General features: G+C 44.3%; 1 protein-coding gene across 1 annotated transcript; it reads right to left on the bottom strand.

The window, feature by feature from the left end:
* Positions 1 to 44,704: 44,704 nt before the first annotated feature.
* Positions 44,705 to 142,628, bottom strand: LOC120046008 (heparan sulfate glucosamine 3-O-sulfotransferase 3A1-like). Its single transcript, XM_038990921.1, has 2 exons — positions 142,048 to 142,628; positions 44,705 to 45,326 (listed from the first exon to the last, which is right to left on the bottom strand). Exons 1-2 carry the CDS (start codon positions 142,626 to 142,628, stop codon positions 44,705 to 44,707), a joined length of 1,203 nt encoding a protein of 400 aa, XP_038846849.1.
* Positions 142,629 to 144,179: the final 1,551 nt, after the last annotated feature.

The raw sequence follows: 144,179 nt of genomic DNA, 5'->3' as shown, positions 1-144,179 counted from the left end.
AAGCCCAACCACAAGACTCAAACAGACCAGAGACTGACAGGCGCAGAGGTGGGACGTAAAGTGACAGGAATGCTGGGTAATAGCTAGGCTAGCTCCAATAGCCACCAAGCAAAGCTAACTGAGTGAGGACCTAGTCTGCTCTAAACAAACAGACCACAGAGGAAAACATTACACACTGTACAGTCTCCTCCATGCCACTACTTCCAGCCACCACAAAACAAGGCATGAAATACTACTGCCTCCCAACTACACAACACATGAAATACTACTGCCTTCCAACTACACAACACATGAAATACTACTGCCTTCCAACTGCACAACACATGAATCATCTCAGCATGACATCACTCAGCGCCCAGAGACAGATTCTCAACTTCCGTCCCTTCCTCCCCCCGTCTCGTAAATGAACCAGGGGAGAGAGAAAGCCAGAGCCAGGTTAGGGGGAGAGAGAAAGCCAGGGCAGGGGGAGAGAGAAAGCCAGGGCAGGGGGAGAGAGAAAGCCAGGGCACGGGGAGAGAGAAAGCCAGGGCAGGGGGAGAGAGAAAGCCAGGGCACGGGGAGAGAGAAAGCCAGGGCACGGGGAGAGAGAAAGCCAGGGCAGGGGGAGAGAGAAAGCCAGGGCAGGGGGAGAGAGAAAGCCAGGGCAAGGGGAGAGAGAAAGCCAGAGCCAAGGCATAGAGCTTCTTTCCACTTCTGTGCTGCAGTGATGAACCAAGGGGGTTGAAGGGTCATACAGGATTTAGGCAGCACAAAATAGCCCCCCAAAAGAGGCATCCTGACTCAAGTAGTGTCATATCAAGAGACACAGGTCCATGATGTGATTGTCTCTACACTTTCAGGAGATTACTATGTGGGATGGATGGATGGACTCTCACTTGAAGAGATAGCCAGGGTGCTCTTTCTGTCTGCTGGATGAGTTACACGTCTAAGCACCTTTTTTAAATCCTCCACTTATCACTGGAGCTGGAAAAGACATGGTAAGCTCTCTACGAGGAACACTCAAAATGAGACCGGATATCTCTCCCTCGAAAGACGCTCCCAAGAATTGTAAAGTAAGCAAAACATAAGGATTTGGCTTCTTCTCCTCCTGAAGAATCAGTAGGTTTTGCAGTGTTCTTGACAAAGCGTACTGGACCATGCTCAGGTTAATGGTCCAGAAAGCTCCCATCTGTCTGCAAAAGAGATCCCAGCATGTCCTCTCTCTGCTGTGTGTGTGTGTGTGTGTGTGTGTGTGTGTGTGTGTGTGTGTGTGTGTGTGTGTGTGTGTGTGTGTGTGTGTGTGTGTGTGTGCCAGTGTATCAATGTGTGTAAGACACACACCAAGATGTGATGACTTTCATTGGAATTCCAAATGCAGGTCAAGCACACGGCCATTAACCTTGAAACCATGAGGCAGAAAGAAACAAAAACCACCTTCATGAGAAGAAAGAAACCAGGATGTTATTATTCATGGTTGTTTGGTTTGCCTTGTCTTTCTCTGGCATGATGATGGTGGTGGATCCCAGTTCAAATGTCCCACACCTTGTCTTTCTCTGGCATGGTGGTGGTGGATCCCAGTTCAAATGTCCCACACCTTGTCTTTCTCTGGCATGATGGTGGTGGATCCCAGTTCAAATGTCCCACACCTTGTCTTTCTCTGGCATGATGGTGGTGGATCCCAGTTCAAATGTCCCACACCTTGTCTTTCTCTGGCATGATGGTGGTGGATCCCAGTTCAAATGTCCCACACCTTGTCTTTCTCTGGCATGATGGTGGTGGATCCCAGTTCAAATGTCCCACACCTTGTCTTTCTCTGGCATGATGGTGGTGGATCCCAGTTCAAATGTCCCACACCTTGTCTTTCTCTGGCATGATGGTGGTGGTGGATCCCAGTTCAAATGTCCCACACCTTGTCTTTCTCTGGCATGATGGTGGTGGATCCCAGTTCAAATGTCCCACACCTTGTCTTTCTCTGGCATGATGGTGGTGGATCCCAGTTCAAATGTCCCACACCTTGTCTTTCTCTGGCATGATGGTGGTGGATCCCAGTTCAAATGTCCCACACCTTGTCTTTCTCTGGCATGATGGTGGTGGTGGATCCCAGTTCAAATGTCCCACACCTTGTCTTTCTCTGGCATGATGGGTGTGGATCCCAGTTCAAATGTCCCACACCTTGTCTTTCTCTGGCATGATGGTGGTGGTGGATCCCAGTTCAAATGTCCCACACCTTGTCTTTCTCTGGCATGATGGTGGTGGATCCCAGTTCAAATGTCCCACACCTTGTCTTTCTCTGGCATGATGGTGGTGGATCCCAGTTCAAATGTCCCACACCTTGTCTTTCTCTGGCATGGTGGTGGTGGATCCCAGTTCAAATGTCCCACACCTGTTGTTACTGTTTGACCTCCAAAGCAGGATCCACCTCTCTCTCTCTGTCTATCTCCCCCTCTCCCCTGCTGTGCCCTTCCCTGGGCCTGTAATAGATGGCCTCACCCTGACAAGGGGTTTTAACAGTATCGCAAACATTCATCTGAAGGACTGCCCTTTATTCATGAGTCTGAGACTTGGAGCTGTCTGCCATTGATGAAAGAGACGGTGAGAGGGAGGTAGAGAGTGGAGAAGAGAAAGACATTGTGGTCTCTCACCAAACAGCAAGTACGGAGAGACAAACATGTTCCCACTGACTGCATATGGCTTTGATGGGACATGACTGGATGACCTAAAGATCTGATGTAGGAGGCATGGGGAGATAGGAGATACAGTACATGGCATTCCAAAATTCTGGTAACTTTCCCAATATTCCTAGGTTTTACCGAAAACCTGGTTGGAACAATCCTGGAATCAGGAAATAATCAACCAGGATTTCTGGAAAACCTGGGAATATTGGGAAAGTTAACAGAATTTTGGATCCCAACTTCCAGAACATTGTGGCCCAAACCCTAAACCCTTTGTATCTATCTTTCATGCAGCTCTTAATTAAATGTCAAAAGGCTAATCAAAGTGTCTGAGCCAAGGCAAAATGCCTGAGGGTCAGGACAGCACAGATTTTTTCAGATATTGACATCTCTTTGTGTTGGATCATCTGTAAGAGGCTGCTGTTCTGCTGTTCCTTCCCATCAGTCCCTTCACCTCCTCCTCACCATCTGTGATGTCATCAGCCACTAAGCCTGCCTGGTTTATTTGGACAGGCCTTTCCAAACAGGAATGCTACGATGAATCAGCAAACAGGATAACATGACGCAGATGTGGTGGGTCGATGGTCACGGGCAGATTTGATGGTCAATTAATTAAGACCCGGTAATAACCTGGTTCCTCTCTGCCCCAGGGTTCCATATGTAGGGAATAGGGGTGCCATTTGGGACAAAGACAGTGTAATGGAGTCAACTCTTCCACAGAGGTTTTTTTCACATCACTTGGATTTAACCGCTAGGCTACCTGCCACCCCTTATATCTAACCGCTAGGCTACCTGCCACCCCTTATATCTAACCACTAGGCTACCTGCCACCCCTTATATCTAACCGCTAGGCTACCTGTCACCCCTTATATCTAACCGCTAGGCTACCTGCCACCCCTTCTCTTTCTCACTCCACTTATTACAAGTTAACAGCTTTCTCTTCATAAACTCTTGGAATTAATACAGGTCTATCCGATCATAATTGTATCTTGTCGATCAAAATGTGTGTCGTATCAATTAGAAAACAAGATTATCTTCCATGAAAATACATTATGAAACCCACATATGATGAAACAGCTAGTAGCCCACAGCATAGCCGGTTAGTGTGTCCACCTCAGTGTGTAGTGTCCGTGTCGTGAGGCTGGTTTCCTGGTTTCCTGGTCTGTAACCCCAGCAGGACTAATGGGATCAGCAGCACTGTGGTCTATTGACTGGCTTAACTCTGCCTTAATCCATCCTGCATGTTCAGCCCCGCTCGCTCAGTCCTGCTCGCTCTCTCATATGCACACACACACACACACACACACACACACACACACACACACACACACACACACACACACACACACACACACACACACACACACACACACACACACACACACACACACACACACACACACACACACACACACACACACGATTGCCTGCCACTGTCACAGCTCTGACGCCCCCTCCACACGCTCCTCACCTCCCCTGTCCATTATGTGGTCCACAACTCTACGCACAGGGGACCAGGGTTGCTTTTACACACTCCTACCCACCTTCCCCTTACCCATAAATGCCCACCGGCTTCCCTCTACTTCCATCATGCTTCCCTGCCCCTCCACCCTTCAGTCCAGGCTAGCACAGAACCATAGCCTGGATTACTGAGGTAATGCATGCATGTTTTGATTAAAATGTTCCCTTATGTGTTTTGGCTTGAAGCAGTGCTGCCATTACAATAATGCCTGTGTGTGTAGCGAACAAAATGTTGACATCTCAGTGCCAAGGCTCTGCCCCACCACCAGTTCTGCAACTTGCCCACCTGACTGACTGTGTGATCCACCATTCACCACAACCTGGACCCTCTCTCTATACATAATGCGGCATCCACTTAATTAAGCTCCTCTCAACCCCTCCACGCTCTCTTTCACCTTTCAACTATTCCTTTATCGTCCTTTCAACATCCATAACGTCATCTCTTCACATAGTTCAGGCATCACTCAGTGCTCCGATAGAGTCATCAACAGCTCCACCCAGGATACCTGTTGTGTTTTGTTTTGTCACACAGCCACTCTCTCTGACAATTTGGAAATGGTGCCATTGTTCTGAGTCTGTGAAAAGAGAGGATGAGGGGAACTAGGCCTCAGAGAATATTAAACATCAGAGTGGTAACGCAGGCAGTAAGCTGTGGAGACTGCGCTGTGCCAAGGTGGCACTGTGTGTGTGTGTGTGTGTCTGTGTGTGTGTGTGTGTACGTGCATGCATGTCTTTGTGCCTGCGTGCGCATGTGTGCTTGTGTGTGTGTGCATGCCTTTGTTCCTGCATGTGTGAGTGTGTGTGTGCCTACGTGTGCGTATGGATGAATAAAGTGAATGACTGGTTGAACATGTGGATGGATGAATAAAGTGAATGTGTGGTTGAACATGTGTATGGATGAATAAAGTGAATGAGTGGTTGAACATGTGTATGGATGAATAAAGTGAATGACTGGTTGAACATGTGTATGGATGAATAAAGTGAATGAGTGGTTAAACATGTGTATGGATGAATAAAGTGAATGACTGGTTGAACATGTGTATGGATGAATAAAGTGAATGAGTGGTTGAACATGTGTATGGATGAATACAGTGAATGAGTGGTTGAACATGTGTATGGATGAATAAAGTGAATGAGTGGTTGAACATGTGTATGGATGAATAAAGTGAATGACTGGTTGAACATGTGTATGGATGAATAAAGTGAATGAGTGGTTGAACATGTGTATGGATGAATAAAGTGAATGACTGGTTGAACATGTGTATGGATGAATAAAGTGAATGAGTGGTTGAACATGTGTATGGATGAATAAAGTGAATGACTGGTTGAACATGTGGATGGATGAATAAAGTGAATGACTGGTTGAACATGTGTATGGATGAATAAAGTGAATGAGTGGTTGAACATGTGTATGGATGAATACAGTGAATGAGTGGTTGAACATGTGTATGGATGAATAAAGTGAATGACTGGTTGAACATGTGTATGGATGAATAAAGTGAATGAGTGGATATCACCTGTAGGACCTCAACATAAACTCATATCAACATCTGTACCTGTAGGACCTCAACATAAACTCATATCAACATCTGTACCTGTAGGACCCCAACATAAACTCATATCAACATCTGTACCTGTAGGACCTCAACATAAACTCATATCAACATCTGCACCTGTAGGACCTCAACATGAACTCATATCAACATCTGTACCTGTAGGACCTCAACATAAACTCATATCAACATCTGTACCTGTAGGACCCCAACATAAACTCATATCAACATCTGTACCTGTAGGACCTCAACATAAACTCATATCAACATCTGTACCTGTAGGACCCCAACATAAACTCATATCAACATCTGTACCTGTCGGACCTCAACATAAACTCATATCAACATCTGCACCTGTAGGACCTCAACAAACTCATATCAACATCTGTACCTGTAGGACCTCAACATAAACTCATATCAACATCTGTACCTGTAGGACCTCAACATAAACTCATATCAACATCTGTACCTGTAGGACCTCAACATAAACTCATATCAACATCTGTACCTGTAGGACCTCAACATAAACTCATATCAACATCTGTACCTGTAGGACCCCAACATAAACTCATATCAACATCTGTACCTGTAGGACCCCAACATAAACTCATATCAACATCTGTACCTGTAGGACCTCAACATCAACTCATATCAACATCTGTACCTGTAGGACCTCAACATAAACTCATATCAACATCTGTACCTGTAGGACCCCACATAAACTCATATCAACATCTGTACCTGTAGGATCTCAACATAAACTCATATCAACATCTGTACCTGTAGGACCTCAACATAAACTCATATCAACATCTGTACCTGTAGGACCTCAACATAAACTCATATCAACATCTGTACCTGTAGGACCCCAACATAAACTCATATCAACATCTGTACCTGTAGGACCCCAACATAAACTCATATCAACATCTGTACCTGTAGGACCCCAACATAAACTCATATCAACATCTGTACCTGTAGGACCCCAACATAAACTCATATCAACATCTGTACCTGTAGGACCTCAACATAAACTCATATCAACATCTGTACCTGTAGGACCTCAACATAGAATCATATCAACATCTGTACCTGTAGGACCCCAACATAAACTCATATCAACATCTGTACCTGTAGGACCTCAACATAAACTCATATCAACATCTGTACCTGTAGGACCCCAACATAAACCCATATCAACATCTGTACCTGTAGGACCTCAACATAAACTCATATCAACATCTGTACCTGTAGGACCCCAACATAAACTCATATCAACATCTGTACCTGTAGGACCTCAACATAAACTCATATCAACATCTGTACCTGTAGGACCCCAACATAGAATCATATCAAGCATGTTCAGCAATTATGAAGAGAACAATATTGTAGCTAAGTCAACTATAGGACTGGTTATCTTGTCTCTCTACTTGATTGTCCCTTCCAGAGTACCTAACAAAGTCTGGGTTGGAATAACTCCCGCAATAATCATACATGTCATTTCGCAGAGGCTTTTATCCATCAATCAATCAATCACATTTGCTTATGAAGCCCTTCTTACATCAGCTAATGTCACAAAGTGCTGTACAGAAACCCAGCCTAAAACCCCAAACAGCAAGCAATGCAGGTGTAGAAGCAACTTGCGTACATACATTTTATGAATGGGTGACGCTGGAATCAACCCATTACCCTGGCGATTTAAGCACCATGCTCTACCAACTGAGCCGTACAGGACCAATCAATAGTTAGGAAACAACAATCACCAGAGGAAGGGAATCCAATCTGTAACTGGCTTCGACTTCAGGGGTCACTACCGACAAATTAGTCTGTTGATGGTGGGAAAGGTCGTGACCTACAGGAAGAAGGATCAGGATCCGGTTTCTGCAGACACAGTGACACAGGCTCCACACACGTACCTCAGTCACAGTCAGAAACTTTCTTAGACTTCATCTTCGTCAACATCATCATTACCGTAGTAATATTTATCATCATCCTTAGCATCGTCATCATCATCCTTAGCATCATCATCATCAACATCATATTCACAGAAGAGAAAGGGGTCAGAGGTCAGCTTCAGTTTATTTAATTTGCCTTTCCAAAACGGAATAAGGAAAAAAAATAAAAAATGAAGCTGCAACATTATTGACAAAATATATTTAGCAGAGGCCTGTTAAATTCCCTAATCCACTGGGGGCCTATAGTCTGTAGTCTAGCTAGCCATTCTAGGCAGACAGACAGACGACTGAGGTATTTTTACTGTGTGGGGCCTAGCTAACCAGTCCAGGCTGACAGAAAGAGGACTGAGGTTTTTCTACTGTGCAGGGCCTAGCTAGCCAGTCTAGGCTGACAGACAGAGGACTGAGGTATTTATACTGTGTGGGGACTACAGTAGCTAGCCAGTCTATCACTAGGCTGACAGACAGAGGACTAAGATATTTAAACTGTGTAGGGCCTAGCTAGCCAGTCTATCACTACACTGACAGAAAGAGGACTGAGGTTTTTCTACTGTGTAGGGCCTAGCTTGCCAGTCTGTCGCTGACCGACAGACAAAGGACTGTCACGATCGTCTTCGTGAGAGAGAGTGGACCAAGGCGCAGCGCGTGAAAAATACATCTTCTTTAATGAAGGAAAAAACAACCACTTACAAAATGAACAAAACAAACGATCGTGAAGCTAAACTAAGAACTAAGTGCACACATGCAACATAGAACATAGACATAGACAACTACCCACCAAAAGCCTACTGCCAATGGCTGCCTTAAATATGGCTCCCAATCAGAGACAATGAATGACAGCTGTCTCTGATTGAGAACCAATCTAGGCAGCCATAGACATAACTAGACAACTATACTCTACTCTGCCCCATACACATACAACACCCCATAGACACTACAAAACACATACATTCCCCATGTCACACCCTGACCTAACTAAAAAACATAAAGAAAACAAAGAATACTAAGGCCAGGGCGTGACAAGGACCAAGTTATTTCCACCCTCCATTACTCTCTCATTGATCGGGGAGGATTTGATGTGTTAATCCCTCCTCCCTGGTGAGAGACACAAAACCCACGCCTACACTCTTACATTGAGTAGAGGAAAAAACCTTGTGAATGTCGTCAATGTCACAATCGTCATGGGAAGAAGTGGACCAAAGCGCAGCGTGGTATGTGTTCATTCTATTTATTTATTAAATGAACACCGACAACAACAAAACAAAATACGAACGTGACGTTCTGCAGGGCAAAATAACAACCAATGCAAAAATAAGAACCCACAAATGAAAGAGGGAAAAAGGACTGCCTAAGTATGATTCCCAATCAGAGATAACGATAGACAGCTGCCTCTGATTGGGAACCACACTCAGCTAAAAACAAAGAAATAGAAAACATAGAAGTAAAGAAACTAGAATGCCCACCCTAGTCACACCCTGGTCTAACCAAAATAGAGAATAAAAACCTCTCTATGGCCAGGGCGTACCCCCCCCCCCCCCCCCCAAAGGTGCAGACTCCGGCTGCAAAACCTGACTCTAAAGGGGAGGGTCCGGGTGGGCATCCCTTACGGCAGCGGCTCCGGTGCGGGACGTAGACCCCCCTCCGCCCGCAGATCCCTCCGCTTTGGTGGCGGCCCTGGTGCATAGACCTTCACTGGAGGAACCGGGCCGCAGATCATCGCCGCAGGCTCCGGACTGGGGACCGTCGCCGCAGGCTCCGGAATGGGGACCGTCGCCGGAGGCTCCGGAATGGGGACCGTCGCTGCAGGCCCCGGACTGGGGACCGTCGCTGCAGGCCCCAGACTCGGGACCGTCGCTGGAGGCCCCGGACTGGGGACCGTCGCTGGAAGCTCCGGACTGGTGACCGTCGCTGGATTCTCCGGACTGGGGACCGTCGCTGGAGGCTCCGGACTGGGGACCGTCACTGGAGGCTCCAGACTCACCAGGCTGGGGAGACACACTGCAGGCCTGGTTTGTGGAGCAGGTACAGGACTCACCAGGCTGGGGAGACACACAGGAGGCTGGTCGTGGAGCAGGCAAAGGACTCCACCGGGTGGAGAGACACACTGGAGGCGGTTCGTGGAGCAGGCACGGACTCACCGGGTGGAGAACACACATGGAGGCTGGTTCGTGGAGCAGGCACAACCGTCCTGGCTGGATAACCACTTCAATCAGAAAGTGCGGGGCACCAGCACAGGACGCATGGGCTGTGAAAGACCACTGGAGGTCTGGAGCTTAGAGCTAGCACAACCCCTGGCGAATCCAACTTTCACGGCACGTTCGAGGCGCTGACACAGGACGCACTGGGCTGTGCAGGCGCACTGGAGACCAGGAGCGCTGAGCCGGCACCACCCTTCCTGGCTGGATACCCCTCTTTACGCGGCAGGTACGGAGAGCATGTACAGCACGCACCGGGCTGTGACTTTGCACTGAAGGCACGGTGCGTAAAACCGGAAAACATGGCACTGGAACCGTGACCAACTCCGCTCGCCCCTCTCGCCAACCCGTGTGCCCCTCCCCAATTTTTGTGTGTGGTTGTCTCTCGTTGCCCGTCTCTGCGTAACTCCTGATCTCTCCGCTCCTCTATCTGCTCCGCCTGTTTCAATGGCAGGCTTTTGTCGCGCCATGATCTCCTCCATGTCCACGATGTCCTAAACTCCCTTTCTCCAGTTCCCAGGATCCTTCTCCTCCTGGCCACGCTGCTTGGTCCTTTGTGGTGGGTTCTTCTGTCACGGTCGTCATGGGAAGAAGTGGACCAAAGCGCAGCGTCGTACGGTTCATTCTATTTTTATTAAATTAACCGACACAACAAACAAAACAAAATACAACGTGAAGTTCTGCAGGGCAAAATAACAACCAATGCAAAATAAGTACCACAAATGAAAGAGGGAAAAGGACTGTCTAAGTATGATTCCAGTCAGAGACAATGATAGACAGCTGCCTCTGATTGGGAACCAAACCCGGCCAAAAACAAAGAAATAGAAAACATAGAAATAAAGAAACTAGAATGCCCACCCTAGTCACACCCTGGCCTAAACCAAAATAGCCAGGGCGTGACAGGGCGTGTTGAGTCCGACAAGGCCTTTCATTCCCAGTCTCTAGAACAGCCCTTTAATCAAACGTGCTTAGGTTTCACATTAACGCTTAGATACCTTTCAGAGAGCATGCTAATCACATGGTTCTTTGGGGATTTAGGCTTCTTTAATGTCGGTTTTCAGAGCTCCTTGCTGGGGTCCAACATGTTAACTAAGGCGATGTTGAGCTATATTGATCTGTCCATGTTTAAAGACTAAACCCACCACCCTGCCCATGTTTAAATACAACACCCACATCCCTGCCCATGTGTAAAGACTACACCCACCACCCTGCCCATGTTTAAAGACTACACCCACCACCCTCCCATGTTTAAAGACTACACCACACCCTGCCCTGTTTAAAGACTACCCCACACCCCTGCCCATGTTTAAAGACTAACCCACCACCTGTCCATGTTTAAAGACTACACACACCACCATGCCATGTTAAGACTACAACCACCACCCTGCCCATGTTAAAGACTACCCCCACCACCCTGCCCATGTTAAAATACAAACCCACCACCTGCCCCTGTTTAAATACACCCACACCGCCATGTTAAAAACTCACCACCACCCTGCCCATGTTTAAAGACTACCCCCCACCACCCTGCCCATGTTTAAAGACTACACCCCACCACCCTGCCATGTTAAAGACTACCCCACCACCCTGCCCATGTTTAAAGACTACACCCCAACCACTGCCCATGTTAAAGACTACCCCCACCACTGCCCCATGTTAAAGACTACACCCACCACCCTGCCCATTGTAAAGGACTACACCCACCACCCTGCCCATGTTTTAAAGACTACACCCACCACCCTGCCCATGTTTAAAGACTACCCCACCACCCTGCCCATGTTTAAATACAACACCACCACCTGCCATGTTTAAAGACTCCCCACACACCACTGTCCCTGTTAAAGATACACCTACCACCCTGCCCATGTTTAAAGACTACACCCCCACCCTGCCATGTTTAAATACACACCACCACCCTGCCCATGTTAAAGAATACCCCCACACCCTGCCCATTGTTAAAGACTACCCCACCACCCTGCCATGTTTAAAGACTACACCCCACACCCTGCCATGTTTAAAGACTACACCACCACCCCCTACCATGTTAAATACAACCCACCACCCTCCCATGTTTAAAGACTACACCCAACACCCTGCCCATGTAAAGATACACCCACACCTGACCATGTTTTAACAATACACCACCACCAGCCCATGTTAAAGACTACCACACACCTGCATGTTTAAAGACTACCCCCACCACCCTGCCATGTTTAAATACAACCACCACCACCCTGCCCAGTGTTAAAGACTACCCCACCACCTGCCCATGTTTAAAGACTACCCCACACCCTGCCCATGTTTAAAGACTCACCCCCCACCCTGCCCGTGTTTAAAGATACTACCCACCACCCTGCCATGTTTAAAGACTACAACACCCCACCACCTGCCATGTTTAAAGACTACAACCCCCACCTGCCCTGTTTAAAACTAACCCACCCCCTGCCACGTTAAAAGAACTACACCACACACCTGCCCATGTTTAAAGACCTCCCTTACCACCCCCTCCATGTTTAAAGACTACCCCCCACCCTGTCCATGTTAAATACACCCACCACCATGCCATGTTTAAATACAACCCACCACCCTGCCCATGTTAAAGACTACACCCACCACCCTGCCCATGTTTAAAGACTACACCCACCACCTACCCATGTTTAAAGACTACACCACCACCTGCCATGTTTAAAGACTACCACACCACCTGCCCATGTTTAAAGACTACCCCCACCACCTGCCCATTGTAAAGACTACAACCACCCTGCCATGTTAAAGACTACCCACCACCCTGCCCATGTTTAAAGACATACACCACCACCCTGCCCATGTTTAAAGACTACACCCACCACCCTGCCCATTGTTAAAGACTACACCACCACCTGCCCATGTTTAAAGACTACACCCACCACCCTGCCATGTTTAAAGACTACCCCACCAACCAGCCCATGTTTAAAGACTACCCCACCACCCTGCCCATGTTTAAAGACTCCCCACACCCTGCCATGTGTTAAAGATACCCCCACCACCCTGATGTTTAAGACTACACCCACCCACCCTGCCCATGTTTAAAGACTACACACCACCTGCCCATGTTTAAATACTACACCCACCACCTGCCATGTTTAAGACACAACCCCCACACCTGCCCATGTTTAAAGACTCCCACCACCCTGCCCATGTTTAAAGACTACCCCCACCACCCTGCCATGTTTAAATACACACCCCACACCCTGCCCATGTTTAAAGTACACACCCACCACCCTGCCCATGTTTAAAGACTACACCCACCACCTGCCATGTTAAAGATAACCCCAACCCCCCCCCCACCCTCCATGTTAAAGACTACACCCACCACCCTGCCCATGTTTAAAGATACACCCACCACACCTGCCCTGTTTAAAGACTACCCCCACCACCCTGCCATGTTTAAAGACTACACCCACCACCCTGCCCATGTTTAAAGACTACACCACCACCCTGCCCATGTTTAAGACTACACCCACCACCCTGCCATGTTTAAAGACTACACCACCCCACACCTGCCCATGTTTAAAGACTACACCCACACCCTGCCATGTTAAAGACTACACACCACCCTGCCCATGTTTAAAGAAACACCCACCCCCCTGTCCATGTTTAAAGACTACACCCACCACCCTGCCCATGTTTAAAGACTACAACCACCACTGCCATGTTTAAATACACCACCACCCTGCCATGTTTTAAAGAATACACCCACACCCTGCCCATGTTTTAAAGACTACACCCACCACCTGACCATGTTAAGATACAACCACCACCCTGCCCATGTTTAAAGACTACACCACCACCCTGCCCATGTTTAAGACTACACCACCACCCTGCCATGTTTAAAGACATACCCCACCACCCTGCCCATGTTTAAGACTACACCACCACCCTGCCCATGTTTAAAGACTACACCACCACCGCCCATGTTTAAAGACTACACCCACCAACTGCCATGTTTTAAAGACTACACCACCACCTGCCATGTTTAAAGACTACACCCACCACCCTCCATGTTTAATACACCACCCACCACCTGCCCATGTTAAAGACTCCACCACCACTGCCATGTTTAAAGACACACCCACCACCCTGCCATGTTTTAAGACACACCCACCACCCTGCCCATGTTTAAAGACTACACCCACCACCCTGCCATGTAAAGACTACACCCACACCCTGCCATGTTTAAAGACTACACCCACACCTGCCCATGTTTAAAGACTACCCCACCCACCCTGCCCATGTTTAAAGACTACACCCACCACCCTGCCCATGTTAAAGACTACACCCACCACCCTGCCCATTTTAAAGACTACACCCACCACCTGCCATGTTTAAGAACAACCACCACCCTGCCCATGTTTAAAGACTACACCCACCACCCTGCCCATGTTTAAAGACTACACCACCAACCTGCCCATGTTAAAGACTACACCCCACCCACCCTGCCATGTTTTTAAAGACTACACCCACCACCCTTCCCATGTTTAAAGACTACACCCACCACCCTGCATGTTTAAAGAAACACACCACCTGCCCATGTTCACCCATGTTTAAATACAACACCACCAACCCTGCCATGTGTAAAGACTACACACACACCTGCCCTGTTTAAAGACACCCCACCACCTGCCATGTTTAAATACACACCACCACCTGCCCATGTTTAAGACTACCCCACCACCCTGCCATGTTAAAGAATACCACCACCACCTGCCCATGTTTAAGACTACCCACACCCTGACCATGTTTAAAGACTAACCCACCACCCTGCCCTGTTTAAAGACTACACCACCACCCTGCCCATGTTAAGACTACACCACCACCATGCCATGTTTAACATACAACACCACCCACCCTGCCATGTTAAGACTATCCCCAACCACCCTGCCCATGTTTAAAGACTACACCCACCACCCTGCCCATGTTTAAAGACTACACCCACCACCCTGCCCATGTTTAAAGACTACACCCACCACCCTGTCCATGTTTAAATACAACACCCACCACCCTGTCCATGTTTAAATACAACACCCACCACCCTGCCCATGTTTAAAGACTACACCCACCACCCTGCCCATGTTTAAAGACTACCCCCACCACCCTGCCCATGTTTAAAGACTCCCCTTACCACCCTGCCCATGTTTAAAGACTACCCCCACCACCCTGTCCATGTTTAAATACAACACCCCACCACCCTGCCCATGTTTAAATACTACACCCACCACCCTGCCCATGTTTAAATACAACACCCAACCAACCTGCCCATGTTTAAAGACTACACCCACCACCCTGGCCCATGTTTAAATACAACAACCACCACCCCTGCCGATGTTTAAATACAACTCCCACCACCCTGCCCATGTTTAAAGACTACCCCACCACCCCTGACCATGTTTAAAGACTACACCCACCACCCTGCCCATGTTTAAATACAACACCCACCACCCTGCCCATGTGTAAAGACTACACCCACCACCCTGCCCATGTTTAAAGACTACCCCCACCACCCTGCCCATGTGTAAAGACTACACCCACCACCCTGCCCATGTTTAAAGACTACACCCACCACCCTGCCCATGTTTAAAGACTACACCCACCACCCTGCCCATGTTTAAAGACTACCCCCACCACCCTGCCCATGTGTAAAGACTACACCCACCACCCTGCCCATGTTTAAAGACTACCCCCACCACCCTGCCCATGTGTAAAGACTACACCCACCACCCTTCCCATGTTTAAAGACTACACCACCACCCTGCCCATGTTTAAAGACTACACCCACCACCCTGTCCATGTGTAAAAACTTGAACACCAACCACCCTACCCATGTTTAAATATAACACCCACCACCCTGCCCATGTTTAAAGACTACACCCACCCCCCTGCAATGTTTAAAGACTACCCCCACCACCCTGCCCATGTTTAAAGACTACCCCCACCACCCTGCCCATGTTTAAAGACTACCCCCACCACCCTTCCCATGTTTAAAGACTCCCCTTACCACCCTGCCCATGTTTAAAGACTACACCCACCACCCTGCCCATGTTTAAAGACTACCCCCACCACCCTGCCCATGTTTAAAGACTACCCCCACCACCCTGCCCATGTTTAAAGACTACCCCCACCACCCTTCCCATGTTTAAAGACTACACCCACCACCCTGCCCATGTTTAAAGACTACCCCCACCACCCTGCCCATGTTTAAAGACTACACCCACCACCCTGCCCATGTTTAAAGACTACACCCACCACCCTGCCCATGTTTAAAGACTACCCCCACCACCCTGTCCATGTTTAAATACTACACCCACCACCCTTCCCATGTTTAAAGACTCCCCTTACCACCCTGTCCATGTTTAAAGACTACACCCACCACCCTGCCCATGTTTAAAGACTACCCCCACCACCCTGCCCATGTTTAAAAACTACCCCCACCACCCTGCCCATGTTTAAAGACTACATGCACCACCCTGCCCATGTTTAAAGACTACACCCACCACCCTGCCCATGTTTAAAGACTACACCCACCACCCTGCCCATGTTTAAAGACTACACCCACCACCCTACCCATGTTTAAATACAACACCCACCACCCTGCCCATGTTTAAAGACTACACCCACCACCCTACCCATGTTTAAAGACTACACCCACCACCCTGCCCATGTTTAAAGACTACACCCACCACCCTGCCCATGTTTAAAGACTACACCCACCACCCTACCCATGTTTAAATACAACACCCACCACCCTGCCCATGTTTAAAGACTACACCCACCACCCTGCCCATGTTTAAAGACTACACCCACCACCCTGCCCATGTTTAAAGACTACACCCACCACCCTGTCCATGTTTAAATACAACACCCACCACCCTGCCCATGTTTAAAGACTACACCCACCACCCTGCCCATGTTTAAAGACTACACCCACCACCCTGCCCATGTTTAAAGACTACACCCACCACCCTGCCCATGTTTAAAGACTACCCCCACCACCCTGCCCATGTTTAAAGACTACACCCACAACCCTGCCCATGTTTAAAGACTACACCCACCACCCTGCCCATGTTTAAAGACTACACCCACCACCCTACCCATGTTTAAAGACTACCCCCACCACCCTGTCCATGTTTAAAGACTACCCCCACCACCCTGTCCATGTTTAAAGACTACACCCACCACCCTGTCCATGTTTAAATACAACACCCACCACCCTGCCCATGTTTAAAGACTACCCCCACCACCCTGCCCATGTTTAAAGACTCCCCTTACCACCCTGCCCATGTTTAAAGACTACCCCCACCACCCTGTCCATGTTTAAATACAACACCCACCACCCTGCCCATGTTTAAATACTACACCCACCACCCTGCCCATGTTTAAATACAACACCCACCACCCTGCCCATGTTTAAAGACTACACCCACCACCCTGCCCATGTTTAAATACAACAACCACCACCCTGCCCATGTTTAAATACTACACCCACCACCCTGCCCATGTTTAAAGACTACACCCACCACCCTGCCCATGTTTAAATACAACAACCACCACCCTGCCCATGTTTAAATACTACACCCACCACCCTGCCCATGTTTAAAGACTACACCCACCACCCTGCCCATGTTTAAATACAACACCCACCACCCTGCCCATGTTTAAAGACTACCCCCACCACCCTGACCATGTTTAAAGACTACCCCCACCACCCTGCCCATGTTTAAAGACTACCCCCACCACCCTGCCCATGTGTAAAGACTACACCCACCACCCTGCCCATGTTTAAAGACTACACCCACCACCCTGCCCATGTTTAAAGACTACACCCACCACCCTGCCCATGTTTAAAGACTACCCCCACCACCCTGCCCATGTGTAAAGACTACACCCACCACCCTGCCCATGTTTAAAGACTACCCCCACCACCCTGCCCATGTGTAAAGACTACACCCACCACCCTTCCCATGTTTAAAGACTACACCACCACCCTGCCCATGTTTAAAGACTACACCCACCACCCTGTCCATGTGTAAAAACTTGAACACCAACCACCCTACCCATGTTTAAATATAACACCCACCACCCTGCCCATGTTTAAAGACTACACCCACCCCCCTGCCCATGTTTAAAGACTACACCCACCACCCTGCCCATGTTTAAATACAACACCCACCACCCTGCCCATGTGTAAAGATTACACCCACCACCCTACCCATGTTTAAAGACTCCCCTTACCACCCTGCCCATGTTTAAAGACTACACCCACCACCCTGCCCATGTTTAAAGACTACCCCCACCACCCTGCCCATGTTTAAAGACTACCCCCACCACCCTGCCCATGTTTAAAGACTACCCCCACCACCCTGCCCATGTTTAAAGACTACACCCACCACCCTGCCCATGTTTAAAGACTACCCCCACCACCCTGCCCATGTTTAAAGACTACACCCACCACCCTGCCCATGTTTAAAGACTACACCCACCACCCTGCCCATGTTTAAAGACTACCCCCACCACCCTGTCCATGTTTAAATACTACACCCACCACCCTTCCCATGTTTAAAGACTCCCCTTACCACCCTGTCCATGTTTAAAGACTACACCCACCACCCTGCCCATGTTTAAAGACTACCCCCACCACCCTGCCCATGTTTAAAAACTACCCCCACCACCCTGCCCATGTTTAAAGACTACATGCACCACCCTGCCCATGTTTAAAGACTACACCCACCACCCTGCCCATGTTTAAAGACTACACCCACCACCCTGCCCATGTTTAAAGACTACCCCCACCACCCTGCCCATGTTTAAAGACTACACCCACCACCCTGTCCATGTTTAAAGACTACCCCCACCACCCTGCCCATGTTTAAAGACTACACCCACCACCCTGCCCATGTTTAAAGACTACCCCCACCACCCTGCCCATGTTTAAAGACTACACCCACCACCCTGCCCATGTGTAAAGACTACACCCACCACCCTGCCCATGTTTAAAGACTACACCCACCACCCTGCCCATGTTTAAAGACTACACCCACCACCCTGCCCATGTTTAAAGACTACACCCACCACCCTGCCCATGTTTAAAGACTACCCCCACCACCCTGCCCATGTGTAAATACTACACCCACCACCCTGCCCATGTTTAAAGACTACACCCACCACCCTGCCCATGTTTAAAGACTACACCCACCACCCTGCCCATGTTTAAAGACTACACCCACCACCCTGCCCATGTTTAAAGACTACACCCACCACCCTGCCCATGTTTAAAGACTAACCCCACCAGCCTGTCCATGTTTAAATACTACACCCACCACCCTTCCCATGTTTAAAGACTCCCCTTACCACCCTGCCCATGTTTAAAGACTACCCCCACCACCCTGTCCATGTTTAAATACTACACCCACCACCATGTCCATGTTTAAAGACTACACCCACCACCCTGCCCATGTTTAAAGACTACCCCCACCACCCTGCCCATGTTTAAAAACTACCCCCACCACCCTGCCCATGTTTAAAGACTCCCCTCACCACCCTGACCATGTTTAAAGACTACACCCACCCCCCTGCAATGTTTAAAGACTACCCCCACCACCCTGCCCATGTTTAAAGACTACCCCCACCACCCTGCCCATGTTTAAAGACTCCCCTTACCACCCTGCCCATGTTTAAAGACTACCCCCACCACCCTGACCATGTTTAAAGACTACACCCACCACCCTGCCCATGTTTAAAGACTACACCCACCACCCTGCCCATGTTTAAAGACTACACCCACCACCCTGCCCATGTTTAAAGACTACCCCCACCACCCTTCCCATGTTTAAAGACTACACCCACCACCCTGCCCATGTTTAAAGACTACCCCCACCACCCTGCCCATGTTTAAATACAACAACCACCACCCTGCCCATGTTTAAATACAACACCCACCACCCTGCCCATGTTTAAAGACTCCCCTTACCACCCTGCCCATGTTTAAAGACTACCCCCACCACCCTGACCATGTTTAAAGACTACCCCCACCACCCTGCCCATGTTTAAAGACTACACCCACCACCCTGTCCATGTTTAAAGACTACACCCACCACCCTGCCCATGTTTAAAGACTACACCCACCACCCTGCCCATGTGTAAAGACTACACCCACCACCCTGCCCATGTTTAAAGACTACACCCACCACCCTGCCCATGTTTAAAGACTACACCCACCACCCTGCCCATGTTTAAAGACTACCCCCACCACCCTGCCCATGTTTAAAGACTACACCCACCACCCTGCCCATGTTTAAAGACTACACCCACCACCCTGCCCATGTTTAAAGACTACACCCACCACCCTGTCCATGTTTAAAGACTACACCCACCACCCTGCCCATGTTTAAAGACTACACCCACCACCCTACCCATGTTTAAATACAACACCCACCACCCTGCCCATGTTTAAAGACTACACCCACCACCCTGCCCATGTTTAAAGACTACACCCACCACCCTGCCCATGTTTAAAGACTACACCCACCACCCTGCCCATGTTTACAGACTAGACCAGACCAGACCAGATTAGACCAGACTAGACCAGACTAGATGACATTAGACCAGACTAGACAAGACTAGACCACACTACACTAGTCCAGACTAGACCACACTAGACCAGACCAGACTAGACTAGAACAGACTAGACCAGACCAGACCAGACTAGAACAGACTAGATCAGACCACACTAGGCTAGACTAGACCAGACCAGACCACACTAGACCAGACCACACTTGACCAGACCAGACCAGATTAGACCAGACTAGACCAGACTAGATGACATTAGACCAGACTAGACAAGACTAGACCACACTAGACTAGTCCAGACTAGACCACACTAGACCAGACCAGACTAGACTATACTAGAACAGACTAGACCAGACCAGACCAGACTAGACTAGAACAGACTAGATCAGACCACACTAGGCTAGACTAGACCAGACCAGACCACACTAGACCAGACCACACTTGAACAGACTAGACTAGACCAGACCAGACTAGTCCAGACTAGACTAGACCAGAACGGAACAGAACCGCCAAACTAGACTAGACTATGCCAGACCAGACTATCTAACATGAAAACACTTTAAAGAAGTAGACAGATGTGAATTATTCAAAGCCTGTTTGAAGACTTTATTAAGTCTCCTCTTCCATCTGTCTTTCAAATGTTCCCTTCTTTTTTCCGTTTTTCCCCAGCAGTCTTTGTTGCTTAGCGCTCACAACACACACATATGTTTTCGAGGACTGATGTGGAGTATTTTTCAAAGAAGCTGGTGCTGTTTACATGTCTGATGAGATGGAAAGTAAATAGAAGGGACGATGGGCCGCTGGTGGCAAACATGTACATCTGCTAGCTAGCCTTGGCCCATTTGTGTGCCTTTACACTACCTGACTAAACACTTTAGTTTGTTTATGAACATGTTTCCAAGTCCCATGATGTTGTGAGTGAAATGAACTGTTGACTAATTCCATACAAAAATCATACAGACAGGGTGTCTGCACACGTGTCTGTGTGTGTGCGTTTGCGCACGTGTGTGTGCATGTGTGCCTGTGCTCTCATGTTCTGAGGTTTTGAGACATTGTGTGTACGTCTGTGTGAATGCGTGTGTGTGTGTGTGTGTGTGTGTGTGTGTGTGTGTGTGTGTGTGTGTGTGTGTGTGTGTGTGTGTGTGTGTGTGTGTGTGGGTGTGTGTGTGTGTGTGCAATGCTTGCATGTGTGTGTGTTGTTTCTGAGCGACTCCTCCATCTCATTTAAAGCTTCTGCACTGGGACCTGTTGTTTTGTTCAGACCCGTCCCACCACCCACCCTACCCTGTGGTGTAGTGGTAAACACTTACAGCCAGGCAGGTGGATTCTCTCTCTCTCGCTCTCACTCTCTCTCTCTCGCTCTCACTCTCGCTCTCTGTCTCTCTCTCTCTCTCACTCTCTGTCTCTCTCTGTCGCTCTCTCTCTCTCTCGCTCTCCCTCGCTCTCTCTCGCTCTCTCTCTCTCTCTCTGTCTCTCTCTCGCACTCTCGTTCGCTCTCACTCTGTCTCTCTCTCTCTCACTCTCTCTGTCTCTCTCTCTTGCTCTCACTCTCGCTCTCTGTCTCTCTCTCTGTTTGTCTTTCCTCCAACGTGTCAACACACCAACACACATTCTTCGCCAGACCAACTGGATCCAGGGCATCTATAAGTCTTTGCTAGGTAAAGCTCCGCCTTATCTCAGCTCACTGGTCACGATAACAACACCCATCCATAGAACGCGCTCCAGCAGGTATATCTCACTGGTCATCCCCAAAGCCAACACCTCCTTTGGCCACCTTTCCTTCCAGTTCTCTGCTGCCAATGACTGGAACGAATTGCAAAAATCGCTGACGCTGGAGACCTATATTTCCCTCACTAACTTTAAACATCAGCTATCTGAGCAGCTAACCGATCGCTGCAGCTGTACATAGCCCATCTGTAAATAGCCCACCCAATCTACCTACCTCATCTCCATATTGTTTTTATTTACTTTTCTGCTCTTTTACACAAGTATTTCTACTTCCACATCACCATCTGCTCATCCATCACTCCAGTGTTAATTAGCTAAATTTATTTATTGCCTTACCTCCTCACGCCATTTGCACACACTGTATATAGACCTTCTTTTGTTCTATTGTGTTATTAACTGTACGCTTGTTTATTCCATGTGTAACTATGTGTTGTTGTTTGTGTCGCACAGCTTTGCTTTATCTTGGCCAGGTCGCAGTTGTAAATGAGAACTTGTTCTCAACTAGCTTACCTGGTTAAATAAAGGTGAAATAAAATGTTTAAAAATAAACACCAAACGCCAATGATTGACTGTGATTGACATGCATGCTTGTTTGCAAAGGAAAGTGGTCGCAAATCTTGTAACCAGATGCAACCTGTAATATACCTCAGGCCTCCCATGTTGTCAGTTTGATGTGCCTCAGAATGCCGTCTCCTTCTCTCCCTTTGTTTTGACGTGGCTTCTTCTCCCCTAAACCGTCGATACATATCAGTGCAAACCCATGCTTCTTATTTCCTACTGTTGACATATTTAGGCCAAAATAGCATAACTTATGTACAATATATTTCCACTACTGTCAAAGGACTAGCCCTCGATTGTTTGCTTGTAAAATTCAGTTGCAGTGATGCTGTCAAATGAGCGAGTGCACACACACACTGAAATGGCTGATGCTTTCCAGAGCACCCTATAAATTGGCATAAAGCAACATTCGCACGGAAGCGCCACCGCCCCTCCCCATGAATCAAAGAGTGGACAAGGGAAAGGTTAAAAGCTGCTGAGGCCCACAGATACATCTTGCTTAATAGGATCAGGGCTTCCATAAATCTGGTGAAGAGCAATTCCTCCCTCGTTTCTGCCTGTTCAGCCTTCAAAACGAAAGCCAAGATGGCGTAGCAGTCAGACGTCTATGTCCTCGTCTTTGTAGTGTCCCATGTATATATCTTTTATATATTTTTTCTTCGCATATCTTTTTCATATTTTTTTCTAAACCTCAACTTCAAAATACTATACTGCAACCCGCCTCACCCAATGTGGTGTGGATCTGCTTTTTTCTAAAGTATTTTCTTTACTCCTGAATCGGAACCCCAACAGTAGCTAGCCAGCTGACTAGCTACTAGCTAGTAGTCAGCTAACCACTGCTAGCGGTCATCAGCTAACCTTTAGCTCGGAAAACTCGCCAGTTTGCACAACGCGCTTCAAACCAGAGCATACCGGACCTCCATATCCCCGGACTCCAACCGCAAGCTCTGAAACTTTTCCCCTGGATCATCGCAGCTGGCTAGCTGCAATCTGAGTGTCTACTCCTGGCTAACGTCTCTGTCCCGTCGCAAGCACCAACTAGCCTGGAGCTAGCCCATGCTAGGCCGATCTCCTGGCTAGCTGAAGAGTTCCATCAGCCACTCCTGGGCTACAATACCTATTTTTCCAATTGGCCTGGACCCATTTTACTGCCGGTGCGGAGCACCGCCGGTCCTTCACGACTGGACTACCGACGTAATCTGCCCGAGGGGGTTATTCAACTGGCCCCTCCGTTGTGACGTCCCTGAATGCCCATCTGCTAGCCTGCTAGCCGCGGCCCGCTAGCTGTCTAGAGCATATCGGCTGTTAGCTGAATAGGTCCATCGGACAATTTCTTGGGCCACTATACCTATTTTGCCAATTGGACTGGTCCCCTTTACCACACGTAACCCTACTAATCCATCACAACTGGTCTACCGACGTAAATGCACGAGGAGGCTATAAACAGACTTCCCCCGTCGCAACGTCCCTCTGAGGCCCTTCTGCTAGCTTGCTTGCCCCGGCCTGCTAGCTGTCTGAATCGCCGTGTCTCCAACCAGCCTCACTACTCACTGGACCCTTATGCATGCCTCTCCTTCATGTCAATATGCCTTGTCCATTGCTGTTCTGGTTAGTGATTATTGTCTTATTTCACTGTAGAGCCTCTAGCCCTGCTCAATATACCTTAGCCAACCCTTTAGTTCCACTTCCCACACATGCAATGACATCACCTGGTTTAAATGATGTCTCTAGAGACAATATCTCTCTCATCACCACTCAATGCCTAGGCCTACCTCCACGGTATTCACATCCTACCAAACCTTTATCTGTACATTATGCCATGAATCTATTATATCGCGCCCAGAAATGTATACCTTTTACTCTCTGTTCCGGACGTACGAGACGACCAGTTCTTATAGCCTTTAGCCGTACACTTATCCTACTCCTCCTCTGTTCCTCTGGTGATGTAGAGATTAATCCAGGCCCTGCAGTGCCTAGCTCCACTCCTATTCCCCAGGTGCTCTCATTTGTTGACTTCTGTAACCGTAAATGCCTTGGTTTCATGCATGTTAACATTAGAAGCCTCCTCCCTAAGTTTGTTTTATTCACTGCTTTAGCACACTCTGCCTTCCCGGATGTCATAGCCGTGTCTGAATACTGGCTTAGGAAGACCACCAAAAATCCTGAAAATTCCATCCCTATCTATAACATTTTCCAACAAGATAGAACTGCCAAAGGGGGCGGTGTTGCAATCTTCTGCAGAGATAGCCTGCAGAGTTACGTCTTACTATCCAGGTCTGTACCTACACAATTCGAGCTTCTACTTAAAAAATCCACCTTTCCAGAAACAAGTCTCTCACTGTTGCTGCTTGCTTTAGACCAAGTAAAATCACATTTCAAATCAAATTTATTTATATAGCCCTTCTTACATCAGCTGATATCTCAAGGTTCTGTACAGAAACCCAGCCTAAAACCCCAAACAGCAAGCAATGCAGGTGTAGAAGCACGGTGGCTAGGAACAACTCCACCCTCTGCCCCCAGATGTGCTCTGGACACCATATGTGAACTGATTGCCCCCCATCTATCTTCAGAGCTCGTGCTGCTAGGTGACCTAAACTGCGACATGCTTTACAAACCGGCCATCCCACAATCTAAGCTTGATGCCCTCAATCTCACACAAATTATCAATGAACCCACAAGGTACAACCCCAAATTCGTAAACACGGGCACCCTCATAGATATCATCCTAACCAACTAGCCTGGTGAACTTCTGTTTCGTATCGTCTGGGATTCCCAAAGATTGGAAAGCAGCCGCGGGCATCCCCCTCTTCAAAGGGGAGACACTCTAGACCCAAACTGCTACAGAACTATATCTATCCTACCCTGCCTTTCTAAGGTCTTCGAAAGCCAAGTTAACAAACAGATTGCCGACCATTTCGAATCGCACCGTACCTTCTCCGCTATGCAATCTGGTTTCAGAGCTGGTCATCGGTGCACCTCAGCCACGCTCAAGGTCATAAACGATATCATAACCGCCATCGATAAGAAACAATACTGTGCAGAAATATGCATCGACCTGGCCAAGGCTTTCGACTCTGTCAATCACCACATTCTTATCGGCAGACTCAACAGCCTTGGTTTCTCCAATGACTGCCTTGCCTGGTTCACCAATTACTTCTCTGACAGAGTTCAGTGTGTCAAATTGGATGGCCTGTTGTCCGGACCTCTGGCAGTCTCTATGGGGGTGCCACAGGGTTCAATTCTCGGGCCAACTCTCTTCTCTGTATAGATCAATGACGTCACTCTTGCTGCTGGTGATTCTCTGATCCACCTCTACGCAGATGACACCATTCTGTATACTTCTGGCCCTTCTTTGGACACTGTGTTAACTAACCTCCAGACGAGCTTCAATGCCATACAACTCTCCTTCCGTGGCCTCCAACTGCTCTTAAATGCAAGTAAAACAGCATCACTACTCTGGACGGTTCTGACTTAGAATATGTGGACAATTACAAATACCTAGGTGTCTGGTTCGACTGTGAACTCTCCTTCCAGAATTACATTAAGCATCTCCAATCCAAAATTAAATCTAGAATCGGCTTCCTATTTCGCAACAAAGCATCTTTTACTCATGCTGCCAACCATAGCCTAGTAAAACTGACCATCCTACCAATCTTCGACTTCGGTGATGTCATTTACAAAATAGCCTCCAACACTCTACTCAACAAATTGGATGCAGTCTATTACAGTGCCATCCGTTTTGTCACCAAAGCCCTATATACTACCCACCACTGCGACCTGTACGTTCCCGTTGAATGGCCCTCACTTCATACTCGTCGCCAAACCCACTGGCTCCAGGTCATCTACAAGTCTTTGCTAGGTAATGTCCCGCCTTATCTCAGCTCACTGGTCACCGTAGCAGCACCCACCCGTAGCACGTACTCTAGCAGGTATATCTCACTGGTCACCCCCAAAACCAGCTCCTCCTTCAGCCACCTTTCCTTCCAGTTCTCTGCTGCCAATGACTAGAACGAACTGTAAAAATCACTGAAGCTGGAGACACATATCTACCTTACTAGCTTTAAGCACCAGCTGTCAGAGCAGCTCACAGATTACTGGACCTGTACATAGCCTATCTGTAAATAGCCCATCCAACTACCTCATCCCCATACTGTATTTATTTATTTATTTATCTTGCTCCATTGCACCCCAATATCTCTACTTGCACATTCATCTTCTGCACATCTACCGTTCCAGTGTTCAATTGCTGTATTGTAATTACTTCGCCACCATGGCCTATTTATTGCCTTAACTCCCTTATCTTACCTCATTTGCACACACTGTATATAGACTTTTTCTACTTTATTATTTACTGTATGTGTCACGTTCCTGACCTGTTTTCTCTTGTTTTTGTATGTGTTTAGTTGGTCAGGGCGTGAGTTGGGGTGGGCAGTCTATGTTTTGTGTTTCTATGTTTAGGTCAGGTGTAATTAGCCTTATATGGTTCTCAATCAGGGACAGGTGTTTGACGTTTCCTCTGATTGAGAACCATATAAAGGTAGGCTGTTCACACTGTTTGTTTGTGGGTGATTGTCTTCCGTGTCTGTGTATGTTGCACCACACGGGACTGTTTCGGTTTGTTCGTTCGTTTGTTGTAGTCTGTACCTGTTCGTGCGTTCTTCGTGTTATATGTAAGTTCTCATAGTTAAGGTCTGTCTACGTTAGTTTGTTATTTTGTAGTTTGTTGAAGTGTTTTCGGTTTTCGTCTTTACTTTAATAAACTTCATTATGTCCACATTCCACGTTGCGCTTTGGTCCAATCCCTACTCCTCCTCTTCGTCTGAAGAGGAGGAGGACGACCGTTACAGAATCACCCACCAACCATGGATCAAGCAGCGTGAGAGGAACCAACAGCAGCGGCCAAAGAACCAGGACTCGTGGACTTGGGAGGAAATATTGGACGGAAAGGGACCCTGGGCTCAACCAGGAGAATATCGCCGCCCCAAAGCTGAGCTGGAGGCAGCGAAAGCAGAGAGGCGGCGTTTCAAGGAGCTAGCTCGGAAGCAGGAGAAGGATCTGGAATACACTACGTGGGAGGAGATCGACAGGTGGGCGATCAACCCAGGGCGAGTGCCGGAGCCCGCCTGGGATTCTCTGGCGCAGTGCGAGGAGGGATACCGGCGAATGGAGGCAGCACGACGACGCGGTAGGAAGCCTGTGAGTAAACCCCAAGAATTTCTTGGGGGGGGGGCTAAAAGGGAGAGTGGCGAAGTCAGGTAGGAGACCTGCGCCCACTCCCTGTACTTACCGTGGAGAGCGAGAGTACGGGCAGACACCGTGTTACGCAGTAGAGCGCATGGTGTCTCCTGTACGTGTGCATAGCCCGGTGCGGTACATACCAGCTCCTCGTATCGGCCGGGCCAGATTGAGCATTGAGCCAAGTGCCATGAAGCCGGCTCTACATATCTGGCCACCAGTGCGTCTCCTCGGGCCGGCTTACATGGCACCAGCCTTACGCATGGTGTCCCCGGTTCGCCTACATAGCCCGGTGCGGGTTATTCCACCTCCCCGCACTGGTCAGGCGATGGGGAGCATACAACCAGGTAAGGTTGGGCAGGCTCAGTGCTCAAGGGAGCCAGTACGCCTGCACGGTCCGGTATTTCCGGCGCCACCTCCCCGCTCCAGCCCAGTACCACCAGTGCCTACACCACGCACCAGGCTTCCAGTGCGTCTCCAGAGTCCTGTTCCTCCTCCACGCACTCTCCCTGTGGTGCGTGTCTCCAGCCCAGTGCCTCCAGTCCCGGCACCACGCATCAAGCCTCCTGTGCGTCTCCAGAGCCCTGTACGCACTGTTCCTTCTCCCCGTACTTTCCCTGATGTGCGTGCCCTCAGCCCGGTACCACCAGTGCCGGTACCACGCACCAGGCCTATAGTACGCCTTGAGAGTCCAGTGTGCCCTGTTGTTGTTCCCCGCACTAGCCTGAAGGTGCGTGTCCTTAGCCCGGTACCTCCAGTTCCGGCACCACGCACCAGGCCTACAGTGCGTCTCAGCCGGCCAGAGTCTGCCGTCTGCCCAGCGGCGCCTGAACTGCCCGTCTGCCCAGCGGCGCCTGAACTGCCCGTCTGCCCAGCGGCGCCTGAACTGCCCGTCTGCCCAACGCCGTCTGAACTGTCCGTCTGCCAAGCGTCGCATGAACTGCCCGTCGGTACTGAGCCTTCAAAGCCGCCCGTCTGCCATGAGCCTGCAAAGCCGCCCGTCTGCCATGAGCCTACAGAGCCGTCCACCAGACAGGAGCCGCTAGAGCCTTCCGCCAGACAGGAGCAGCCAAAGCCTTCCGCCAGACAGGATCAGCCAGAGCCTTCCGCCAGACAGGATCAGCCAGAGCCTTCCGCCAGACAGGATCAGCCAGAGCCTTCCGCCAGACAGGATCAGCCAGAGCCTTCCGCCAGACAGGATCAGCCAGAGCCGTCAGCGAGCCATGACCAGCCAGAGCCGTCAGCGAGCCATGACCAGCCAGAGCCGTCAGCGAGCCATGACCAGCCAGAGCCGTCAGCGAGCCATGACCAGCCAGAGCCGTCAGCGAGCCATGACCAGCCAGAGCCGTCAGCGAGCCATGACCAGCCAGAGCCAGCCAGCCAGGATCCGCCAGAGCCAGCCAGCCAGGATCCGCCAGAGCCAGCCAGCCAGGATCCGCCAGAGCCAGCCAGCCAGGATCTGCCAGAGCCAGCCAGCCAGGATCAGTCATCCAGTCCGGAGCTGCCCCTCAGTCCGGAGCTGCCCCTCAGTCCGGAGCTGCCGTCCCTCAGTCCGGAGCTGCCCCTTAGTCCGGTGAAGCCCCTTAGTCCGGTGATGCCCCTTAGTCCGGAGCTGCCCCTTATCCCGGTGCTGCCCCTTATCCCGGTGATGCCCCTTAATTTAGGTGGGTTTATTTGGAGGGTGGTCATTGAGAGGGGGATACGAAAGCGGGGATTGACTATGGTGGGATGGGGACCATGCCCAGAGCCTGAGCCGCCACCGTGGATAGATGCCCACCCAGACCCTCCCCTAGACTTTTGGTGGTGCGTCCGGAGTTCGCACCTTGAGGGGGGGGGTTATGTCACGTTCCTGACCTGTTTTCTCTTGTTTTTGTATGTGTTTAGTTGGTCAGGGCGTGAGTTGGGGTGGGCATTCTATGTTTTGTGTTTCTATGTTTAGGTCAGGTGTAATTAGCCTTATATGGTTCTCAATCAGGGACAGGTGTTTGACGTTTCCTCTGATTGAGAACCATATAAAGGTAGGCTGTTCACACTGTTTGTTTGTGGGTGATTGTCTTCCGTGTCTGTGTATGTTGCACCACACGGGACTGTTTCGGTTTGTTCGTTCGTTTGTTGTAGTCTGTACCTGTTCGTGTGTTCTTCGTGTTATATGTAAGTTCTCATAGTTCAGGTCTGTCTACGTTAGTTTGTTATTTTGTAGTTTGTTGAAGTGTTTTCAGTTTTCGTCTTTACTTTAATAAACTTCATTATGTCCACATTCCACGCTGCGCTTTGGTCCAATCCCTACTCCTCCTCTTCGTCTGAAGAGGAGGAGGACGACCGTTACAGTATGTTTGTTTATTCCACGTGTAACGCTGTGCTGTTGTATGTGTCGAACTGCTTTGCTTTATGTTGGCCAGGTCGCAGTTGTAATTGAGAACTTGTTCTCAACTAGCCTACCTGGTTAAATAAAGGTGAAATAAAACATGTAAATGAAATACAAAAAAGTGTGTCTGTGAAAGGCTTGGTCATGAGGGAAAATGCATTTTTTCGGACGCAAACTCAATTTCCTTGGTGCACTGGAGAGACCCCACTTTAAAACCCAGGTCATGAAGCTCTTTTCATTTGTCCCATGTTATCCCTACTGAACCTCTCACTCTGGTTTAGGGAGGGTGAGCCCAGATTGAAGGATCTTGACAACCCAAATAGATGGAATGGAATCTGTGTGAAGTATATAACACTCCCGGTCTGTCCTACTGTGGACCCCCTTCATCAATTCCCTGTCATGTTCTGTCTCATGTTCCTCTGTCATGTTATCTAGTTAACATTTAAGAGCGAGGGAACTAGTTAGACCACACTACTTTAGCCTGTCAATCATCAATCATCTTCTGCAAATATTATTTCATGACTGACTGAATATGACATGTATTTTTTTTTTTAGATATCCTTAAAAATAACTGCTGTGTATTACAGATGGTCAAGTTCCCTAAGTACTGGAAAGTCCTGAAGCAAATAGTGAGGGCCTCAGGTTGAGGCCAGGCATTTGTGGAGGTCAAAGAAAAAGTCCATACAGGGCCCCTGCACAACAATACTCAAGGCTCCTGAATCCATGGACCAGACCTTTCCCAACACAGACTTTCCCAATGACACGGGGGTGACCTTGACCTCAGTCTAACACAGGTCTGACCTTGACCTCAGTCTAACACAGTGCTGACCTTGACCTCAGTCTAACACAGGTCTGACCTTGACCTCAGTCTAACACAGTGCTGACCTTGACCTCAGTCTAACACAGTGCTGACCTTGACCTCAGTCTAACACAGTGCTGACATTGACCTCAGTCTAACACAGTGCTGACCTTGACCTCAGTCTAACACAGTGCTGACCTTGACCTCAGTCTAACACAGTGCTGACATTGACCTCAGTCTAACACAGTGCTGACCTTGACCTCAGTCTAACACAGTGCTGACATTGACCTCAGTCTAACACAGTGCTGACATTGACCTCAGTCTAAACCTCTGGGTTGGCCCTATTTGTTGCCTTTTGGTCTAGGGAAACCCATTGCGGAAGCCTGGTGTTGAAGCCTGTTGTGGAAGCCTGGTGTGGAAATCCGGTGTATAAGCCCGGTGTGGAAGCCCATTGTGGATGCCTGTTGTGGAAGCCCGGTGTGGAAGCCCGGTGTGGAAGCCCGGTGTGGAAGCCTGGTGTAGCCTCGGCTCTGCAGCATCGTTTGTTATGGTAGTGAGGGGCCTGGTAGAACTGAGTATGTTAGCTGTATAGAGGTCCACTGTCGGGGAGAGAGTGATGCTTCAGGCAGGCAGACAGGCCACGTTAGTCAGACTTCCGCTGTTGAAAGAGACTTTAGCATGTTGTTGGTTATGACAAGCTGGCCCTGTAATCTGGCCCAGATAGAGTGGCTAAGTAACCCCAGACTAAGGGGGTTGATGTCTGTGGGGCATTCCAAAAGGAACTACAACTCCTATTCATTCATATTTGGCCCGATCATGGCTTCTATGGCCCCGGTTCTAGATTGCTTAAAACACTACACATTTCATCAACGAAGAAGCCGGTGTGGTAGTTGGTTGTAACTATCTTTGTCTACCAGGTCATTGTTTAACCTAGTCTGTCAAATGATCAGTTATCATAGTACCTGAATGGCTGTACTGTAAGTCCTGTGACAGGGACGTACACCTCTCCCTCATCTATCTCTCCCTCATCATCACTGGAGCGAGGGAGGCCTTCATCCATTGCCCGCTAATTAAAAGAGCTCCATTGTCACGTAGACAAGCTGCTGCTCTCCTCTATGTGGCAGCTCAGATCAGATGACTGTGATGACAGGTGATGGTGGAGTGGAGCCAAAGAGCCAGGGGGCAGTGGGGTGACCTCGGGAGGGGGGGGGGGGGTTCAACGCTCAACACCTGTTTTCTGAAACCAGAAACCTTTGCGATCTACCTGGATCATCTGGACTCACCTGCACACATACACAGCACCGCCCCTCCTGACTACAAAGTTCATATCCTAAACAGACATTTTACAGTGTCTTGAAAAATGTTTTAGTTAAAGAATGCAATAAATTTATTGGATTCACATTCTCATACTGCATAGCAACATAGACTAGCAATACACTCTTACTGATTACTACTTCAGTCACTTTCAGAAAAATACTAATCACTGGTCACATACTAAGAGCTAAAGAAACACACTCATTTGGAGAGAAATAAAAAAGTGCCATACCTGTGTTATTTCTGAGTCTGTGGCCTGAGTTTAAAACAGTCACAGCTAGTACATGCTTCCCAGAAAGACCCCTCGGGACCTTCATCTGTCATTATAACAAGCCCTAGCTTAACATAGAACAGCGGAGTGGGGGAACGAAAGAATGAAAGAGTGGAGAACCCCCATAGGGTGAGTGTAGTGGGTGATCTGAAAGTGATGTTGGATAAACAAATACAATGTCATATGTTACAGGGTGTGTGTGTGTGTGTGTGTCAACCTGTTGGGGTTTAATACTGAACATTTCAGGCAACCTGATACAGCCTTAACATGTAGCTTTGTGTGTGTTTATCCAACGACGTACACACACACACACACACACACACAAAGCTACATGTTAAGGCTGTATCAGGTTGCCTGAAATGTTCAGTATTAAACCCCAACAGGTTGACACACACACACACACACACACACACACACACACACACACACACACACACACACACACACACACACACACACACACACACACACACACACACACACACACACACACACACACACACACACACACACACAAACTTCAGAAGGCACAAAGACAGAGGTCAGGGCTAGCTTCAACCACACCTGCTTTCCCCCCATTGGCCTCAGTTCAGATTTATCATGGCATTGACTCCAGCCATACATACAGTGCTTTCAGAAAGTATTCAGACCCATTGACTTTTTCCACATTTTGATAGTTTACAGCCTTATTCTAAAATGGATAACAAAAAATGATCTTCAACAATCTAAACACAATACATAATAATGACAAAGCGAAAACAGGTTGGTAGAATATTTTAGGAAATGTACTACAAATAAACAACAGAAATACCTTATTTACATAAGTATTCAGACCCTTCGCTATGATAAATTGAGCGGCGTTGCATCCTGTTTCCATTAATCACCCTTGAGATGTTTCTACAACTTGATTGGAATCCAACTGTGGTAATTTCAATTGATTGGACATGATTTGGAAAGGCACACACCTTTCTATATAAGATCCCACAGTTGACAGTGCATGTCAGAGCAAAAACCAAGCCACGAGGTCGAAGGAATTGTCCGTAGAAGTCCAAGACAGGATTGTGCCGAGGCACAGATCTGGGGAAGGGTACCAAAAAATATATTAAAAAATTATTGAATGTCCCCAAGAACACAGTGGCCTCTATCATTTTTATATGGAAGACGTTTGGAATCACCAAGACTCTTCCTAGAGTTGGCCACCCGGCCAAAATGAGCAATCGTGGGCGAAGGGACTTGGTCAGGGAGGTGACCAAGAACCCGATGGTTACTCTGACAGAGCTCTAAAGTTCCTCTGTAGAGATGGGAGAATCTTCCATAAGGACAACCATCTCTGCAGTACTCTACCAATCAGGCCTTTATGGTAGAGTGGCCAGAGGGAAGCCACTCCTCAGTAAAAGGCACATGACAGCCCACTTGGAGTTTGCCAAAAGGCACCTAAAGACTCTCAGACCATGAGAAACAAGATTCTCTAGTCTGATGAAACCAAATCTGAATTATTTGGCCTGAATGTCAAGCGTCACGTCTGGAGGAAACCTGGCATAATCCCTATGGTGAAGCATGGTGGAGGCAGAATCAAGCTGTGGGGATGTTTTTCAGCGGCAGAGACTGGGAGACTAGTCAGGATCGAGGCAAAGATGAACGGAGAAAAGTAAAGCGCAGGGGCGAAGGTTCACCTTCCAACAGGACAACGGCCCTAAGAACACAGCCAAGACAATGCAGGAGTGGCTTCGGGACAAGTTTCTGAATTTCTTTGAGTGGCCCAGCCAAAGCCCAGACTTGAACCCGATCGAACATCTCTGGAGAAACCTGAAAATAGCTGTGCAGCGACACTCCTCATCCAACCTGATAGAACTTGAGAGAATCTGTAGAGAAGACTGAGAAACTCCCCAAATACAGGTGTACCAAGCTTGTAGTGTCATACCCAAGAAGACTCGTCTGTAAACACTGCCAAAGGTGCTTCAACAAAGTACTGAGTAAAGGGTCTGAAAACGTATGTAAATGTAATATATTCTTTTTAATAAATTAGCACAAAAAAAGGGTATTGTGTGTAGATAGATGAGAGGAAAACACAATTTAATACATTTTGGAATAAGGCTGTAACCTAACAAAATGTGGAAAAAGTCAAGGGGTCTGAATACTTTCCGAAGGCACCATCGTATTGTCCCATGTCGTTTTGAAACATGCATTCATCATTCCATATGGTATGTGGGGTTATGTAATGTTGCTTCCTTCTGGAGCCGCTTTATAAGTATTTCTGTTTATCAAATATATTGATTAATTTCATATTGATTAGTTTCATTTATGCTCCAACTCCACCAATGTCCAGTGTACATGTCTGGAGTCATGTATTGAGGCCACCTTACAGTAAACAACTTATAGTATTCCCACAAACCCTACTCTGTCATGTCGACTCCGTAACATATTACCTCGACCCACCTGCCACACTTCTAAACTAACACATTACCCCGAGCCACCTGCCCCCAAGGCCCACCTGACCCCACAGCCAGCTCAGCCAGCTCAGCTAATGAATAATTACTAATTGAGGCACTGACTTTTCTTCTGGCCTGTTTGTATGTTGCCCCTTTGTGCAGCACTTTGGCGTTCTGAAGGCACTAAATATTGATAACGTCCAATGCCTTGGGGAACTTTCTGTGTGTTTGGAGTTTAGCTGTGTACAGAGTGGGAGTCTGGGGTTTGTTTGGAGTCTAGCTGTGTACAGAGTGGAAGTCGGGGGTTTGTTTGGAGTCTAGCTGTGTACAGAGTGGAAGTCAGGGGTTTGTTTGGAGTCTAGCTGTGTACAGAGTGGAAGTCGGGGGTTTGTTTGGAGTATAGCTGTGTACAGAGTGGAAGTCGGGGGTTTGTTTGGAGTCTAGCTGTGTACAGAGTGGGAGTACAGCTGTGAGTGTAGATGTACAGTGGGGCAAAAAAGTATTTAGTCAGCCACCAATTGTGCAAGTTCTCCCACTTAAAAAGATGAGAGAGGCCTGTAATTTTCATTATAGGTACACTTCAACTATGATAGACAAAATGAGAAACAAAAATCCAGAAAATCACATTGTAGGATTTTTTATGAATTTATTTGCAAATTATGGTGGAAAATAAGTATTTGGTCACCTACAAACAAGCAAGATTTCTGGCTCTCACAGACCTGTAACTTCTTCTTTAAGAGGCTCCTCTGTCCTCCACTCGTTACCTGTATTAATGGCACCTGTTTGAACTTGTTATCAGTATAAAAGACACCTGTCCACAACCTCAAACAGTCACACTCCAAACTCCACTATGGCCAAGACCAAAGAGCTGTCAAAGGACACCAGAAACAAAATTGTAGACCTGCACCAGGCTGGGAAGACTGAATCTGCAATAGGTAAGCAGCTTGGTTTGAAGAAATCAACTGTGGGAGCAATTATTAGGAAATGGAAGACATACAAGACCACTGATAATCTCCCTCGATCTGGGGCACCACGCAAGATCTCACCCCGTGGGGTCAAAATGATCACAAGAACGGTGAGCAAAATCCCAGAACCACACGGGGGACCTAGTGAATGACCTGCAGAGAGCTGGGACCAAAGTAACAAAGCCTACCATCAGTAACACACTACGCCGCCAGGGACTCAAATCCTGCAGTGCCAGACGTGTCCCCCTGCTTAAGCCAGTACATGTCCAGGCCCGTCTGAAGTTTGCTAGAGAGCATTTGGATGATCCAGAAGAAGATTGGGAGAATGTCATATGGTCAGATGAAATCAAAATATAACTTTTTGGTAAAAACTCAACTCGTCGTGTTTGGAGGACAAAGAATGCTGAGTTGCATCCAAAGAACACCATACCTACTGTGAAGCATGGGGGTGGAAACATCATGCTTTGGGGCTGTTTTTCTGCAAAGGGACCAGGACGACTGATCCGTGTAAAGGAAAGAATGAATGGGGCCATGTATCGTGAGATTTTGAGTGAAAACCTCCTTCCATCAGCAAGGGCATTGAAGATGAAACGTGGCTGGGTCTTTCAGCATGACAATGATCCCAAACACACCGCCCGGGCAACGAAGGAGTGGCTTCGTAAGAAGCATTTCAAGGTCCTGGAGTGGCCTAGCCAGTCTCCAGATCTCAACCCCATAGAAAATCTTTGGAGGGAGTTGTAAGTCCGTGTTGCCCAGCAACAGCCCCAAAACATCACTGCTCTAGAGGAGATCTGCATGGAGGAATGGGACAAAATACCAGCAACAGTGTGTGAAAACCTTGTGAAGACTTACAGAAAACGTTTGACTTCTGTCATTGCCAACAAATTGTATATAACAAAGTATTGAGATAAACTTTTTTTATTGACCAAATACTTATTTTCCACCATAATTTGCAAATAAATTAATAAAAAATCCCACAATGTGATTTTCTGGATTTGTTTTTCTCATTTTGTCTGTCATAGTTGAAGTGTACCTATGATGAAAATGACAGGCCTCTCTCATCTTTTTAAGTGGGAGAACTTGCACAATTGGTGGCTGACTAAATACTTTTTTGCCCCACTGTACATGTGAGGACAGCTGTGATTGAGTGTTTGAGATAGAGAGAGTGGGTAAGAGAAGGGCTGCATATAAGGCACAGTGGTTGGTGAAATAGTGTGTGTGTGTGTGTGTGTGTGTGTGTGTGTGTGTGTGTGTGTGTGTGTGTGTGTGTCTGTGTACCTCATTACACAGTCTGCAATGAGGGGGATGGGCAAATATAAACTGCTCACTGAAAAGGAAAAAGTGTTGTTGATTTCTTTACAGCTATTAGTTTCACACCACCAAGGATGACTTTTTCCAGAGAAATAATACAACTGTAATGTTTCTATCTGTGGATCTCTATCACCTCGTTGTTCTCTGTTGTCATACTTTCAATATATCATACAAAACTAGTATACAGTCAAATAACATACATTTTCAGTCTATGGTAGCCCTGAGCTATGGTATTGTATTGTATTTTCACTCTAATAGAAATACACAAGAAATCAACTAAGATGACAGTCAATAATTTGAAAAGCTGTCTAGTCAAAGGTAACTCATGAGAAAAGGAGAAAGAATAACATTAGCAGCCCGTTACTGTGCTGTCACCAGGGCCAGTGGGATGTCATGTCAATCAGGGTCACAGAGGCTTCAGGGAGAGAGTGGCAGGCCTGACAGAGCCTTCAGCTGACTGAGCAGGGCCCCTCTGCCTCTGGGGAGCCTTCCACTCTACCCCAGGCCACTCCAGCCTACCTGTTTAGACTACTGTCCCCCTGGTTTTCATCCCAGGGAAGGAACATGTCAGATTAACATGAATACAGCTTTCATCAAGTGTCAGGACAAATGAAGCCTCTTCTGAAGAGGAGTTGTTTCTTGTCCTTAGGAAGGATGCGTGAAAACTACTGCAGAAGTCGAAACACATATGTTTGGAAAGTGTCCTGCTCTCCAGATTAAGTTAATTGCCCAATGTTTTGGTGTGCTGTCTAGTAGGCACAGAAGTGCCCGTTGAAAAGGAGACCAGAGACCTTTTTTCCCCGAGTAGCATGCAAACCATTAGTGAAATGTTCTTTTGATCATACACAAACAATTGGGCATTTCATGAGAACCACCAATGCATCTTTAAATGCTAAACCAACAATTATTTTGACAGGGAGAGAGACACATATTTCCAATGTATTTCACAGCAGGCCACTGTCCTTCTTCTCTTCTGTCACGATAGGGAACATATGTATGTGGTGGTGTTTGCTGCTCGGGTCCGTCAGACAATGTTTGCGTCCCAAATGGCAGCCTGTTCCCTTTATAGTGAACTACTTTTGACCAAGGCAGTGCGCTATATAGGTAATATGCTGCTATTTGGGACAGGAGAAACACCAACGAGAACAGAACAGAGAAAACAGAACCCTGTAGGTAGTGTAGGGCCCTCAGTCTCTTCCTGTTTTATTAATGCAGGGTCTGGAGCGTGCCTCACACAGATATTTGCTCAGACGATTAAAAGGATTAACCCTTAAGAGTCTAAGCCCTGTCTAAGGTCATACCAAAGATCATTTTTCAATTTGATTCAGAATTCTTTCTACATGTATTTAATTAACCTCTTCAGATGAGTCTTGTGAGGCCTGTGGGCGTCCTAGAGCAAAACAACAGACATGTACATGTTTGTGAGAGTCACATATTAGTGTTCAGCCCAAACTGTTTGGACGCTACAGAAAGAAGTTGGCAGATCGGCTGTACCGACTTCAGACAAGTCCCAAGACATTTGTGGGGGTTGTAGAGAAAAACAGAGAACATGATTGTGCTTGTGAGAGTTAAAGAGCTCTTTCCTGACATCCAGAGAAAACAGAAGGCTGATCTCCACCATGTCCCTCTGCGGGGCAGGACCAAGCTGTGTGGTGGTGAGTTTGGCGCTCTGTGTGTGTGTGTGTGTGCATGCGTGAATGCGTGTGTGTCTGTGTGCGAGTGTGTGTGTGCATCTATGTGTTTATGTGTGTGTGCGTACATTTCTGTGTGCGTCCCTCTCCGACTCAGACCACCACAACAGTCTCTCCTCCATCCTTCAAAGGGCTGTTCTCTGATCCGCCCGTCTCATCAGATTACTGGTGGCGGAGTGACATATCTGGAGCCCCCGGCAGGCACTTCAATGGAGCGCCACACGCAGGACCCAGTTTTCTGGGGAGCCGCCTGGACTGTTTCTGCTCTGCTGTGTGGAAAACGAGAGGCAGTGTGCGTGTGGAGAGTGGAGGGTCTGGGTGATCAGAGAGGCTAAGAGTGGCTTACTCAGGGCTCTGGGGAAGAAGGGAGGGTTAATTGTGCACAGGTGACTCTGTGCAGGTGCTTCAGCACACCAGATGCTGCCCTGGCATGCACAAACTCAAACAGATGGAGGGGAGAAGAGACACGATTTCTGTCTGTCTGTCTGTCTGTCTGTCTGTCTGTCTGTCTGTCTGTCTGTCTGTCTGTCTGTCTGTCTGTCTGTCTGTCTGTCTGTCTGTCTGTCTGTCTGTCTGTCTGTCTGTCTGTCTGTCTGTCTGTCTGTCTGTCTGTCTGTGTGTGTGTGTGTGTGTGTGTGTGTGTCTGTCTGTGTCTGTCTCTGTGTCTGTGTCTGTGTCTGTGTCTGTGTCTGTGTCTGTGTGTGTGTGTGTGTGTGTGTGTGTGTGTGTGTGTGTGTGTGTGTGTGTGTGTGTGTGGGTGTGTGTGGGTGTGTGTGTGTGTGTGTGTGTGTAAGAGAGAGAGAGAGAGAAAATAAAGACAGAGTGATAGAGACCCAGCTGTAAAAACAGCATAGACCTGCAAACATTTCAGGCTGGTCTATGCTGGTCCATGCTGGTCTATGCTGATCCATGCCAGTCCATGCTGGTCAAGCAGGTTGGATGCTGGTCAAGCTAGTCCTTGCTGGTCCATGCTGGTCAGATGCTGGTCAGATGTCACCCTATTCCCTTTTGTTTTTCACTCTCAATTGTTCATAGACAAACAAAGAAATGTGATATTCTGAGTCCATGTCAAGGCATAAATCACATTAGAATAACTTTTTTTTAAAGCCTTGAAGAAAACAATTGTACATTTTTTTGTGTAATTCCCCTTTAATTGCACATCCGACCCTTTAATTGCGCATCTAGTGAGCGAGGAACGTGCCACCTAATGTGCTGTCTAATGTGTCGGTCTAGTGATGGTTCTGTACTGCTGCTACTCATTTCAAGTTAAAATGAGCAAATAACAAATAATAGATACACATGATATACTCACTCATGATATACTTCTGCCAGGTAAGCCTACTTTAAAGGTAACATTTAATTGAGTAGGTTTTGGGGAAGATATTTCTGTCAGCTCACAAGAATCTTATCACATCAACTGGCTACACACGGAGTGATGGACAAACGTGAACACCACAGAGACATACAGGGGCAATATTGCTGGAAATGAATTGGCAGATATTGCGTTACGTTTGGCTTTTTAATCCAATGGTGGCTAGCCAGGGGTGGGACAATGTTACCTTAATTAGATAGTAGCTGTGAGCTTGCTGTGTCTGATACTTGTGAGATTTGATATGACAGTTTACAGTGGAACATGTGAAATGAATGGTCCAGCTGGTTATGCTGGCAGACCAGCCTTTATTGTATTTTTGCTAGTGACCAGCCTTCGAAAGCACAACAAAGGCTGTTCACGAAGGCTGGTCACCAGTGAAAGCACAAAGAAGGCTGGTCACCAGGCTGGGCTGGTATGTGCTGTTTTTTTCAGCAGGGGAGAAGGATAGCAAAACATGTATGCCTTTCTTTCTGTCTGTTATAAAAATCAACCACATGCAGTCATGCTCATTGAACAAACAGTGATCTTGTTTTCTCTCCGTTCGTGCTGCTATTGATATTGAGCTGAATATTCTCTGACAGTGGTGGTCTGTCTCTGTCTGTCTGTACAGAACATGGCTACATCCCAAGTAGCATCCTATTCCCTACATAGTGCACTACTTTAGAGCAGGGCCAATAGGTCTTTGGTCAAAATAAGTGCACTATGGAGGGAATAAGGTTAAGGACACAAGCCCATAACACACAGTAGATGTTACACTTTCATCTCCTCCTTCTTGCTTCGTTAACCTCTCTCTCCTTCAGAGAGTTAGACAAGAACATGAAGAATGCATCCCAAATGGCACCCTATTCGCTATATAGTGCACTATGTAGGGAATTGGGTGCTATTTGGGATTCAGGCTCTGTTTATGTCCCTGACAGATTTCTCTGAAGAAGCTCGCTGTCCTAGTCAGAGAGGAATAAGAAACAGCATCCAGAATGCTAATGATCTAAGTCAACAAATGAACATACGCCTTTAGGTCTGGCTCGTATAGTCTCCATCTCCATGACGATCAACACGGTTTAGCTTCACAGCTGTATTCATACGCTTCGATGTTCATCAGACTTCCTTCTGTCTACTAAGGGCTTCCCACAGTGTCAGACAGTGACAGGCTTTCATTATGTATTCAACTCAACCATAAGTGATTTGAAAGTGCAGATGTTAAGGGTGTAATTAATGTAACATATTCTAAATTTAGGGCAGAAGAAGAGGTAGAAATGATATGATGCTGAGATTCCTTGTGCATATGAAAACAAAATTGAGAAAGCGAGAGATAGATTCAATCCTCACACTGTATAGCGTGATTGAAATGTAAAGGCAACGTTCCTGGGTTCACGGAGACTGCATTCACAGTAAAAGCTGTGTCCTTTGTGTCCTATGTCCTTTACAAGATGGCGCCGATAGAGATGGCAGCTTCGCTTCAAGTCCTTAGGAAACTGTGCAGTATTGCTTTTTTTTTATGTATTATTATTTCTTACATTGTTAACCCAGAAAACCTTAAGTGTTAGGACATATAGCCGGGAAGAGCAATTGGATATCAGAGAGACGTTACCTTAACAGCACAACCAGGACTACGATCAGGAGTACAACTTTCCCAAAGCGAATCCTTTATCTGCTCCTCCCAGGGCATTTTAACTGATTCCAGAGGCCGACCCAAAACAACGCCGTCGGAGGAGAGGGTGCCGGAGCGGTCTTCTAGTGAGGCTTCGGATGCGCGCACACCACCCACCGCTTCCGAGTGTATTACTCGATAATGTCCAGTCACTAGTTAACAAAGTCGATGAAATTAGGGCCAGAGTTGCTTTCCAAAGATATATCCGGGATTGTAACATAATCTATTTCACGGAGACATGGCTAGCTAAGGACATGCTGTCAGAGTCCGTACAGCCAATGGGATTTTCAGTGCTTCGTGCCGACAGGAACAAACATCTCTCTGGTAAGAAGAAGGGCAGGGGTGTATGTTTCATGATTAACGACTCATGGTGTAATTGTAACAACATACAAGAACTCAAGTCCTTTTGTTCACCTGACATAGAACTCCCCACAATCAAATGCCGACCGTATTATCTCCAAAGAGCACTCTCCTCGGTTATCGTCACAACCGTGTATATCCCCCCGCAAGCGCATACCAAGACGGCCATCAAGGAACTCCACTGGACTTTATGCAAACTGGAAACCATATATCCTGAGGCTGCATTTATTGGAGCTGGTGATTTTAACAAAGCTAATCTGAAAACAAGGCTACCTAAATTCTATCAGCATATCGATTGCAGTACACGAGTGAGTAACACACTCGACCACAGCTATTCTAACTTCCGCAATGCATACAAGGCCCTCCCCCGTACTCCTTTTTGGCAAATCTGTCCATAACTCCATCTTGTTGCTCCACTCCTATAGGCAGAAACTAAAACAGGAAGCTTGTGCTTAGGTCTATCCAACGTTTATCTGACCAATCGGATTCCACGCCTAAAGATTGCTTCAATCACGTAGACTGGGATATGTTCCGGGTAGCCTCAGGCAATAACATTTATTTATACGCTGACTCGGTGAGCGAGTTTACAAGGAAGTGTATAGGAGATGTTGCACCCGCTGTGACAAATTGACAAATTGATAAATTGATATGTTTCCCCCTGAACTCATATTGAAAAAAATGAGCATGATGAAGTTTCCCTTTGAGGAACATTTGAAAGGGGAGAGACTCTTTGGAAGCTCACAACCAGGGAGATATAAATCAAAAACACAACTTCACAATTGTTCTCTGGCTCCTTTAAAAAGACACAGAGAGACACCTCCATCCACGGATGCCTCCGAGGCAAGGAAAGGCTGGATGACAGCAACTGTTTTCAGTTCACAAGGAGGCATGTTAAAGAGGAAATCTGAGAAATAGTTTGGTTAGGCCCACTAGAGGTCTCATTATAACATTAGTTGAGGAGTTGCTGTATTCCTACGATGTGTTCCTACGAGGTTACAGTACTGATACAACAGTTGACTCACTATGCATCCCAAATAGCACCCTATTCCCTATGGGCCCTGGTCAAATGGCACCCTATTCCTTATGGGCCCTGGTCAAATGGCACCCTATTCCCTATGGATGCTGGTCAAATGGCACCCTATTCCCTATGGGCCCTGGTAAAAAGTAGTGCACTATATAGAGAATAGGGTGCCACTGGACACTTCCATTGAGTGCTATCTTTACTCTGTCTCGCTCTCTACACTGTAATTCAATCAGCTCCATTAACTCACGGTGGGGAAACTGCCCTCAGAATAACAAACCCCACAGGATTATAATTACAAGCTCAGCAGGAAAAGAGTGCGGGAATCGCATATACAGATTCAAATGAATAACCTTAATAAACATGATAAAGAAAAAAAATGTGTACAGTATAAAACAACATGCAAAAATCACAGAAAACATAAAACATATCAACATGTATATTATATTCTGCATGAGTACACCATCTTAAATAAATTAAATGTAGTTTTAACTTTTCAAAATGTTTCTAGAAAAATGCAATTTTTCTTTGAAAAGCAGCTGGGTTTGCTTTAAAATATGGTATAGAATCACTCAGACAAGGCTTTTTATCCAAAGTCTCTCTGTGTGATTTTATATAACCTCCTATACAGTAACAACATATTTGTCTTTTGCATCACTGAAAGGTTCCAAAACAGAAAACCCTCTGACAGGAACTACAGGGAGAGGTAGAGATGCAGTATCTCTCTGTATTAGAACCACCACATGCTCTATAAGGGATAATCCGGCTCCATTTCCTTCAACCAGCCTCAGCTGATATTGGTTCTGAGACAGAGTAACACAGTGAACACGTTAAATATCTGAATTGCCAGTAAGAGCAGACAAGGCTTTTTCTCCGCTATCACAGACACATATTGCCTCTAGGCTAAGTGTTGTTGCTGTCCCACAGTTATACTGCAGTGTCAACAGTCATCTGTGTTCTCTGGTCATCTGTATTCTGGGGCGACAGGTAGCTTAGCGGTTAAGAGTGTTGGACCAGTAACTGAAAGATCGCTGGTATGAATCCCTGAGCCGACTAGGTGGACAATCTGTTGAGCAAGGCACCTAACTAAAATTGCTCCTGTAAGTCACTCAATATGAGTATCTGCTAAATGACTCAAATGTAAATCCACCAAGGCAAAATCAGTCGTCCCAACCAAACATACGTCCCGTCATCTGGTAGAACTTCATGTTGAAAGGCCTGTAGAAGTCCCGTAGCCTCTGCACCACCTCTGGGTGGATGTTGGGGTGGGTCCGCCCTTTGGTTTTGCCCAGGCAGTGGGGCTTGCTGCTGCCCTCAGCCTTCTTGAGGCAGGGGAAGCCCTTGGTCTGGTTGAAGTAGAAGTGTTTGTCTGTGATGATCCTCTTGAGTCCCAGGAAGTCCTGCACCCGGCCCAGCTCTCCGGCCGGGTCGCTGATCAGACGCTCCCCACTCACAAACAGGATCTGGCCCATGGGGAAGTACTTTAGCCAGTTGTCCAGGTGCTTGGCATAGATGCCGATCTGGATGGCGCTCCAGGACGTGTCGATGAGCCCCGTAGTCCTGTTTTTGAAGGTCAGGCTCTCGAAGGTGGGAATGTCTGGGTTCTTGGACAGCGTCTGTGTGTAGTCAGAGATGGCCCTGGTTATGGGGTCCCTCACAACCACGATCAGCTTGGTGTCCCGGGACATGACGGCGATCCGGGCTGGGGCCTCTCTGGTCACAAAGTAGCTGGGGGTCTTCTCCATGGTGATCTGGCCCTCCAGGGTCTTGGGCATCAGCTCCCTGAAGAGAGGAGAGAGATACGTTGAGAAGACAATGATTGACTGACTGTCAGACCTACGTATAAACGTTGACAAGAACAACTCTAAGTACAACAAACATGTGAGACTGAGAAAACACAAAACAAACACATCTAACACTTTATTTTCATTGGATTTGACTTGAATTTTCTTTATCATGCAGCTACAGTCTGCAAGCTTTAAAACCAGCCAGAAAAGCGGGGCCAAATGTACAGTATCATATCTACACTTGTTGATAGTTGTGTAGTGCGTCTGAGAGTATTGATAGTCGTGTAGTCCATCAGAGTATTGATATTTGTGTAGTTCATCAGAGTATTGATAGTTGTGTAGTGCATCAGAGAATTGACAGTTGTGAAGTGCATCAGATTAATGATAGTTGTGTAGTGCGTCTGAGAGCATTGATAGATGTGTAGTGCATTGCGACTGGACTACGACAACCACGACTGGACTACGGTGTAATCTGCTCGAGGGGGTACTCAACTGGCCTCTACATCGCGCTGTCCCTCTAAGGCCCTTCTGCTAGCTTGCTAGCGCCGGTCTGCTAGCTTGCTAGCCCCTGTCTGCTAGCTTGCTAGCAACAGCCTGCTAGCTGTCTGAATCGCCATGTCTCCTGCCAGCCCAACCACTCACTGGACCCCTATTGATCACTCAACTACACATGCCTCCCCCTAATATCAATATGCCTTGTCCATTACTGTCCTGGTTAGTGATTATTGTCTTATTTCACTGTAGAGCCTCTAGCCCTGCTCAATATGCCTTAACCAACCATTTAGTTCCACCTCCCACATATGCAGTGACATCACCTGGTTTAAACCTATCAATATCTCACTCATCATTACTCAATGCCTAGGGTTACCTCCAATGTACTCACATCTTACCATACCTCTGTCTGTACATTATGCCTTGAATCTATTCTCTCACGCCCAGAAACCTGCTCCTTTTACTCTCTGCTCTGAATGCACTAAACGACCAGTCCTGATAGCCTTTAGCCGTACCCTCATCCTACTCCTCTGTTCCTCTGGTGATGTAGAGGTTAATCAAAGCCCTGCAGTGCCTAGCTCCACTCCAACTCCCCAGGTTCTCTCATTTGTTGACTTCTGTAACTGCCAAAAACCTTGGTTTCATGCATGTTAACATTAGAAGCCTCCTCCCTAAATTGGTTTTATTCACTGCTTTAGCACACTTTGCCAACCTGGATGTCCTGGCTTAGGTAGTCCACCAAAACCCCTGAAATGTCCATCCCTAACTATAAAATTTTCCGTCTTACTATCCAGGTCTGTACCCAAACAATTCGAACTTCTACTTTTAAAAATCCATCTTTCCAGAAAGAAGTCTTTTACTGGTGCCGCTTGCTATAGACCACCCTCTGCCCCCAGCTGTGACCTAGACACCATATGTGAATTGATTGCCCCACATCTATCTTCAGAGCTCGTGCTGCTAGGTGACCTAAACTGTGACATGCTTAACATCCCGGCCATCCCACAATCTAAGCTTGATGCCCTCAATCTCACACAAATTATCAATGAACCCACCAGGTACAACCCTAAATCCGTAAACACGGGCACCCTCATAGATATCATGCTAACCAACTTGCCCTCCAAATACACCTCTGCTGTTTTCAACCAAGATCGCAGCGATCACTGCCTCATTGCCTGCATTCGTAATGGGTCTGCGGTCAAACGACCACCCCTCATCACTGTCAAACGCTCCCTAAAACACTTCAGCGTGCAGGCCTTTCTAATCGACCTGGCCCGGGTATCCTGGAAGGATATTGACCTCATCCCGTCAGTAAAGGTTGCCTGGAAATTCTTTAAAAGTGCCTTCCTCACCATCTTAAATAAGCATGCCCCATTCAAAAAATGTAGAACCAGGAACAGATGTAGCCCTTGGTTCTCTCCAGACCTGACTGCCCTTGACCAGCACAAAAACATCTTGTGGCGTTCTGCATTAGCATCGAACAGCCCCCGTGATATACAACTTTTCAGGGAAGTTAGGAACAAATATACACAGGCAGTTAGGAAAGCTAAGGCTAGCTTTTTCAAAGAGAAATTTGCATCCTGTAGCACAAAGTCCCAAAAGTTCTGGGACACTGTAAAGTCCATGAAGAATAAGAGCACCTCCTCCCATCTGCCCACTGCACTGAGGTTAGGAAACACTGTCACCACTGATAAATCCACTATAATTGAGTATTTCAATAAGCATTTTTCTACGGCTGGCCATGCTTTCCACCTGGCTACCCCTACCCCGGTCAACAGCCCTTCGCTCCCCACATCAACTCGCACAAACCTCCCCCACTTCTCCTTCACCCAAATCCAGATAGCTGTTCTGAAAGAGCTGCAACATCTGGACCCCTGCAAATCAGCCGTGGTAGACAATCTGGACCCTCTCTTTCTAAAAGTATCTGCCGAAATTGTTGCAACCCCTATTACTAGCCTGTTCAACCTCTCTTCCGTATTGTCTGAGATTCCCATAGATTGGAAAGCTGCCGCGGTCATCCCCCTCTTCAAAGGGGGAGACACTCTAGACCCAAAAAGCTACAGACCAATATCTATTCTACCATGCATTTCTAAGGTTTTCGAAAGCCAAGTTAAGAAACAGATTACCGACCATTTCGAATCCAACTGTACCTTCTCCGCTATGCAATCTGGTTTCAGAGCTGGTCATTGGTGCACCTCAGCCATGCTCAAGGTCCTAAACGATATCATAACCGCAATCGATAAGAGACATTACTGTGCAGCCGTATTCATCGACCTGGCTAAGGCTTTCGACTCTGTCAATCACAACATTCTTATTGGCAGACTCAACAGCCTTGGTTTCTCAAATGACTGCCTCGCCTGGTTCACCAACTAATTCTCTGATAGAGTTCAGTGTGTCAAATCGGAGGGCCTGTTGTCCGGACCTCTGAAAGTCTCTATGGGGGTGCTACAGGGTTCAAATCTCGGGCCAACTCTCTTCTCTGTATACATCAATGATGTTGCTCTTGCTGCTGGAGATTCTTTGATCCACCTCTACGCAGATGACACCATTCTGTATCCCTGTAACCCTTCTTTGGACACTGTGTTAACTAACCTCCAGATGAGCTTCAATGCCATACAACTCTCCTTCCGTTGCCTCCAAATGCTCTTAAATGCAAGTAAAATTAAATGCATGCTCTTCAACCGATTGCTGCCCGCACCTGCCCGCTCCAGCATCACTACTCTGGACGGTTCTTACTTAAAATATGTGGACATCTACAAATACCTAGGTGTCTGGTTAGACTTTAAAACTCTCCTTCGAGACTCACATTAAACATCTCCAATCCAAAATTAAATCCAGAATCGGCTTCCTACTTCACAACAAAGCATCCTTCACTCATGCTGCCAAACATACCCTTGTAAAACTGACCATCCTACAGATGCTCGACTTTGGAGATGTCATTTACAAAATAGCCTCCAACACTCTACTCAACAAATTGGATGCAGTCTATCACAGTGCCATCCGTTTTGTGACCAAAGCTCCATATACTACCCACCACTGTGACCTGTACGCTCTCGTTGGCAGGCCCTCGCTTCATACTCGTCGCCAAATCCACTGGCTCCAGGTCATCTACAAATCTCTGCTAATTAAAGCCCCGCCTTATCTCAGCTCACTGGTCACCATAGCAGCACCCACCCGTAGCACCCGCTCCAGCAGAAATATCTCAATTGTCACCCCCAAAGCCAATTCTTCCTTTGGCCGCCTCTCCATCCAGTTCTCTGCTGCCAATGACTGGAACGAACTGCAAAAATCACTATAGCTGGATTAACTCCCTCACTAGCTTTAAGCACTAGCTGTCAGAGCAGCTCACAGATCACTGAACCTGTACATAGCTCATCCGTAAATAGCCCATCCAATCTACCTCATCCCCATACTGTATTTATTTATTTATCTTGCTCCTTTGCACCCCAATATCTCTACTTGCACATTCATCTTCTGCACATTCTACCATTTCAGTGTTTAATTGCTATATTGTAATTACTTCACCACCATGGCCTATTTATTGCCTTAGCTCTCTTATCCTACCTCCTTTGCACATGTGCTGTATTTAGATTTTTCTACTGTATTATTGATTCTATGTTTGTTTATTCCATGTGTAACTCTGTGTTGTTGTATGTGTCGAACTGCTTTGCTTTATCTTGGCCAGGTCGCAGTTGCAAATGAGAACTTGCTCTCAACTAGCCTACTTGGTAAATAAAGGTGAAATAAATAACAAATAAATAAAATCAGAGTATTGATAGTCGTGTAGTGCATCAGAGTATTGATAGTTGTGTAGTGTGTCAGAATATTTATAGTTGTGCAGTGCGTCAGAGTATTGATAGCTGTGTAGTGTTTGGGAGTATTGATAGGTGTGTAGTGCCTCAGCGTATTGATAGTTGTGTATCGTGTCAGAGTATTGATAGTTGTGTAGTGTGTGGGAGCGATGTCTGTTCTACGGTAGTGTTTCCTAATGCAGCCTATTCCCTGATTATATAGTGCACTACTTTTGACCAGGGCGCATCACAAGTAAAATATTGCAGTTTTCAGCAAATTTTCTGCAGTTCTACACATTTAGGCATGATTTATGCCATGTTAATCTGACTAACTAACAAAATCAATGGGGGCCCACTGGAGAGCCTTAGGGAGCCTTTTTATGTCTCTATTTGGTTTGGTCAGGGTGTGATTTGGGGTGGGCATTCTATGTTTTTCTTTTCTATGATTTTGTATTTCTATGTTTTGGCCGGGTATGGTTCTCAATCAGGGACAGCTGTCTATCGTTGTCTCTGATTGGGAACCATACTTAGGCAGCCCTTTTCCCTCCTTTCAGTGTGGGAAGTTGTCTTTGTTAGTGGCACATAGCCCTTGAGCTTCACGGCTGTTTTGTATTGTTTATTGTTTTTGTCGGCGTCATTTTCTTAATAAAAGGAATATGTACGCTCACCACGCTGCGCTTTGGTCCACTTCTTTCAACGGCCGTGACACCAGGGGATGTGCCTGGTCAGTATTTGGTCATGATTACTACAAGTTTAGATACCTGCCTAGACTAACTACCATTGTTAGCTGACATGTTTAATAATACAATTTGTCATCTAACAAATTATAGGTAGTCAGTGAGTGACTGTCTGTGACTGACATAACAAGGGAAAACCTGCCGAATGATGTACAAACACATTTCTAAATTGCATCTGATGTATTCTACTATTCTTACTCTCAACAGTAAGTTGAGACCCCGACTGAGTTCCCCAAAAAGTTTTGTCTCTTATGCTTGGAGCCGGCCCTGAATGCCCTGTACCACTAGAAAAAAACTACAGCGGTAACAACCTTTCCTCAGCAGAAAAAAACTCATCCTTCGTTCGTGACACGCAGCAGTGGAACAACATGTTTCTAAGCTTATCTGAATCTGGATCTGGAACGTCATCAAATAGACTATTTTAGAACCACAATTTAATTCATTGCTGCATGGACATATTCTCTGTTTGTTATTCAGTAGATATTAAAAATGAAAAGTGTTCGTATCAGGCCGCATGATATTGTGATTAGAGATTTTTTTTTCTTCAGTTTTAATATCACATTTATTGGACACTTGATTTGGAAAAGAGAAACCCTATGTTTCGGGGCGCCTTCTAAACAGCTGCAGATGAGTGAACAGACCATAGCAGAGACAGTAGTCACAGCAAAAGTGGTCCTGTTGGACTCAAGGGCGGTTTCCACAATGGCATCCTAATCCCTATATAGTGCACTACTTTAGACCTCTGGTCAAAACCAGTGTACTATGTAGGGAATAAGGTGCCTTTTGGGACAAAGCCTGGGAAATTAAATCCTGGTGATGAAAGAATACCCATAAATCCCACCTCAAATATTTACAGCAAAAAAGTTAAACTGGGAAGGCCGTTTAGCATTAATATTTGCTTTAACGTTTTCTTTGGCAATATTTCTTAATCTGTGCTGGCCCATTTTTCACACAATCTATTCGCCCATGACACCCCACCTTTCCAGCTTCTCTCCCCTTTCTCCTCTTCCCTCTCCACCCTCGCCTCTCCGCTGCCCCGAGTGCCTTCAGGACAGTGACCTGAACCAAAGCAGATGAAAGCAGCCCATGAATCATTAACGTCTCCTTCTCCCACCCATTTAGAGCCTCTGCAGAATGCACACTTCAATGATTCATCCTAGCTCTCTCTCTCTCTGCTGGTGTTGCTCTGCTTAAAGCCCAGGGTGTGTGTGTGTGTGTGCTGACAAAGTGGCCTGCCTGCGCTGCTCCCATGGCAGATGCATTTTACTGTCTGTGACGGAACTACTGAGCTGTGCTAGGGGAAGGAGGCGGGCTCAGCCTCTGTCAGGTCCCCTGGCTGGTCAAAATGGGGAGGAAGAAAGGATGAGAGGAGAGGAGTAGGGTGAGGCCTACTCATCTTTTCAATCTCAGGGCCTTTATAAAGCGACACACAGCAGCAGGTAGGTCTCGGCTCCACACAGCCATCCTCCGCCACCAAACTTGCTACTTTCCTAATGTGATGGCAGCACTGTTTTTCTGTCTCACAAACAGGCAGGTAAAAATCATGCTCCGTTTAACCTCCATGCAGCTAAAGAAGACGAGGCATCTGAGATGCCACTAGAGAGATGTGTTTCTCAGAGTGAGAGTGCTTCTCAGAGATGCCAGCTGTCAGACTGTGAAGTGGATGACTGCACTACGCCCTTAAGCTTCTCTCCAAGATGTTCCTCTTATGCTGGGAAAGTCGAGAGATTTGAATAAATGTCAATATATCCAGCCTGAAAACAGAGGTTTTGGTTTCACCCAAAAAATGACCACATTCGATTTTGGCAGTGTCTTTTTGGTTCCACTATGACACCTAAATGTGTTTAAAATCGTTTATGTTTTGCCAAGATTTATCCACCACATGAGGCTATTGAGGGGAGGACTGGAAGTCTGGAACGGAGTGAATGGAACTGTATCAAACACATCGACACCATGTGTTTGATGTATATGAGACCCGTCCTCCCCAATTAAGGTGCCACCAACCACCTGTGTGATACACAGAGAGCTTTCACCTTGAAGTGTCCCTCCATGGTGTATGTGCCTCTCCTGCCCTTCAGGGTCCAGATGCTTCCAAGGTATAAAAGCCTGAGCATCCTGAGTGACTCTAACCCGGCAGCCTCACGTCACAATATCAGGGTGAGGCAGCACAGCTACACACAGTTAGTTCTCCAGTTGTAAAATATGTATATACACTGAGAGTGTTAAATCAACCCTGAAAGTGTTGAGTCTGTGGACCCATATAGACACCGGAACAGTGTTAAATTAACACACAGCCTTATTCAAATATTTCACAGAGTGTCTTGCCGTTCGAGTTTATTGTAACCGTTACCGCCCATGACTGTACTTGTTAGTGACAGAGTGTCAATGGTGAGTGTAGCTGGTGCATGGAAGTCAGGGGCAGGAGAGCAGAGATGAATGGACAAAGCATTTTACTTAGGCAATCATCATACAGAACGCAACCGCGTCACAAAACAAATGCCCAAAGAACAAGTAAGGTAGCCCAAAGAATAAAACCCAAGTACAAAGTAACGGCTGCCACAAAGCACGGGTATAAAACAAAACCCGGCGCAAACCAGCCGGAAGCGTACCAACCCTGACAATAAACAATACCCCACACAGACATGGAGGGAACAGAGGGCTAAATACACATGTTAATTAGTAGGAGATGAAAACCAGGTGTACAGGAAGACAAGACAAAACAAATGGAAAATGAAAGGTGGATCGGCGATGGCTAGAAGACCGGTGACATCGACCGCCGAACACCGCCTGAACAAGGAGAGGAACCAACTTCGGTGGAAGTCGTGACACAGAGACATGGTTGTTGCACTCATTTTCAGTCTTATGATCTTCACCAAGTGAGATCCTAAGCGAATATGTTATTGTAAAAAATATATTTACAGTATTTAACATAATACCATACATATTTCGTAAGGACTTATTTTGAGGGCCTAGTTTTACATTAATACTGGGGCCTAAAACTAATACACATCACTTTGAATCAAAACCATACCCATCATCACACCCATCATTATCATAATTCCCAGCATGCTCTATTGCATGCTGTATTGCAGACAGATTTTTGGAATAGTTTGTTTCAATATCTATGTTTCTGCCTGGAATTCTTTGCCCCATCACCTCCGTGGCCTGGCTATCACCCTGGTTTGTGGTCTGCTCTCCTATGTGCAGTGCAGAGTTACAACATTCTGGTAACTTTCTCAAAATTCCACGGTTTTCCAGATATCCTGTTTGGATGAATTCAGATTTCCTGCTTATTCCCTCCTGATTCCAAGAATATTCCAATCAGGATCTCTGGAAAAACTGGGAGGTTTGGGAAAGGGGGGTACTGAAGGAGGTGCAGAGTACAGGAATGGGAATGTGGTTCTTTGAGGTTATCCACCAGCCCCTCAACATAAGCATCATATTTGCGTTGTGTTGCAAATGGCTCACTGAGCCCTATGGGCCCTGGTCAAAAGTAGTGCACAGTGCACAATAAAGGAAATAGGGTGCAGTTTGGAATTCAACCACTGAGGTTAATGCAACCTGATTACAGTAAGAACAGAATCAGAAAATAATCAGTATAGTATCAGGATAGTATAAGGATAGTATCAGAACAGTATCAGAACAGTATCAGGATAGTATCAGGATAGTATTGGGTTAGTATCAGAATAGTATGAGTATAGTATCATGATAGTATCTCAAAAGTGAAATGAGAGTATCAGGACAGTATCAGGACAGAATCAGAGCAGCATCAGGATAGAATTAGGATAGTTTCATGAAAGTATCAGGAAAGTATGAGAATAGTATGAGAAAAGTATCAGGATAGTATCAGAATAGTATAAAGATAGTAGCAGGATAGTATCAGAAAAGTATGAGGGTAATATCATGATAGAATCGGGATAGTATCAGTATAGTATAAGGATAGTATCAGGACAGTATCAGAACAGTATCAGGATAGAATCAGAAGAGTATAAGGATAGTATCGGGTTAGTATCAGGATAGTATCATGATACTATCATGATACTATCAGAATAATATCAAGATAGTATCAAGATAGTATGAGCATAGTATCAGGATAGTATCAGGATACTATCAGGAGAGTATCAGGACAGAATCAGAACAGTGTCAGGATAGTATTAGGAAACGATCATGATAGTATCAGGATAGTATGATAATAGTATCAGGATAGTATTGGGTTAGTATCAGAATGGTATGATGATAGTATCATGATACTATCAGGAGAGTATCATAATAGAATCAGAACAGTATCAGGATAGTGTAGGATAGTATCAAGATAGGATCAAGATAGTATCAGGATAAAATCAGAAGAGTATCAGGATAGTATCGGGTTAGTATCAGAATTGTATGAGTATAGTATCATGATAGTATTTGATACTATCAGGAGAGTATCAGGAGAGTATCAGAACAGTATCAGGATAGTGTTAGGATAGTATCATGATAGTATCAGGATAGTATCAGGATAGTATGAGAATAGTATCAGGATAGTATGAGAATAGTATCAGGATAGTATCAGAATACTATCAAGATAGTATCAAGATAGTTTCAAGATAGTATCAGGTTAGTATCAGAATAGAAACATGATAGTATTGGGATAGTATAAGGATAGTATCAGAAAAGTATGAAGATAGTTTCAGAATAGTATCAGGATACAATCAAAATAGTTTTAGGATAGTATCAAGATAGTATCAGGATAGTGTCAGAAGTGTATCAGGATTGTATCAGAATAGTATGAGGATAGTATCATGATAGTATCAGAATAGTATCATGATAGTATCATGATAGTATCAGGGTACTCTCAGGATAGTATCAAGATTGTATCAGGACAGCATCAGAAGAGTATCAGGATAGTATCGGGTTAGTATCAGAACAGTATGAGGATAGTATCATGATAGTATCAGGATATTATCAGGATAGTATCAAGACAGTATCAGAACAGAATCACAATAGTGTTAGGAAGTATCAGGATAGTATCAGAACAGTATGAGGATAGTATCATGATAGTATCAGGATATTATCAGGATAGTATCAAGACAGTATCAGAACAGAATCACAATAGTGTTAGGAAGTATCAGGATAGTATCAGAATAGTATCAGGATTGTATGAGGATAGTATCAGGTCCCCTCAGAAATATGGTAATGTGAGCAGGCCACCTGTTAGCCATAACCATAATAGTAATATATTAATAAACATAATACTATTCATAACCATTGAAGTAATAAAATATAGAACATAATAATAACCGTAACCATTACAGTAATATAATAATAAACATAATAATAACAATATCCAACAAATTAATATATTAATAACCATAATATTAACCATAGCCGTTATAGTAATATAATAATACACATAATTATAACCAGAACCATTATAGTAATATAATAATATACATAATTGTAACCATAACCATTATAGTAATATAATAATACACACAATTATAACCATAGCCATTATAGTAATATAATAATACACATAATATTAACCATAACCATTATAGTAATATAATAATACACATAATTATAACCATAGCCATTATAGTAATATAATAATACACATAATTATAACCATAGCCATTATAGTAATATAATAATACACATAATTATAACCATATACATTATAGTAATATAATAATAACCATCATTATAACCATAACCATTATATTAATATAATAATAACCATCATTATAACAATAGACATTATAGTAATATAATAATAACCAGAAACATTATAGTAATATAATAATAACTAGAACCATTATAGTAATACACTGCTCAAAAAAATAAAGGGAACACTTAAACAACACAATGTAACTCCAAGTCAATCACACTTCTGTGAAATCAAACTGTCCACTTAGGAAGCAACACTGATTGACAATAAATTTCACATGCTGTTGTGCAAACGGAATAGACAACAGGTGGAAATTATAGGCAATTAGCAAGACACCCCCAATAAAGGAGTGGTTCTGCAGGTGGTGCCCACAGACCACTTCTCAGTTCCTATGCTTCCTGGCTGATGTTTTGGTCACTTTTGAATGCTGGCGGTGCTTTCACTCTAGTGGTAGCATGAGACGGAGTCTACAACCCACACAAGTGGCTCAGGTAGTGCAGCTCATCCAGGATGGCACATCAATGCGAGCTGTGGCAAGAAGGTTTGCTGTGTCTGTCAGCGTAGTGTCCAGAGCATGGAGGCGCTACCAGGAGACAGGCCAGTACATCAGGAGACGTGGAGGAGGCCGTAGGAGGGCAACAACCCAGCAGCAGGACCGCTACCTCTGCCTTTGAGCAGGAGGACCACTGCCAGAGCCCTGCAAAATTACCTCCAGCAGGCCACAAATGTGCATGTGTCTGCTCAAACGGTCAGAAACAGACTCCATGAGGGTGGTATGAGGGCCCGACGTCCACAGGTGGGGGTTGTGCTTACAGCCCAACACCGTGCAGGACGTTTGGCCTTTGCCAGAGAACACCAAGATTGGCAAATTCGCCACTGGCGCCCTGTGCTCTTCACAGATGAAAGCAGGTTCACACTGAGCACGTGACAGACGTGACAGAGTCTGGCGACACCGTGGAGAACGTTCTACTGCCTGCAACATCCTCCAGCATGACCGGTTTGGTGGTGGGTCAGTCATGGTGTGGGGTGGCATTTCTTTGGGGGGCCGCACAGCCCTCCATGTGCTCGCCAGAGGTAGCCTGACTGCCATTAGGTACCGAGTTGAGATCCTCAGACCCCTTGTGAGACCATATGCTGGTGCGGTTGGCCCTGGGTTCCTCCTAATGCAAGACAATGCTAGACCTCATGTGGCTGGAGTGTGTCAGCAGTTCCTGCAAGAGGAAGGCATTGATGCTATGGACTGGCCCGCCCGTTCCCCAGACCTGAATCCAATTGAGCACATCTGGGACATCATGTCTCGCTCCATCCACCAACGCCACGTTGCACCACAGACTGTCCAGGAGTTGGCGGATGCTTTAGTCCAGGTCTGGGAGGAGATGCCTCAGGAGACCATCCGCCACCTCATCAGGAGCATGCCCAGGCGTTGTAGGGAGGTCATACAGGCACGTGGAGGCCACACACACTATTGAGCCTCATTTTGACTTGTTTTAAGGACATTACATCAAAGTTGGATCAGCCTGTAGTGTGGTTTTCCACTTTAATTTTGAGCGTGACTCCAAATCCAGACCTCCATGGGTTGATAAATTTGATTTCCATTGATAATTTTTGTGTGATTTTGTTGTCAACACATTCAACTATGTAAAGAAAAAAGTATTTAATAAGAATATTTCATTCATTCAGATCTAGGATGTGTTATTTTAGTGTTCCCTTAATTTTTTTGAGCAGTGTATAATAATAACCATCATTATAACCATAGACATTATAATAATATAATAATAACCAGAACCATTATAGTAATATATGAATAACCATAACCATGGTCTTCTTCTACAAAGCAGAACTTTCCAGATGTTTGGCTCCCATGCATATTTGGAGGATTTGGCTCCCATGCATATTTGGAAGATTTGGCTCCCATGCATATTTGGAGGATTTGGCTCCCATGCATATTTGGAGGATGTGGCTCCCATGCATATTTGGATGATTTGGCCCCCATGCATATTTGGAGGATTTGGCTCCCATGCATATATGGAGGATTTGTAGTTTGAATAAACTCTGCAATGCTAAAGAAATAAAATCATCTCTAAATGTCTTTCCAATGAATAAAGACTGGGGATTGAGTGGGGGGAGAGTTTGAAGTTGATCCATGATAGATTCATTCACAGGTCTGGGATGACTATACAGGGAAGAGAAAAGAGAGTGGCTTTTGTTCATGTAGGCTACACAAGAGCATTTATTTCAATTCCAACAGGAACCGCATGCAGTCTAATTAAACTTTATTGGCAGCGTAGGTGATGTAACGAACGAGGTACCTTCCAAGTGCCTAAGATTTACTGCATCTCCACAGAGCTGCTTTGATGTCTTCTTTGCACTGCTAAAATACGACTCCCCATACACACTGATGCATGAAATACAGACAGCAGGCGTCAACTCATGAAACAACGTGACTACAGAGCAGAATGGAGTAAGGATATACAGTATGTAAGTCTAAGCCTTTTTTATATTAACATTTTGATGCTGAAACTAACTTAAAGATATGGCGGAAAGTGGAAAGTGAAATGACGATTTATGGTGTCACATTTTCATTCGAAAATGAAAATGACAGGTTGAGTGGGAAAGTTATGAGAGCACAAACAAATAACCAATATCATTTTTAAGGAGAAAGTATGTGCGACAGAACACGGCATAAATTGTACTCTGAGAGAATACCCTCATATGGTTCTACTAACTAGGCAATGTATCCTGCCAAAACTCATTGGGGGTTACTCTATTCCCTGTTTGAACACATTCTGAAGGACAAGGTAATGCTAGAGGAGATCAGTCAATGAGTCCTTTGTAAGGTTGTCTATAAAAATAGTACTTTGGCACAAGTGGTCTGATGCATCACAGCTTTCCCCTCCCATGTTACTTCGCTTATAAAACCCATGCAGCCTATACTGTATATATGTAGTGGTAAAAGGGAGGAGGAAGAGTGGGTAGTGGTACTGTATGATGGGGGATCCCTAATAAATACAAATATATACAGTACCAATACCCATTCCCCCTCCTCCTAATCCTCATCTTCCTCTTCATTCTCCCTCCCTCCCTCCCTCCCACTACATACCATTTTCAGGCTACGTAGAGTACATATTGAGTTATAGCACAAATTATGATCGGAAACAAATATATAACAAAGAAAACAAAACTAGCAAGTAAGCAAATCCCTCCTGCTTTACTCACAGATCAATCAGAAAGGGTCTGGGGTTTGACTGGGGCTGGGGGTGGACTGGGTCTCTGGTTGGACTGGGGCTGGGGCTGTGGTTGGACTGGGTCTGGGGTTGGACTGGGTCTGCGGTTGGACTGGGGATGGGGTTGGACTAGGGATGGGGTTGGACGGGGGCTGGGTCTGCAGTTGGACTGGGTCTGGGGTTGGACTGGGGGTGGGTTTGGACTGGGTCTGCGGTTGGACTGTGTCTGGGGTTAGACTGGGTCTGGAGTTGGACTGGGGCTGGGGTTGGACTGGGCTGGGGTTGGACTGGGGCTGGGGTTGGACTGGGGCTGGGGTTGGACTGGGGCTGGAGTTGGACTGGGTCTGGAGTTGGACTGGGTCTGGAGTTGGACTGGGTCTGGAGTTGGAGTTGGACTGGGTCTGGAGTTGGACTGGGGCTGGGGTTGGATTGGGTCTGGGGTTGGACTGTGGCTGGGGTTGGACTGGGTCTGGGGTTGGACTGGGTCTGGGGTTGGACTGGGGCGGGTTTGGATGGTGGCTGCGTCTGGGTCTGGATCTTGGGCTGGGTCTGGGGATGGACTGGGTCTAATGTCTGGCCCAATTAATGAGTGTCTGGTGACCTGCAAAGAAGGGGTCCCTCATTTACGTCTACTGATGTAGGATCTTAATTTGATCATTAAATGAAAAACTGCACTGTCACGATCGTCATTAGGTGAAAGAGAGGACCAAGGCGCAGCGTGATATAAATACATCTTCTTTTTAATAGAAGAAGAAACGAACACGAACACTAATACAAACTAGACAAAACAACAAACGACCGTGAAGCTATCAAACGAAAGTGCAGACACAAGCAACGAAAGTGCAGACACAAGCAACTAACGTCAAGACATAGACAATTACCCACAACCTACCTAATGCCTATGGCTGCCTAAATATGGCTCTCAATCAGAGACAACGATAGACAGCTGTCTCTGATTGAGAACCAATCCAGGCAACCATAGACTTACATAAACACCTACACTGAACACAACCCCATGAACTCTACAAAACCCCCTAGACATTACACACACCCTAGACTAGACAAAAAACACACAAACATCCCCCATGTCACACCCTGACCTAACTAAAATAATAAAGAAAACAAAGATAACTAAGGCCAGGGCGTGACACTGCACTAACACACGGTTAAATTAACAGTACTCCACTTTTCATTTAGCCTCATTTTGCCCAGCTAATGGCCTAACCACCAATCCCGCAACATTATGGACAAAATTTTCAAATCCTGTAGGATTATTTTTGCTGTAACAATACAGGTCATATTAAGATCATCCATCTGTACATGTCTGTCAATGGAGGTATAGAGGCCAAAAGGCTAGTGGAACAGGCACTAAGAGCCATCCCGGTCCACTTGTCCCCATGTAGAAGCCTTTGATTCCTTCTTCTATTCCAGTGTGAAGCATACTGTACATCCACTCATCCACTCCCAGAGTGTTTTCCACACGGCCGGTGTTGTGACCAGATAATCATCTAATAATCATCTGGTACGGAGCTGCTCTTCCTCCCGGGGAAGGACTGCCCGTTCCATGATCTCGCCATCACGGTTGACAACTCCATTGTGTCCTCCTCCCAGAGCGCTAAGAACCTTGGCGTGATCCTGGACAACACCCTGTCGTTCTCAACTAACATCAAGGCGGTGGCCCGTTCCTGTAGGTTCATGCTCTACAACATCCGCAGAGTACGACCCTGCCTCACACAGGAAGCGGCGCAGGTCCTAATCCAGGCACTTGTCATCTCCCGCCTGGATTACTGCAACTCGCTGTTGGCTGGGCTCCCTGCCTGTGCCATTAAACCCCTACAACTCATCCAGAACGCCGCAGCCCGTCTGGTGTTCAACCTTCCCAAGTTCTCTCACGTCACCCCGCTCCTCCGCTCTCTCCACTGGCTTCCAGTTGAAGCTCGCATCCGCTACAAGACCATGGTGCTTGCCTACGGAGCTGTGAGGGGAACGGCACCTCAGTACCTTCAGGCTCTGATCAGGCCCTACACCCAAACAAGGGCACTGCGTTCATCCACCTCTGGCCTGCTCGCCTCCCTACCACTGAGGAAGTACAGTTCCCGCTCAGCCCAGTCAAAACTGTTCGCTGCTCTGGCACCCCAATGGTGGAACAAACTCCCTCACGACGCCAGGTCAGCGGAGTCAATCACCACCTTCCGGAGACACCTGAAACCCCACCTCTTTAAGGAATACCTAGGATAGGTTAAAGTAATCCTTCTGACCCCCCCCCCCCCCCTTAAAAGATTTAGATGCACTATTGTAAAGTGGTTGTTCCACTGGATGTCATAAGGTGAATGCACCAATTTGTAAGTCGCTCTGGATAAGAGCGTCTGCTAAATGACTTAAATGTAAATGTAAATGTGGTAAGTGTCTCAATATTTCTGCTGTTTGCAAGGGAGGGAAGGGGAGGGAGAGAATAGCTCTGCTCAGCAGACATTTTCCAGGTGACTGGTTTCTAGCTGAAGTCATGAGGAGGATGGAGTTGGGGAGAGGAGGGTGGGTCAGTGATTTAGAGTAATGACTGCTGTGTGTGGTGGTATGTTTGCCTGTGCCTGTTCTACTGGATCTGCTGCTTTACAGCTCTGTCAACCTCTCTGACCCTGGGGGCAGCAAATGCCCCAGGCACTGGAACTGGGCCGGGCTGGCATAGGAGATGTGATGTGAGAGGGGAGTACAGTAGTATGCTATGGTGGGAGAAACACCTGTTTTCTACAACCTCTTATGTATTCTACTAAACATCAGGGATTCCAACTGTAAAATTCAACAAGTGACAAAATAAAAGGACAGGTGAGCTAGCTATAAAATTAAATTTATCTTCTTTTCATTCCAGCCCATGGTTATTTAGATATAGCTGCGCTAGTAGTTGGTGTATAAGCTATGATACTGGGCAATGGTAGTCCAACAGCTCCGGTGGTGAGAGATCCATCTGTTTATCACGGTGGTAGGGGTCAGGGGATTACAGGTGTGAGCCTAAACCCAAATTCTGCTCTCCATTTGGGTTTATTGTCGCTCCTTGTGCCCCTGTCAGCTGTGACACACCTTGAAGGGGCTTAATTTCCAAAATCCCAAAGTATCCCTTTAATGCATTGTTGAACATAATATACTCTACGGGTATATCAAAGTTCCAGAGTGGGATCTCTGCTACTTTTAGAGTTAAGATCCAATGTCTAAGGATTATGGTTTGCTCAGCTATACCAGATACGATCCTTATATTGCTAATTTGAAATGTCTTTCTCATGCAATTTGTATTCAATTTTTTTATTTATTTAACTTTTATTTAACTAGGCAAGTCAGTTAAGAACAAATTGTTATTTACAATGATGGCCTAGGAACAGTGGGTTAACTGCCTTATTCAGGGGCAGAATGACAGATTTTTACCTTGTCAGCTCGGGGATTCAATCTAGCAACCTTTCAGTTACTGGCCCAACACTCGAACCGATAGGCTACCTGCCACCCCTAGACTGAGTCTAATTGACTGGCACTTTGAAGAAAACAACATTTTACAAAATAATTACCTACAAACACATGAGTGATTCCATTTCTAACTAGTTTGGGGGAAAAAATCCATAAATTGGTCCTTTAGATTGACATAGTAAATGGCATACTGTATATCTAAAAGCATAAAAGCATAATTGAGAAATAATGTACCAAAGTGGGCATATTTGTGACATTTTGGCCTTACCCAGGCCTACTTTAATTCTCCATAGTGTTGCATCTGTAGCTACTTTAATGCGCCATAGTGTTGCATCTGTAGCTACTTTAATACTCCATAGTGTTTCATCTGTAGCTACTTTAATACTCCATAGTGTTTCATCTGTAGCTACTTTAATATTCCATAGTGTTTCATCTGTAGCTACTTTAATACTCCGTAGTGTTTCATATGTAGCTACTTTAATACTCCGTAGTGTTTCATATGTAGCTACTTTAATACTCCATATTGTTTCATCTGTAGCTACTTTAATACTCCGTAGTGTTTCATCTGTAGCTACTTTAATACTCCATAGTGTTTCATCTGTAGCTACTTTAATACTCCGTAGTGTTTCATCTGTAGCTACTTTAATACTCCATAGTGTTTCATCTGTAGCTACTTTAATACTCCATAGTATTTCACCTGTAGGTGGTGTAATATGAAGCTTTACCACTGGCTCTGTAATTTGAGTAGTATTTTGAGTTCAATAAAACTATTTTCTTTTGATGGATGAATATTGAAAAATATAAAGACTAATATTATCCTCAGGCATATCAAAGCTCCGCTAGTTGTAAAGTTTTATACATAGAATTTGGCACAGTAGGCAATGTAACCAATCACAGCCCTCCTTTTAGTTCTAGCATTGCACATCCTGCAAATCACCAGGGCGACCATTTTGAATCCATTTTCACATTCACTCTGTTAGTAATCCTTAGACATTGGATCATAACTCTAAAAGTAGCAGAGATCCCACTCTGGAACTTTGAAATACCCGTAGAGTATATTATGTTCAACAATATATTAAAGGGATACTTTGGGATTTTGGCAATGAAGCCCCTTTCAAACTGCACGCAGAGCGATACAAATGGCATCCATGAGTTCATCTGACTCTGGGGAAGTAGGCTTAGATAAACGGTTACATTGCCAAAAATGTGTCAAATCTCAAATTTAGTTGTTTTAAATATTCATGTTTATATTTTTCCATATCAATAAATTATTGTAATTTTGGGCGATTTAAATCTAAATACCTCTCATATAACAGAGCAAGCAGTAAAGCTTCATAGGAGACAAATTGTTCATACATCCTACAGATCACTTGACCTATATCGTCACAACAAAATAAAATCATTTCCATGTAAAAAAGGACCCATGAGCACCAACATGTGAAGTTCCTTGGAGCATGTCAAATTTGGTGTCAAATGAAAGCTAAGAGTGTATATTTTTGAGAATTGAAAGCATATATAGATTTTCAACCATTTGTGACCTGTTTCAGGAAGCTAGGCGTATGTTGCACGCCACTACTTCACAGGAGAGGCATTTGAAAGTAAACTTTTTTTTAAATCAAAATGCGGAATGCCTGGTGGATACAGAATATGATTTCAGATGTGGAAGGAGTTGAAAAGAGAACACAGAAGGCTATTGTATAAAACACCTGTCTCCGGATTACATCTTCAAACTAAGGGCAACCATGGCATCCACAAATATGCGGGTAAGAGTCTAGCTACATTTTCAGATATTATACCTTTCTAATTTTGTCAGAACGTTTATATCATTGCAAGTTAAAGCGTACTGTTAGCTAGCTAACATTAGCTAACATTAGCTAGCTAGCTAACATTAAACTTAGTTGGTTAGCTTTAGCTACCTACGTACTCATGTATGGTGGCTAGCTATGAAAATGAGTTTGCATTGCTAGTATTATGGGTTGGGATTATGGTTAATGGTTTAGCTAGCTAGCTAGCTACATGTCTAAACAAAATACTACTATGCAAGTAACCATTTCACTGTACTGTTTACACCTTCAAAGCATACTTACTTTGCCATTGTTCCTCAACTGCGGTGTATGATATACCATTTTTTAGCTCTGATTCTCTACTTTTATCCAATGTAAAAAAAAAAAATTTTTTAAAATGTTGCTACATAAGACCGAATCGAAGTGGTGGGTCACATTGTCCATCTTAAACATTAGGAATAAGCAAAGGCTTTGATTTATGGTCAAACAGATGGAAAAGGGCTCTTAGAAAACATCCACCAGAAAAGTCTTAAAAGGTATTAGAAATACATGAAAACACACTGTTGAAGTAAAGACCCTCGGCAACTAATATCAACACTTATTTGGTTCAATCATTTTCTCTGCCTTCTGTAAGTTTAAGAAACATTACTTTGTGCTTTGGAATTCCGTTAGGAAAAACCCACATATCTTTAAGATTATTTTATCAAATTTCTCTCCCTCATCAGGGAGGATACTGATAGTTCACAGTGTAACGAGTGAAGTTAGACCTATCGATTAGTTGTAGTGATTTTACTGATATACATTTTGTTTATGAATTATTAAGTGGGTAAAACTCAAAAATGTGTTACCAAACCGGTAAGAGAATGTCCTAAGAATCGGTAACAGAATTGGCTACAATGGGAAATCATAGTACAGTGGTTAGAGCATTGGGCCAATAACTGAAAGGTAGCTAGTTTGAATCACGGGGCTGACAAGGTGAAAGATCTGTCGATGTGCCTTATTTGCTCCAGGGTCGCCGTCGATAACGGCTGACTCTGGCTGTGATGTGACCCCATGGAATCACTCACATGGGAATTGTGGGGGGATTGGAGTGATGCATGGGAATTGTAAGTTGTAGGAAGTCATTTTCGAGAGCGACACAATTACTAGATAAGAGACTCATCTCTTCATGGGAAAAAAGGAAGGACAGGACCTCTGTCAGTCATTCCTCTGGGAAACAACAACAACAGGGTTTTGATAAAGTGGGGCCATGAAGAGATACCAGAAAGACTCGTGGGATGTAGATAAAATATCACCATATTGGACAGCAATAACGGCTGAGAAATGTAGATGTAGATCTTAATTTGATCACTCTTTTGTTGCTGAGAATTTTCCAGGAAATGCAGATTCATGATTGATATAAATTCACAGAAAACCCACACGAACACACGGTTATATTAACAGTGTTGCACTTTTCATGTAGCCTACTTTTGACCAGCTAATAGCCTAACCACCGATCAAGCAACATTATGGACTAAACCAGTGGTCATCAACTGATGGATTACGATCCACTAATCGATCTCCAAGGCATTCGTAGTCGATCACCAAACATTTCTGAAGAAACCCAAAGATACAGCCTTGCGTTCCTATTTTTTGATTCATTTCGCGCTATTGGCGGTAGGTGCACTTGATTCAGCTGCCCTGCGTGCCGGGTAGGCAAAGTGTTCCCATTTTGATTCAGCTGCCCTACGTGCCAGGTAAGGCAAAATGTTCCCATTTTGATTCAGCTGCCCTGCGTGCCGGGTAGGCAAAGTGTTCCCATTTTGATTCAGCTGCTCTGCGTGCCGGGTAGGCAAAGTGTTCCCATTTTGATTCAGCTGCTCTGCGTGCCGGGTAGGCAAAGTGTTCCCATTTTGATTCAGCTGCTCTGCGTGCTGGGTAGGCAAAGTATTCCCATTTTGATTCAGCTGCTCTGCGTGCCGGGTAGGCAAAGTATTCCCATTTTGATTCAGCTGCTCTGCGTGCCGGGTAGGCAAAGTGTTCCCATTTTGAACCGCATAACAAAAAGCTAAAGCAAAGTTGATACTGTGAGATTTCAAAACTTTTAAAACCATGACTAGAGAGACTGTCTGTCATGCCTACTCCCGCTCCAGCTCTCGATGTCACCGGTCTATTTACCACCGGTCCTGGCAACCATCATTACCCCCACCTACTCCCCATCGTTACACACATCTGGACCTCATCATTACCTTGATTACTCTCCATTTATTTAGCCCTCAGTAGCTTCAGTGATCAGGCAAGTCTTGGTTTTGGTCACATTCAGTACGCTTCTCCTGTTTGTTAATCTGCCTTATTCATTAAACTCTCCTTCCTCACCTCCTTCCTGACTCTCAGCGTATATGTTACATTGTCAAAAAATACAACAAAGAGTGTTTAAGTTTTTACTCAGCACTGTCCACACTTTTACGAACCATAAAACACACACTCTACTTCCACTCACGCTACAACCAGCACTGCAGCTGTAATGAATGAGTAGGAAAGTGTATCTCTGTATAGGCTTCTGTTATTATTTTTAGTGGCTTGGGTCTTTTTTATTATCAAGGAATATTTCACTTTCTCAACATGAATTTGTGCATGAAGCAGAAATAATGCGGTGCGACTCACATTTCACTATCAGCTGGAACGCGGTGTCCATTTTTGATCAGTGTCAGTGGAGGAACGTGAGGGCTGAGGGATGTTGAGAGGTGGACCCTCAGTCTGCTGCTCTCTCCCTCCGCTGAGACTGTACATCAGAGGCAGGCACCATCAGGCCAGTAAAATAAAAATAAAAATAAAAATAAAATTATTTAAATGTATGCTCATTCAGCTGTGCCTCACAAGTAATAAAACATCTAATCTATTATCGGTGTGACCATATAGCCGTGTCACGACTTCCGCCGAAGTCGGCTCCTCTCCTTGTTCGGACGGCGTTCAGCGATCGACGTCACCGGCTTTCTAGCCATCGCCGCTCCATTTTTCATATATCCATTTGTCTTGTCTTGTTCCAATCACACCTGGTTTTCATTCCCCAATCAATCTATATGTATTTAGTCCTCTGTTCCCCATCATGTCTTTGTGTGTAATTGTTCATTGTTAACTGTGTATGTTCACGTGCGATACTTTTATCATTTATGTTCTGTGTTTTTGGGCACTTATGTCATTTTTTGTGCCTATTGTTGAACGGAATAAAAGTGTGCCTGTTTACTCTACTCTGCTCTCCTGCACCTGACTTTGCCTCCCTTACACAGCCTTAACAAGCCGACCTCAAATATTGAAATATAATAAAAAATGGCCCGAACAATAATGCATTGGCAGGGCAATTCAAGCAAAGCCGATATGCGGTGGTAAAATGAGCACACACCCATTTCATGGACGGTGCTGTAGTGGACCAGGTTGAGAGCTTCAAGTTCCTTGGTGTCAACATCACCAACATCATGGTCCAAACACACCAAGACAGTCCAGAAGAGGGCACGACAAAGCCTATTCCCCCTCAGGAGACTGAAAAGATTTGGCATGGTTCCTCAGATCCTACAGCTGCACCATCGAGAGCATCCTGACTGGTTGCATCACTGCCTGGTGTGGCAACTGCTCGGCCTCTGACTGCAAGGCACTACAGAGGGTAGTGCGTATGGCCCAGTACATCGCTGGGGCCAAGCTTCCTGCCATCCAGGACCTCTATACCAGGCGGTGTCAGAGGAAGGCCCTTAAAATTGTCAAAGACTCCAGCCACCCTAGACATAGACTGTCCTCTCTGCTACCGCACGGCAAGCGGTACAAGAGCCCCAAGTCTAGATGCAAAAGGCTTCAATCCAAACAGCTTCTACCCCCAAGCCATAAGACTCCTGAACAGCAAATCAAATGGCTACCCAGACTATTTGCATTGCCCCCCACCCCCCTTTTTTAGACTGCTGCTACTCACTGTTTATTATCTATGCATAGTAACTTTATCTCTAGCTATATGTACTGTACATGTTACCTGAATTACCTCGACTAACCGGTGCCGCCGCACATTGACTCTGTACCAGTACCCCCTGTATATAACCTCGTTATTGTTATTTTACTGCTGCTCTTTAATTATTTGTTACTTTTATTTGAGATTTTTTTACTTATCTACTTTTTACTAAACACTTATTTGTCTTAAAACTGCATTGTTGGTTAAGGGCTTAAGGGCTTGTAAGTAAGCATTTCGCTGTAAGGTCTACTATACCTGTTGTATTCGGCGCATGTGACAAATACAATTTCATTTGATTTGAATATATTGGGCCTATAGCTTTCTGCACAAACCTCATTGCTACAGCAATGTTTTAATTGGTTAATGTTGCAGAGGTTTACGGTTTTTAAGTCATGTTAAAGTAAAAATCTGAGTGGTAGATCTCGGCTTGCATTTTGAAAGTGATCTTGAAGGTTGGTGACAACTCGACTAATCATTCAAGTCCTGTTGCTGCAGGATTATTTTGTTGTGACAATATAGGTCAAGTGATCTGTAAGATGTAAGAAAAAACTGTGTGAGCACAGTCAATGGAACTTTATTGCCATCACTTAAAAACTAAAGCTGAACAAATTGGGTCGTAGAACATTAAATAACAGTGTCCCTTTGGGGTGGGCTGTCTGATTATAAAATTCACTTAAAAGAAACAATTAGCAAGTATTTTTGCTCAGTTTGTCACCAGATTTAGAGGCGCAACATATACACGCCCGCACGCCCGCACGCACACACACACACACAGATGGCGTAGCAGTGCAAACCTGTTTTGTTTGTCATCTCATGTACTTCTGTATTTTTCGTCTTTTTTTGTATATATTTCAATTTTATTTTCAATCTCTTTTCCATTTTAGTTCAATTATACCTTCCGGTAACCTGCCTCACCCAATGTGATACGGAACCGCTATTATTTTTTTATTTTTAGACCTTACAGCAAGAACCACCTAGCCATCAGAAGCAAAACAGCTAATTAGCTACAAGCTATTTAGACACTGTTAGCCACTGCTAGCAGCCTTTACCTTCTGCACAGATACCAGCCCTTTTTTTTAGCCTGGATAATACTCGCCAGCCTACCAGTATCGGACTGTCTCTCCACTACAACGCCGTAATCCCTGGACCATTACTCCTGATCTTCACAGCTAGCTAGCACCCACCGAGTTACCCAGTACCGAAGCTATTCCTGAGGCCCACCTCCCGGCCTACTCAGTTGTTCACCCGGACTCCACCCAAACACAGCTAGAACCCACTACTCCACCGGATCCTTGCCGTAAGCTCTGGACCTTGACACCGGATCACTGCTGCTACCGAGTGGCTATGGTGGCTAACGCCCCTGCCCCGAAGCTAGCACCAGTTAGCTGTGAGCCAGGCGCATCTCCCGGCTGTCAAACTAAATTACTACAACTACAATACCTCTTTCGCCATCTGACTTGGATCCTTTGTCGACACGGCGCCCCGCCGCCGCACCACGACTGGTCTGCCGACGAATACTCCATCTGCTGTGCCTTCAGCCTCCGTCGGACGTCGCAGCAGACGCTTCTACTAGCCCCGGGCCACTAACTTTAAACTCTGTGTCGCCCGCGTGCTAGCGTAGTAGCGACTACTCCGCGGCATCCCTGTTCTAACTATTGCTGCCCCCTGGACCCTATGATCACTTGTCTACATAGCTGATGCCTGCTGGACTGTCCATTAATCACGGTACTCCATTCTGTTTATTTTTTGTTTATCTGTCGGCCCCAGCCGCGAACTCAGGCTCTGTGTGTAGTTAACCGACCCTCTCTGCCCATTCATCGCCATTTTACCTGTTGTTGTTGTTTTAGTTGATTAGCTGTTAGCTTGCTCTCCCAATCAACACCTGTGATTACTTTATGCCTCGCTGTATGTCTCTCTCAAATGTAAATATGCCTTGTATACTGTTGTTTAGGTTAGTTATCATTGTTTTAGTTTACAATGGAGCCCCTAGTCCTACTCATCATACCTCTGATACCTCCTTTGTCCCACCTCCCACACATGCAGTGACCTCACCCATTATAACCAGCATGTCCAGAGATAAAAACTCTCTTATCGTCACTCAGTGCCTGGGCTTACCTCCGTTGTACCCGCACCCCACCATACCCCTGTCAGCACATTATGCCCTGAATCTATTCTACCACGCCCAGAAATCTGCTCCTTTTATTCTTTGTCCCCAACTCTCTAGGCTACCAGTTTTGATAGCCTTTAGCCGTACCCTCATCCTACTCCTCCTCTGTTCCTCGGGTGATGTGGAGGTAAACCCAGGCCCTACCTGTGCCCAGGCACCCTCATTTGTTGACTTCTGTGATTGGAAAAGCCTTGGTTTCATGCATGTCAACATCAGAAGCCTCCTCCCTAAGTTTGTTTTATTCATTGCTTTAGCACATTCTGCCAACCCTGATGTCTTTGCCGTGTCTGAATCCTGGCTTAGGAAGGCCACCAAAAATTCTGAGATTTTCATACCCAACTACAACATTTTCCATCAAGATAGAACTGCCAAAGGGGGAGGAGTTGCAATCTACTGCAGAGATAGCCTGCAAAGATCTGTCATACTTTCCAGGTCTATACCCAAACAGTTCGAACTTCTAATTAAAAAAAATAATCTTTCCAGAAATAAGTCTCTCACTGTTGCCGCCTGCTATCAACCCCCCTCCGCTCCCAGCTGTGCCCTGGACACCATTTGTGAATTGATCGCCCCCCATCTAGCTTCAGAGTTCGTTCTGTTAGGTGACCTAAACTAAGATATGCTTAACATCCCGGCAGGCCTACAATCTAAGCTAGATGCCCTCAATCTCACACAAATCATCAAGGAACCCACTAGGTACAACCCTAAATCTGTAAACATGGGCACCCTCATAGACATTATCCTGACCAACTTGCCCTCCAAATACACCTCCACTGTTTTCAATCAGGATCTCAGCGATCACTGCCTCATTGCCTGTATCCGCTATGGGTCCGCGGTCAAGCGACCACCCCTCATCACTGTCAAACGCTCCCTAAAACACTTCTGCGAGCAGGCCTTTCTAATCGACCTGGCCCGGGTATCCTGGAAGGATATTGCCCTCATCCCGTCAGTCGAGGATGCCTGGTCATTCTTTAAAAGTAATTTCCTCACAATCTTAAATAAGCATGCCCCGTTCAAAAAATGTAGAACTAAGAACAGATATAGCCCTTGGTTCACTCCAGACCTGACTGCCCTCGACCAGCACCAAAACATCCTGTGGCGGACTGCAATAGCATCGAATAGTCCCCGCGATATGCAACTGTTCAGGGAAGTCAGGAACCAATACACGCAGTCAATCAGGAAAGCAAAGGCTAGCTTATTCAAACAGAAATTTGCAACCTGTAGCACTAACTCCAACATTTTTGGGACACTGTAAAGTCCATGGAGAACAAGAGCACCTCCTCCCAGCTGAGTGATCATAAACTTACCCTAGTAAAACTGACTATCCTACCGATCCTCGACTTCGGCGATGTCATCTACAAAATAGCTTCCAATACTCTACTCAGCAAACTGGATGCAGTCTATTACAGTGCCATCCGTTTTGTTAACAAATCCCCTTATACCACCCACCACTGCAACCTGTATGCTCTAGTCGGCTGGCACTCGCTACATACTCATCGCCAGACTCACTGGGTCCAGGTCATCTATAAGTCTATGCTAGGTAAAGCTCCGCCTTATCTCAGTTCACTGGTCACGATAACAACACCCACCCGTAGCACGCGTTCCAGCAGGTATATCTCACTGATCATCCCCAAAGCCAACACCTCATTTGGCAGCCTTTCCTTCCAGTTGTCTGCTGCCAGCGACTGGAACGAATTGCAAAAATCGCTGAAGTTGGAGAAAAAAAAAATCGCTGAACTCTGTTAGACACTCTCTGTTAGACACTCTCTGTTAGACACTCTCTGCTAGACACTGTTAGACACTCTCTGTTAGACACTCTCTGTTAGACACTCTCTGTTAGACACTCTCTGTTAGACACTCTCTGCTAGACACTCTCTGCTAGACACCCTCTGTAAGACACTAGCTGCTAGACACTCTCTGCTAGACACTCTCTGTTAGACACTCTCTGTTAGACACTCTCTGTTAGACACTCTCTGCTAGACACTCTCTGCTAGACACTGTTAGACACTCTCTGCTAGACACCCTCTGTTAGACACTCTCTGTTAGACACTCTCTGCTAGACACTCTCTGCTAGACACTGTTAGACACTCTCTGCTAGAAACTCTCTATTAGACACTCTCTGTTAGACACTCTCTGTTAGACACTCTCTGCTAGACACTGTTAGACACTCTCTGTTAGACACTTTCTGCTAGACACTATTTGTTAGACACTCTCTGTTAGACACTCTCTGTTAGACACTCTCTGTTAGACACTCTCTGCTAGACACTCTCTGTTAGACACTCTCTGATAGACACCCTCTGTAAGACACTAGCTGCTAGACACTCTCTGTTAGACACTCTCTGCTAGACACTCTCTGTTAGACACTCTCTGTTAGACACTCTCTGCTAGATACTCTCTGCTAGACACTGTTAGACACTCTCCGCTAGACACTCTCTGTTAGACACTCTCCGCTAGAGACTCTCTGTTAGACACTCTCTGTTAAACACTCTCTGCTAGACACCCTCTGTAAGACACTAGATGCTAGACACTCTCTGCTAGAGACTCTCTGCTAGACACTCTCTGTTAGACACTCTCTGTTAGACACTCTCTGTTAGACACTCTCTGCTAGATACTCTCTGCTAGACACTGTTAGACACTCTCCGCTAGACACTCTCTGTTAGACACTCTCCGCTAGAGACTCTCTGTTAGACACTCTCTGTTAGACACTCTCTGCTAGACACTCTCTGCTAGACACTCTCTGCTGGACACTCTCTGCTGGACACTCTCTGTTAGACACTCTCTGCTAGACACTCTCTGTTAGACACTCTCTGCTAGACACTCTCTGCTAGACACTCTCTGCTAGACACTCTCTGTTAGACACTCTCTGTTAGAAACTGTTAGACACTCTCTGCTAGACTCTGTTAGACACTCTCTGCTAGACACTCTCTGTTAGACACTCTCTGCTAGACACTCTCTGCTAGACACTGTTATACACTCTCTGCTAGACTCTGTTAGACACTCTCTGCTAGACACTCTCTGGTAGACACTCTGTGCTAGACACTCTCTGCTAGACACTCTCTGTTAGACACTCTCTGTTAGACACTCTCTGCTAGACTCTGCTAGACACTCTCTGTTAAACACTCTCTGCTAGACACTCTCTGCTAGACACTCTCTGTTAAACACTCTCTGCTAGACACTCTCTGCTAGACACTCTCTGCTAGAGACACTCTGCTAGAGACTCTCTGCTAGAGACTCTCTGCTAGACACTCTCTGCTATACACTCTCTGTTAGACACTCTACTAGACACTCTCTGCTAGACACTCTATGTTAGACACTCTCTGCTAGACACTCTCTGCTAGACACTCTCTGTTAGACACTCTCTGCTATACACTCTCTGCTAGACACTCTCTGCTAGACACTCTCTGTTAGACACTCTCTGCTAGACACCCTCTGTAAGACACTCTCTGTTAGACACTCTCTGTTAGACACTATCTGCTAGACACCCTCTGTAAGACACTCTCTGTTAGACACTCTCTGCTAGACACCCTCTGTTAGACACTCTCTGTTAGACACTCTCCGCTAGACACCCTCTGTTAGACACTCTCTGTTAGACACTCTCCGCTAGACACCCTCCGTAAGACACTAGCTGCTAGACTCTCTCTGTTCTGCTGAGAGCTGAGTAGTTCTTGTCTCCTTTTTATTCTTCCATATTAACTACTGCCATGCAATTCAGTCATTTTTTTATAGAGTTAGCTTTGCAGCATGTTCTTATATTCATCAACAGTGTTTTAAGCAGACCACTTTTCCTGGTGGAATGTAAGTCCCCAGTTTATTAAGGGAAAAAAATAAGGCTTGTCTTTGCGGTAACCCAGCCTGGTCTCATAGAAGTAACCTGCTAGTGATTTATTCAGCCACTAACTGTGAAGCAGGAAGAAGAGAGATGGACTGAGAAGACAGAAAGACTACCTTATACACTCGATCCATCCCAAAACTCAACAACCCTTTAGACATTGAATAACAGCAGAGATGAGATGCTTAGTTCCAAACGGCACCCTTATTCCGTTTATAGTGCACTTATTTTGATCAGTGCTCTTGATAAGGTTTTAGATAGGGCTCTGGTCAAAAGTAGTGCACTACATAGGGATAGGGTGCCGTTTGGGACTCAGGCCGAGTGGAGGATAGATGGGTCCCCACACTTTTAGTTCCTTACTGGATGGAGTTCAGCATCCACTGGAGAGAGAGAGTAAATTTCCCTAACTGTCCCAAGAACTAGGAGCTGAACTAGGAGCTGAACTAGGAGCTGACCTAGGAGCTGAACTAGGAGCTGAACTAGGAGCTGAACTAGGAGCTGAACTAGAAGCTGAACTAGGAGCTGAACTAGGAGCTGAACTAGGAGCTGAACTAGGAGCTGACCTAGGAGCTGAACTAGGAGCTGAACTAGGAGCTGAACTAGGAGCTGAACTAGAAGCTGAACTAGAAGCTGAACTAGAAGCTGAACTAGGAGCTGAACTAGGAGCTGAACTAGGAGCTGAACTAGGAGCTGAACTAGAAGCTGAACTAGGAGCTGAACTAGGAGCTGAACTAGGAGCTGAACTAGAAGCTGAATTAGGAGCTGAACTAGGAGCTGCACTAGGAGCTGAACTAGGAGCTGAACTAGGAGCTAAACTAGGAGCTGAACTAGGAGCTGAACTAGGAGCTGAACTAGAAGCTGAACTAGGAGCTGAACTAGAAGCTGAACTAGGAGCTGAACTAGGAGCTGAACTAGGAGCTGAACTAGGAGCTGAACTAGGAGCTGAACTAGGCTACAGTATAGGAACTGAAATGACATTCATCTGAGTTGAGTGTGACTGAGAAGATCAATCCATGTTTCGTTCCTTTCAACTATGACCCCACAGAGTCTCAAATGTGACCCCACAGAGTCTCAACTGTGACCCAACGGGGTCTCTGAAACAAACATAACAGAAAAAGGTATTGTTTGAACAGTTGTGTGTATATCTGTGTCTGTGTCAGAGGAGGCTGGTGGGAGGAGCTATAGCAGGACGGGCTCATTGTAATGGCCGGAATGGAATTAATGGAACGGTATCTGTAGTAACCTGGTATATTTATGTTTACTAATAGATGGCAGTATTGACTCAAGACTGGGGTTTGCTTCCCGCTATCCGTAGCTATTTCCTATGTCTGCCTATTTAACTATGATTAAGAAAGCTTCAGGTAGGTTTAAGCCAGGTGCATAAGATAATGTAAATCTAAGTTACAATTAAATACTAAACTGTATGTAAGTCTCATGAGTCGTAATTCTAAGAAGCCTTTAAGGATACTACAGTATCAAACACATCAAACATATAGAAACAAAATGTTTGACTCTGTTCCATTAATCCCATTCCAGCCACTACAATGAGCCCATCCTCCTATAGCTCCTCCCACCAGCCTATTTTGTTTTGTGTGTAGTGTATGTTATGTGGAGGTTTAAGACATGGCACACACACACACACACACACACACACACACACACACACACACACACACACACACACACACACACACACACACACACACACACACACACACACACACACACACACACACACACACACAGTTGTTGGAGGTTTTAAATGGGCTTGAGTGGAGGGAGGCTGCAGTACAGAGCTATGGGGATCAGCTTCAGTAACAGGAGGGAGGCCACAGTACAGAGCTATGGGGATCAGCTTCAGTAACAGGAGGGAGGCTGCAGTACAGAGCTATGGGAATCAGCTTCAGTAACAGGAAGGAGGCCACAGTACAGAGCTATGGGGATCAGCTTCAGTAACAGGAGGGAGGCCACAGTACAGAGCTATGGGGATCAGCTTCAGTAACAGGAGGGAGGCCACAGTACAGAGCTATGGGGATCAGCTTCAGTAACAGGAGGGAGGCTGCAGTACAGAGCTATGGGGATCAGCTTCAGTAACAGGAGGGAGGCTGCAGTACAGAGCTATGGGGATCAGCTTCAGTAACAGGAGGGAGGCTGCAGTACAGAGCTATGGGGATCAGCTTCAGTAACAGGAGGGAGGCCGCAGTACAGAGCTATGGGGATCAGCTTCAGTAACAGGAAGGAGGCCACAATACAGAGCTATGGGGATCAGCTTCAGTAACAGGAGGGAGGCCACAGTACAGAGCTATGGGGATCAGCTTCAGTAACAGGAAGGAGGCCACAGTACAGAGCTATGGGAATCAGCTTCAGTAACAGGAAGGAGATCACAGTACAGAGCTATGGGAATCAGCTTCAGTAACAGGAGGGAGGCCACAGTACAGAGCTATGGGAATCAGCTTCAGTAACAGGAAGGAGGCCACAATACAGAGCTATGGGAATCAGCTTCAGTAACAGGAGGGAGGCCACAGTACAGAGCTATGGGAATCAGCTTCAGTAACAGGAGGGAGGCCACAGTACAGAGCTATGGGGATCAGCTTCAGTAACAGGAAGGAGGCCACAATACAGAGCTATGGGAATCAGCTTCAGTAACAGGAGGGAGGCCACAGTACAGAGCTATGGGGATCAGCTTCAGTAACAGGAGGGAGGCTGCAGTACAGAGCTATGGGGATCAGCTTCAGTAACAGGAGGGAGGCTGCAGTACAGAGCTATGGGGATCAGCTTCAGTAACAGGAGGGAGGCCACAGTACAGAGCTATGGGGATCAGCTTCAGTAACAGGAAGGAGGCCACAATACAGAGCTATGGGGATCAGCTTCAGTAACAGGAGGGAGGCCACAGTACAGAGCTATGGGGATCAGCTTCAGTAACAGGAAGGAGGCCACAATACAGAGCTATGGGAATCAGCTTCAGTAACAGGAAGGAGATCACAGTACAGAGCTATGGGGATCAGCTTCAGTAACAGGAGGGAGGCCACAGTACAGAGCTATGGGGATCAGCTTCAGTAACAGGAGGGAGGCCGACAAACAGAGCTATGGGGATCAGCTTCAGTAACAGGAGGGAGGCCACAGTACAGAGCTATGGGGATCAGCTTCAGTAACAGGAGGGAGGCCACAGTACAGAGCTATGGGGATCAGCTTCAGTAACAGGAGGGAGGCCACAGTACAGAGCTATGGGAATCAGCTTCAGTAACAGGAGGGAGGCCACAGTACAGAGCTATGGGAATCAGCTTCAGTAACAGGAAGGAGGCCACAATACAGAGCTATGGGAATCAGCTTCAGTAACAGGAGGGAGGCCACAGTACAGAGCTATGGGAATCAGCTTCAGTAACAGGAGGGAGGCCACAGTACAGAGCTATGGGGATCAGCTTCAGTAACAGGAAGGAGGCCACAATACAGAGCTATGGGAATCAGCTTCAGTAACAGGAGGGAGGCCACAGTACAGAGCTATGGGAATCAGCTTCAGTAACAGGAGGGAGAATGCAGTACAGAGCTATGGGAATCAGCTTCAGTAACAGGAAGGAGGCCACAATACAGAGCTATGGGAATCATCTTCAGTAACAGGAGGGAGGCCACAGTACAGAGCTATGGGAATCAGCTTCAGTAACAGGAGGGAGGCTGCAGTACAGAGCTATGGGAATCAGCTTCAGTAACAGGAAGGAGGCCACAATACAGAGCTATGGGAATCATCTTCAGTAACAGGAGGGAGGCCACAGTACAGAGCTATGGGAATCAGCTTCAGTAACAGGAAGGAGGCCACAGTACAGAGCTATGGGAATCAGCTTCAGTAACAGGAGGGAGGCCACAGTACAGAGCTATGGGGATCAGCTTCAGTAACAGGAGGGAGGCTGCAGTACAGAGCTATGGGGATCAGCTTCAGTAACAGGAGGGAGGCTGCAGTACAGAGCTATGGGGATCAGCTTCAGTAACAGGAGGGAGGCTGCAGTACAGAGCTATGGGGATCAGCTTCAGTAACAGGAAGGAGGCCAGAGTACAGAGCTATGGGAATCAGCTTCAGTAACAGGAGGGAGGCTGCAGTACAGAGCTATGGGAATCACCTTCAGTAACAGGAGGGAGGCCACAGTACAGAGCTATGGGGATCAGCTTCAGTAACAGGAGGGAGGCTGCAGTACAGAGCTATGGGGATCAGCTTCAGTAACAGGAGGGAGGCTGCAGTACAGAGCTATGGGGATCAGCTTCAGTAACAGGAGGGAGGCTGCAGTACAGAGCTATGGGGATCAGCTTCAGTAACAGGAGGGAGGCCGCAGTACAGAGCTATGGGGATCAGCTTCAGTAACAGGAAGGAGGCCACAATACAGAGCTATGGGGATCAGCTTCAGTAACAGGAGGGAGGCCACAGTACAGAGCTATGGGGATCAGCTTCAGTAACAGGAAGGAGGCCACAATACAGAGCTATGGGAATCAGCTTCAGTAACAGGAAGGAGGCAACAATACAGAGCTATGGGGATCAGCTTCAGTAACAGGAAGGAGGCCACAGTACAGAGCTATGGGGATCAGCTTCAGTAACAGGAGGGAGGCCACAGTACAGAGCTATGGGAATCAGCTTCAGTAACAGGAGGGAGGCCACAGTACAGAGCTATGGGAATCAGCTTCAGTAACAGGAAGGAGGCCACAATACAGAGCTATGGGAATCAGCTTCAGTAACAGGAGGGAGGCCACAGTACAGAGCTATGGGAATCAGCTTCAGTAACAGGAGGGAGGCCACAGTACAGAGCTATGGGAATCAGCTTCAGTAACAGGAAGGAGGCCACAATACAGAGCTATGGGAATCAGCTTCAGTAACAGGAAGGAGATCACAGTACAGAGCTATGGGGATCAGCTTCAGTAACAGGAAGGAGGCCACAGTACAGAGCTATGGGAATCAGCTTCAGTAACAGGAAGGAGGCCACAATACAGAGCTATGGGAATCAGCTTCAGTAACAGGAAGGAGGCCACAGTACAGAGCTATGGGAATCAGCTTCAGTAACAGGAAGGAGGCCACAATACAGAGCTATGGGGATCAGCTTCAGTAACAGGAGGGAGGCCACAGTACAGAGCTATGGGGATCAGCTTCAGTAACAGGAGGGAGGCCACAGTACAGAGCTATGGGAATCACCTTCAGTAACAGGAGGGAGGCCACAGTACAGAGCTATGGGGATCAGCTTCAGTAACAGGAGGGAGGCTGCAGTACAGAGCTATGGGGATCAGCTTCAGTAACAGGAGGGAGGCTGCAGTACAGAGCTATGGGGATCAGCTTCAGTAACAGGAGGGAGGCTGCAGTACAGAGCTATGGGGATCAGCTTCAGTAACAGGAAGGAGGCCACAATACAGAGCTATGGGAATCAGCTTCAGTAACAGGAAGGAGGCAACAATACAGAGCTATGGGGATCAGCTTCAGTAACAGGAAGGAGGCCACAGTACAGAGCTATGGGGATCAGCTTCAGTAACAGGAGGGAGGCCACAGTACAGAGCTATGGGAATCAGCTTCAGTAACAGGAGGGAGGCCACAGTACAGAGCTATGGGAATCAGCTTCAGTAACAGGAAGGAGGCCACAATACAGAGCTATGGGAATCAGCTTCAGTAACAGGAGGGAGGCCACAGTACAGAGCTATGGGAATCAGCTTCAGTAACAGGAGGGAGGCCACAGTACAGAGCTATGGGAATCAGCTTCAGTAACAGGAAGGAGGCCACAATACAGAGCTATGGGAATCAGCTTCAGTAACAGGAAGGAGATCACAGTACAGAGCTATGGGGATCAGCTTCAGTAACAGGAAGGAGGCCACAGTACAGAGCTATGGGAATCAGCTTCAGTAACAGGAAGGAGGCCACAATACAGAGCTATGGGAATCAGCTTCAGTAACAGGAAGGAGGCCACAGTACAGAGCTATGGGAATCAGCTTCAGTAACAGGAAGGAGGCCACAATACAGAGCTATGGGGATCAGCTTCAGTAACAGGAGGGAGGCCACAGTACAGAGCTATGGGGATCAGCTTCAGTAACAGGAGGGAGGCCACAGTACAGAGCTATGGGAATCACCTTCAGTAACAGGAGGGAGGCCACAGTACAGAGCTATGGGGATCAGCTTCAGTAACAGGAGGGAGGCTGCAGTACAGAGCTATGGGGATCAGCTTCAGTAACAGGAGGGAGGCTGCAGTACAGAGCTATGGGGATCAGCTTCAGTAACAGGAGGGAGGCTGCAGTACAGAGCTATGGGGATCAGCTTCAGTAACAGGAGGGAGGCCGCAGTACAGAGCTATGGGGATCAGCTTCAGTAACAGGAAGGAGGCCACAATACAGAGCTATGGGGATCAGCTTCAGTAACAGGAGGGAGGCCACAGTACAGAGCTATGGGGATCAGCTTCAGTAACAGGAAGGAGGCCACAGTACAGAGCTATGGGGATCAGCTTCAGTAACAGGAAGGAGATCACAGTACAGAGCTATGGGGATCAGCTTCAGTAACAGGAGGGAGGCCACAGTACAGAGCTATGGGAATCAGCTTCAGTAACAGGAGGGAGGCCACAGTACAGAGCTATGGGAATCAGCTTCAGTAACAGGAAGGAGGCCACAATACAGAGCTATGGGAATTAGCTTCAGTAACAGGAGGGAGGCCACAGTACAGAGCTATGGGAATCAGCTTCAGTAACAGGAGGGAGGCCACAGTACAGAGCTATGGGGATCAGCTTCAGTAACAGGAAGGAGGCCACAATACAGAGCTATGGGAATCAGCTTCAGTAACAGGAGGGAGGCCACAGTACAGAGCTATGGGGATCAGCTTCAGTAACAGGAGGGAGGCTGCAGTACAGAGCTATGGGGATCAGCTTCAGTAACAGGAGGGAGGCTGCAGTACAGAGCTATGGGGATCAGCTTCAGTAACAGGAGGGAGGCCACAGTACAGAGCTATGGGGATCAGCTTCAGTAACAGGAAGGAGGCCACAATACAGAGCTATGGGGATCAGCTTCAGTAACAGGAGGGAGGCCACAGTACAGAGCTATGGGGATCAGCTTCAGTAACAGGAAGGAGGCCACAATACAGAGCTATGGGAATCAGCTTCAGTAACAGGAAGGAGATCACAGTACAGAGCTATGGGGATCAGCTTCAGTAACAGGAAGGAGGCCACAGTACAGAGCTATGGGGATCAGCTTCAGTAACAGGAGGGAGGCCACAGTACAGAGCTATGGGAATCAGCTTCAGTAACAGGAGGGAGGCCACAGTACAGAGCTATGGGAATCAGCTTCAGTAACAGGAAGGAGGCCACAATACAGAGCTATGGGAATCAGCTTCAGTAACAGGAGGGAGGCCACAGTACAGAGCTATGGGAATCAGCTTCAGTAACAGGAGGGAGGCCACAGTACAGAGCTATGGGGATCAGCTTCAGTAACAGGAAGGAGGCCACAATACAGAGCTATGGGAATCAGCTTCAGTAACAGGAGGGAGGCCACAGTACAGAGCTATGGGAATCAGCTTCAGTAACAGGAGGGAGAATGCAGTACAGAGCTATGGGAATCAGCTTCAGTAACAGGAGGGAGGCCACAGTACAGAGCTATGGGGATCAGCTTCAGTAACAGGAGGGAGGCTGCAGTACAGAGCTATGGGAATCAGCTTCAGTAACAGGAGGGAGGCTGCAGTACAGAGCTATGGGAATCAGCTTCAGTAACAGGAAGGAGGCCACAATACAGAGCTATGGGAATCATCTTCAGTAACAGGAGGGAGGCCACAGTACAGAGCTATGGGAATCAGCTTCAGTAACAGGAAGGAGGCCACAGTACAGAGCTATGGGAATCAGCTTCAGTAACAGGAGGGAGGCCACAGTACAGAGCTATGGGGATCAGCTTCAGTAACAGGAGGGAGGCTGCAGTACAGAGCTATGGGGATCAGCTTCAGTAACAGGAGGGAGGCTGCAGTACAGAGCTATGGGTATCAGCTTCAGTAACAGGAGGGAGGCTGCAGTACAGAGCTATGGGGATCAGCTTCAGTAACAGGAAGGAGGCCAGAGTACAGAGCTATGGGAATCAGCTTCAGTAACAGGAGGGAGGCTGCAGTACAGAGCTATGGGAATCACCTTCAGTAACAGGAGGGAGGCCACAGTACAGAGCTATGGGGATCAGCTTCAGTAACAGGAGGGAGGCTGCAGTACAGAGCTATGGGGATCAGCTTCAGTAACAGGAGGGAGGCTGCAGTACAGAGCTATGGGGATCAGCTTCAGTAACAGGAGGGAGGCTGCAGTACAGAGCTATGGGGATCAGCTTCAGTAACAGGAGGGAGGCCGCAGTACAGAGCTATGGGGATCAGCTTCGGTAACAGGAAGGAGGCCACAATACAGAGCTATGGGGATCAGCTTCAGTAACAGGAGGGAGGCCACAGTACAGAGCTATGGGGATCAGCTTCAGTAACAGGAAGGAGGCCACAATACAGAGCTATGGGAATCAGCTTCAGTAACAGGAAGGAGGCCACAATACAGAGCTATGGGGATCAGCTTCAGTAACAGGAAGGAGGCCACAGTACAGAGCTATGGGGATCAGCTACAGTAACAGGAGGGAGGCCACAGTACAGAGCTATGGGAATCAGCTTCAGTAACAGGAGGGAGGCCACAGTACAGAGCTATGGGAATCAGCTTCAGTAACAGGAAGGAGGCCACAATACAGAGCTATGGGAATCAGCTTCAGTAACAGGAGGGAGGCCACAGTACAGAGCTATGGGAATCAGCTTCAGTAACAGGAAGGAGGCCACAATACAGAGCTATGGGAATCAGCTTCAGTAACAGGAGGGAGGCCACAGTACAGAGCTATGGGAATCAGCTTCAGTAACAGGAGGGAGGCCACAGTACAGAGCTATGGGGATCAGCTTCAGTAACAGGAAGGAGGCCACAATACAGAGCTATGGGAATCAGCTTCAGTAACAGGAGGGAGGCCACAGTACAGAGCTATGGGAATCAGCTTCAGTAACAGGAGGGAGGCTGCAGTACAGAGCTATGGGAATCAGCTTCAGTAACAGGAGGGAGGCTGCAGTACAGAGCTATGGGAATCAGCTTCAGTAACAGGAAGGAGGCCACAATACATAGCTATGGGAATCAGCTTCAGTAACAGGAGGGAGGCCACAGTACAGAGCTATGGGAATCAGCTTCAGTAACAGGAAGGAGGCCACAGTACAGAGCTATGGGAATCAGCTTCAGTAACAGGAGGGAGGCTGCAGTACAGAGCTATGGGAATCAGCTTCAGTAACAGGAGGGAGGCTGCAGTACAGAGCTATGGGGATCAGCTTCAGTAACAGGAAGGAGGCCACAATACAGAGCTATGGGAATCAGCTTCAGTAACAGGAGGGAGGCTGCAGTACAGAGCTATGGGAATCAGCTTCAGTAACAGGAGGGAGGCTGCAGTACAGAGCTATGGGGATCAGCTTCAGTAACAGGAAGGAGGCCACAATACAGAGCTATGGGAATCAGCTTCAGTAACAGGAGGGAGGCTGCAGTACAGAGCTATGGGGATCAGCTTCAGTAACAGGAGGGAGGCTGCAGTACAGAGCTATGGGGATCAGCTTCAGTAACAGGAGGGAGGCTGCAGTACAGATCTATGGGGATCAGCTTCAGTAACAGGAGGGAGGCTGCAGTACAGAGCTATGGGAATCAGCTTCAGTAACAGGAAGGAGATCACAGTACAGAGCTATGGGAATCAGCTTCAGTAACAGGAAGGAGATCACAGTACAGAGCTATGGGGATCAGCTTCAGTAACAGGAAGGAGGCCACAATACAGAGCTATGGGAATCAGCTTCAGTAACAGGAAGGAGGCCACAATACAGAGCTATGGGGATCAGCTTCAGTAACAGGAGGGAGGCCACAGTACAGAGCTATGGGGATCAGCTTCAGTAACAGGAGGGAGGCCACAGTACAGAGCTATGGGAATCAGCTTCAGTAACAGGAGGGAGGCCACAGTACAGAGCTATGGGGATCAGCTTCAGTAACAGGAAGGAGGCCACAATACAGAGCTATGGAAATCAGCTTCAGTAACAGGAAGGAGGCCACAGTACAGAGCTATGGGGATCAGCTTCAGTAACAGGAGGGAGGCCACAGTACAGAGCTATGGGGATCAGCTTCAGTAACAGGAGGGAGGCCACAGTACAGAGCTATGGGGATCAGCTTCAGTAACAGGAGGGAGGCCACAGTACAGAGCTATGGGAATCAGCTTCAGTAACAGGAGGGAGGCTGCAGTACAGAGCTATGGGAATCAGCTTCAGTAACAGGAAGGAGGCCACAGTACAGAGCTATGGGGATCAGCTTCAGTAACAGGAAGGAGGCCACAGTACAGAGCTATGGGAATCAGCTTCAGTAACAGGAAGGAGGCCACAATACAGAGCTATGGGAATCAGCTTCAGTAACAGGAAGGAGATCACAGTACAGAGCTATGGGGATCAGCTTCAGTAACATCACTATTTTGCTTCTAAGTCCGTTTGTAGGGTCTCAACGGCTTGAGAAAGATAAGACACCTAAAATGGAGGCTTAATTCCCAAGCAAGTTTTCAGGCTATTGTATGCGCTTAACGTCAGCTTGGCTTGTGCGTTCAATGACAATATTATCAAGACGTCGCTGTAGATACTTTTGATCCAGATCCTTTAGCCTCTGGTATTAAATCCTGGCAGCAGATTTTTGGAAAACATCACTGAGAGTCAGTTGCTGCAAATTGAGCCTGTTTCAGAGAGTGATCGTTTGAATTTCACGGGATTTTAAAGTGTGATTGTCAAATAAAGTGTCATACGCATGGGAGCATAATTAAGTGGGAATTAGTAGAAGGCTGTTCCTCTGTAATTACCCATGATAAAAGGAAACCGCTTCTGTCTTCGGGAACATTACCATGGTATTTCCACCCCACTCAAATATTACATCTAAATATTCCATTCCAGTCTTTGGTGAATGTATCTAACTGCCACTACATGCTATCACTGAAAGACATCTGTTTCAAGACAATATTTTGCCAGCACAGATCCTCAATACCATCCTCGACCCCATCCTCCATGATGTTTAGAATTACAAGACAGAGGAAGAAATAGAAGCAGTTAAGCTTCAGGAAGATCCCACAAAAAGCTTGTGATTTATAAATATTAGTGCTAACTGAGTCTGATAGCAGATTACCCCTCTGTGAGTCAAGATGTGTTTTCTCTGATTCTCTGAGTGAATTTCTAGAATACATCCGTAAAATGATGCGCTGCCAGAAAGATAATCCAATCCTCCTTATCTGGGTACAGTGTGATGCAGTCTCTTACTTCTACATCCACAGTAGAGCTTCATATTGAGAGAATATAAGTCGTATCCACTGTATGTATTCTGCTGTTTACTTTTCTGCTGCTAAATGTTCTGGGGGGGAACGTTCCAATTGTCTCTCATAGCTTCCTGTCTGATTGTGGTGGGGTTCTGGGGGGGGAAGACATTCCAATCATCTCTCATAGCTTCCTGTCTGACTGTGGTGGGATTCTGGGGGGGATGTTCTAATCATCTCTCATAGCTTCCTGTCTGACTGTGGTGGGATTCTGGGGGGATGTTCAAATCATCTCTCTTAGCATCCTGTCTGACTGTGTGGGATTCTGGGGGGGGGGGGGGGGTGTTCTAATCATCTCTCATTGCTTCCGTCTGACTGTGGTGGGATTCTGGGGGGATGTTCAAATCATCTCTCTTAGCATCCTGTCTGACTGTGGTGAGATTCTGGGGGGATGTTCAAATCATCTCTCTTAGCATCCTGTCTGACTGTGGTGGGATTCTGGGGGGGATGTTCTAATCATCTCTCTTAGCACCCTGTCTGACTGTCGTGGGATTCTGGGGGGGGGGGGGGGGGGGGGGGGGGGGGGGGGGGTGTTCTAATCATCTCTCATTGCTTCCTGTCTGACTGTGGTGGGATCTGGGGGGATGTTCAAATCATCTCTTTAGCATCCTGTCTGACTGTGGTGAGATTCTGGGGGGATGTTCAAATCATCTCTCTTAGCATCCTGTCTGACTGTGGTGAGATTCTGGGGGGGTGTTCAAATCATCTCTCTTAGCATCCTGTCTGACTGTGGTGAGATTCTGGGGGGGTGTTCTAATCATCTCTCATAGCATCCTGTCTGACTGTGGTGAGATTCTGGGGGGGTGTTCTAATCATCTCTCATAGCATCCTGTCTGACTGTGGTGAGATTCTGGGGGGGTGTTCTAATCATCGCTCATAGCATCCTGTCTGACTGTGGTGAGATTCTGGGGGGGTGTTCTAATCATCGCTCATAGCATCCTGTCTGACTGTGGTGGGGTTTTGTGTTCTGTTTTCGGAATGTTGTATTTCAGTATTTTGTGTTTCAGTGTGTTTTTGAATGATGTGTTTCAGTGATTAATTTTTGTGTTTCAGCAGGGTTGGGTATTGTGTTTTAGTGTGTTTTTGAATGATGTGTTTCAGTAATTAAGTGTTGTGTTTCAGCAGGGTTGGGTATTGTGTTTCAGTGTGGTTCAGTGTTGTTTCAGAGTGGCTCAATATTAGTTTCAGAGGGGTTGGATATTGTGTTTTCAGCCTTTTAGCCTCTTTGATCGTCTGTGTTTTATGAGGTTCACTGAATACATGACTGAAGAGGAGGAGAGTATAAAGGCTTGTTTAGAAGTTTAATATCAGCCCATTCTGTTTCCTTTCAATGGTTCAGTAGAGGGGTGTCTACCCCGACCACTGCTCCATGGTTCCTCTCTCCCAACCCCTGCATCTATGATCTTAAAGGTATTCCAGCGTGCAGAGGACCTATTGGTCAGGGTACCAGACCTGTTTCTGCTAACATTCCACCCCTTGCCACTGTTTGTCATATGACAGAGAATGGGAAGGAGCGGAAAGTCAGCACGAACATGTCTGGTACCCACACTAGGACATTATGCCAAGTATCATTCAGTATAAAATGCCTCAATCAATGGTACAAAAGGGCACATTCTTCAATTATTTGTTCCTTCCTCAATTCTTCAATCACTCCGGTAGCCCTGCACATTGTAATAACGGGATTGATATGTTTTTCTTATTGTCCTTCTCTTTTCATTCACCTGCTTTCATCTGTTTCATTACCTTTACTGTGCATTGTTGGGAAAGAACTTGCCTTTTAATAAGACAAGATAAGCCTTTTAATGTTTTACACCTGCTGTATCCTGTGCATGTGACAATAAAACTTGAAATTGATTGCAAATGTATCCAACAAGAGTTTACTTCATAGAACCCAAGTAAATATATCTTAATTTACTTTCCTGGTTAAATAAACACAACATTTTGTTAGTTTAATCATATATGTGTATGCTATTCCCACTACATTACATTATTTATTCACAACATTATTAACCAACCATTATATTAGCCTACTGTGGTTGCTATCAAACCTTGTGCACTCTCCCCATCCCCTAGTAAACAGCAAACATAACGTAAAATAATACACTGCGTAACATTCAAACCCTGGCTTACCTACATTCAACAGTACGTTCTACTTTCTAACCGTCATTGGTTTCAGTTTTCACCTTCATCTGTTTGACATTCGAACAGGGACATAACAATAGAACACAAATAGCTTTTCGGTGTCCCAAATGGCACCTTATCCTCTAATTCCTCCCAAACCCGGATCCGGGAGCACCCCCATCAGTAAAAAAGCTGACTAGCATAGCCTAGCATAGCGTCACAAGTAAATACTAGCATCTAAATGTCATGAAATCACAAGTCCAAGACACCAGATGAAAGATACACATCTTGTGAATCCAGCCATCATTTCGATTTTTTAATGTTTACAGGGAAGACACAATATGTAAATCTATTAGCTAACCACGTTAGCAAAAGACACCACTTTTTTACTCCACCATTTTTTATGCATCAGTAGCTATCACAAATTCGACCAAATAAAGATATAAATAGCCACTAACCAAGAAACAACTTCATCAGATGACAGTCTGATAACATATTTATTGTATAGCATATGTTTTGTTAGAAAAATGTGCATATTTCAGGTATAAATTATAGTTTACCATTGCAGCCACCATCACAACTCTCACCAAAGCGACTAGAATAACTACAGAGAGCAACGTGAATTACCTAAAAACTCATCATAAAAAATTCTGAAAAATACACAGCGTACAGCAAATGAAAGACAAACATCTTGTGAATCCAGCCAATATTTCAGATTTTTTAAGTGTTTTACAGCGAAAACACAATATAGCATTATATTAGCTACCACAATAGCCAGAAACACAACACCATTTACCAGCAGCAAAGGTTAGCGATCGTAACAAGCAAGCAAAAGATATATAATTTGACTAACCTTCATAAACTTCTTCAGATGACAGTCCTGTAACATCATTTACACAATGCATATAGGGTTTGTTCGAAAATGTGCATATGTAGCGGCACAAATCGTGGTTATACAATGTGAGTAGTGGCCAAACTTCAAGCAATCTGTCCAGCGCCATCTTGGAGAGGCACCTAATCTAATCGAAAACTATTCATAAACTTGACTAAAAAATACAGGTTGGACAGCAAATGAAAGATACATTAGTTCTTAATGCAACCGCTGTGTTAGATTTTTAAAATTAACGTTACTGCGCATACAGCGTGCGCTAAAGCGAGACCGCACCGAAATTCATGGCGGAATTATTGTTTAACATTTGTCAACATAAATACGAATTAACAGCATAAAGACTTCCTACTATTTGACGAGCTTCCATCAGAATCTTGGACAAGGTGTCCTTTCTCCAGAACAATCGTATTTTGGTTGAAAGATGTCCTCTTCTCCTGTAGAAATAGCAGCTAACGCTAGCTATGTGCAGGAGAGGTGTCCAACTCGTGAAAGTGCGTGACTAAGAAATTCCAGAAAATCGCAATAAACTGCTATAAGTCGGTTTAAATTAACTACCTTATGATGTCTTTAACACCTATAACGAATAAAAACATGACCGGATATATCTAAAGGCCTATAACCGGAGCGTTCTAGAGCCACAGCCAGATGTCCTCCCTGCGCCAGAGCGAAGTGAAAAATGGCCGGACACTTTGTTCCGAGGTCTTTTATAAGCTTTCAGTTCTGCCTAGCAACCCCATTTCAACTCCTCACTATTCGCTGACACCCAGGGGAAGACGTATGCAGTGCATCTCAACCAATAGAAGACAGGCAGATTATAAACAGATCCCAGAACAGCAAGAAGATTTATGCATTCTCACATCCTCATAGGAAAAATGCTCTAACTCAAGTTCGTTCACTCACAGATATAATTCAAACGGTTTTAGAAACTAGAGAGTGTTTTCTATCCAATAGTAATAATAATATGCATATTGTACGAGCAAGAATTGAGTACGAGGCAGTTTAATTTGGGAACGAAATTATTACAAAGTGCAAATAGCACCCCCTATTGAGAAGAAGATTTATTCCCCACAGGGCTCTGGTCAAAAGTGGTGCACTGTACTGTAGATGGAATAGGGAGCCATTTGGGATGCAATTCACAAACTCAGCAAAAGTTCAGGACCCTGTGGAGAAAAAGTTCAGGACCCTGTCTTTCAAAGATAATTCGTAAAAATCAAAATAACTTCACAGATATTCACTGTAAAGGGTTTAAACACTGTTTCCCTTGCTTGTTCAATGAACCATCAACAATTAATGATCATGCACCTGTGGAACGGTCGTTAAGACACAAACAGCTTACACACAGCAGGCAATTAAGGTCACTGTAATGAAAACTTAGGACACTAAAGAGGCCTTTCTACTGACTCTAAAAAACACCAAAAGAAAGATGCCCAGGGTCCCTGCTCATCTTCGTGAACGTGCCTTAGGCATGCTGCAAGGATGCACAAGGACTGCAGATGTGACCAGGGCAATCAATTGCAATGTCCGTACTGTGAGACGCCTAAGAGAGTGCTACAGGGAGACAGGGCGGATAGCCGATCATCCTCGCAGTGGCAGACCATGTGTAACAACACCTGTACAGGATCGGTACATCTGAACAGCAAACCTCTGGGACAGGTACAGGATAGTAACAACAACTGCCCAAGTTACTCCAGGAACGCACAATCCCTCCATCAGTGCTCAGAATTTCCGCAATAGGCTGAGAGAGGCTGGACTGAGGGCTTGTAGGCCTGTTGTAAGGCAGGTCCTCACCAGACATCACCGGCAACAACGTCATCTATGGGCACAAACCCACTATCGCTGGACCAGACAGGACTGGCAAAAAGTGCTCTTCACTGATGAGTAGCGGTTTTGTCTCACCAGGGGTGATGGTCGGATTCACGTTTATCGTCGAAGGAATGAGCGTTACACCGAGGCCTGTACTCTGGAGCGGGATCAATTTGGAGGTGGAGGGTCCGTCATGGTTTGGGGCGGTGTGTCACAGCATCATCGGACTGAGCTTGTTGTCATTGCAGACAATCTCAACGCTGTGCGTTACAGGGAAGACATCCTCCTCCCTCATGTGGTACCCTTCCTGCAGGCTCATCCTGACATGACCCTCCAGCATGACAATGCCTCCAGCCATACTGCTCATTCTGTGCGTAATTTACCGCAAGACAGGAATGTCAGTGTTCTGCCATGGCTAGCGAAGAGCCCGGATCTTCCATTGAGCACGTATGGGACCTGTTGGATTGGAGGGTGAGGGCTAGGGCCATTCCCCCCAGAAATGTCCGGGAACTTGCAGGTGCCTTGGTGGAAGAGTGGGGTAACATCTCACAGCAAGAACTGGCTAATCTGGTGCAGTCCATGAAGAGGAGATGCACTGCAGTACTTAATGCAGCTGGTGGCCACACCAGATACTTACTGTTACTTTTGATTTTGACCCCCCCCTTTTGTTCAGGGACAGATTATTCCATTTCTATTAGTCACATGTCTGTGGAACTTGTTCAGTTTATGTCTCAGTTGTTGAATCTTGTTATGTTCATACAAATATTTACACATTTTAAGTTTGCTGAAAATAAACGCAGTCGACAGTGAGAGGACGTTTCTTTTTTTGCTGAGTTTATGTCTTTATCACACTGGAGTTATATGGCATGAAGGTGCAGCTCTAGTAATTATGAAGGAATTACTGTCGCTGGAGTTATATGACATGAAGGTGGAGCTCCAGTAAATATGAAGGAATTACTGTTACAGTTTCCTAAAGAAAAACATGTGAGAAGTTTTTTCTCTCATTGCCGATTCACATCAACAAAGTGAATAAAGCCTAAGGTTTTCTCTCACAGAAAATAGAAAACTGAGGAGAGTTGGAAACCATGGGGGATATATTCAACCTTCGTTCTATTGAGAATGAGAGAGAGAAAGAGATACAGACGGAGAGAGAGAAAGAAAGAGAGCGTGTGTTGGCGTGTGTGTATGCAGCTGCAGGTTATACGATGACATAGTGCTTTAGATTAAACTTTATCTGTCAATTACAGAAGGCTTTAGGACCTGATACTTATCTGTTTGTTACAGAAAGATTTACGACCTGACATTTATCTGTTAGTTACATTACAGAAAGCTTTAGGACCTGACTCTTATCTGTTAGTTACATTACAGAAAGCTTTAGGACCTGACTCTTATCTGTTAGTTACATTCCAGAAAGCTTTAGGACCTGAGTCGTATCTGTTAGTTACATTACAGAAAGCTTTAGGACCTGAGTCGTATCTGTTAGTTACATTACAGAAAGCTTTAGGACCCGAGTCGTATCTGTTAGTTACATTACAGAAAGATTTAGGACCTGACTCTTATCTGTTAGTTACATTACAGAAAGCTTTAGGACCTGAGTCGTATCTGTTAGTTACATTACAGAAAGCTTTAGGACCTGAGTCGTATCTGTTAGTTACATTACAGAAAGCTTTAGGACCTGAGTCGTATCTGTTAGTTACATTACATAAAGCTTTAGGACCCGAGTCGTATCTGTTAGTTGCATTACAGAAAGCTTTAGGACCTGAGTCGTATCTGTTAGTTACATTACAGAAAGCTTTAGGACCTGACTCTTATCTGTTAGTTACATTACAGAAAGCTTTAGGACCTGAGTCGTATCTGTTAGTTACATTACAGAAAGCTTTAGGACCTGAGTCGTATCTGTTAGTTACATTACAGAAAGCTTTAGGACCTGAGTCGTATCTGTTAGTTACATTACATAAAGCTTTAGGACCCGAGTCGTATCTGTTAGTTGCATTACAGAAAGCTTTAGGACCTGAGTCGTATCTGTTAGTTACATTACAGAAAGCTTTAGGACTTCACTTTTATCTGTTAGAAACTGGATTTTCCTTTATACTTCCTCATTTTTGCCAGTTGTTTGCCATGTGTCTTGAAAAAAGCTTTTTTGCCAATGCTTTAAGTTCATAGGCTGATTTATCATTGTTTATTTTTGTCAGCCAGCTGTTTAGAGCTGTCATTGCTTTGTTTTTAAGGTGTGCACAGGTACTGGTGTTCTCTGTGCCATCTGTGGCCAGAAGTACTAGACCATTTATTTACCTTCATTATTTTCTATAAATATTTGTTTCCTTTTCTGGATCAGCTGATGTCATGAAAAGTTACTTTGGCATAGTTACACTTACAGTGCACTTTCCAAGATCTCCAAGAGCCATGATTCCTACAGGGTTTAAGTTCAATATTGTAATAACATTTTTAAATGCTTAATAATGACAACACTGTTATAAATATAATTCATGTAAGGAAAGAAAGGTAGTGTTTTATGTCACATGATATGTAATCAACCCCTTGGCATTTTTCCTATTTTGTTGTCTTACAACCTGGAATTAAAATAAATTTTTGGGGGGTTTGTATCATTTGATTTACACAACATGCCTAAATCTTTGAAGATGCAAAATATTTTATATTGTGAAACAAGAAAGAAATAAGACAAAATAACAGAAAACTTGAACGTGGATAACAATTCACCCCACAAAGTCAATACTTTGTAGAGCCAGCTTTTGCAGCAAATCCAGCTGCAAGTCTCTTGGGGTATGTCTCTATAAGCTTGGCACATCTAGCCACTGGGATTTTTGCCCATTCTTCAAGGCAAAACTGCCCCAGCTCCTTCAAGTTGGATGGGTTCCGCTGGTGTACAGCAATCTTTAAGTCATACCACAGATTCTCAATTGGATTGAGGTCTGGGCTTTGACTAGGCCATTCCAAGACATTTAAATGTTTCCCCTTAAACCACTCTAGTGTTGCTTTAGCAGTAAGCTTAGGGCCAATGTCCTGCTGGAAGTTGAACCTCCGTCCCAGTCTCAAATCTCTGGAAGACTGAAACTGGTTTCCCTCAAGAATTTCCCTGTATTTAGAACCATTCATCATTCCTTCAATTCCGACCAGTTTCCCAGTGTAACGGTGGTTCTCCTCCTCTTCAACCGAAGAGGAGGAGTAGTGATTGAACCAAGGCGCAGCGGGTTGTGAATACATAATTTAATAAAGACACGACAAAACAATGAAGACAGAAAACGACCTAGACTTGAATAAACTACAAAATAACAAAACCGAAATGTATAGACAGACCTGAACAATACGAACTTACAAATAACGCGAAGAACGCACGAACAGGGAAAAATAGACTACACAAAATGACGATGAACAAACATACCGAACAGTCCCGTATGGTGCGACAAACACTGACACAGGAGACAACCACCCACAACGAACACTGTGAAACAACCTACCTAAATATGACTCTCAATTAGAGGAACGCCAAACACCTGCCTCTAATTGAGAGCCATACCAGGCAACCCTTAAACCAACATAGAAACAGACAACATAGAATGCCCACCCAAACTCACGTCCTGACCAACTAACACATACAACAAACTAACAGAAATAGGTCAGGAACGTGACACCCAGTCCCTGACGATTAAAAACATCCCCACAGCATGATGCTGCCGCCACCATACTTCACTATGGGGATGGAGTTCTCAGGGAGATAAGAGGTGTTGGGTTTTCTCCAGACATAGCATTTTCCTTGATGGCCAAAAAACTCAATTTTAGTCTCATCTGACCAGAGTACATTCTTCCAAATGTTTGGGGAGTCTCCCACATGCCTTTTGGTGAACACCAAACGTGTATGCTTATTTTTGTCTTTAAGCAATGGATTTTTTCTGGACACTCTTCCGTAAATTCCAGCTGTGTGGAGTGTACGGCTTAAAGTGGTCCTATGGACAGATACTCCAATCTCCGCTGTGGAGCTTTGCAGTTCCTTCAGGGTTATCTTTGGTGTCTTTGTTGCCTCTCTGATTAATGCCCTCCTTGCCTGGTCTGTGAGTTTTGCTGGGTGGCCCTTTCTTGGCAGGTTTGTTGTGGTGGTATATTCTTTTCATTTTTTAATAATGGATTTAATGGTGCTCCGTGGGATGTTCAAAGTTCCAGATATTTTTTTATAACCCAACCCTGATCTGTACTTCTCCACAACTTTGTACCTGACCTGTTTGGAGAGCTCCTTGGTCTTCATGGTGCAGCTTTCTTGGTGGTGCCCCTTGCTTAGTGGTGTTGCAGACTCTGGGGCCTTTCAGAACAGGTGTATATATACTGAGATCATGTGACAGATTATGTGGCACTTAGATTGCACACAGGTGGACTTTATTTAACAAATTATGTGACTTATGAAGGTCATTGGTTGTACCACATCTTATTTAGGGGCTTCATAGCAAAGGGGGGAAATACATATGCATGCACAACTTTTCAGTTTCTTATTTTTTATAATTTTTTTAAACAAGTAATTTTTTAAATTTCACTTCACCAATTTTGACTATTTTGTGTATGTCTATGTCACGACTTCCGCAGAACTCTCCTTGTTCGGGCGGCGTTCGGCGGTCGACGTCACCGGCTTTCTAGCCATCGCCGCTCAATTTTTCATGTATCCATTTGTTTTGTCTTGTTCCCTGCACACCTGGCTTTCATTCCCCAATCAATACATATGTATTCATTCCTCTGTTCCCCATCATGTCTTTGTGTAAGATTGTTTGTGTTACGTGTATTTTTGGATTTGTGGATATTGTTACGCGTATTACTTTTTGTCTATGTTCTGTTTTTGGGCATATTTTATGTTACTTTGTGCCGTTATTTTGGACCGGAATAAAAAGTGTGCCTGTTCACTACACTCTGCTCTCCTGCACCTGACTTTGCCTCCAATACACACTCCTAACAGTCTATAACATGAAATCCCAATAAAAATCAATTTAAATTACAGGTTGTAATTTAACAAAATAGGAAAAACGCCAAGGGGGATGAATACTTTTGCAAGGCACTGTAGGTTATAAACATGTTTTGATTCAATATTGAATATTTGATTATATTGAATGAAGGCTATCTATTCTGTGTGTGTTCATGTGTTAAAATTTGCCTTGGCTGAGAAGGTAGGCTACTGGCAGTGGTGTAGGCCTAGTGGAGGGTAAACACAAGTAAACGCTGAACGCATAAGTGGCATTATTATTTCACTGTGACCGGCAATCAGACTTTAAACACCTATTTTTTTAACACTACATCACTCTTTTTTCCCGGGACAGTTTCTGCTCCATTACAGGTGTACCGACTTTTCAGGACACAAAACATTTCAATTTGTCATCAAGACGCAACAATTCATTTAATGAAGGACTAATGAATGGCAATCGCTGAATGTCATTAGGCATACCTTTTGGTGTTTTTTAAACAGATGTCTATTTCCATTCATCAATGGCGCGAGTATAGGGCTACATGCAGTTTGGTTGCTGGAATTATATTGGAGTGGAAGAACATGCCTACTTTTTTAAGTGATTCGTTTGACAATCAGATTAAAATATCATGACTGGTTGTGTTTTTATCGTTTAAATGACGTGTTTATTATTAGGCCCATAAAAAAAGAATTTGCGTGTGCTCTCAATACAGAGAACCCCCCCAAGATTGTCATGGTGTAATTTGCACTCTGCTGGGGCAGTATTGAGTAGCTTGGATGAAAGGTGCACAGAGGTGCCCAAAGTAAACGGCCTGCTCCTCAGTCATAGTTGCTAATATATGCATATTATTATTAGTATTGGATATAAAACACTCTGAAGTTTCTAAAACTGTTTGAATTATGTCTGTGAGTATAACAGAACTCATATGGCAGGTATAAACCTGAGAAAAAATCCAAACAGGAAGTGGAAAGTCTGAGGCTGGTCAATTTTCAACCGAGATCCCATTGAAATCACAGCGAGATATGAATGAGTTTGCACTTCCTACAGCTTCCACTAGATGTCAACAGTCTGTAGAACTTTGTCTGATGCCTCTACTGTGAAGGGGGCCGCATGAGAGGGGAATTAGTCAGGTCTGCCATGACCTGACTATTCTTTGACCATGCGCGTTCACATGAGAGGGAGCTCTGTTCCATGAGAGGGAGCTTCGCTCATTTGAAGTCAATGTAATTCTCCGGTTGGAACGTTATTCAAGATTTATGTTAACAACATTCTAAAGATTGATTCAATACATGGTTTGACATGTTTCTACTGACTGTTACTGAACTTTTGGACATTTCGTCAGCTTTTAGGGAACGCGCTTCGTGACTTTGGAATTGTTTCCCAAACGCGCTAATAAAAGTAGCTAATTGGACATAAATAACGGACATTATCGAACAAATCAAGCATTTATTGTGGACCTGGGATTCCTGGGAGTGCATTCTAATGAAGATCATCAAAGGTAAGGAAACATTTATCATGTATTTTCTGGTTTCTGTTGACTCCAACATGGCGGCTAATTTGACTATTGTTCTGAGCGCCGTCTCAGATTATTGCATGGTTTGCTTTTTCCGTAAAGTTTTTTTGAAATCTGACACAGCGGTTGCATTAAGGAGAGGTATATCTATAATTCCATGTGTATAGCTTGTATTATCATCTACATTTATGATGAGTATTTCTGTTGAAACAATGTGGCTATGCAAAATCACTTGATGTTTTTGGAACTAGTGAATGTAACGCGCCAATGTAAACTCAGATTTTTTTATATAAATATGAACTTTATCAAACAAAACATGCATGTATTGTGTAACATGAAGTCCTATGAGTGTCATCTGATGAAGATCATCAAAGGTTAGTGATTCATTTTATCTCTATTTCTGCTTTTTGTGAAAGCTATCTTTCGCTGGAAAAATGGCTGTGCTTATTGTGGTTTGGTGGTGACCTAACATAATCGTTTGTAGTGCTGTCGCTAAAAAGCATATTTGAAATCGGACACTTTGGTGGGATTAACAACAAGATTACCTTTAAAATGATATAAAACACATGTATGTTTGAGGAATTTTAATTATGAGATTTCTGCTTTTTGAATTTGGCGCCCTGCACTTTCACTGGCTGTTGTCATATCGATCCCATTAGCGGGATTGCAGCCATATGAAGTTTAAGGAGAGGTATATCTATAATTCCATGTGTATATCATCTACATTTATGATGAGTATTTCTGTTGAAACGATGTAGCTATGCACTATCACTGGATGTTTTTGGAACTAGTGAACGTAACACGCCAATGTAAACTCAGATTTTTTTATATAAATATGTATGTTTTGTTTGATAAAGTTCATGTATTGTGTAACATGAAGTCCTATGAGTGTCATCTGATGAAGATCATCAAAGGCTAGTGATAAATTCTATCTATATTTGTGCTTTTTGTGACTCCTATCTTTGGCTGGAAAAATGATTGTGTTTGTCTGTGATTTGGCGGTGACCTAACATAATCGTTTGTGGTGCTTTTGCTGAAAATCCTATTTGAAATCGGACACTTTGGTGGGATTAACAACAAGATTACCTTTAAAATGGTATAAAACACATGTATGTTTGAGGAATTTTAACTATGAGATTTCTGTTGTTTGAATTTGGCCCCCTGCAATTTCACTGGCTTTCACCGGCTTTTCAACCTCTGCCATATCGTTGATTCAGCACTGTCTATCTAATAAAACTCAACTGGTTTTCTTCAATGGAAGCTTCTCTAATGACAAACATGTAAAGTGTGGTGACCACAGGGCAGGTCTCTAGGCCCTCTACTCTTTTCAATTTTTAACAATGATCTGCCACTGGCATTAAACAAAGCCTGTCAGCAAAAAAAGAAATGTCCTCTCACTGTAAACTGCGTTTATTTTCAGCAAATTTAACATGTGTAAAGATTTGTATGAACATAACAAGATTCAACATCTGAGACATAAACTGAACAACTTCCACAGACATGTGACTAACAGAAATTGAACACGTGTCCCTGAACAAAGGGGGGGGGGGGGGGGGGGGGGTCAAAATCAAAAGTAACTGTCAGTATCTGGTGTGGCCACCAGCTGCATTAAGTACCGCAGTGCATCTCCTCCTCATGGACTACACCAGATTTGCCAGTTCTTGCTGTGAGATGTTACCCCACTCTTCCACCAAGGCACCTGCAAGTTCTCAGACATTTCTGGGGGGAATGGCCCTAGCCCTAACCCTCAGATCCAACAGGTCCCAGATGTGCTCAATGGGATTGAGATCTGGGCTCTGCGCTGGCCATGGCAGAACACTGACATTCCTGTCTTGCAGGAAATCATGCACAGAACGAGCGGAATGGCTGGAGGCATTGTCATGCTGGAGGGTCATGTCAAGATGAGCCTGCAGGAAGGGTACCACATGAGGGAGGAGGATGTCTTCCCTGCAATGCACAGCGTTGAGATTGCCTGCAATGACAACAAGCTCAGTCCGATGATGCAGTGACACACCGCCCCAGACCATGAGAGACCCTCTACCTCCAAATCAATCCTGCTCCAAAGTAGAAGCCTCAGTGTAACACTCATTCCTTCGACAATAAACTGAGTCCGACCATCACCCCTGGTGAGACAACGCCGCGCCTCATCACTGAAGAGCACTTTTTGCCAGTCCTGTCTGGTCCAGCGACGGTGGGTTTGTGCAAATAGGCGACGCTGTTGCCGGTGATGTCTGTTGAGGATATGCCTTACAACAGGCCTTACAAGCCCTCAGTCCAGCCTCTCTCAGCCTATTGCAGACAGTCTGAGCACTGACTAAGGGGTTGTGCGTTCCTGGTGTGACTTAGGCAGTTATTGTTGCCATCCTGTACCTGTCCCGCAGGTGTGATGTTCGGATGTACCGATCTTGTGCAGGTGTTGTTACACGTGGTCTGCCACTGCGAGGATAATCAGCTGTCTGTCCTGTCTCCCTGTAGCGCTGTCTTAGGCGTCTCACAGAACGGACATTGAAACGTATTGCCCTGGCCACATCTGCAGTCCTCATGCCTCCTAGCAGCATGCCTAAGGCAAGTTCACGCAGATGAGCAGGGACCCTGGGCATCTTTCTTTTGCTGTTTTTCAGAGTCAGTAGACAGGCCTCTTTAGTGTCCTAAGTTTTTATAACTTTAACCTTAATTGCCTACCGTCTGTAAGCTGTTTGTCTTAACAACCGTTCCACAGTTTCATGTCCATTAATTGTTTATGGTTCATTGAACAAGCATGGGAAACAGTGTTTAAACCCTTTACAATGAAGATCTCATTTGTGTCTGGAAGTAGCAAGCAAGTTAGCTTGGGTGCCTGACTGCTTTTATAAAAAAATATATAATTATTATTATAAACAAAACAAATACAAAACAGAAATATACAAACAAGAGTACATAAACCTAACAGACAGGGGTATTACATATCAAGATGCTTTTTCAATTTGTAAAAAAGGTACGTATTGCTTTTTGTTTGTAAGCTTACTGATAATTTCAAAATAATATTTATATTTTATCTTAAACAATGTGAAGAGGGGTTTGTTATCCACCCACATCATTTTATGGATAAAGAATCTTGCCATGAAAAATAAACAAATGAACAACGAAAGTTAAATCAAGGTCTATATCATTTGGATCAAAATAAAACATAATATCAGTCTTTCAAATTAACATTAATAATAGTTTATTTTAAAATAAAATATTTTAACTCACTCCAAAATCTTCTGACATAAGAACAGTCCAAAAAACAAATGGTCAAGAGTCTCCCACAAAAATATACGTTTGTTATCAATAGCTATTTTGAATCTGTGTATAATAAAGATCTTTACAGGGGTGCTTGACTGCTGTTGTTAGTACAGAACTCTCAGATCAACCCTTAAGAGATGGGTGGGGCCAAAGCTTGTGAGGGTGTGAACGATGCTGAATGGGTGTAGACAAAGAAGGGCTCTCCAGTAATAGGACCAGAAAATTCAAAGGTCATTTTCTCAAAAGTGAGTTTACAAGTTTATCAACTTTCAAAGCAAAATTACTTCCCCAGTGTTCCTCAACTGTAGTGTATGATATACCATTTTGTATCTCTGAGTCTCTCCTTTTATCCAATGTAAAAAATACCATTTCAAATCTTGCAACATAAGACAGTTTTGAACCGGTCGGTCACATATGCATCAGCAACCAGAGCTAATGAAGTCACTGAAACTCTCAACAAAGAGTTGCTGTCTCTTTTAGAATGGGTGGCCAGTAATAAACTGGTCCTGAACATCTCTAAAACTAAGAGCATTGTATTTGGTACAAATCATTCCCTAAGTTCTAGACCTCAGCTGAATCTGGTAATGAATGGTGTGGCTGGCCTTAAATTGTAAACTGTCATGGTCAAAACATAGAAATTCAATGGTTGTAAAGATGGGGAGAGGTATGTCTGTAAAAAAGAGATGCTCTGCTTTTTTGACACTCTAAAAAGCAAGTCCTGCAGGCTCTAGTTTCGTCTTATCTTGATTATTGTCCAGTTGTGAGGTCGAGTGCTGCAAGGAAAGACCTAGTTAAACTGCAGCTGGCCCAGAACAGAGCGGTACTTCTTGCTCTTCATTGTAATCGGAGTGCTAATATAAATACTATCTATGCCAGTATCTCCTGTCTAAGAGTTGAGGAGAAACTGACTGCATGACTTCTTCTTTTTATAAGAAACATTAATGTGTTGAAAATCCCAAATTGTTTGCATAGTCAACTTACACACAGCACTGACACACACACTTACCCCACCAGACATGCCACCAGTGGTCTTTTCACAGTCCCCAAATCAAATCCAGAACAATTTCAAGAAAGCGTACAGTATTATATAGAGCCACTGTTGCATGGAACTCCGTTCCATCTCATATTGCGCAAATTAACAGCCAACCTGGATTAAAAAAACAGACAAAGCAACACCTCAGAACAAAGCCTCTCCCCTATTTGACATAGACAGTTTGGGTGTATGTATTGAAATGTAGGCTACACGTGTCTTTTTTAAATTGATGTAGTTCTGTCCTTGTCTATTAATGTTCTGTATTATGTCATGTTTCCTGCTTTGTGTGGACCCCAGGAAGAGTAGCTGCTGCTTTCGCAACAGCTAATGGGGATCCTAATATAATAGCAAATACCAAAAAATGCCCTCCATCCCCCCACTCTTCCCCCTCCCTCCCCCACTCCTCATCCCCCATCCCCCCACTCCTCACCCCCACTCCTCATCCTCTATCCCCCACTCCTCATCCTCCATCCCCCCACTCCTCACACCCCACTCCTCATCCTCTATCCCCCACTCCTCACCCTCCATCCCTCACTCCTCACCCTCCCTCCCCCACTCTTCATCCTCCATTCCCCCACTTCTTACCCTCCACCCCCCCACTCCCCACCCTCCATCCCCCACTTCTCATCCCACATCCCCCACTCCTCACCCTCCATCCCCCAACTCCTCACCCTCCATCCCCCCACTCCTCACCCTCCATCCCCACACCTCACCCGCCATCCCCCCACCTTCCCCACCATCCTGGCATCACTCCCTCTGGAAGCAGCTCTGGAGAGAAGTTCAGATTAGCATGTCTAAAACCGGCTTCTTATCACTTCTCTCGACATTACACCCACGCCGGGCTTCTCATTACACCCACGCCAGGCTTCTCATTACACCCACGCCAGACTTCTCATTACACCCACGCCAGGCTTCTCATTACACCCACACCCGGCTTCTCATTACACCCACGCCAGGCTTTTATCCTCTCTCTAGGAGAGAGAGAGCGGCTGAGGCAGAGCGGAGCGATAGAGGGACCGAGAGAGAGACGGATGGAAAGGGACGGACAGAGAGAGACAGACATCGATGGATGGAGACAGATGTATGGAGAGGTGGACAGAGAGAGACGGAGAGAGAGACAGAGAGAGAGAAAGAGGGATAGAAGGAAGGAGATGAACAGAGAGGCTCTTTACTGGATCCAGAGAGAGAGAGAGAGAGAGAGAGAGAGGAGGCTTTTTACTGGATCCAAACAGAGAGAGAGACTCTCTCTACTGGATCCAGACAGTCACAAAATTTCTGTTCAGCTGTAACATCTGATAGTGTTTCCGTTAAACATTGGGAGGAATAGATCAAGAGATGCGGTAATAATAATTACTAAATTAATGTATTCTTAAATGTAAATGTAGCACTGCATGGAGGGTTGGCAGTGGTGGGGGAGGCAAGCAGGGTAAACAACATGGTTGGATGCACGATTTCCATTCTGAGCCCCCTGCATTATCCATTCAGTTAATAGCCCGGGGAAAAATGAACTTAAAGCACCTCTTTTGTTTCTGTCGAGGGAGCTAACAGTGGTGCTGGCACTGTGCATAACGAACAGGTGATTATGAGGTATGAGAGGGAGGGGCCCGTGCTATCATGATTACACTAAGTAGTGCCAATGGAGGAGAAGGGAGTCTACTGTGGAACTTGTCTATTGTAGAATGTCACAGTTGGTAAAATTACACAAATGGCTAAAGCAGGACCAGGCTGGGCAGCGGTTGACTGGGCTCCAGCCCAACAGACAGACTCAATAGACCCTGGTAAGAACCTGAAAGCCACAGCACCCCATCGGCAGGCTAAACTGACCATGTATGCATCCCAAATGGCACCCTATTCCCTATGTATGGCTCTGGTCAAAAGTAGTGCCCAATATAGGTAATAGGATGCAGTCTGGGATGTAGCCTATACCATCTGGGCCGCAGCCTATGCAAACAACAGATAGACAGGATTGTGAGTTTCTTTACAGAGCTACCCCATAAAGAAGAAAACTCCTACAAAGCAATGTGCACAAAGAAATGAATAAAAACATAATCTTTAGCTGTCATGCTCTGCACCAGCATCTAATGGGTTAACCCTCACAGCACAAATAAAAACTTAATCTGTAGCTGTCATGCTCTGCACCAGCATCTAATGGGTTAACCCTCACAGCACAAATAAAAACATAATCTGTAGCTGTCATGCTCTGCACCAGCATCTAATGGGTTAACCCTCACAACACAAATAAAAACATAATCTGTAGCTGTCATGCTCTGCACCAGCATCTAATGGGTTAACCCTCACAGCACAAATAAAAACATTATCTTTAGCTGTCATGCTCTGCACCAGCATCTAATGGGATAACCCTCACAGCACAAATAAAAACATAATCTGTAGCTGTCATGCTCTGCACCAGCATCTAATGGGTTAACCCTCACAGCACAAATAAAAACATAATCTGTAGCTGTCATGCTCTGCACCAGCATCTAATGGGTTAACCCTCACAGCACAAATAAAAACATTATCTTTAGCTGTCATGCTCTGCACCAGCATCTAATGGGATAACCCTCACAGCACAAATAAAAACATGATCTGTAGCTGTCATGCTCTGCACCAGCATCTAATGGGTTAACCCTCACAACACAAATAAAAACATTATCTTTAGCTGTCATGCTCTGCACCAGCATCTAATGGGATAACCCTCACAGCACAAATAAAAACATAATCTGTAGCTGTCATGCTCTGCACCAGCATCTAATGGGATAACCCTCACAGCACAAATAAAAACATAATCTGTAGCTGTCATGCTCTGCACCAGCATCTAATGGGATAACCCTCACAGCACAAATAAAAACATGATCTGTAGCTGTCATGCTCTGCACCAGCATCTAATGGGATAACCCTCACAGCACAAATAAAAACATAATCTGTAGCTGTCATGCTCTGCACCAGCATCTAATGGGATAACCCTCACAGCACAAATAAAAACATGATCTGTAGCTGTCATGCTCTGCACCAGCATCTAATGGGATAACCCTCACAGCACAAATAAAAACATGATCTGTAGCTGTCATGCTCTGCACCAGCATCTAATGGGATAACCCTCACAGCACAAATAAAAACATAATCTGTAGCTGTCATGCTCTGCACCAGCATCTAATGGGATAACCCTCACAGCACAAATAAAAACATGATCTGTAGCTGTCATGCTCTGCACCAGCATCTAATGGGATAACACTCACAGCACAAATAAAAACATGATCTGTAGCTGTCATGCTCTGCACCAGCATCTAATGGGATAACCCTCACAGCACAAATAAAAACATAATCTGTAGCTGTCATGCTCTGCACCAGCATCTAATGGGTTAACCCTCACAACACAAATGGTACGCAAAATTGACAAGGTCCTTCAACATGAACTACTAGGCTATAGATGAACAGTTATCTGCATGTCATTTACCAGCAGGCCTCTGTATTTATGTTTGGCCTTATAATATTCAGTCCCTTGTAACTGTCTGCCTGTATTATCTGGCTAGTAACTAATGTCCTAATTCTGACCAACCCAGCCCACATACACCCTGATCTCTGGTGAGAAGGTGATCATATGTGCACGTACACACACACACACACACACACACACACACACACACACACACACACACACACACACACACACACACACACACACCACACACACACACACACACACACACACACACACACACACACACACACACACACACACACACAAACACACACGCACATGCACAGGCATGGATGCACACACACACATACACACACTGCTCCCTATATGTTGCCAGCACGATGCTAAATGAGGTGTTCAAGAAGCATCGGAACGATGTCTTGATGATTCATATTATCAATCAGGGTGTCATTTATTTATTTTTTCACATTGATGTAATGGTCATAAAACATATTAACATTGAGGGAGGATTCTGGAGAGGGATAATGTGTGAATATTTGAAGTGTTATTTAGTCATACTCTGCCAGCCTTGAATGACGTCTTCGATACCACACAGTATACCACCATTAATAAATATGCTCCATCAAAACTGTGATTAGAAAATGTTTTAAGAAAATAATAATGGGCTATGGTACAAAAATAATACGAGTACAAGAACATAATGCATAGTACCATTAATATTCATGATAAATTAATCACATTGGCATTTACATTAGTGTTCCAACATGTAAATAGTAAATACTAAACATTCATTATTGGAAGAAGGAATTTGTGCTTCAGGATAGTACCTTGGGGCTAGAGGCTATACGTGTGGAAATGTCATGTGAAATCAGGTTGTTTTTCCATTAGGGACGTTTCCGTAAGTGACTCAATGCATGGTTTAAAGGTACTTTCTGCTGTAATGTGCAAGGAGGTGATCACTAGGAGAGTTAGACATGAACAGGACTACCACATGGCAGATCCAAAAGGGAAAGTCTGGTGGGTTTAAGCCTTGGCAGAGCAGAGCAGACCTCGGTTAAAGTAGAAGCCAGTTGGACAGAAGAGTAAAGGAGAAAGAGAAAGAGAGGAGAAACATAAGAGATAAACAGGGCAGTAAAAGGAATGATTCACTAGTGCTGGCTAAGTGGAAAATAATATGATGTAATGAATGGTATGTCAGAAACAGCCTGGCCCATGGCCTCCTGAGTGGCGCAGGGGTCTAAGGCACTGCATCGCAGTGCTAGCTGTGCCACTAGAGATTCTAGGTTTGAGTCCAGGCTCTGTCGCAGCCTGCCGCAACCAGGAGACCAACGGGGCGGCACACAATTGGCCCAGCGTCATCCGGGTTAGGGGAGGGTTTGGCCGGCAGGGATGTCCTTGTCCCATCGTACTCTAGCAACTCCTGTGGCGGGCCGGGCGCATGCACGCTGACACGGTCGCCAGGTGTACGGTGTTTCCTCCCACGCATTGGTGTGGCTGGCTCCCAGGTTAAGTGGGCATTGTGTCAAGAAGCAGTGCGGTTGGGTTGTGTTTTGGAGGACGCAGGGCTCTTGACCTTCGCCTCTCCCGAGTCCGTACGGGAGTTGCAGCGATGAGACAAGACTGTAACTACCAATTGGATGCCATGAAATTGGGGAGAAAAAAGGTAAAAAAATAAACTGCCAAGCCCAATGCACAATGAAGCAGGGGGTGTAGGGTGGTGTGTCCGTGCTTGTGAATGTGTGTGTGAGAGGGGGTTCCCCCACATTAGCCCGCAAATTACCGCTGGCAGGGAGGAGGGGGAAGTGAAAACCCAATGGCAGGCATCATGCTTTGGGGGACACTACTCCTGAGACATCACAGTCACCATCTAAAATAACGCTAATTTCAACTGTCTCTATCTCAGCAGGCAAACTAATCAATGGTTGGGATGGATCTCTACAACCTAATCAATACTGAGCTTCTCAAGGAGGACCGCCCATAATGAGAATGTAGTTGATGGTGAAAGTTCTCAATCACCCACTGATTGGTTCATCAAAGCTGACTTACAACTCAATAAGGTGTGACACGATACAAACACACTATCAAGCATACACCCAGAGATACTGCTAACTGGTTTTAGTTAACGCTAGAATCCTTCATTGAAACAATAACAAAGCAGCCGTCACCAAGCCTCTGTTTGGGCAAAAAGCTGAAGGATGGGCCTGGAGAAATGTAACAACTATCAAAATCAGAAACAGAGCTATGGATGCAAGGACTGACCATCCATGATATCAACATTCTATTTTTAACCATGTTTTGAGGCTATAAATTGTTTGTTTAAATGTACATTGTTTACAAACATTGGAGCAAAACAAGCTTCTATTTTGGGTTCTGATGTGGTACAACAGTTAAACTACCTGGATTTAGTTTCAGCTAAAATTATAGCAACTAAGAATAGCAACTAAGAATTTTTGCTTTAAGGAGGTCCAACTAGAAGCACATTTGTATATAGAAATGTAAAAAATGACATTTCCAAGACCCTCACTGGAGATAATAATCTTTCTCTCTCTCCAAACACTGTAATGTAAATGTAATAACCAGCTATGAAAAATTCTGCTTCATGACTTAAGATAATAATGTGAAAAAAACAATTTGATTAAATGGATTCCGTTGGTCTTCCATTTTGTTATTGCTAAATAATTGGATTTAGAAACTTTTTTCACTGTAAGAAAATGTTTCCTCAGTTACCAAAGTGAGATAAATATCTCTGACCTCGGCCAAGTGATTTCTTGGCTTTTATTCAGTTACTCAATTTTCATTTGACTTAGTTCCCAACATATTAGACATTCATAGATTTGGAACGAAACATCATATTGTGTTTTTACACAGTGTAACGCTATGCTGTGTGGCACACGGAAATCTTTTGTAGCACTCTTTCACCATTTCCTCCCTCATTCATTGAAATCCCCCAGAAAGGGATACGTTATGTTTACTGTCAGAGACAAATATTTATCTAAGAGATAAATAGACAGACAAATAATGAGATTCCTTCCCTCCTTACATTCTGCCCTCTGTGATAGGGAGTTGGTTATTAATGACCCTAGGCCAAGGCCTTGCTTGGCTCAGACAGAGATAATGTAAGAAACAGTGAAGAATGTGTCGACGTGAGAAACAGTGAGGATCAACTAAGGCCGTCAATGTGTGGGAACAACATGGGATAAGCAGTGGGGAGCCTTGAACTCTCATTTGTGTTAATAAAACTTCTCTAAATTGTTTGTGTAATGAAATGAACGTTGTCAGGGCCAGGGGGGCCTGGGGGACATCAATTAAGCAGATAAGGAAATTAAAATAAATCCCTTCTGATGGTGACTTGCCGGCTGGTCGCTGTGCCGACTGCACGTCCAGTAAACAACAGGGAGGAAACAGGAAGCAGGAAGTAATTTTGCTGAGTGATTTGAGGGGTCATAAATCTTTAAGACATCGAGCAGCAGACCTAGATACTAGTCGGTCTATAGTCTGTCCTCTCTTCGGGACAAAGGGAGGACTGCTTTTACTACTTACTCATCAGAGATCAACAGTGTGGTCATACTGTGTCTGTCTCTTAAAATGACTTGATCCTTGAGGCCATGACACCATACATGAGTTTACATAATATAATTATGATAATGAGTGAAGTAATAGTCTGTGGATGTAAATGTAAATGTGTGGGGACACAGATTGTCACAGTCAAATGGTTTATCCTAGTAGAGACCAAGAGGACAGGATCAGCTTTCCCTCTCCCAACTGTAACCTTAACCATTAGTGGGCAAAATGCCAAACTGACCCAAGATCAGTGTCTAGGGGTAACTTCACCGTAGTGTATCCCCTGAGTGGGGACTTCTGGGATCTGTAGAAGTGGGTGGTGGAGATGATTACAGCATCTGGTGATTGGGCCGCGCTCCACAGTTAAGGCGAGGCAATGCAACAACCAATGGTTGAGTGCCACGTCATCGACTGTATTATTGACTGACAGATTGTTATAACATATGATGTGTTAAGCTGATACTTAAAATACCTATCCAGGCATTGTAACATCAGCAACTTCTAAGCTCTGGAATGCTGCCAATAATGCAGGTCACCTAATTGGCTGAATGAATAATGTATGGCGGTGTGTTTGGGGAGGAGGTGGTGGTGAAACATAGTTCAGAAAGAGGAACTACCACTGCTGCTGAACTTGTTCAAGGTCGTAGGAGACAACTGGAGTTGATAGGCGGAGTTGATAGGCGGAGTTGATAGGTGTGACGAAGGAATGAATGGGACACAAGAGGGTAAGAAAACAATGATTTTACTGCAAACGTGAATGAATTGCCGTTCTCAAGGTGTCCATTGTCAAGACGATGCATAAAAACCAGCTAATAAAAACGCCCTCTCTTCCTGTCTCTAGGAGTCAGCACCTTAGATCCATTGTTTTACCCTCCATTCAAAATGTCATGTGTGCTCCCTCTCCAGCCTCTAGGTCACCAGTCTGCTCGTTATGGCGCTTACCTATCACCATCGTTACGCGCATCTGCGCATAATGACACTCACCTGGACACCATCACCTCCTTGATTACCTGCCCTTTGTGTCACTCCCTTTGGTTTCTTCCCCAGTGGTCATTGTTTCTGTATCTGTGTCAAGTTGGTGCGCTGTTTGTGTTTTTTGTTGTGTTTGTTTATTTATTAAATGTATTCACTCCCTGAACTTGCTTCCCGACTCTCAACGTACATCGTTACACAAACAATAGGATCAACATTATTCAAAGGATTTTCAGGGGTGGTTTAAACTTCTCTAGGATAGGGGGCAGAGTTTTCACTTAGGGAAAAATAGCGTGCCCAATTTCAACTTCGTTCTACTCATCCCCAGAATATAAGATATGCATATTATTAGTAGATTTGGATAGAAAACACTCTGACGTTTCTAAAACTGTTTGAATCATATCTGTAAGTATAACAGAACTTATGTAGCAGGCAAAACCCTGAGGACTAACCTTTTTTTTTTTTAAGTCACTGTCTGTTCAATGAGGTTTTATGGGCAGGCCAGATTTATAATCACTCTATTCTCAGTTCCTACTGCTTCCACTGGATGTCACCAGTCTTGGGAAATAGGTTGAGGTTATTCATTTGAAAAAATGAAGAAGAAGGCCACCAGGAAGTAGAGTAACGACTTGTGTACTGTTTGAGAGTTGCGCAAGACTAGAAAAGTAGCGTTAGTTTGTTGATCTCCTGTATTGAAAACAGATTGACCCGTCTTCAATTTGATCAATTATTAACGTTTACAAATACCTTAAGTTGTATTACAAAAGTACTTTGAAATGTTTTGGCAAAGTTTAGAGGTAATTTTTTATATATTTTGTAGTGACTTTGCGCTTATTGGAAGCTGTTTTTTTCTGGTACAACGGCGCCAAATAAATGGACAATTTGGATATATATGGACGGAATTAATCGAACAAAAGGACCATTTGTGATGTTTATGGAACATATTGGAGTGCCAACAAAAGAATCTCGTCAAAGGTAATGCATGTTTTATATTTTATATCTGCGTTTTGAGTAGAGCCGGCATGGTTGAAATAGGCTACACTCTCTTTGTTGACATTGTGCTATCATCAGATAATAGCATCTTATGCTTTCGCCCAAAAGCCTTTTTGAAATCTGACATGTTGGCTGGATTCACAACGAGTGTAGCTTTAATTTGGTATCTTATATGTGTGATTTAATGAAAGTTTGATTTTATATAATTTTTTTGAATCTGGCGCTCTACATTTTCCCTGGCTATTGGCCAGGTGGGACGCAAGCGTCCCGCTATCCCAGAGAGGTTAAAGCATTTGTTGTCAAGACACAAGGGGACAGGAAATGATGGATGTTGAACACAAAAGAATAACAAAAGAATAATAAAACATTTCATAAGTTGGCATGTGTTCTAAATGACAAAATTCTAAAAACAATAATGGATATTAACAGAAATGATCTAATATAGTTTCTTGGAATAGCCCTCTGTGATTGAAAAAAAATATTTATCTCAAAACTGTGATTCCTAAAAGAAGTGTCTAGAGATTTTGGTCAAATCTGTAATATTTGTCTAAAATGTATCAGGAATGAGCATGGTCAGCTATACCAAGCCTACCAGCGTTTTTCCCCTTGCTCCTGTCTTTTTCTAGTTCCTGTTTTCTAGTTTTCCCGGTTTTGACCATTCTGCCTGCCCTCACCCCTGCTGTTCTGTACCTTATGGACTCTGATCTGATCTCTGCCTGTCCTTGTCCCCAGACAAATGGCTATACTTCACACGAAGAGTTACCTGTATTGCGAGGCTCCAGATAATTGTGTGGCCACCTGTCCACTAAAAGACCAGGCTCACCAGTAGGAGACAGTACTCTGGTGGGCCATATGGAGAACTTTTCCTCTCCCCTTACTCGCACCCATTTTCAAGCCATCTTGCTGTGGGGGAACCAGTCAAAATCTCTCCGGGTACTCATCGACTCTGGGACCGATGAGAGCTTTATCGATGCTACCCTGGCGTCCGAGCTGGGCATCCCGACTCAGCCCCTCTCCATTCCCATGGATGTTAGAGCACTGGACAGGCGCTCTATAGGCCGAGTCACCCACAATACCACCCCCATCAACCTACGTGTGTCAGGGAACCATAGCGAGATGATCAAATTCCTGCTTATTAAGTCTCCTCAGGTTCCCGTGGTATTGAGATTATCTTGGCTCCAGCGACACAATCCCCTTTTTGACTGGTCTGCTGGTGCCATCATGGGCTGGAGCCCTATCTGCCACGCTCATTGCCTGAAGTCAGCGCAGCCTGCCCCGGGACATCTTCCTGGGTCCTCGGAAATTGCCCCGGACCTCTCCACCATTCCCACAGAGTACCAGGACCTCCGGGAGGTGTTCAGTAAGGCCCGGGCCACTTCGTTTCCGCCGCACCGACCATATGACTGTGGGATCAACCTTCTCCTAGGCACCACTCTGCCCCGGGGACGACTGTACTCTCTGACGGCTCCGGAGACCAAGGCTATGGAGACATACATTGAGGAATCCCTAGCTGCAGGGTTCATCCGTCCTTCTGCCTCCCCTGTCAGCGCATGGTACTTCTTTGTGGAGAAGAAGGACAAAGCCCTGTGCTCGTGCATCGACTACCGGGGCTCCGCGTTTGTTGCCACATGCACAATCTGTGTGCAGAACAAGCTTCGGCTGGTCTCCTTCAACCTCTGGATGTTCCTCACTGTCTCTGGTCTCACATATCCCTGGACTTTGTTACGGGTCTCCCCCCGTCTGATGGCGACACCACTATCCTGACAGTAGTGGACCGGTTATCTGAAGCCGCCCAATCTCCCCAAGCTACCTTCTGCCAAAGACTCTCCATGGACTCCCATACAGCCGGCCCGGATATTTGTCTGCCACTGTCGTCGTACCTGGAAGAGAGCTTGGTCAGCTCTTCTCAAGAACACATCCTGGTATCGATGACAAGCGGATCGCCACCGAACCCCGGTATTGTCTCGGGCAGAGGGTATGGCTGACCACCCAAGATCTGCCCCTCCGGGTGGAGTCCTGCAAACTTTCCCGCCGGTTTTTCTTCCCTTTCCCCATCTCCAAGATCATTAACCCCTCTGCTGTTTGTCTTCTGTTACCTCGTACCCTCCGTACACAAACCACTTTTCATGTGTCTAGGATCAAACCCATGTCTCACAGCCCTTTGTCTCCTGTTTCCTGTTTCAATTCTGTCTGCCCTGACCCTCAGCCTGTCTGCCGTTCTATACCTTGTCACACCAACCTGGATTATTGACCTCTGCCTGCCCTGACCCCAAGGCTGCCTGCTGTTCTGTACCTTATGGACTCTGATCTGGATTACTGACCTCTGCCTGTCCTTGACATGTCGTTTTGCTTGCCCCCTGTTCTTGTAATAAACTTTGGTACTTCGACACTGTCTGCATCTGGTTCTTCTCTTGAAACGTGATACTATTTAAATAATCAAATGTTATAATTAAACAATCAAGGCCTTTAAACAGTAGTTGGACAATCATTGGAAAAATGAAATACCTTTTATGGTGTCTGACGGAGTATAGATACCCCATTTTTATAATTATCCCTCATATTTTCTTCTCTCCATTTCTCTGCAGTATCACAGCCTATCCAAGCCTCTTGCTCTGATCCCAGCTTCATTCATTAGTATGCAATAGCTCATCTTTAGGAGAAAGGAGAGACAGAGCCCTATGACACCAGGACCAAGAAGTAAGACCACATCACACTTTAAATGTATGTTCTTTCTTTTTTCTCAGTAGAGCTCTGAGATAACTCTAATGAAAAGCTCTATGCGAATTCAATGTATAATAATAATAATAATAATTATTGCTACATTGCAGAAAGAACCTATTTTGTTTCGGAACTGGATCTCTGGAACATTGAAGATGTTCCTTGTCTCATCACCGTCCGGGTACAGCTACATGCTTTGTGGCAGCAGCAATCTCCCCCTGCCTCAGCCTCATGTAAAGTCAAGGCTAGTTACATTAGCAATTACAAGTGTTCAGGTTAAAATTAATTGAATTACTGGGTGGCTTCCCCCGTGCCCCACTCTGGCCATATCAATCACATCCTGGGAGCCAGAGAGACACTGAATCACCACACACACACACGCATGTGCATACGCAATCACACACACTCACACTCACACACGCAACAGCGCCTCTTCAACCTCAGAAGGCTGAATAAATTTGGCTTATCACCCAAAATCCTGACTAACTGCCTACATGGAGACCCAATCACTGGCCATTTTAACAAATGGATCACTAGTCACTTTAACAATGCCACTTTAAATAATGGCACTTTAATAATGTTTACATATCTTCTGTTTCTCATATGAAATGTATATACTGTATTTTATACATCTATTGCACCTTGCCTATGCAGGTTGGCCATCGCTCATCCATATATTTATATGTACATTTTCTCATTCACCCCTTATACATTTGTGTGTATTAGGTAGTTGTTGGGGAATTGTTCGATTACTTGTTAGATATAACTGTACTTTCGGAACCAGAAGCACAAGAATTTCGCTACACTTGCATTAACATCTGCTAACCATGTGTATGTGGCCAATAAAATTTGATTTGATTTGACACACTCTCCCTCCATCTTTATGGAAAATGGCTGAGCTGCTGCTCTCTATCAATAAACGGATACACTCCTTTTCTAACACATGTTTCTCTTTAATCAAGCAATCAAGCCACTGTATGGCACTGGGGGAGTCAGTAAGGTTCTTCTATCATTCTTTTTCTTCCAAAGGATTAAAATAAGGCAACTAGCAGTTGTGGTTCTGTGTATGAATGTATGAGAGATCAAGAGTAAACATAGGCCTGTACACGAACCTCTAACATTCACTGACACAGCTCAGTTTACCAATGTACTAATACGCTTTCCATAGTTCATCTCGTAAACCCGACCCCAGGCAAAGTGACGTAGCATTGATACAGTGTGGGAGGCAACAAGTCTGCCTATATAATATGACTGACTGTCTCTTAAAACATGTAGATTTATTTTATTTCAGTCCAATACAATACATATTGTGAACAGCTGGGTTTCTACTTGACAGAAACCCAGGTATGTCTTTCAGAAACCACAAATGTAATGAATCTATGGTGCTTCTGTTCTATAAAATGCCTTTCAGGCCAGACAAAATCGCCTTCCTCTTCTCGTTCTCTCGCTCCATTACACCATATTCCCTACATAGGGCATTACTTTTGACAAGAGCCCTGGCCTAAAGTAGTGCACTATATATGGATTAGGGTGCCATTTGGGACACACCCTATATTAGAAAATATGCTGGCTTTCTGGCCAAACAGACAGCTATGATAGCACTGCCAAACCCTAATCTCCTGCATGTTCTCTTTCTTAACCAGCAGTCCACTCTATTTACTTGGCTTCTGCACATTGGACGATTGTGAACGAGACATCACTCAGTAAAACAAGGAGGATCAAAAGCACACCTGATTCTAATAGTAGTGCAGGGTTAACTGAATTTCAGAGATACCACCATTAGCTAGAATTGTATATGTAGCTACAGCAACTCAACTATTAGCTAATCGTGTTGTTTCAATTCCAAACTTTAATCAATCCCTTATCAGTCGTTCCCAAACTGTGGGTCGGCAGGGGGTGCGGGGTCCCCCCCAAAATTAAAAAATTAAAAATTATATATACGTATATATATGTATATATATACAGTACCATTCAACATTTTGGACACACCTACTCATTCAAGGGTTTTTCTTTATTTTTACTGTTTTACATTGTAGAATAATAGCGAAGACATCAAAACCATGAAATAGCACATATGGAATCATGTAGCAACCAAATAGTTTTTTATTTATATATTTTATATTTGTGATTGTTCAAAGTAGCCACCCTTTGCCCATCTTAATTGGGTTGAGGTCGGATGATTGTGGAGGCCCGGTCATCTGACTCCATCACTCTCCTTCTTGGTCATATAGCCCTTACACAGCCTGTAGGTGTGTTTTGGGTCACATGATTCCATATGTGTTATTTCACAGTTTTGATGTCTTCACTATTATTCTACAATGTAGAAAATAGTAAACATAAAGAAAAACCCTTGAATAAGTAGGTGTGTCCAAACTTTTGATTGGTACTTGTATATACTGTATATATACAGTTGAAGTTGGAAGTTTACATACACTTAGGTTGGAGTCATTAAAACTTGTTTTTCAACCACTCCACAAATGTCTTGTTAACAAACTATAGTTTTGGCAAGTCGGTTAGGACATCTACTTTGTGCATGACACAAGTCATTTTTCCAACAATTGTTTATAGACAGATTATTTCACATATAATTCACTGTATCACAATTCCAGTGGGTCAGAAGTTTACATACACTAAGTTGACTGTGCCTTTAAACAGCTCTGAAAATTCCAGAAAATGATGTCATGGCGTTAGAAGCTTCTGATAGGCTAAATTACATAATTTGAGTCAATTGGAGGTGACCTGTGGATGTATTTCAAGGCCTACCTTCAAATGCAGCGCCTCTGTGCTTGACATCATGGGAAAATCAAAAGAAGTCCACAGCTCCTTAATTACCTCTACAGTGAAGTTGTAGCTCTCTTCTCTTCCACTGGTCCTATTCATCTGTTCAAACATGAAAACAACACACTCTCCTTTTAGTGCTTGCCGCCTCCCTGCCTCCTTGCTCGCTCAGAGGCCTGGATGCTGACCCATTTGCCATGTGTGTGTTATCTGCAGCCGTCCGTGTTGCAATAGAATACCTCCAAACCATACTTCCTTTTGTGGAGAGCCAGCCAGGTGCTCTGCTAGAGCATGGAGAGAAAACCCTCTATTCCTCAGACAGACACCCATTGCATAACCTCTATCTACTGTACGAGCACACTAGGGATGTACAATACAGTCAGACTGTCTTTGAGTAAGGCCTAGATTCAATCAGATCAATCGTTAACCGGCGAAAGCCAGCACCTGCATAGCTTATTTTTGTGTTGGAGGTGTAACTGCTTTAGATCCATCAAATCAGCGAGCAGCTGCTCACGAAACAAGATAATTAGGATTTGTATCAGCTTAATCAATGTGTAGATTATCTCACATTCCAGTGTTCAAACTTATTAACTTCTTATGGCTGCAGTGGCAGTATTGAGTAGCTTGGATGAAAGGTGCACAGAGGTGCCCAGAGTAAACTACCTGCTCCTCAGTCATAGTTGCTAATATTTGCATATTATTATTAGTATTGGATAGAAAACACTCTGAAGTTTCTAAAACTGTTTGAATTATGTCTGTGAGTATAACAGAACTCATATGGCAGGCAAAAACCTGAGAAGTTCCACTTCCTGTTTGAATTTTTTCTGAGGGTGGCAGATTTTCAACCAAGCTCTCATTGAAATTAGAGCGAGATATGGATGAGTTTTCACTTCCTACGGCTTCCACTAGATGTCAACAGTCAATAGAACTAGTCTGATGACTCTAATGTGAAGGAGGGCCAAAGCTCCGTTCCATCTCTCAACTGAAGTCAATGTAATTCTCCGGTTGGAACGTTATTCAAGATGTATGTTAACAACATTCTAAAGATTGATTCAATACATCGTTTGACATGTTTCTACTGACTGTTACGGAACTTTTGGACATTGTCACATTATAGTGGACACGCTTTGTGACTTTGGAATTGTTTCCCAAACGCCCTAACCAAAGTAGCTGATTGGACATAAATAACGGACATTATCGAACAAATCAAGCATTTATTGTGGACCTGGGATTCCTAGGACTGCATTCTGATGAAGTTCATCAAAGGTAAGGAAATTACTCTTGAGAAGTAATTATTTATCTGACCAAATCTGCTGTTCATTTTTACAGGCACTCCAAAAACTGTGCCAAATAGCTGGACACATTGGAAGAGTGGCAAAGTCATTATGGTAAAACCTGAAAACAGAACACTCAAGAGTTGAGGGCTTCCTTCTTTTTATTAGTTGCCAGGCTTTCCAAAGCTCTGGGTTCTCTCTCTCTCTCTCTCTCTCTCTCTCTCTCTCTCTCTCTCTCTCTCTCTCTCTCTCTCTCTCTCTCTCTCTCTCTCTCTTTCTCTCTTTCTCTCTTTCTTTCTTTCTTTCTTTCTTTCTTTCTTTCTTTCTTTCTTTCTTTCTTTCTTTCTTTCTTTCTCTCTCTCTCTCTCTCTCTCTCTCTCTCTCTTCTCCCCACCACCTCTCTTTTTTCTATTTCATGGAAAACACGGTGGATGGCTCCCTGTCCTGTGATAAAGCTGTTGCCTGTGTGATGGGAGAGAGAGAGATCCATCAAACCCAGGCGGAGAGTTTATTCCATAACACGTATGTATCACGCATCATTTACCTGGCCTTCTCTCTGACTAAATAACACAGTTTTGGCTCAACTCTATGTGCAAAAATATTGCAGCTTTCTGGCTAAAGAAAATCTCCATTTGCATAAATGTTTTCGTTACTTTAGCGGTTTGTTTAGTGGAGAGACCATAGAGACCCTGAATGTAGCCTCAAGCGCTCTCAGAGGCTGTGGTCCAAACACTTAAAAGACACACCCTATCCCCTCAGCCCTTAAATTAAATGGACACTTCTGATGACGTATCATGACGGCTGACAAGTAAACACTTGCAGGGTAAGGAGAAAGGGAGGAAGGAATGATTTTTAAATGGACCCCCCTTGGCTGGAAATTTGTAACTTGTTTATGCCACAATGATTGTGTTTCCAGCCACCGGTGGCTTGCTTTATATGCGCTACATTCAATTATGAGTGCATGTCTACTTATATTAAATATATAATTATTAATGATTAATAATAACAAAAACAGATTTACTTTTTCCGTAGTAGCAAAATGTCAAACTTATTTGCATTTGTTTTTACTTACACTTGTATGTTGACCTCTCCATTGATGTTGTTTTTAAGTTTTCGCTGACTGTTCTTAGCGGATGTACAGTAGTCGTAAATTGAATTATGGGGAGTTTCAGGTCTCGGCGTGAACATAATTGTACACTCGCAAAGCCGACTAAAAACGAGTGACGAGGGGCTTACGTTGCAAACTTCCCTTGCTTGACTAATCATTTGGACCACCCTCCAAGATGGTGACGGGGATTCCCCCAAGGGCATAAGGTTAGGGTAAGTGGACGAGGGTGTGTCTTTTAAGTGTTTGGACCACAGCCAGAGACTTGAACACAACTATTCTCCCATGCCAAATTATAGGTCTAAGATTTCACTTTACTCCCATCCTCCTCGGGTTGCCAGAAAAACTGAAATACCAGAGCAGGGAAGTATTAATTGCAGTGAGGGAAATGACTGACATGGGTCCTTTTCATTCAGACTCATATCAAGTGGATACACTGATTTATAAGATAAGTGCCACAGAGGGAGCTCAAGAAGAATAAATAACTTTGACATTTACGGACATGCCCTGAAAAAGTAACGCTATGACTATAACTGATGTTCTCTGAAGGAGGGAAACAAGGTACAACATACTATGGGGAGTCACACTCTCGCAACTTCGGTTGAAGGACCTATAATCACGCCTGACAAGGCCAATGAAATCCACGCCTTGCTGGAAGCCCAGCCTTCCATAGGTAATAAGCGTGAGGCACGGATTCATTCCTTCAATTTAATAATGTTCTCCACCGAACCCAGGAACAGACGACGCAGGGCCAAACAGGTCTGCAACTACTCTTCCCTCCTTCAGGGAACAGTAGTTGTAGTCATAACATTACGTTCCCTTTCAGTCAGTCAACTTTGGTAAAACATTCTACGGGGAAAAATAATCACGCCCCAAGCCAACCCTAACGGATACTAAATGAAAGGGCTATCTGACCCTGCCAGATATGGCAGAATGGGTATTGCGGGAAACGGCACTGCCTAGTGACTTTCCCCTTTCCCAGTCGTAGGCACACTGTGTGCTATACTGGGAGAAGTGACATCCAAGTGATAAAGTTTCACACAATTGTGTGGTGACGCTCAACTTGCAACGGCACAAATATATCCTCCAGTTCACCCTTTAAAGCCCAAGATGCTGCCAGACCCCTGATGGAATGGGCGCAAACACCTCTAGGTAACACCGGCCTCACATGCCAAACCTACACCTAGGAGTTGAAGTTGCCATGGATCCCCACCTAAAAAGCGAATGATCTCCATGAACCAAGGCTCCCTGGGCCAACAGGGAGCCACAATAATCAATGGTAAGTCCTCCGGGTGCACCCTCTCCAACGTGTGCTGAATCAGAATCACTGGCAGAAACACATAAAGGAAGGTTTGAGTACACTGGTGCATCAAAGCGTCCATTCCCAACGGGGAACTCTGGTCCCTCATTCGAGAAAAATAGACGATGCTCTGCATTTTCTTGTGTTGCGGAAATATCTGCGTCGGCCCTGTCGCACCTCTCCCATATCTGGACAAACACCCAGGGGTGAAGTCTCCACTCCTGGGGAAGAGGGCCCCACCTCCGAGACATACAAGACAACAACATGACTATCATTGGGGCATGGTCACGAACCCGAACCCGGCTTGTTACCCTTCGTCGTTTTGGTCACATTATAGCCATCTTACTTTTCGATATAGCCAGGCCAAGCAATTCCAAAGAAAACTATTTCTTCATGATTAGGAAACTTATGAGAATTATACAAACTTCAGCACACAACATCCAAGGAGTGAGCACACTCAACCACTTTAGTTGAAACAACATAAGACAGTCTCGTGTTCCAGTTGTTTGTTTTGGTAGCTAGATTTTTTTCCTGTTCACAACGAGGTTAAGAGCGGAGTAATTGAAGAAATGAATCCGAGCCTCACTCTTATCACTTGTGGAAAGCTGGGCTTCCAATCAGGCATGATTGTAGGGCCTTCAACAGGGCCTTCAACCGAGAGTGTGACTTCCCATAGTATGTTGTAGCGAAGTTGACAGAAATGTTGATGAAACATGGTGAAGCTCCAAAATTGCCTACACTGGAAGCCTGTGTTTCAGACATAAGGAAGTGGATGGTGGCAAAGGTTCTAATTTTAAACTCGGACAAAACGGAGATGCTAGTTCTAGGTCCCAAAAAACAAAGGGATCTGCTGTTTGATCTGACAATTAATCTTGTTGCTTATACAGTCGTCTCAAATAAAACTGTGTTGCACCGTTACTCTGGTCCCTGATCTCTCTTTTGATGAACGAATCAAGAATATTTCAAGGGCAGCTTTTTTCCTTCTTCGTAACATTGCAAAAGTTTGAATCTTTTTGTCAAAACATTATGCAGAAAAGCTAATCCATGCTTGTCACTTTTAGATTATACTACTGCAATGGTCTACGCTAAATAAACTTAAGTTATAGCTGAATACAGCTGCTAGAATCTTGAGTAGAACCAAAACATTTGATCATATTACTCCAGTGCTAGCTTCTCTGCACTGGCTTCCTGTTAAGGCTGGGGATGATCTCAAGGTTACCTGCTAACCTACAAAGCAATACATGGACTGTCTTCTACTCTTATCTCTCTGATTCGGTCCTGTCGTACATACCTACACATGTGCTACGGTCACAAGACGCAGGCCTCCTTATTGTCCTTAGAATTTCTAAGCAAACAGCTGGAGGCAGGGCTTCCTCCTGTAGAGCAACATTTTTTATGGAATGGTCTACCTATTCAATGTGAGAGATGGAGACTCTGTCTCGACCTTTAAGTCTTTACTGAAGACTCATCTCTTCAGTAGTGTCACACCCTGATCTGTTTCACCTGTCCTCGTTATTGTTTCCACCCTCTCCAGGTGTATTTATCCCTGTGTTGCCTGTCTCTCTGTGCCAGTTCGTCTAGTATGTCTAAGCCTACCAGCGTTTTTTCCCGTTTTCCTTCTTTGCCTTTTCTCCTTTTTCTAGTCCTCCCGGTTTTGACCCTTGCCTGTTCTGGACTCTGTACCCGCCTGTCTGACCATTCTGTCTGCCCTGACCTCGAGCCTGCCTGCCACTCTGTACCTCCTGGACTCTGATCTGTTTACGACCTTTTGCCTGTCCACGACCATTCTCTTGCCTACTCCCTTTGGATTTATTAAACATCTTAAACTCCAAACATCTGCCTCCTGTGTCTGCATTTGGGTCTCGCCTAGTGTCATGATGAGTAGGTCCTATGATTGAGTGCAGTCTGGCCCAGGGCTGCGAAGGTGAACGACAAGGCCCTGGAGTGACAAACTGCCCTTGCTGTCTCTGCCTTGCCGGCTCTCCTCTCTCCACTGGGATTCTCTGCCTCTGACCTTATTACGGAGGCTGAGTCATTGGCTTACTAGTGCTCTTCCGTGCCTTCCCTAGGATGGATGCATCATGTGGTGCCAGGTTTCTTTGCTATACTCAACTTGAGTGGGTTGAGTCACTGACATGATCTTCCTGTCCGGTTTAGCACCCTTCGGTCTCGTGCGATGGAGGAGATCTCCATGGTCTATACTCAGCCTTGTCTCACAGTAGTAAATTGTTGGTCTGCTTATATCCATTTAGTGGTGTGGGTGCTGTGCTTTGGCAAAGTGGGTGGGGTTATATCCTGCCTGGATGGCCCTGTCTGGTGGTATTGTCGGACAGGGCCACAGTGTCGCCCCCCATCTCAGCATACACTTAGTCTGTGTGTAGTGGGATAAGGTCAGTCTGTCCTATCTGGTGAAATTCTCCTGCCTTATCTAGTGTCCTGTGTGAACTTAAGTGTGCTCCCTCTAGTTCTCCCATCTCTCTCTCTCTTTCTCCCCCCCCCCCCCCCCCCCCCCCCTCCCCCTGGAGGCCCTGGGACCATGCCTCAGGACTACCTGGCCAGATGACTCCTGGCTGTCCCCGTCCCCAGACCACCTGGTCATGCTGCTGATCCAGTTTCTGCTGTTTTGCCTGTGGCTATGGAACCCTGACCTGTTCAATGTATGTGCTACCATGTCCCGGACCTGATGTTTTCAACCTTCTCTCTCCCTCTCCCGCTCCCTCTCTCTCTGTCCCCCTCCATCTCTTTCTCTCTCTACCACACATGCTGTCTCTACCTCTGAACACTCAACTATGAAAAGCCAACAGACATTTACTCCTGAGGTGCTGACCTGTTGCACTCTCTACACTGTGAGAGTGTGGACTATGGACACTCTCTATGGACTATGGACACTCTCTATGGACTATGGACACTCTCTATGGACTATGGACACTCTCTACACTACCACTGTGATTAATATTTGACCCTGCTGGTCATCTATGAACGTTTGAACATCTTGAAGAACGATATGTCCTTAATGGCCAGGTACTCTTATAATCTCTACCCGGCACCGCCAGAAGAGGGCTGGTCACCCCTCAGAGACGGGTTACTCTCTAGGTTTCTTCCTATGTTCCTGCCTTGCTAGGGAGTTTTTCCTAGCCACCGTGCTTCTAGATTTGCATTGCTTGCTGTTTGGGGTTTTAGGCTGGGTTTCTGTATAGCACTTTGTGACATCTGCTGATGTAAAAAGGGCTTTACAAATACATTTGATTGAGTGATTGATTGATTGATTGACTGAAAGGGAACCGGTAAATCACTATCGTTCTATTTAGGAGTTACACATATTGCCTTACAGTGGAACAGTGTTGCAGACTTGTAAGCGAAGGCTAGAGAGGTCTAATGTTGGGATATTGCTTCAGTAAACTGCTTCAGCTCTATAACATTTCAAACAGTCAGATTAGAGTTGCAGGTCTTGTACGTTTTTAGGCCTAAACCAAATTGTTAATTTTGTAATCTGAGTCCTAGCACAGATAATGCTAAGAACTGTAACTCATACCCTATAAAACAAGAACAACAGCTGTTTAACTGAAGTGATCTAAAGTTCAGAAAGGGACAAACAGGTTTCTGCCTGACTAGTGTACGCAAATCTCCAAAGCAAATAAGCAATAAGCAGAATGCAGCAAGAAGTGTAACTCTATTCCCAACATGACCATCTGCTGTCTGCTATAGTGACTTCTGAACTCTGTGAGGTGGCACATTCTGTTGGTAGCCATCTAGGTGGCCCTCGCTGACCTAACCCTAACCCTGATCAATTATACTTTCTCTCATCAAAGCCTCTCAGCGGTCCCAGGCTTCGGACATTTGTACCAAAGTTATCCTTAGACCCCCATGGGGACGAATGACAGACTGATGGAGAGACAACAAACATGTTGTTATTTTGGTTGCCTTGGTCTGTCAGACCGTCAGTCCGGTGAAAACATCAGGTGTGAGTATCAGGGATTCTGAGGGTGTCTGAGGAGCACCCTGTACCTGCTGCCTGTTCTCACCCTCCCATTCCCTACATGCCAGGGAGCAGCTGCTGACAGGCAGGACTGTGGCCCAACCTACGCTGCCTCCCCTATATGGGGGCCTCTTAGGGGTGTGCAGGAGTGGTGGTGTGGGTTCGAAGTGTGTGTGTGTGTGTGTGTGTGTGTGTGTGTGTGTGTGTGTGTGTGTGTGTGTGTGTGTGTGTGTGTGTGTGTGTGTGTGTGTGTGTGTGTGTGTGTGTGTGTGTGTGTGTGTGTGTGGTGTTGGTGGGTTACATTCCTCCAGCGGGAGATGAGGGGCCTTGTGTCCCATTATACAATTATACTCCATGATAATCACTTTACAACCCTGACGTGGGCAGGGGCTCATGCTCAGGAGGTCTCTCAATCTCTCACTCTTTCTCTCTCTCTCAATTCAATTTCAATTTAAGGGCTTTATTGGCATGGGAAACATATGTTTCATTGACAAAGCAAGTGAAGTAGATAATAAACAAAAGTGAAATGAACTATAAAAATGTACATTAAATATTACACTCACAAAAGTTCAAAAAGAATAAAGACATTTCAAATGTCATATTATGTGCAAATATTTAAAGGACAAAAATAAATAAACATAAATATGGGTTGTATTTACAATGTACAACATTTAAAACTTCAGGGGGGGCAGGTAGCCTAGTGGTTAGAGTGTTGGAATTGTAACTGAAATGTTGCAAGATCAGATCTCTGAGCTGACAAGGTAAAAATCTGTTGTTCTGCCCCTGAACAATAGGCTGTCATTGAAAATAAGAATGTGTTCGTAAGTGACTTGCCTAGTTAAATAAAGGTAAAAAATAAATAAAAATGTCTGCCCTTTTCTTGTGGCACCAGGTCAATAATCTTGCTGCTGTGATGTCACACTGTGGTATTTCACCCAGTAGATAGTTTATCAAAATTGGGTTTGTTTTCAAATTCTGTGTGGATCTGTGTAATCTGAGGGAAATATGTGTCTCTAATATGGTAATACATTTGGCAGGAGGTTAGGAAGTGCAGCTCAGTTTCCACCTCATTTTGTGGGCAGTGTGCACATAGCCTGTCTTCTCTTGAGAGCCAGGTCTGCCTACGGAGGCCATCTTCAATAGCAAGGCTATGCTCACTGAGTCTGTACATAGTCAAAGCTTTCCTTAATTTTGGGTCAGTCACAGTGGTCAGGTATTTTGCCACTGTGTACTCTCTGTTGACGGTCAAATAGCATTCTAGTTTGCTCTGTATTTTTTATTAATTCTTTCCAATGTGTCAAGTAATTATCTTTGTGTTTCTCATGATTTGGTTGGGTCTAATTGTTTTGCTGTCCTGGGGCTCTGTGGGGTCTGTTTGTGTTTGTGAACAGAGCCCCAGGATCAGCTTGCTTAGGGGACTCTTCTCCAGGTTCATCTCTCTGTAGGCTTTTTAATGGAAGGTTTAGGAATCGCTTCTCTCTCTCCCTCTGGGTATCTGTTACCACCCTGTCCAGCACTGTTCTGGGTACTTCAATGCAGCTTTGTGTTTCCCAGTAGACCAGTAGAACAGCACCTTCATGCCAAGGAAAGTCAGATAAATCAACTGAGCCATAGTATTGCATCTTTATCAAACACCCAGAGAGACTGTACCGTATGTGAGTGAGAGAGAAAGCCGGGGGGTGGGGGGGTCCACAGCATATCTAATTTCTAGAGGACATGTCAAGTAGTCAAGAACCTACTTGAGTACAGAGATAACTGCCTGCCTGCTTTATCATGATTTGTGATAAAGTACAAGGGTAGACCTGCTATTACTGAACCTTACAGTCTGTTTCAGACTACCACAATAAAGGCTAACTAATTCATTTATGGGCTATGGATAATTGCAAAGTCCCATAAATGCATTGTTTCTGTGGGCCTGTATATACTTTGCTACAATGGAAAACTATAGAAATTCCTCCCACCACTCAAGGCATCCACAGTAAAAAAGCTAACTGCTGAGATGCTGCTCCTCCCCACCAATAAGCTGACAGCCTTTCCTTTCCACAGATCCACCTCTTCACAGGCCCAATGACGAGTGAGATGTCTGACAGCAACAAACAAGGCTACACTCTCAACTCTGCCACCCACTTAATTGACACCTAACCTTGACAAAATATGAGCTCAAAGAAAATGCTGGGAATTTAAACCACTTTTCACCAACAGCTCTGACGACTGAGTAAATGTATTTCCTTGGTGCAACTTTTCATACATGGAACAGCATCAGTGAAGCTATTTGGCTTGATGACTAGACTGATCTAGGAAAGTATGATAATCACAAAAGAGTTATAAAAATGTATGTTTAAAAAATTCATACATGGGAGGAGACAAAGTAATATTCCACATATTTACATCTGGATCTTGTAATGTATGCCTGGCATTTGGAGTCCAAATCAGCATTACATACTTTGATACTCGCTCCATCTACCTCCACATCTGACGGCCTCTCACCACAGGTCACTACAGAGACAGGGCCAGCCAGAAGAACAGAGTAGCACTACAAAAAATAAATTTCTTGTTTTTGGTACAACAAACTTTTCATCCAAACAACTGAATCCAAAATAATACTAATAAAACTTGGAAAGACAAAAACATGGGTTTCTGGAAGTATACTATGCATGGGATGTAGTATGCTATGTATGGGATGGAGTATACTATGGGATGTATATTATGGGATGGAGTATACTATGTATGGGATGGATGGGATGGAGAATACCATGGGATGGAGTATACTATGGGATGGAGTATGCTATGTATTGGATGGAGAACACTCTGGGATGGAGTATAATATTGGATGGAGTATACTAAACTAAACAAAAAAAGAAATGATGAGCCTGCAGGAAGGGTACCACATGAGGGAGGAGGATGTCTTCCCTGTAATGCACAGCGTTGAGATTGCCTGCAATGTCAACAAGCTCAGTCCGATGATGCTGTGACACACCGCCCCAGACCATGACGGACCCTTCATCTCCAAATCGATTCCGCTCCAGAGTACAGGCCTCGGTGTAACGCTCATTCCTTCGACTATAAACGCGAATCCGACAATCACACCCGGTGAGACAAAACCGCGACTCATCGGTGAAGAGCACTTTTTGCAAAGTCCTGTCTGGTCTAGCGACGGTGGGTTTGTGACCAAAGGCAACGTTGTTGCCGGTGATGTCTGGTGAGGACCTGCCTTACAACAGGCCTACAAGCCCTCAGTCCAGCCTCTCTCAGCCTAATGCGGACAGTCTGAGCACTGAAGGAGGGATTGTGCGTTCCTGGTGTAACTCGGGCAGTTGTTGTTGCCATCCTGTACCTATCCCGCAGGTGTGATGTTCGGATGTACCGATTCTGTGCAGGTGTTGTTACACGGGGTCTGCCACTGTGAGGACGATCAGCTGTCTGTCCTTTCTCCCTGTAGCGCTGTCTTAGGCGTCTCACAGTACGGACTTTGCAATTTATTGCCTTGGCCACATCTACAGTCCTCATGCCTTCTTGCAGCATGCCTAAGACACGTTCACACAGATGAGCATGGACCCTGGGCATCTTTCTTTTGATGTTTTTCAGTCAGAAGAAAGGCCTCTTTAGTGTCCTAAGTTTTCATAAATGTGACCTTAATTGGTGCATGTTCATTAATTGTTTATGGTTCATTGAACAAGCATGGGAAACAGTGTTTATACCCTTTAAAATGAAGATCTGTGAAGTTATTTGGATTTTTTCGAGTTATCTTTGAAAGACAGGATCCTGAAAAATGGACATTTCTTTTTTTGCTGAGTTCATGTATGGGATGGAGTGCAATATGGGATGGAGTAAACTATTCATGGGATATAGTATACTATGGGATGGAGTATAATATGTGATGGAGTATAATATTGAATGGAGAATACTATGGGATGGATTAAACCATGGGATGGGGTATACGATAGGACAGAGTACACTAAGTTTGAGTTGGAGTATACTATGTATGTGATGGAGTATACTATGGGATGGAGTATACTATGTATGTGATGGAGTATACTATGGGATGGAGTATACTATATATGGGACAGAGTATACAATAGGATGGCTTATTCTATGGGATGAAGTAAACTATTGGATGTAGAATAGTGTGGGATGGAGTAAACTATCGGATGGAGAACACTATGTTTGGGTTGGAGTATACTATGTATGTGATGGAGTATTCTATGGAATGGAGCATACTACATATGGGATGGAGTATACTAAGTAAGGGCTGGAGTATACTATGTATTACATATAGTATATTGCGGGATGGAGTATACAATGTATGGGATGAAGTGGACTATGGGATGGAGTACACTAAGTTTGAGGTGGAGTATACCATGTATGTGGTGGAGTAAACTATATATGTGATGGAGTATTCTATCGGATGAAGTATACTATGTATGTGATGGAGTATAAAATGGGATGGATTATTCTATGGGATGAAGTAAACTATTGGATGTAGCATACTGTGGGATGGAGTAAACTATGGGATGGAGAACACTATGTATGAGTTGGAGTATACAATGTATGTGATGAAGTATGCTATGGGATGGAGCATACTACATATGGGATGGAGTAAACTAAGTAAGGGCTGGAGTATACTATGTATTAAATAGAGCATATTTCGGGATGGAAAATACAATGTATGGGATGAAGTGTACTATGGGATGGAGTATATTATATATGGAATGGAGAACACTATGGGATGGACTATAATATGTATGTGATGAAGCACACTATATATTGGATGGCATATACTAAGTATTGGATGGAGAACACTATTTATAGGATGGAGTATACTACTTTAATATATCCCCATGGTATACTCTATCCCGTACATAGTATACTCCATCCCTAGGTATACTCCATCCCATACGTTGTATACTCCTTCCCATACATACTATACTCCATCACACACATAGTTTATTCCATCCCACAAATAGTATACTACATACCGTAAATAGTACACTACATCATATACATAATATACTCCAAAACCTTAATAGTATACTCTACCCCATGGTATACTCCATCCCATACATTGTATACTCCATCCCATACATAATACACTACATCCCATACTAAGCATACTATGGGATGGAGTATACAATCTGTTAATGGAGCATACTATGTAATGGAGTATTCTATGTATGGGATGGAGTATAACATGGGATGGAGTGTACTATGTATGGGATGTAGTATAATATGTATGGGATGGAGTTTGCTATGTATGGGACGGAGTGTACAATGTGATATATTATACTATGTGATGGAGTACACTACGGGGTGGAGTATACTATGGGATGGAGTATACTATGGGATGGAGTATACTATTTGATAGAGTATACCATGTGATGGAGTATATTATGGGATATAGTGTACTATTATTGGGAAAGAGTATACTAAGTATGGGATGGAGTACACTATGTATGAGATGGTGTTTACCATGGGATATAGTATACTATGGGATAGAGTATAGTGTGGAATGGATTATACTATGGAATGGAGTATACTATGGGATATACTATACTATGGAATGGAGTATACTATGTGATAGAGTATACTATGGGATATAGTATACTATGGAATGGAGTATACTATCGGATGGAGGATGCCAAGTATGAGATGAAGTATACTATGTATTAGATGGACAATAATGTGGGATAGAGTATACTATGGAATTGAGAATACTATGAGACAGAGTATACTATGGGAAAGAGTATACCATATGATGGAGTATACTATGTATAGGATGGAGTATACTTAGTATGGGCTGGAGTATACTATTTAGAAGATAGAGAATAATTTTTGATGGAATATAATATGGGATAGATTAAATATGGGATAGAGTATACAATGTGATAGTTTACTCTTTCCCATAGTTTACTCTATCACATTGTATACTCTATCTCATATTCTACTATATCCAATAGTATACTCCATCTCATGCATAGTATACTCCATCACATTCTTAGTGTACTCCATCACATAAATAGTATACTATATCTCATAAAATACTCCATCACATGGTATACTCTATAAAATAGTATACTCTATCCCACAGTATACTCCATCCAATACTTAGTATACTCCATCCCATACATAGTAAACTATATCCCATAATATACTCCATCACATAGTATACTCTATCCCATATTATACTCCATCACATAGTATACTCTTTCCCATAATATACACCTTCACATAGTACACTCTATCAAAAAAGTATACTCCATCCCATAGTACACTATATCCCATAGTAGAATCTACCACATACTATACGCTATCCGTAGTATACTCCATCAGCCAGTATACTCTATCACAAACTGCACTATATCACATAGTTTACTCTTTCCCATAGTTTACTCTATGTGATATAGTGCAGTTTGTGATAGAGTATACTGGCTGATGGAGTATACTACGGATAGCGTATAGTATGTGGTAGATTCTACTATGGGATATAGTGTACTATGGGATGGAGTATACTTTTTTGATAGAGTGTACTATGTGAAGGTGTATATTATGGGAAAGAGTATACTATGTGATGGAGTATAATATGGGATAGAGTATACTATGTGATGGAGTATATTATGGGATATAGTTTACTATGTATGGGATGGAGTATACTAAGTATTGGATGGAGTATACTGTGGGATAGAGTATACTATTTTATAGAGTATACCATGTGATGGAGTATTTTATGAGATATAGTATACTATTTATGTGATGGAGTACACTAAGAATGTGATGGAGTATACTATGCATGAGATGGAGTATACTATTGGATATAGTAGAATATGAGATAGAGTATACTATGTGATATAGTATACTATGGAATGGAGTATACTATGGGAAAGACGATACTATGGGATGGATAATACAATTTATGGGATGGTGTATACTACATGTGGGATGGAGTATACTCTGTATGAGATGGAGTGTACTATGGAATGGAGTATACTATGGGATAGAGTAAGCTATTGGATAGAGTATACTATGGGATGTATAATATGTATTGGATGGAGTATACTAACTATGGGATGGAGTACACTATGTATGAGGCGTATTATACTATGGGATAGAGTATACCATGTGGTGGAGTATATTATTGGATATAGTATACTTTGTATGGGATTGAGTATACTAAGTATGAGATGGTGTATACTATGGAATGGATTATACTATGGGATATAGTATACTATCGGATAGAGTATAATATGGGTTTGAGTATACTATGTATTGGATGGAGTATACTAAGTATGGGATGGAGTATGCTTTGTTTGAGACGGATTATACTATGGGATAGAGTATACCATGTGATGGAGTATATTATGGGATATAGTATACTATGTATGGGATTGAGTATACTAAGTATGAGATGGAGTATACTATGGGATAGAGTAAACTATGGAATGGAGCATACTATGAGATGGAGTATACTATGGGATAGAGTATGATATAGGATAGCATATACTATGGAATGGAGTATACTATGGGATAGAGTATACAATGGGATACAGTATACTAAGTATGGGATTGAGCACAATGTATGAGATGGATTATACTATGGGATAGAGTATACTATTTGATAGAGTATACCACATGACAGAGTATTTTATGGGATATAGTACTCTATGTACGGATGGAGTATAGTAAGTATGCCGTGGAGAAATAATATACAGTGGGGCAAAAAAGTATTTAGTCAGCCACCAATTGTGCAAGTTCTCCCACTTAAAAAGATGAGAGAAGCCTGTAATTTCCATCATAGGTACACTTCAACTATGACAGACAAAATGAGAAAAAAAAATCAAGAAAATCACATTGTAGGATTTTTAATGAATTTATTTGCAAATTATGGTGGAAAATATGTATTTGGTCAATAACAAAAGTTTATCTCAATACTTTGTTATATACCCTTTGTTGGCAATGACAGAGGTCAAACGTTTTCTGTAAGTCTTCACAAGGTTTTCACACACTGTTGCTGATGTTTTGGCCCATTCCTCCATGCAGATCTCCTCTAGAGCAGTGATGTTTTGGGGCTGTTGCTGGGCAACACGGACTTTCAACTCCCTCTAAAGATTTTCTATGGGGTTGAGATCTGGAGACTGGCTAGGCCACTCCAGGACCTTGAAATGCTTCTTACGAAGCCACTCCTTCGTTGCCCGGGCTGTGTGTTTGGGATCATTGTCATGCTGAAAGACCCAGCCACGTTTCATCTTCAATGCCCTTGCTGATGGAAGGAGGTTTTCACTCAAAATCTCACGATACATGGCCCCATTCATTCTTTCCTTTACACGGATCAGTCGTCCTGGTCCCTTTGCAGAAAAACAGCCCCAAAGCATGATGTTTCTACCCCCATGCTTCACAGTAGGTATGGTGTTCTTTGGATGCAACTCAGCATTCTTTGTCCTCCAAACACGACGAGTTGAGTTTTTACCAAAAAGTTATATTTTGATTTCATCTGACCATATGACATTCTCCCAATCTTCTTCTGGATCATCCAAATGCTCTCTAGCAAACTTCAGACGGGCCTGGACATGTACTGGCTTAAACAGGGGGACACGTCTGGCACTGCAGGATTTGAGTCCCTGGTGGCGTAGTGTGTTACTGATGGTAGGCTTTGTTAGTTGGTCCCAGCTCTCTGCAGGTCATTCACTAGGTCCCCCCGTGTGGTTCTGGGATTTTTGCTCACCGTTCTTGTGATCATTTTGACTCCACGGGGTGAGATCTTGCGTGGAGCCCCAGATCGAGGGAGATTATCAGTGGTCTTTTATGTCTTCCATTTCCTAATAATTGCTCCCACAGTTGATTTCTTCAAACCAAGCTGCTTACCTATTGCAGATTCAGTCTTCCCAGGCTGGTGCAGGTCTACAATTTTGTTTCTGGTGTCCTTTGACAGCTCTTTGGTCTTGGCCATAGTGGAGTTTGGAGTGTGACTGTTTGAGGTTGTGGACAGGTGTCTTTTATACTGATAACAAGTTCAAACAGGTGCCATTAATACAGGTAACGAGTAGAGGACAGAAGAGCCTCTTAAAGAAGAAGTTACAGGTCTGTGAGAGCCAGATATATTGCTTGTTTGTAGGTGACCAAATACTTATTTTCCACCATAATTTGCAAATAAATTCATAAAAAATCCTACAATGTGATTTTCTGGATTTTTTTTCTCATTTTGTCTGTCATAGTTGAAGTGTACCTATGATGAAAATTACAGGCCTCTCTCGTCTTTATAAGTGGGGGAACTTGCACAATTGGTGGCTGACTGAATACTTTTTTGCCCCACTGTATATGAAATAGAGAATTATATGGGATAGAGTATACTATGGCATGGAGTATACTATGGGATATAGAATACTAAGGGATGGATGGAGTTTACTAAGATTGGGATGGAGTATACAAAGTATGGGAAGTTGTATACACTGGAATATAGTTTAATACGGGATAGAGTATACAACAGGATAAAGTATACTTTTTGATGGCGTAAACTATGGGATAGAGTATACCATGTGATGAAGGAATATTATGGGATATAGTATACTATGTATGGGATGGAGTATACTATGGAATGGAGTATACTATATATGAGATGGAGTATATTATGTGATGGAGTATACTATAGGATGAGGTATACTGTTTAAGGGATGGAGTATACTTTGGGATGGAGTATACTATATATGAAATGGAGTATACTATGTGATGGAGTATACTATATGATGGAGTATACTATATGATGGAGTATAGTATGCATGGGATGGAGTATACTGTGGGATGTTTACAATGTATGGGATGGAGAATACTATGGGGTGGAGTATACCATGGGATGGAGTATACTGTGTATGGGATGGAGTATACTATGGGATGGAGTATACTATGTATGGGATGGAGTATACTATGGGGTGGAGTATACTATGTATTTTCTGTTAAATATGATGCAAATAATGACAATATATCTTGGGAACTCCTACACAAACAATGACAACGTTACTTGTGGACTTGGGGGCTTCAATACGTCTGTCTATGTTTCCACCGGGGAAGCAGGATGAACACAGACAGCTAGTTGTTGATGTTCACACACACACACACACACACACACACACACACACACACACACACACACACACACACACACACACACACACACACACACACACACACACACACACACACACACACACACAACGGAAACACTCACACACATGCACACTCACATGCATGCACACACACACACACACACACACACACACACACACACACACACACGCACACACATGCACACACACGCACACCGGAAACACTCACACACATGCACACTCACATGCATGCACACACACACACACACACACACACACACACACACACACACACACACACACACACACACACACACACACACACACACACACACACACACGCACACATGCACACACACGCACACAACGGAAACACTCACACACATGCACGCTCACATGCATGCACACACACACACACACACACACACACTGTTTCTCTCTTTCTGTGTGACACGGGTCTAGCCTCTCGAGTTCACTCCAAGTCACTGAAGTCATTGGCTACAAATGACTTAGAGCACACTAGTTATAGAACACATAGTTCAGCTTGGAAATGTTTCCCTCCTCCTAGATGTGACTAGCCACTGTTATCTCCAACCCTGTATCTCTCCCGTGTAGCCTACCCCAGGTGTTCCTCTACCACAGCCCCTCATAAGTCCCTCATCCCATCAACCCAATACCTGCTGCTGCTGTGACTGAACACACCCACACCCACACCCACACCCACACACACACACACACAGTAATGAAAATAATCACATAAATCCAGCAAATTGGCCACAGTGATTATCTATAGAAAACCATGGCCTTGTTCCCACTACCACCGAGACCATCTTTCTATAACAAAAACAGTTATAGAAAGATTGTCTAGAATTGTGAAACAATACACAAACGATGTAGGATTATTAAGAGTGTATTGACGAGTAGTGTGAATTACAGTTTTTTACAATCACTTTGGCACTAATTTCAGAACCTTGATGTAATTTTCCAAACTCTAGACACAAAACTCACAAGCAATGATCAAAATGCTAATTTTTCAAAACTCTAACACTTTTACCAATTGCTTGGATACAATACACATAAAGCTAAAATCATTTGTTCATTGAACTAAAATCACCAGTTCAAAATGACACAACTTAACATCAAAGTATTAGCATTTCAAAATGCAATTCATACATTACATCTGAGATGACTGTCTATTCATTTCATTACAAGGATCTAACTATCAATTAATACAACTGCTCAAAATGATAAGTACCTGTTGAATTACTCTTAATGCATAGTTTTATGGAAACTGACAAACAATATTCCATGTTTAGATCATGAAAGTTTCAGGATAACGAGATCCATTGACACCAATTACCGTGGAACATGAACCAATTGGACTACATTATCTATGGATGTAATATTTCATCATCATTCTTTATCAGACACTGTTTCTATGGTCCCATGTACCACTTTCCAGACCATGTTTCCAGATTTGACATTACTGTACACTCACCGGCCACATTATTACGTACTCCTATCTAGTACTGGGTAGGACCCCCTTTTGCCTCCACAACAGCCTGAATTATTCACGGTGTTGTACGTTAAGAGATGCCCTTCTGCACACCACTGTTTTAAACACCTGTTATTTGAGCATGTGTGGCCTTTCTGTTATCTTGAATGAGTCCGGACATTCTCCTCTGACCTCTCTCATTAACAAGGTGTTTTTGCCGACAGAACTGCCGCTCACTGAATGTGTTTTGTTTATCGCACCATTCTCTGTAAACTCTAGAGACTGTAGTGCGTAAAACCCCAGGAAGGCAGCTGTTTCTGAGATGCTGGAATCCCCATGTGTGGCATCAACAATCATACCACGGTCAAAGTTGCTTAGATTACGCATCTTGCCCGTTCTAATGTTTGGTCAAACAACAACTAAAGCTCTCTACTCTATATACTCTATATATTGAGTTGCAGGCAGCCACATGATTCGCTGTTCCAATGTAACCTTCCTTGATGGACTAAATCAGGTCTGTAGAGCTGATGGCATGACCTATGTCATTGTGTGGGATAATGTCAGGTTCCAGCATGCTCAAATGGTGCAAGCATGGTTTCAGGCCCATCCACAACTTACCACCCTGTACTTACCCCCATACTCTCCTTTCCTAAAACCCGATTGAGGAATTTTTCTCCCCATGGAGGTGGAAGGTATATGATAGGCGCCCACACGAACAAGCCACCCTTCTCCAGGCCATGGATGACGCATGCAATGACATCACGGCAAACCAGTGTCAGGCCTGGATTCACCATGCCCAAAGATTCTTCCCAAGAGGTTTGGCTAATGAAAACATCCATTGAAATGTGGATTAGAACCTATGGACAAATCCACAAGACAGGGTTGAGGGAAATATAGAAGTACAGTAATCAATCCTTTGTTTTGCTTTTTACAGTAAGCCAGGTGAGGAACACTGCAGTTGATGTTTTACTGTATTTTTTTTATTTTTTTGAGGAAATTATTTTGGCTTTGATTCAAAGAAACCTATGAGTGATGTTATTGTATTTCATCAATACATTTCATATTTTGTTCGAAGATTCCACTGTGTCTGTAGTATTCTCTTTACTAGTCCTTTTACAGTGATGTATTTACGTGTAGTGCCATAATGAAACATGTATCACATATTTTGTACTACAATATTTAAAGATTGAACGAACAACTACACAGTGAAACTATCGGTATCTTGTGTGTGGGTGATCTAAATGAATATTCCTATGGTATTTCATGATAAATTAGTTATTTGAACCAATGCTTCAGCAAGTGCAAGGTTTCTTTAAAGATATGAATGCACAATGCAATGTTTTGAACATTGGACAGCCTGTGTTACAAGTGATGACCATTTTGAGTTTTGTGTCTAGAGTTTTGAAACATGACCACAAGGTTCTGAAATTAGTGCCAAAGGGATTGTAAAAAACTGTAATAGTGTCTTGACAAGTAGAATGAAATAACAGTGTCTTGACAAGTATAATTAAATAACAGTGTCTTGACAAGTAGTACAACTGAATAGTGTCTTGACAAGTAGAATGAATTAACAGTGTCAATACAAGTAGGTTGAATTAAAAGTATTAGCAAGTAGACTGAATTAACAGTACCTTGACAAGTAGACCAATTTAACAGTGTCTTGACAAGTATAATGAATTAGCAGTGTCTTGACAAGTAGAATGAATTAACAGTGTATTGGCAAGTAGACTGAATTAACAGTGCCTTGAAAAGTAGAATGAAATAAGTGTCTTGACAAGTAGCATAAATTAATAGTGTCTTGAAAAGTAGCATGAATTAACAGTGTCAATACAAGTAGATTGAATTACAAGTATTGGCAAGTAGACTGAATTAACAGTGCCTTGACAAGTATAATTATTTAACAGTGTCTTGACAAGTATAATGAATTAGCAGTGTCTTGACAAGTAGAATGAAATAATAGTGTCTTGACAAGTAGTATGAAATAACAGTGTCTTGACAAGTAGAATGAATTAACAGTGTATTGGCAAGTAGACTGAATTAACAGTGCCTTGACAAGTAGAATGAAATAACAGTGTCTTGACAAGTAGCATAAATTAATAGTGTATTGACAAGTAGACTGAATTAACAGTGCCTTGACAAGTAGCTTGAACTAACAGTGTCTTGACAAGTAGAACTATTTAACAGTGTCTTGACAAGTATAATTAATTAGCAGTGTCTTCACAATTACTAAGAATTAACAGTGTCTTGATAAGTAACATGAATTAACAGTGCCTTGACAAGTGTAATTAATTGACTCTGTCTTGACAAGTAAAATAAATTAATAGTGTATTGACAAGTAGACTGAATTAACAGTGCCTTGACAAGTAGCTTGAACTAACAGTGTCTTGACAAGTAGAACTATTTAACAGTGTCTTGACAAGTATAATTAATTTACTGTGTCTTGATAAGTATTATGAATTAACAATGTCTTGATAAGTAACATGAATTAACAGTGTCTTGACAAGTGTAATTAATTGTCTCTGTCTTGACAAGTAGTATGAATTAACAGTGTCTGACAAGTAGATTGAATTAGTGTCTTGACAAGTAGATTGAATTAACAGTGTATTGACGAGTAACATGAGTTCACAGTGTGTTGACGAGTAACATGAATTAACATTGTCTTGACAAGTATAATTAATTTACTGTGTCTTGATAAGTATTATGAATTAACATTGTCTTGACAAGTATAATGAATTAACAGTGTGTTGACAATTAGCATGGATAAATTAACAGTGTCTTGACAAGTAGAATGAATTAACAATGGCTTGACAAGTTTCAGGAATTAACAATGTCTGAACAAGTAGAATGAATTAACAATGTCTTGACAAGTAGCATGAACTAACAGTGTCTTGACAAGTAGAATGAACTAACAGTGTCTTGACAAGTAGCATGAACTAACAGTGTCTTGACAAGTAGCATGAATTAACAGTGTCTTGACATGTAGAATGAACTAACAGTGTCTTGACAAGTAGCATGAACTAACAGTGTCTTGACAAGTAGAATGAATTAACAGTGTCTTGACAAGTGGAATGAATTAACATTTTCTTGACAAGTAGCATGAACTAACAGTGTCTTGACAAGTAGCTTGAACTAACAGTGTCTTGACAAGTAGCATGAATTAACAGTGTCTTGACAAGTGGAATGAATTAACATTTTCTTGATAAGTAGCATGAATTAACAGTGTCTTGACAAGTGGAATGAATTAACATTTTCTTGACAAGTAGCATGAACTAACAGTGTCTTGACAAGTAGCATGAATTAACAGTGTCTTGACAAGTGGAATGAATTAACATTTTCTTGATAAGTAGCATGAACTAACAGTGTCTTGACAAGTAGCTTGAACTAACAGTGTCTTGACAAGTAGCATGAATTAACAGTGTCTTGACAAGTGGAATGAATTAACAGTTTCTTGACAAGTAGCATGAATTAACAGTGTCTTGACAAGTGGAATGAATTAACAGTTTCTTGACAAGTAGAATGAATTAACAGTGTCTTGACAAGTAGGATGAATTAACAGTTTCTTGACAAGTAGGATTAATTAAATGTGTCTTGACAAGTAGGTTGAATTAATAGCGCTGGACCGTTTGTTTCCTTATTTCTTATTCATTTGCACACATTCATCAAATGGTTGTCTGTTTATTAACATTGGCTTGACAAGTTTCAGGAATTAACAATGTCTGAACAAGTAGAATGAATTAACAATGTCTTGACAAGTAGCATGAACTAACAGTGTCTTGACAAGTAGAATGAACTAACAGTGTCTTGACAAGTAGCATGAACTAACAGTGTCTTGACAAGTAGCATGAATTAACAGTGTCTTGACAAGTAGAATGAACTAACAGTGTCTTGACAAGTAGCATGAACTAACAGTGTCTTGACAAGTAGAATGAATTAACAGTGTCTTGACAAGTGGAATGAATTAACATTTTCTTGACAAGTAGCATGAACTAACAGTGTCTTGACAAGTAGCTTGAACTAACAGTGTCTTGACAAGTAGCATGAATTAACATTGTCTTGACAAGTGGAATGAATTAACAGTTTCTTGACAAGTAGCATGAATTAACAGTGTCTTGACAAGTGGAATGAATTAACAGTTTCTTGACAAGTAGAATGAATTAACAGTGTCTTGACAAGTAGGATGAATTAACAGTTTCTTGACAAGTAGGATGCATTAAAAGTGTCTTGACAAGTAGGATGAATTAAATGTGTCTTGACAAGTAGGTTGAATTAATAGCGCTTGACCGTTTGTTTCCTTATTTCTTATTCATTTGCACACATTCATCAAATGGTTATCTGTTTATTAACAATGGTTTGACAAGTTTCAGGAATTAACAATGTCTTGACAAGTAGCATAAACTAACAGTGTCTTGACAAGTAGAATGAATTAACAGTGTCTTGACAAGTAGAATGAACTAACAGTGTCTTGACAAGTAGAATGAATTAACAGTGTCTTGACAAGTAGAATGAACTAACAGTGTCTTGACACGTAGAATGAACTAACAGTGTCTTGACAAGTAGCATGAATTAACAGTGTATTGGCAAGTAGACTGAATTAACAGTGCCTTGACAAGTAGAATGAAATAACAGTGTCTTGACAAGTGGAATGAATTAACAGTTTCTTGACAAGTAGCATGAATTAACAGTGTCTTGACAAGTTGAATGAAATAACAGTTTCTTGACAAGTAGGATGAATTAACAGTGTCTTGACAAGTAGGATGAATTAACAGTTTCTTGACAAGTAGGATGAATTAAAAGTGTCTTGACAAGTAGGATGAATTAATAGCGCTGGACCGTTTGTTTCCTTATTTCTTATTAATTTGCACACATTCATCAAATGGTTGTCTGTTTTATAATCTGTGGATTTTTTTTTGTTGCCATTCCATTCAGCAGTTCAAAAGACAAAAAAAGAGAAGGAAAACATTTCCATAGCTTTTTGGTACTTCCTATCAAAAGCGTCCACACACAAAGACCATGAATAAAGGGTCTCTCTCGCAGACTCCTTGAAACAGAGTTGACAGGAGTGTTCCTCCACACAGTAGATCCACTCCCTCAGGTTGACTAGTCAGTCACGTTGTTGGAGCTCTTCTTTATTTCTTCTGCTCCGGCCATTTCAATATAAGGGCCCGTTCCCCATTTTAATGGAAGGCATTAAGCGTAACCGGCCCTGACGTTGAGTTTCTCCTTGGAGCCCATGGACCCAATTCCATGCAATAGCATCTAGGCACCTCCTCGTAAAAGATGGAAACTTCATGTATATACACTCCCACAATGAATGAATAGGTAAACAGAAGGGTGTGAAAGAGTGACGGCCAAAAGATAGAGTATTCACTCTCAGAGAGGCACAAAGAGGGATGTATCTGTGTGTGGGGAGAGGGTAGGAGTGCTAATGTATGAGAGGGGGTCGAAGGCTGGAAGGGGAGTTTGAGGGAAGGGCCCGGGTGAGAGCAGAAGTTTCTCCAGGCTTTTAAAGTGAGCTGCTTGGTGTTAACTCAATCAAAAGGTGATTTTTAACTCTGGAGACACTCAGGTAACTCTTCATTATAACCCTAATCCTTCTTACAACCCTACTCCTTCTTACTAACAGAGCTGCAGTGTCGGCAATGCCCCGTTACACACACATACAGTGAGAGGGGAGAGACCTTATCCCCCGGAGAGAGAACACACACACACACACACACACATGAACATGAAGCTACTGATAAAATCAATCACAAATCCATTTAACACATAGAGAGAGAAGTGAGATAAAATACGGTAAATCTTAAAGAAGAGAGGGGATTGAGGGGGAGCGAGTGTCTGTGTGTAATTATGTGTATCTAGAGTTTGTTCAGAATATTTATTTCAGGTCAGACATTGACCCGACTCCATCAGCACTTTAATAAAGTGCTACTCACTTTGGAAGCGGTACTTTGCTTGTTACTTAAATCTGGGCCTTTTCCATATAATCCTTGAAATTGAAAATGTTTACTTTTAGCTCCCAATTCAACTGTTGGTGATGTTGAATAGGCCTATGAAAAACAGATGTTCTATTGTATTTTTTTTTTTATATATTTTTTATATTATATTCTTTACAAGACAGCAATTAGGTAAAACATTTTACATTGGATGTATTTACTTTATTTCATATGGAAAGTGTCCTAATTTATGTTAATAGTCATATATTTCTTTAGGAATTTTTTTCTGATACATTTTATAAGGTGATATTATAGCAGAGCTCTGCCATTAAGCAGACAGTAGATTCGTTTAACGAAATTCACCAAGATAAGTTTTGATAAATTAATAAAATATTTACTTATTGCTTAGATTGGCTACTTAGGCATGTAAACTACTGTTACAAATGAACATGTAAACAATATATAAGTGGGTAGGACAACCATCTCGTTAGTCTATAGGTCATAATTATGCAGTGTCCATTTTAGGATACAGAAAATATCGAATGAATCCGTAGTGAATTATAAGATATATTTTGGTGTGATTAGAGCTTTCCCACAACGTTGACACTGGTTGTACAGCTGAATAAAGTAGAACTATAGAGCACCAGGTTGTCCATGATTTACAAGTAAATATCTTTATTTACATATATATATATATATACAGTAATCAAAAGATGACTATAAACTTGAATAAAAGGCAATTCAAATAGAAAATGCAACAAAGTAATAGCAAAGAAGCGTGCTATAAAACCTGGGCCATTTGAATTATTCCAATGGTGAACAAGTGTTGCCAGTGAGAGGCACTGGCGTTGCGCTTAAAAGCACAACTTTGTAAACTTTTCAGCAAACACTATTTAACTCAGCAGTTAGTTTGGGAAAAGTATACATAAGGCATAGGCTGCACATAATCTTTTTAATATTACTACTAATACTAATAATACTACTACTACTCATAATAATAATAATAACAATAAAAAGTATTATTATTCCACCTATATTTAATGTTGTTTTTTACATTTACCTGTACCACTCCAGTCCGTTCTCGTAGTTACGGTCGAAGAAGTGCGGCTCGGCTCCCACCGCTCTGAGGTCTGGGTGTACGCGGAGGAACTCGAGTAGCGCGCGCGTCCCTCCTTTCTTCACCCCGATGATCAGCGCCTGGGGCAGCTCCTTTCTCCCTTCCCCAAGCGGACTGAGTTTACCAGTACTTCCCGTCTTCACTTTAAACGGATGTGACAATCTCTTCGAAGAAACGATGTCATCCAAAGAAAGCTGTATATCACGCGACAATTCCCGGTTCTCGCTATCGCTGTCCACCTGAGGTCCCGGTTCGTACAAAACCTGTCCCTTATCAGTATCGTCGAACCGGGAGTCCTCAGAGATCCGTTTAGTGTCGTCAGCGCTCTCGTAGCTCAAGCGCGTCTTGGACTCCGTGGTCCATTTCTTTAACAGCCTTTTCCTCCTCAGCGACTTCAAGTCTTGTAGTTCCGATGCGAAAAAGCCCACGACTTGGCTGGAGGCTTTCACCGGAGTGGGCATGCTGCTACAGTGGTCCGTGAGGCAGTGGAGGAGGTACATGGAGGTGAGGAGAGAACACAGCATGACCACGAATTTCTTGAAAATGCTTCCGGACAGGGGGTCCGAATAGACTGTTCTAAAAGCCATAACGGTCCTTGGGTCGCCGGTTCAGGAGCCACAGCCGTGCTAACCAGACATTCTTGGGTCTTGCCATTAAGAAATAGAGAGGACAGCTCTTAGGCTACCGGAGCTCGCTCCTTATCCAGCAGTGGATTAGACCTCGCACACGCATCACACCAAAATAACACTCACATGTGTCCCAGAGCTCGAGCTGTTATTCTCCTTATAATAAATAATAGGGTAAATCTATGTCAACATAAAACAAAAACTGTCGAATAGGCAGGTATAATGCTGTTTATATAGGCTGGCAATCCCGCATAAAACGAATCCTTTATTAACAAAACAGCATTATAAGTAGCCTAGCCACGACTAAAAGGTGACATGTAGGCTATGTTTGTTTATTGTTTAAATGAAATGTCCATGCGTAATGCCAGGTCAAAAAGACGAGGCAATGGCAACTTCAGCACCTCTGTCTACTCCACATTGTGGTTGTTGTATCAAACTTCTGCAAAACATCAGAGAGGAAGAATGTCATGTCTTCAGCCAATTAGTCTGCGTAAACTTTTAGCAAAGGTAGCCTATGTGATGTCAGGAACCAATAAAATCGCAGTAGGGAGGGTACAATTTCCCTTATCTCATGGGCTTTCACACACATGTGCGTGGCACGCACGCATATTGCTATGCTCATGGGGACCAAATAATTGATTCCCATCCAAAATCATGTTTTCCCTAACCTTAACACTTAACCTAACCCTGACCTTAACCCTAAGCCTAACATTAACCCCACATCTCTAACCCTAAAATGATACCTAACCCTAACTCCTAACCCTATACCTAACCTTAACCCTAATTGTAACCCTAAACCTAACCCCTAAGCCTAAAATAGCATTTTACCTTGTGGGGACCGACAAAATTACCCCACTTATCCGATTGTTACATGTTTAACTATCCTTGTGAGGACTTTTAGTACCCACAAGGATAGTTCAACAAAAACACACACAGACACACACACGCACACACAGTTTTATTAAGTCATTGTTAACATTTTCCTTATAGTATAATTAAATGACTGTGGTTTACCCTTGTTCTGGAGCTAAAATGTGTTTTTCTTTTCACTGAGTCAACCTGAGAAAAATTTGGGACTGTCTCTCCATCACTCTCCTTAGATTTTCCATTTCCCAACAGTCACACGTAAACTCACCCCTCTCTCTGCGTCAGGCCACCTAGGAAGATGGCCTCCATTGCAAACTTTCTGTCTCTCTGTTTTATAATACAGAGCGGAACAGCAGAAAGTAAAATAATGATAACAGGCACATTATTACTTTACAAGTGAACAAGAACCAAATGTTTCCCATCTGCTGTCAGCCATTTGTGTATTAGCATGAGAATGCCTGGGCAGTGCTTCAAGGCTGCACAGCTCACTGGTCGAGAAAGAGGCCAGATACCACAGAGACCATTACACAGGGCTATATTACTAATGCCAGATGCCTCCACAATACAGGGGGTGCCCCCTGC

The sequence above is a fragment of the Salvelinus namaycush genome, chromosome 4 (genome assembly GCF_016432855.1).
Source record: "Salvelinus namaycush isolate Seneca chromosome 4, SaNama_1.0, whole genome shotgun sequence".
Classification (NCBI taxonomy): Eukaryota; Metazoa; Chordata; class Actinopteri; order Salmoniformes; family Salmonidae; genus Salvelinus; species Salvelinus namaycush.
The sequence above is the reverse complement of the archived record's forward strand: the minus strand, read 5'-3'. Positions and strand labels throughout refer to the sequence as shown.

What these genes read in the sequence shown, in the direction of transcription:
- LOC120046008 (XM_038990921.1), bottom strand. Translation starts at nt 142,628, where the DNA reads ATGCTGTGTTCTCTCCTCACCTCCATGTACCTCCTCCACTGCCTCACG. An exon ending in AACGGACTGGAGTGGTACAG is followed by an intron (nt 45,327 to 142,047) that starts GTAAATGTAAAA and finishes TCCTCTCTTCAG; the next exon opens with GGAGCTGATGCCCAAGACCC.